This window comes from Salvia splendens, chromosome 10 (genome assembly GCF_004379255.2).
Source record: "Salvia splendens isolate huo1 chromosome 10, SspV2, whole genome shotgun sequence".
NCBI lineage: Eukaryota > Viridiplantae > Streptophyta > Magnoliopsida > Lamiales > Lamiaceae > Salvia > Salvia splendens.
Window position 1 is genome coordinate 15,924,775 of NC_056041.1, and position 121,896 is coordinate 16,046,670.

General features: G+C 38.3%; 13 protein-coding genes and 4 long non-coding RNA genes across 26 annotated transcripts; 11 read left to right on the plus strand and 6 right to left on the minus strand.

Moving 5' to 3' along the window:
- The first annotated feature begins 3,174 nt into the window (after nt 1-3,174).
- On the plus strand, nt 3,175-6,035 carry LOC121750697 (adenylosuccinate synthetase 2, chloroplastic-like). Its single transcript, XM_042145279.1, has 4 exons — nt 3,175-3,594; nt 4,454-5,146; nt 5,260-5,571; nt 5,671-6,035. The coding sequence occupies exons 1-4, from the start codon at nt 3,271-3,273 to the stop codon at nt 5,839-5,841; spliced, it is 1,500 nt and encodes a 499-aa protein (XP_042001213.1). The 5' UTR covers nt 3,175-3,270; the 3' UTR covers nt 5,842-6,035.
- Nucleotides 6,036-6,862: 827 nt separating this feature from the next.
- LOC121750698 (alpha-1,6-mannosyl-glycoprotein 2-beta-N-acetylglucosaminyltransferase-like) lies at nt 6,863-8,954 on the plus strand. Its single transcript, XM_042145280.1, has one exon. It carries the CDS (start codon nt 7,289-7,291, stop codon nt 8,588-8,590), a length of 1,302 nt encoding a protein of 433 aa, XP_042001214.1. The 5' UTR covers nt 6,863-7,288; the 3' UTR covers nt 8,591-8,954.
- An 836-nt stretch (nt 8,955-9,790) lies between these two features.
- LOC121750696 lies at nt 9,791-12,946 on the plus strand. 3 transcript variants are annotated; one of them, XM_042145277.1, is made up of 4 exons: nt 9,791-9,888; nt 10,314-10,363; nt 10,458-12,248; nt 12,654-12,946. In XM_042145277.1, exons 3-4 carry the CDS (start codon nt 10,482-10,484, stop codon nt 12,675-12,677), a joined length of 1,791 nt encoding a protein of 596 aa, XP_042001211.1. In that variant the 5' UTR covers nt 9,791-9,888; nt 10,314-10,363; nt 10,458-10,481; the 3' UTR covers nt 12,678-12,946. The 3 variants fall into 3 exon arrangements, with proteins under 3 accessions (XP_042001211.1, XP_042001212.1, XP_042001210.1); XM_042145278.1 differs by lacking the exon at nt 9,791-9,888 and adding an exon at nt 9,903-10,203 and having other exon boundaries at nt 10,443-12,248; XM_042145276.1 differs by lacking the exon at nt 9,791-9,888 and adding an exon at nt 9,903-10,203.
- Nucleotides 12,947-13,164: 218 nt separating this feature from the next.
- LOC121750699 lies at nt 13,165-14,246 on the plus strand. Its single transcript, XM_042145281.1, has 3 exons — nt 13,165-13,633; nt 13,841-13,885; nt 14,025-14,246. Exons 1-3 carry the CDS (start codon nt 13,236-13,238, stop codon nt 14,080-14,082), a joined length of 501 nt encoding a protein of 166 aa, XP_042001215.1. The 5' UTR covers nt 13,165-13,235; the 3' UTR covers nt 14,083-14,246.
- A 9,915-nt stretch (nt 14,247-24,161) lies between these two features.
- LOC121750215 (guanylate kinase 2-like) lies at nt 24,162-26,814 on the minus strand. Its single transcript, XM_042144708.1, has 11 exons — nt 26,678-26,814; nt 26,402-26,437; nt 26,197-26,298; nt 26,025-26,101; nt 25,806-25,935; nt 25,351-25,713; nt 25,149-25,270; nt 24,938-25,073; nt 24,802-24,850; nt 24,613-24,718; nt 24,162-24,537 (listed from the first exon to the last, which is right to left on the minus strand). The coding sequence occupies exons 2-11, from the start codon at nt 26,402-26,404 to the stop codon at nt 24,420-24,422; spliced, it is 1,206 nt and encodes a 401-aa protein (XP_042000642.1). The 5' UTR covers nt 26,405-26,437; nt 26,678-26,814; the 3' UTR covers nt 24,162-24,419.
- A 15,552-nt stretch (nt 26,815-42,366) lies between these two features.
- On the minus strand, nt 42,367-44,220 carry LOC121751388 (remorin 4.2-like). Its single transcript, XM_042146124.1, has 2 exons — nt 43,667-44,220; nt 42,367-42,800 (listed from the first exon to the last, which is right to left on the minus strand). Exons 1-2 carry the CDS (start codon nt 44,174-44,176, stop codon nt 42,609-42,611), a joined length of 702 nt encoding a protein of 233 aa, XP_042002058.1. The 5' UTR covers nt 44,177-44,220; the 3' UTR covers nt 42,367-42,608.
- A 3,580-nt stretch (nt 44,221-47,800) lies between these two features.
- On the plus strand, nt 47,801-51,700 carry LOC121752111 (calcium-dependent protein kinase 32-like). 2 transcript variants are annotated; one of them, XM_042147008.1, is made up of 9 exons: nt 47,801-48,073; nt 48,165-48,864; nt 49,338-49,461; nt 49,552-49,695; nt 49,868-50,020; nt 50,141-50,256; nt 50,349-50,516; nt 50,711-50,941; nt 51,209-51,700. In XM_042147008.1, exons 2-9 carry the CDS (start codon nt 48,385-48,387, stop codon nt 51,353-51,355), a joined length of 1,563 nt encoding a protein of 520 aa, XP_042002942.1. In that variant the 5' UTR covers nt 47,801-48,073; nt 48,165-48,384; the 3' UTR covers nt 51,356-51,700. The 2 variants fall into 2 exon arrangements, with proteins under 2 accessions (XP_042002942.1, XP_042002943.1); XM_042147009.1 differs by having other exon boundaries at nt 47,801-48,864.
- Nucleotides 51,701-62,267: 10,567 nt separating this feature from the next.
- On the plus strand, nt 62,268-63,733 carry LOC121752146. Its single transcript, XR_006040266.1, has 3 exons — nt 62,268-62,352; nt 62,663-62,718; nt 63,716-63,733. It is a non-coding gene; the product is annotated as an uncharacterized LOC121752146 (long non-coding RNA).
- Nucleotides 63,734-68,163: 4,430 nt separating this feature from the next.
- On the plus strand, nt 68,164-72,343 carry LOC121751627 (probable galactinol--sucrose galactosyltransferase 2). Of its 3 annotated transcripts, none has more exons than XM_042146417.1 (12): nt 68,164-68,337; nt 68,960-69,185; nt 69,279-69,523; nt 69,639-69,729; nt 69,810-69,858; nt 69,957-70,048; nt 70,124-70,234; nt 70,346-70,468; nt 70,565-71,117; nt 71,200-71,402; nt 71,492-71,798; nt 71,887-72,343. In XM_042146417.1, the coding sequence occupies exons 2-12, from the start codon at nt 68,995-68,997 to the stop codon at nt 72,217-72,219; spliced, it is 2,298 nt and encodes a 765-aa protein (XP_042002351.1). In that variant the 5' UTR covers nt 68,164-68,337; nt 68,960-68,994; the 3' UTR covers nt 72,220-72,343. The 3 variants fall into 3 exon arrangements, with proteins under 3 accessions (XP_042002351.1, XP_042002349.1, XP_042002350.1); XM_042146415.1 differs by lacking the exon at nt 68,164-68,337 and adding an exon at nt 68,386-68,756; XM_042146416.1 differs by lacking the exon at nt 68,164-68,337 and adding an exon at nt 68,760-68,847.
- On the minus strand, nt 69,750-70,241 carry LOC121751629. The gene is made up of 2 exons (XR_006040134.1): nt 70,103-70,241; nt 69,750-70,017 (listed from the first exon to the last, which is right to left on the minus strand). It is a non-coding gene; the product is annotated as an uncharacterized LOC121751629 (long non-coding RNA).
- A 447-nt stretch (nt 72,344-72,790) lies between the features above and the next one.
- Nucleotides 72,791-75,403, minus strand: LOC121751628 (1,4-dihydroxy-2-naphthoyl-CoA thioesterase 1-like). 4 transcript variants are annotated; one of them, XM_042146419.1, is made up of 4 exons: nt 75,231-75,403; nt 73,872-74,179; nt 73,605-73,796; nt 72,791-73,111 (listed from the first exon to the last, which is right to left on the minus strand). In XM_042146419.1, the coding sequence occupies exons 2-4, from the start codon at nt 74,028-74,030 to the stop codon at nt 72,959-72,961; spliced, it is 504 nt and encodes a 167-aa protein (XP_042002353.1). In that variant the 5' UTR covers nt 74,031-74,179; nt 75,231-75,403; the 3' UTR covers nt 72,791-72,958. The 4 variants fall into 4 exon arrangements, with proteins under 4 accessions (XP_042002353.1, XP_042002354.1, XP_042002356.1 ...); XM_042146420.1 differs by lacking the exon at nt 75,231-75,403 and adding an exon at nt 74,491-75,082; XM_042146422.1 differs by lacking the exon at nt 75,231-75,403 and adding an exon at nt 74,414-75,082.
- A 7,484-nt stretch (nt 75,404-82,887) lies between these two features.
- Nucleotides 82,888-85,325, plus strand: LOC121753048 (transcription factor IIIA-like). Its single transcript, XM_042148197.1, has 6 exons — nt 82,888-83,160; nt 83,287-83,418; nt 83,920-84,370; nt 84,461-84,699; nt 84,784-84,927; nt 85,037-85,325. Exons 1-6 carry the CDS (start codon nt 83,032-83,034, stop codon nt 85,202-85,204), a joined length of 1,263 nt encoding a protein of 420 aa, XP_042004131.1. The 5' UTR covers nt 82,888-83,031; the 3' UTR covers nt 85,205-85,325.
- A 1,002-nt stretch (nt 85,326-86,327) lies between these two features.
- LOC121750156 (protein SEMI-ROLLED LEAF 2-like) lies at nt 86,328-93,085 on the plus strand. Of its 2 annotated transcripts, none has more exons than XM_042144632.1 (20): nt 86,328-86,607; nt 86,802-87,121; nt 87,344-87,418; nt 87,614-87,729; nt 87,874-87,988; nt 88,101-88,229; nt 88,489-88,536; nt 88,663-88,829; nt 88,926-89,122; nt 89,234-89,523; nt 89,604-89,753; nt 89,868-90,245; nt 90,339-90,488; nt 90,717-90,789; nt 91,018-91,145; nt 91,249-91,446; nt 91,521-91,643; nt 91,715-91,840; nt 91,920-92,120; nt 92,543-93,085. In XM_042144632.1, the coding sequence occupies exons 2-20, from the start codon at nt 86,975-86,977 to the stop codon at nt 92,672-92,674; spliced, it is 2,943 nt and encodes a 980-aa protein (XP_042000566.1). In that variant the 5' UTR covers nt 86,328-86,607; nt 86,802-86,974; the 3' UTR covers nt 92,675-93,085. The 2 variants fall into 2 exon arrangements, with proteins under 2 accessions (XP_042000566.1, XP_042000565.1); XM_042144631.1 differs by having other exon boundaries at nt 86,832-87,121.
- A 205-nt stretch (nt 93,086-93,290) lies between these two features.
- On the plus strand, nt 93,291-95,474 carry LOC121752226. Its single transcript, XR_006040283.1, has 3 exons — nt 93,291-93,445; nt 94,928-95,036; nt 95,113-95,474. It is a non-coding gene; the product is annotated as an uncharacterized LOC121752226 (long non-coding RNA).
- Nucleotides 95,475-96,010: 536 nt separating this feature from the next.
- LOC121752227 lies at nt 96,011-98,873 on the minus strand. The gene is made up of 2 exons (XR_006040284.1): nt 96,830-98,873; nt 96,011-96,700 (listed from the first exon to the last, which is right to left on the minus strand). It is a non-coding gene; the product is annotated as an uncharacterized LOC121752227 (long non-coding RNA).
- A 2,967-nt stretch (nt 98,874-101,840) lies between these two features.
- Nucleotides 101,841-108,582, plus strand: LOC121750386 (villin-3-like). The gene is made up of 23 exons (XM_042144913.1): nt 101,841-102,058; nt 102,816-102,954; nt 103,093-103,192; nt 103,279-103,347; nt 103,432-103,668; nt 103,749-103,926; nt 104,022-104,154; nt 104,383-104,542; nt 104,616-104,766; nt 104,845-104,948; nt 105,029-105,187; nt 105,287-105,355; nt 105,433-105,501; nt 105,605-105,736; nt 106,223-106,351; nt 106,505-106,652; nt 106,767-106,777; nt 106,851-106,991; nt 107,077-107,202; nt 107,339-107,395; nt 107,510-107,759; nt 107,843-108,045; nt 108,134-108,582. The coding sequence occupies exons 2-23, from the start codon at nt 102,899-102,901 to the stop codon at nt 108,245-108,247; spliced, it is 2,796 nt and encodes a 931-aa protein (XP_042000847.1). The 5' UTR covers nt 101,841-102,058; nt 102,816-102,898; the 3' UTR covers nt 108,248-108,582.
- A 1,546-nt stretch (nt 108,583-110,128) lies between these two features.
- On the minus strand, nt 110,129-111,849 carry LOC121750209 (heat stress transcription factor B-3-like). The gene is made up of 2 exons (XM_042144699.1): nt 111,396-111,849; nt 110,129-110,750 (listed from the first exon to the last, which is right to left on the minus strand). Exons 1-2 carry the CDS (start codon nt 111,627-111,629, stop codon nt 110,292-110,294), a joined length of 693 nt encoding a protein of 230 aa, XP_042000633.1. The 5' UTR covers nt 111,630-111,849; the 3' UTR covers nt 110,129-110,291.
- Nucleotides 111,850-121,896: the final 10,047 nt, after the last annotated feature.

Sequence of the window (121,896 nt, forward strand, 5' to 3'; positions counted from 1 at the left end):
TTTTTAGTATAATTAAACACATTAAATCTTGTACGAGTACTACTACTTTTCTATTCATTTATGAATAAATGAGTATTTACAAAGTTAATTTCATAAAATGTTAATTCTTCACTAGACTTTAATTTAATAAAATAAACACACAAATTAGTATATTCTCATTTATAAACCCATCAACATACTACTCCTAATATACATCGATTTACTCGTTCTACACTCGTAACGAATTTTTAATCACAATTATCGTTGAAGCGAGATAATTTTCCTAGTATTATTTACTATTTACATTTTCAGGTGTTTTCATTACACTATTTTTAGGGCTTGATAAATATACCGAAAAAACGGTATATCGATCGTATCGTACCGAAAAATATTGAATTTTTGGTATACCAAAATTTCGGTACGATACAATACCGTATCGTAAATTTTCGATACGATAACGATATGAATTTTCCCATACCGCGGTATACCGTTTTATATCGAATATTTGATATATATCGATATTATCGGTATAACGAAATATATCGAATATAAATACGTATTGAATTATCGATACATATCGTTTATACTGATTATAATAATAATATAATTTATTATTTAAAGATTAAAAGTTTAAAATCATAAATAGATATCCGTTTAATTTATTTATATATTCAAAAATTATTTATTGGAAACACTAAAATCATAAATAGATATCCATTTAATTTCAATATATAAGGTAACGATATGACATTATTTCATATCGATATTTTTCATACAATAATGACACAAAATATATATTGTATCTGACACACCCCTAACTATTTTAACTAAGAGCATCTATAATGGCGGCGAGCGGACCGGCTAGCCGATTCCCGGCGCTGGCCGGTCTGCTCGCCGAACCATTGTAGTAGGCGAGCGCCAAATCGGCGAGAAAAACGGCGAGCGCACGCCGATTCCCGAGCGCTGGCCGATCGGCTGGCCGCCATTGCAGGCTCACGATGGGCCAGCCGATTTTTTATTTTTTTATTTAATTTTCGAAACACTATATATACGCGATTTGCACGTCATTTTCATTCGCACCACTTGTTTTAACGAATTTTATCTCTATCTTAATTTCTGTACAAAAGCAACAACGCGAAATGGAGTACAACAACGAGTCTACTCCAGTGACGAGCGGGTCTCAAACTCCCACGGTACCCGTAGGAAGTGGATGGGCTCCGATGGCCGGGTACTACAACATGTACCCTTGGCAGCAGATGATGCCCGGGATGGCATCCGGGGGTAGTATGTCGGGATGGCAGGGAATGCAGGGCGGATCGGCGATGCCGGGCGGGCAGGGGGTACCCGGGATGCAGATGATGCCGGGGTGGCAGTCGGGGATGCAGATGATGTCGGGGTGCAGGGGACGCCGGGGGGGACAACGTCTATCGCCCCAGTTTTGATTTTTTGACTGCTTCTTCGCACACATCGACCCCATCGGAGACGCAGTTCACTGGGTGTGATACTTTCTCCTAAGAGGAGTTGGGGATAGATCTCGGGGATGCGGACACTCCCGTTCAAACGGGGGGAGTAGGGCGGGGTCGGTTCGCGCCAAAGAAGAAGAAGGGCAAGGGCAAGAGGGTGGTCGGCGAGTCGTCGCAACCGGCTGATGACGAGAGCCCGACACAGAGGAAGTGGACGGATGCGGAGAACGTCGCGCTGTCCAAGGCGTGGGTGAGTGTTTGCGATGATCCCCTCGCCTCGAACAATCAGAGGATCGTCAACTTGTGGGCTAAAATAGCAGCAGCCTACAAGACATTTTTCCCGGAGGGGAGGCCACGCAGCGGGGAGGAGTGCCGGTAGGGGTGGGACCGAATCAGGGCTGCGGTCTCCCGATTTTTCGGGCTTGTACACCAACGCCCTCCGCATGCAGACCAGTGGCCAAACTGACGAGGACTGCAGGAGGATAGCGGAGAAAGCCTTCCCCGTGCCCAGGCTTTATAAGGAGTTCACCTACTGGAACTGCTATGAGGTGCTGATGGATTCCGAGAAGTTTCAGGCAGGTATCGATGCTGGCTGGCCGAAGAAGCAACGACTGAACTATACCGGTGATTACAGCGGCGGCAACAGCGGCAGTTCCCACGACCTCCCCGAGGATGTTGAGGAGTTCACGTCCCCTCCCGCGTTTACTAGCCGCACTCGCCCGGTTGGTCAAAGGCGGGCGCAACGGGCTCGCCAGGGGTCCCAGGAGGTCCAGTCGGCATCCCCCTGTTGGCAGGTCGACAGCCGAGCTCGCCTTCTTCACGCGTCAACAAACACGGGCTCAGATGTACAAGATCTTAGGTGACTGGAAGACGGCAACTGACCCCGAGGAGAAGAGTTTTCTTCACTCAATGCTCGTGAGTATGCGGGCCGATTTGAATGCCGCCGCGGCACAGTTGGGGGGCTCAGAAGCGGGCTCAGATGCCGCAGATTTGGGGGTCCCGGATAGCGGCGACAACGGCGGCGGCGACGGTGACGACGTCGAGGAGTGAGGCGGAGGCGGGGCGGCTCATGTGTGGAGGATGAGTTTTTTTTTAAAAAAATTAATGTACTTTTTTTAAATTAATGTATTTTTTTTTAAATTAATGTACTTTTATAAATTTTAATATTATTATTGAATTTTCCCGTATATGTGTCGTAAATTTAATTCCGTATTTTGTGTGATTGTTAATTATTTGTTTTTTTATAATTTTGTTTATTGTGTCTAGGTTATGACTAGCCTATTGCTTGTCCAGTTGCTTGTCCTGATAATATGACAGGAGGAGTTTTTAGTACTGATGATGTGTCAGGTAAAGTTAGTGGCTAGGCTATAACTGGGTTATAAGAGCGTCCACTATAGTAGGACGCGGCTATAGCCGCGTCTTGGGGGCGGTGGGCAGCGGTGGGCGGGCGGCTATAGTGGGGAAGGTGGGCGGACAACTTTTGGGGCTATTAGGGGGGCGGACATGGGATAGCAGCGTTCGCGGCGAGGACTCGGCTATTGGAGGGATGTGAAAATGTAGAATTTTGTATTTGGAATTTGGGGGCTATTGGAGGTGTCCACTATAGTGACCGAAATAAAATTTTGGGGCTATGGACAACCAAATTGGGGCTATGGACAAAAACTGGGGCGGGGCTATTGGGCGTGTCCGGCTGTCCGCCTCAGATACTCTAACTAGCTATCTCTATCGGAGATGCTCTCAGAGCAATTAGCCGTAATAATTTAACTTTCAGCGTCGCTCTCTGTAACCCTCACAATCCTCACGCTCTCTCTCCGCTGCCATCGCCGCCATGAACCTCTCCGCCTCCACCTCAATTTCCTCCACCACGCGGACCTGGAACAGCTCCGGGAGGCTCTGCGGCTCCCACCCCCAACTCAGTCTCTCGCACCCCACCCACAAGCTCAACCACCAGAAGACGATTATTTGCTCCGCCGCCGCCAAAAGCGGCTCCACCGTGATCGAGCAAGGTCTGGGTGACTCTCGACCGGAAACCAACCGAATCGGAGATCTTAGCCATGTCTCCGGCGTGCTAGGAAGCCAGTGGGGGGACGAGGGCAAAGGAAAGCTCGTCGATATTCTCGCTCAGCATTTCGAGATCGTCGCTCGTTGTCAGGTATGTGCGCGACTTTAATCTCGCTCCAATTTTAGGTTGGATTTTTTAGTTTTTTCTTTCAAATTTAGGGCTTGTAGATATGTGATGTGTGTCTAAAGCTCTCCTTTGGATTGTTACTGCATTGATTAGTACTACCAATAACTAATTGATGATTAAAAACAAAACAAAATTAGAGGAGAATGTGAAATTTTACCGTGTTGAGTTTCCTATTGCTACTCCTTTCACTGTAATGTGCTGTTTTTTTGGGTAATTTGCTAGAATTGCTTGTTAATAATTTAGTCCATTGTGGTTAAGTTGGCTAAAGAATAATTGTTTTTGCTAAATTTAAGATGTTATTGGGCAAAAAGCTATACCTATTCTGACGGTATAGACCAGGATTTGAGTCACTTAGTGTGTTTTTGGGTAACTTGGGTGTGTGAGTGTGAGTGTGTGTTCGAGTCACTTAGGTGTGTGAGTGTGAGTGTGTGTTCGAGTCACTTAGGTGTGTGAGTATGTGTTCGAGACACTTTAGCAGGCTTGCCATCAAACAGGAACATTGTTCTTATGGTTTAGAGTTTCCTTTAATGTGAAGTGTTGGTCTCATGAATAATTGTGCCAATTAGATGGTTTGTGTGAGGAAACAGTTGATGAATATACTGATTAGCGTGTTGTGTAAACTGTAAATGCATTAAAAAGATCTGTTTACGATTGTTAGATGCACAGTAGGAACTACTCAACTGCGTCTAACCATTTAGTGCAGAGACAGAATGTCTGTAGTTTTTATTTGAATATAAAATGTCTGAGTTCCATGAAAAGAAGATCGTGGATTCATTTTCGTTGCTTACTGTTTTCTGAAATCTTCAACGCCATTTATTGTTAGGGTGGAGCTAATGCGGGCCACACAATTTACAATTCAGAGGGCAAAAAGTTTGCACTTCACCTTGTCCCCTCCGGGATCCTGAATGAAGAAACTGTCTGCGTGATTGGTAATGGAGTTGTGGTGCATCTGCCAGGATTGTTTAATGAAGTGGATGGGCTTGAAGCCAACGGAGTCTCTTGCAAAGGAAGAATACTCGTGTCTGACCGTGCTCACCTGTTATTTGATTTTCATCAGGCTGTGGATGGACTTAGGGAAGCTGAACTTGCTAAGTCATTTATAGGAACCACCAGGAGAGGTATTGGCCCTTGCTATTCGAGCAAGGTTATTCGGAATGGTTTAAGAGTAGGTGACTTGAGGCACATGGATACTTTTCCTCAGAAGCTCGATATTTTATTATCTGATGCTGCTGCAAGATTCAAGGACTTTAACCATACCCCTGAAATGCTCAGGGATGAAGTTGAACAGTACAAGAGGTTTGCCGAGAGGTTGGAACCCTTCATTACTGATACTGTGCATTTCATGAATGATGCCATATCACGGAAACAGAAGATCTTGGTAGAAGGTGGTCAGGCAACCATGCTGGATATTGATTTTGGAACTTACCCTTTTGTAACTTCTTCTAGTCCATCTGCTGGAGGAATCTGCACCGGTCTTGGTATTGCTCCTAGAGCCCTCGGTGATCTTATAGGCGTGGTAAGAAAATGCTTTTCTAGTATGAATTTGTCAAAATTGTAGAAATACTTTGTGAAGTGTTCGATACTTGTACTCTGAATTGTTCTTTGACCTCAGTTTTGACATTGATGCAGGTGAAAGCATACACAACGCGTGTTGGTTCAGGTCCTTTCCCAACAGAAATACTGGGTAAAGACGGTGATGTTCTCAGGTTTGCTGGACAGGAGTTTGGCACTACTACTGGTCGCCCTCGTCGTTGTGGCTGGCTGGACATAGTTGCACTAAAGTACTGTTCTCAGATAAATGGATTCTCGTCTCTTAACCTGACCAAACTTGATGTATTGTCTGATCTACCGGAAATCCAGTTGGGTATTCGTTACAAGCTACCCGATGGCTCACCAGTTCATTCATTCCCTGGAGATCTTCGTCTCCTGGAGCAGATCCAAGTAAGCCCTCTCATCTTGTTATCGTTGGAATCAGCCGTATACTTACAAACATATCTTGCATTCTCCTCATATTGCCTTTGTATTACTCTCTCTTTCTAGGTCGAATACGAGGTTATGCCTGGTTGGCAGGTCGACATCTCTTCCATCAGAGAGTACTCCCAGCTACCAAAGGCAGCTCGCGATTACGTAGAGAGGATAGAAGAGCTTGTAGGCGTACCCATTCACTACATAGGCGTTGGACCAGGCCGTGATGCCCTCATATACAAGTAATCACTCGGACCCTTGTGAGGGTAAACTCTCCCTTGGAAATTTCTGCAAAAATTTGATCAGCTGACATGAAATTTGTGTAGATTTCTCAACTATTGAGGTATGCTAAAACTCTTTCTGGTTTGTATGGTTGTCGGATCGTCTCATGGGCCAAATTTTTGAGTAGTACATCATGGTGTGTGTTGTTGTTAGTTAAATCTCATCTTCTTGTTGGAGCAAAATTTAAGATTGAAGTTATGACAAATGGGATCCGTACTCAACTGTGACATTCTAACTTCCTTACCAGAAAAAGAAAAGCAGGAGCAAATAGCAATATAGAAAAATAATGATTTTTCACTTTTCTTGCAAAATCAACCTAACATTTTTAATTTGCAAATTTTCAGCTGTGATGGAGTGGCTAACATTTTTGTCGGTGTGGCTTCAAGTAAAAATGTCCAACACAAAAGTCTAATTACTTATGCATAAATCACTCGATCTCCCTAAATATTAACCAATTTTTTCCTTAAAAATTTTGCTATTGCTTCTAAACTATTGTGAAAACTCTCGGCTTTTTATTCCATTTAAGAACGCCAACTAGTTTTGTGAAGAATATAAATTGTTTCATAAAACCTTGTTTTGATTATGCAAATTAAGGGTGCGGTGTGGTAAATTAGACATAGTATAACCAATTTTTTGTCTAATGGATAAAATTTAGTTTCATGATATGAACTATCACGTGTCCTTGTGCTTAGTTCGATAGTTTAGACAAGATTTAGTCTTTTTTGATGTTTGATGTGTTGTTCGATGTCTTTTATGAATTTTGGCATTCTTATATGACAAAATCAATTTAATAGCAAGTAAATTTGGCCTATCTTCTATACATACTACTAATATTCCTCAGATAAAATCAATTTCAAGTCAACTAATTATGGAGTCTGGACTATTTTAAAGTTGAATAATCTAAACAGTATCAAATCAACACGGCACAAAATTGAGATTTTTCAGGGCTAAAGAAAGTCATTAATTAGCAAAATCATAGTAAGTGAACTAAACCTCCCCAAAATAGGGATAAATAATTACTCCGCAGCATTCAATACACAGAACAGAAGGTAGATTGTAGATTCACATCAATAACCAAAGTCAAGACCGCGTTTGGCCGGTCGAGTTGAAATTTAAACGAATCAACCAATTCCCGATTCCTCTCTCAATTCGTTCCACTCAATGCAAAAGCGTTGCTTCAAAATTCTTTATTATATAGATTCATTCCTCAAGCATTTGAGGAAATCCATTTCCCTCTTTTTGTCTTCACTGTTCTTCTCCCACTTCGTTTCGATTCGCTCTTCTAATCACTCAAGTCAACTCTGCAAGTCCTAGGATCCGACCCGTTTCGCAGGCTCCTCATTCGGGTCCAGATTCTGGTAAAGTTCTAATATTTGTATGATTTTGTAGTGCTTCGCAGTGGTTGGTGGTTATGGCGGTTTCTTACAGAAAATCCCGGATGAAAAATTTGGGTTTTTGCCGGTTGATTTTGATTCTTATTTTTGGAGCTGTTTTCTTGCTGATATTGTTGAGGGCCAATACGTTTAGGGATTTAATAAGTAGATATTCAGTTGAGAGTGACGATGATGAGAGTTTTGAATCGAATTATAACTACAGTGTGAGTTTTAGCAAGAATTTGAAGCTTCATCGGCAGAATGAGCTGTCGATTTCACTAGAAAAGCGTAATCGGATGTTGCCTGGGAATTTAGATTTGTACCCTAAGCTAGCCAAGAATCACATAGTGATTGTGTTGTATGTGCATAATCGGCCTCAATACCTTCGTGTAGCCGTAGACAGCCTCTCGAAGGTCAAGGGGATTAGTGAGACTCTCCTCATTGTTAGCCATGATGGTTACTTTGATGAGATGAACAAGGTTGTGGAGGGCATCAAGTTTTGCCAAGTGAAACAGATCTTTGCCCCGTTTTCGCCCCATCTGTTTCCTGATGGATTCCCCGGTGTTTCCAAGAGTGATTGTAGGGATAAGGATGATGCTGTGGCAAAGAAATGTGTGGGGACTCCAGATCAGTATGGAAACCATAGGTCTCCCAAGATTGTGTCGTTGAAGCATCATTGGTGGTGGATGATGAATACAGTGTGGGATGGTTTGAAGGAGACGAGTCAGCATTCGGGGCATATCCTTTTTATAGAGGAGGATCACTTTATTTTCCCTAACGCATACCAAAACTTGCAGCTGCTTGTGAAGCTGAAGCCTAAGAAGTGCCCGGATTGCTATGCTGCAAATCTGGCGCCGTCTGATGTGAAGTCGAAGGGGGAAGGGTGGGAGAGTTTGATAGCGGAGAGGATGGGAAATGTGGGGTACTCTTTTAACCGGACAGTGTGGCGGATGATTCATAGGAAGGCTAGGGAGTTTTGCTCGTTTGATGATTATAACTGGGATATAACAATGTGGGCTACCGTTTATCCATCGTTTGGGAGCCCTGTTTACTCGCTGAGGGGACCTAGGACGAGCGCTGCCCACTTTGGGAAGTGTGGTCTGCATCAAGGTCAGAGCGAGAACGCGGCCTGTATTGATAATGGTGTCTTCAATTTGAATGTCGAGGAAACAGATACGGTTCCTAATATTAAATCAGATTGGGGGCTGCATGTGTACAAGCACCAATCCGGATATCAAGCCGGATTTAGGGGATGGGGAGGCTGGGGAGATAAAAGGGACCGTCAACTATGTTTGGACTTTGCCAAAATGTATTCGACCTCAAAGGCAGATGTGGTGTGATTGGGCGTCGTTTCTTCTACAACCGGCTACGACATGTGAGCTTTAACACAGTGTTGTATTCTTTAGTGAAAAGATTGGGATTGCTTGACTTCTTGAGCAAATCGTCTGAATGCTCCTATGTTTACAAGAGATGGAACGGGCAGCTGCTACCTGTTGATTGTTTGTTATAGAGCAGAGACGAGCTCTAATATTACACGCAATGTAAGCAATAAAAAGCTATGCTTTTCTCTCTTTTACCCAAATTTGTACGAGCTCCCCATCATTTCACACGCTTAATGTACTGATACACGGTTTATTAGCTTCTCGTTGCAAATCATAGTACTTAGTTACTGATTTCATCATTCTGATAAACTTATTTCGTTCATTTCCTGTTGTTTAGTATGGTTTGATTTGGGTTTTTAGCTTCGGTTGTGTTAGCCAATCATCGCTTCTCACCTCTGCTCGCTGCTTAGTACTATATGCTTCTCGTATTTTGGTAGCAATAGACAGAGATCTTTGATATGTTACTGCCCAATGTTATCACAATGCTGCAATGATAGTTTTCACTATATGCATTGTTACTATCTGGGAGAAAATTGGTGTGCTCTAGGATGAGTTTCATCCAGCGCTTCGACTCAAAGGAAGACAAGAGGTTGCCTTCGGAGGGAAAATCGACAGAGTCTTGACAAGGTGCAGCTTCTAAACTTAGGAGATGGCTATGGATGATGAGCTTTTTAAGGTTGTGTTTGTTGATTTCTGCATTCTTGAAAAGCTGTTTCCTTTTCTATGTAGCCGAATAGGTTTGCAATTTCCTACCAGTTGTGATAGGGATACAAATGTCACTGACACCCCCCCCCCCTTGAGCCGGTTCATGGCCACGCACCATTAGCACACCGTGCCCCACATCAGCTCGTGGTTGATCGATGACCACGAGGTGCGAGGCCCAGCCCAGTAGCTACACAGTAATCAAAGAATGAGCATTTACTTCTGTAAAATAACTTCACAGATCCAAAATCTTTAGTACTCTTATCTGTCAATTCTTGTAAAGTCTTATTATAACATATTTTTGAATAAATTATGTGTTTGACTTTGTCATATAATCCCAAGTGAAATTGATATGATATGATATGATATGGACAAGATTCAATTTTGTTGAGATTCAGGTGAATTTTAGATGGGTGTGACTAATTGAGTGTATTTAAATATGTTCGAGTTTAGTAGTGCTCTACATGCAACTCTTAAATCCATTATTTTCATGAAAATTTCTCAATCGAAATATGTTCCAAATCACAAACGGTTATTATTAACCTAAAAAAAAGGTATGCTCCCATCTTTTGCTTCACATCTAGGATTGAAAAAAATCGAACAAAAATTTCAACAACCTTCAAATTCACGAAAGCAATGATCAGCCTCATCCTCCCCCACCGCCACCACCCCAAAATTCACAAGAAAAATATGCAATCTTTGATCACAGAAAGGCTCAGTCTCGCACAATTAAATAGGCTATAAACCCTCAAAACATTTTGTAATACTATCAATCTTTCCTATTTGAATAATTCGATGGAAAATCTGTCCTTTTCCTCTTTTGAAATAGTGGGAGTGAGAGTGAGATTTTCAAGAACGTGTTTTTGAAGGTTTGATCTCCGTTTCAGCTCGTATAGCAATTCCCATTTCAATCTTGATTATTTGTTTTATTTGTATGTGCAGATTAATTTGATTTACTTTAATGTTTTGAATTTCTCAGATGCTATTTGAATTCTCATTTTCCGAATCCTAATCCCTAACATTTGTATGGTGAGTATTACTTATAATTAATTTTGATTATTTTCTGTGATTTGATGATGTCCACTGCCTCAATTTCTTAAATTTATAGTATCAAAAACTGCAGATTTAAGGAGGTGAAAAAAGAAAAATGGGGGTTACACTGATGGAGTTTGGGAATGATATAAGGAAAGGTGTGATGTTTACAATTAGAGGGTGTTTGCATCATCCATTCCTTGTGTTTATTGTGTGTGGCATGATATACATTTTGAGGGCATTTCCTTTCATGTTTTCCCTGTTGCTTCCGGCGGCTCCGGTCGTGGTTTGCACGGTTGTGTTGCTCGGAACCCTATTGTATTACGGGCAGCAGAGCATTCACGAGATCGAGATAGGAATGAAGTCCAAATATGAGGGTGTTTCGCTTAGGAATCACAAGTTTATAGATGCTAATACTGCTAGTGTTGTTGCTGAGAGCAATGAGCAGCATTTTGTTGAGAATTGTGGTGATAGTGTGGAGTCGAACTTGGTAGGGCGTAGGCTAGATGAGATTAGTGTAGGCGTGGATGAATCGATTGAGGGGATTCTTGTAGGCGTGGATGAATCGAGTAAGGGGAGTGGATCGAGTGAGATTGGGTCGGAGAATGACGAGAGTTGGGAGGAGATGGAGGGAGATGGAGAGGGAGAGGGAGATGGAGAGGGGGAGGTGATGGCTGATCACTATGCCATAATCTCTAAAGTGATTGGTGATCTACTAGAATCGGAGTCGGACCACGAGAAATCCGATGGGGATTCGGGTGTTTCAGAGAGGGATAATAGGATGGATCACCACGAGGATAAGCCAGAAGGACCCCGGGAAAGTTCAGACTCAGGGTCCGAGAGGACCGAGAACACGTCTCCGGATGACACCTCGATTGAGGACATAATGCCGACGATGCTCCACGAGCTCCACCCCCTTTTGGATGAGGATGCTCCGCAGCCTCCTCAGATGTCGCATGCCAACTCCGAGGCATCGCTAAATGAGCATTCTCGGCGCTCAAGCAATGATGGCATCGAGTCGGCTGATGAGACGGACATACAAGAATCGGAGGTTGCAGATGACGATGACGACGACGACGACACAGAGGATCACACCCAGTCTGTGATCACTTGGACAGAGGAGGATCAGAAAAATCTAATGGAAGTCGGGAATTCGGAGATTGAAAGGAATCGACGGTTGGAGAGGATTATAAGGAGGAGAAGGAATCGGAGTATGGTGCCTGAGATCAACTTGTCGGAGTACAAAACCTCTGATTTCCACATCCAAATCGCTCCGATATCCACAGCAAGGCGTAATCCGTTTGATCTCCCTCAGGATTCCGGCCCTGGCTCGGCTCCTTCGGTTCTATCACGGTGCAGAACGAACCCTTTTGAACTACCTGACGACTTGGTCGAAGAGGATCCGAATGAAACAGCGGACAGGTCTCGTATAGAGCTTAGGCCGTCGCTAACTCGACACCCCTTCCTTAGAAGACGCAACAATTTCTCCAGTAGGCCCTCGATCTTTTCCCCGAATAGGCTAGAGGGGCGGCCGGTGAAGATAAAACCCTTCTTCGTTGCAGAGCAGGTGGTTGCAGATGGGTCGAGCTACTCACCGTTTAAACGGCAGTCGAGCGAGCACAGCTCTGGTCCGGAGGAAACGGATTCGGTTGGCTCGGTCGAGTATTTTGAAGACGAGGGAGGAGACGATTCTGAAGAAGACATTGAAGATGATCCGTCGAAGAATCATGATGGGGCCTCCAATGAAGAAGGAAGTGCTGATACGAGCGCCTCTCTGGCAGCGATGGACAAGGCCCCGGACAGGGAGCCTGCGTGCGAGACCGACACGAGCCCCACTGCGAGGGCTCAACTAGAAGTAGAGCCAGATGGTGATGGAATGCAGGTAACTGATTCCTTTCTCTTGCAATGTTTCATTTTCATTTTAAGTTTAAAATAGATGGTCATATTATTACTTCATCAATCAATTCATAACCTTCTTGTGAATTTTACCGAATTGTGGTTTGCCTCAAAATACCCCAACTATAAGTTGTTTTACTTTCACATAGTTGTCAATTTTCTCTGAATTAATGCTGACGTGGTAGGACTCTATTAATATATATATACAGCAAAAATGAACCGGGACTCCTATTTGCGGACAGCGGGAGTAACAATTGGGCAAAAATTTTAGTTCATGTGCAAAATCAAAACCGGATGGAAGTTTTCTATTTAGACCGAACTACCCCTTGTTCAAAATCGACGTAAACGTGCTGCTTCAGTCACTAAATAAATCTTATCTTGCGTATTGCAGGTGGGGGATACCTCGAGCGTATAGCCAGAAACGCATAATTCGTCTCTAGGCAAAGAGTTGGGAATAAACGAACAAAACAGCATTGCTTCTGAAAGAGTCGCAACCAAACAAGTGCTTCGGAAGAGGGTAAAAGTTCGAAAAAATGTGTCGGAGTTTTCAGCTCGAGCTCGAGCTCGAGGGGCTCAGAATGAGAACAAGAATGTTAGTTCCCTTTATTCAGCTAGCATGGTCTAATGGGATTTATTCAATAATGGTCTTTTAACTTGATTTCTTGAGATTTTTGATACATCCATATTTACTTCATCATTGCTTTGATATCAAGTTATTTAAATGCATGTTTAGATTATTTTTAAGTTTTGAATTTTTTAGATATTGAATTATTGGGGACATTTTGATAAGAATTTATATTAAATTAAATTGATTAAATTACATTTTGTTACACATTTGGCTACTATATAAGAATAGATTCAAATGACGTGTCCACAAAAACTTGGGGTTGAAAATAAAGCAAATAAAACTTATGGATAAAGCCATCACCCAAAACAAAATTCCCCCCAAAAATAAAAATTCATAGAAAAAACGATGCTCCTCTATGGCGGAGCAACTTCCACCAGATGCTTGATGAAACGCCCCTTTGATCGCCAAGTTCAACTCCTCCTCAGAAAAGCTCCCATCTTCGGTCTCAATTTCACCGCAGGAAACTCCCTTGCCGCCGCAATAACGGCCGCAGCAGCGGCAGCGCTGGTGTTGTCTGCGGGGGCCATAGAGGTGGCAGTGCCGTCGCAGCCGGAGGAGACGCTATCTAACGTGCCGCAGACGCTCTCGAGCGTGTGCGGCCCCGAGCAAAAGGACTGCAGGAAAAGATATAAAATCCAGAGGCCGAAGTCGAAGGCGGCGGAGGCTTGCACGAGTAAGTGCTCTTCGACTTGCATGCAAGGCGGTTACGGTTCCCCCGGTGAAGGCCCGTTTAATATCCGGAGGTACGAGATGCTACATCTGATTGAAATATATTTTACTATTTCTCGACTTTAACTATTTATTATCATTTTTTACAAAATGAGTGCAGAAAAGTAAACGTAATGTGGAACGGTTGTAGTACTATGTTATCTCTTTAAATAAAAATTACTACTATTAGTATTAGAATTACAAAGATTTTCCATGTGATGCAATTCAATTTATACCTGCAGACCATTAGTTGTTTTCAAAGAAGGATTTCGAAGTCGAAAATATTGGTAAGTTGTTTTCAATTCAATCTCAATTTACTAGTATTACTTCGATTTGCAATTCACTATATGATATAATTATAGAGTATGCAGATTTTTCTCTAGTAATGTAATTTAATCCCCTTTTATATACTCTGGTTTTATGCAGTTTATCAGAATGCTCTGACATTTGTAACTTGATTAGAGATGGAGAAGATGGACCCTGATTCATTCATTTTTTCTTTTCTTTTCTGTTTATTTCGTATAGAATTATTCAAAAGTAGAATGAGAGTCTTGTTTTTAATATGTAAATCCAGATATTCGTGTAACTGAGTTTATTTAATTGCTTTGTACTCCTAATAACGAAATGAGCTGAGTGAAACAACCAAAATCCATGAAAATTTGCAAACTCCCTCCCCCCAAATTCTCTCTTTTCTTTGCTTTATTTCAGATACCATGACAAAAAATTTAATTTGACGTAAAAGTTAGTATTGTTTTAAGAACAAATAAAGTATTAGTAATATTTAAAATCTTTTCCTTTCTCCTCGTCTCCTTCTTGAAGTATTTTTTGATCTATCAAATCTCTTTAATCTTAAACACACCATTTTAAAATCCAATATTAAACTGGCATTTACTAGTTTTCTCTAGATTGATTTTATTTCCCTTTCTATATTTTTATATTTTAAATGGAAAATAAGTAAACTCTTGACTTGTGTTTCTCAGCTATGTGTATATCACTATGTGGAGTATTTTTTCAATGAGTGATGCTAAATGACCATAATGAGTGATCCTAAATAGCCATATTATGGTCTACCATAAAATTAAAATAATAATAATAAAATTTTGATGTATTTAATGCTGATTCAATGTAATCAATTCACCTAAAAAACATCTAATATTTTCAGTCCATTGTACCCTTTATTATTAAATCTGTTTTTGCTTAATATACTCCATAAATTAAATGAAGATATTTAAAAAAGATGCGGTTATATTAGTAAGTGGAAAGTGTGGTTTTGTTAAAGTTGTAATTTTTTTTGTAATTTGTAATTTGTTTATAATTTTATTTACATTACACATATTATAGTTAAATGCAGTGATGACTTAAAAACTATGATAGCATATTATAACTGTATGATATTATTACTATTGAATCGTGAAATAATTTGATAATAATTATTACGATGTAGATGTATGCATGTATCCTAAATTCCTAATATCTATTGATGATTTAAAATTACCTAAGACATCATCGTTTAGATATTGAATTGGTTTTTATTACTCTTTCTGTCTGAATATGTACTTTTTCCTTTTTAATTTGTCCTAACTAGATTAAAATTATACAATGAAATACCTATTATTACTATTATTCAAGAAAACTTGAGTGCTATAACCTTGTAATAGAGGAGTAAATTTATAACTTTATAGTGACATTTTGATTTATATGGCCTTTTCATTTCTTTTATTTCTATTTCTATTTTTACATATTGTTATTTAAATTATTTAATATGTATGATTATTTTTTAAATTAATGTATCAATATATTTTATGAGATTTGATTCATGTTGTTAATAATAATTTGTGTTTAGTTTTACTTATTTAAAATTACTTACATTATATAACTAATTCAATTCTACTACATTTTATTGCTTGTACTAAATTTTTTTTTGAAAAATAAAATATAGATCTAATACAGTGCCACTAATCAATACTTATCTTCTAGCTAAGAAGGAATAATATTTTAGTATTAAAAGTATATAAAATATATATTATTTATAAGTGAAATATAAAATTGACAGTTAAAATTATAGTAAAATTTACACCATCAAATTATTGGATTATATTTAATAACAAGTATAGGTAAAATCAATAATAATTCATAAATCTAAGTTGAGAAATAATATGTTACATACCTTATGTGAGCATCTTATATATATGAGCACTATCATTGTTTGTTGCACATTTATCATTGTTGATTTTATATATATAATTTATTTTGATTTTAACTATTAAAAAAATAATCAAAAGTAAATAAAAATTGAATCTAAATGTAAAACTAAATTAATAAATAAAAATATACTGTACTAATCTTAAAACTAAAATAGAAAAAATACCTCTTCTTGATCTAACAACGACTTCCATCTCTTATCCAAGAAAATCATCTAACACACATTATCGTATTATTATAAATAATAATTTATGTTAAGAGCATCCACAATAGCGCCTAGCGCACCGCCTAGCCGAGCGCCGGCGCTAGGCGGTCTATTGCAGCCAGCCAACGATTTTCGCGAAAAAAACCGCCTAGTGCTCGGCGGTTCCGTGGCGCTAGGCGATCCGCTAGACGCTATTGCAGCGTCCGGATCGCCTAGCGCACCGCCTAGCGCGAATTTTTAATTTTTTTTTATTTCCGAAACACTATATATACGCGACTTGCCCGTCATTTTCATTCGCACCACTTGTATTAGCGAGTACTCTCTCTATCTTAATTTCTGTACAAGATCAACACCTAGAAATGAGTAACGCCGGTGGTAGTGGCGGGAGTGGTGGGGATGCTGAGGAGTACGAGCGTATAATGAACGAAGCGCTAGAGGCCTATACGAACCGTGAGATTGATCAATGGATGCAGAGGGCCTTGCAGCCGGCGGTACCTCGACCTCGACCAGTGGAACGCGCATTTGGTGTGCTCCAGGCTCGATGGGCGGCAGTTAAGGGGCCAACGCATTTGTGGCATGTCGACTGCATTGCTGATATAATGTACGCATGTATAATCATGCACAACATGATTGTCGAAGATGAAGGTGGACAACTGACTGATTGGGCCAACGACGATAATGAAGCTGGTCCAAGCCACGATGTTGCCGCCCCTAACGTACGGAGTGGGGTACCCCACGATGAATACGGCCGCCTCCAAGCACATGCCGACATGCGCCAAACGGAGGCTCATATTCGACTCCAAAAGGATTTAATTGAAGAGTTATGGGCGCGGAGGACTGCACGACGTTAATTTTTTTTTAATTATGTAATTTTTTTAAATTAATGTACTTTTTAAATTTTATTAATATTAGTGAATTTTCTCGTTTTTGTGTCGTAAATTTAATTCCGTATATTGTGTGATTGTTAATTATTTCATTTTGTACATATTTGTTAATAGTGATGTGGATAGGCAGTGGCTAGGCTATGGCTGGGCTATTGCTGGGCTATTTGCTTGTTTTGATGATGTGGCAGGAGGATTGTTAGTGCTGATGATGTGGCAGTGGCTAGGCTATGGCTGGGCTATTGCTGGGCTATTCCTATTGTGGATGGCCTAAAAGAAGTATAATTCCAATAGGTGTTCCAAAGGGGAGTTCATGTTTGAGAGGAGCTCTCAGTTGGACTTCATCCTTAGCTGTTTTATGATAAATTATGTGTTTATTACATTCGTTAGACTTTATTGTAATCGGATATACCAAAAATCTTTTTCTACCAAAAAAATAAAAAAAAATCTTTTTTCATAAAATGGTCCAACTGAAAATAATGTAGTCATATTTTTTTTTATTTATCTATGTTATAGTTAGCAAATACATTGACATATGAAAATAATATTACAGAAAATAAATAAATTAGTAATAAAATTTATTTATTATTCTCATATGTAATACATATTGTGATTTTTATTATAAGTTCAGTTGTAACCAAGTGTTAAACTAAAACCCAAATATATCTAATCCTCCATCGTTCGATTAATAGAAAATCAATTGAATGTCAAACTGAATCTCTATGTAATTCTAGGTTCGACTAAAAATTATAATTATTTAATTTAATCTAAAATCAGTTAGAATCTGTTGTCGTTCAATCAATTACCCAATATAATTTAATACTATCAATTAAGATTCATAATAACAAAATTTGTATAGAGATAATTTTATTTTCAAATAAAAATAAATCCAAGTGAAATCTCCAAATTTCAATTGAAATGATACCAATTGAAACTCTTAATCATTATATTAATTTCAAATTCAATTAAGATTCATAATAAGTAGTGAAAGTGAAAAATTAGTCAAATAAAAAATAAATCAGAATAATTAGTGAAAGAGAAAAGGACGTATGACTCTTGTAATTAATTAAAAGACTTAATAATGTAAAAACCAAAAACATGATATCAACGCGTCTCGCGCCGGGCTCGCGTCTCGTCTCGGAGAGACGAGACCCCCGCGAGACGCATTGCAGCGCCCATCTCGTCTCTATCTCGCGCCCGTCTCGTCGTGTAGCTCGTCTCGGCGAGACACGAGACGAGATGGCTCGTCACGCGCCAGGGACACGTGGCACGTCCCCATGCGTGCGTGACGCCCACTCGCTGGCCCGCGAGTGGGCGTCGTCACTGATGACGCAATAATTCGTTTTTTTTAAATAGATTTTTAATTAATTTTTTTTTCAAACGGTAATATTACCGTTAAATTTTTATTTTCATTTTTAAAATTTTTTAATTTTTTACTCTATAAATAATTCTATTTCATACTCATTTCAAACACAAACACACATCTATTCCTCTCAAATCCTCTCTATCACTCCAATTTCCATCTTCAATCAACTCAAACAAATGGATCCTTTTGAGCAAATGCGTCAATTAATGGAACAATCACTCGAAGAAGATCAACGACGAGAGGCGGAGGAAGCCGCACCACCCCCACGACGCTCCCGGAAGTACATCAATCGGAACCGGGAGGAAGCCGCCGCACGGTTAGTACGCGACTACTTCTGCGATAACCCGATTTGGGGAGATACCTATTTCCGTCGCCGTTTCCGCATGCGGAAACCGCTATTTCTCCACATAGCGAATACTTTGGCGGCCAGGGAGGAGTTCTTCCGAGAAGGGTTCGACGCGGTCGGTCGTCCCAGCCACACGACGCTGCAGAAATGTACTGCAGCCATCCGGCAGCTTGCGACTGGACAAACGGCCGACATATTCGACGAATACCTGCACATCGGAGACAACACTGGGCGCTTGTAGGTTTAAAAAAAATTATAAATTAAATTGAATGAATAGTAATTAAGAGGCGGTATAGAGACAGTTAAGAGACGGAGCGTTGCAGGTTCCGTCTCTTAGTTAAGAGATGGAGGAAAAAAGGACAGTGGGGCCCTCAAATAGTGCTCAAATAGTAGTTAAGAGACGGTTTAAGAGGCGATATAGAGACAGCGTTGTGGATGGCCTAAATGGTTAAGGGTAACAGAGTAAAAACATTTGAGCATTGAAACACAAAATTAAATTATTAATGTTTACTGTATATATATTTACGAAAATATCTTTTTTTTGCCATATGGCGGCATAGTTGACCCTTTTAATTATAATGAAGATATTTAACTAAATTAGTTACCCTGCTACAGTAGCAACCAATGAGCGTGAGTCAACGCCGAACTTTTTTTACTACTATGAAAATTAGTTGGAATTAAATAGCTATTAAATAAAAAATCATTCATATTTAGAATCTTTAAATTCAAATACAGCCACACAATTGTTATTATTATCACAATTATTGTTAGCTTTCACTGTCAACCGACGTCCAATTCTAATGAAACCACCCAGTACTTAAGATCAAAAAGGAAGAAGATTAGAGATGTTAATCGGGCCGGCCTATCGGGTTGCGGGCTAATCGGGTTGTGAATTCTTTCGGGTTGTAAAAGTTCAACTCTGGCCCTAAAAGCTCGAGTTTCGGGCTAGCCCAACGAGTTAATCAGGTTGCTACCGATAAGATTAACATGTGATCAATCTAATAAATAATGATGAAAATTAATTATATTCATAAAATGTAAAATATTTAATTATGATAAATTTGAGATATATGGTCAAATTCAATCATAAACATGATCAAATACTAATATTTGAGATATTTCGTGAAATTTTAATGCATGTTTTAGAAATTTAAATATTTTTAGTGAATTTGAAGTTTTTAATTAATTTATTAATTATTATATTTATAAAAATTCAATATATTATTTGTATATTTAATATAAAATTGAAAGTTATTTTTTAGTTATTAATATTATAAAAGTAATCAATGAAGTGTCGAATTAGGAGTGAAAAATAGAATTTGTATATTTAATATAAAATTAAAAGTAATCAATATATTATTTGTATATTTAATATAAAATTGAAAGTTATTTTTTAGTTATTTTTTAGTTTTCGGCCAGCCCATCGGGTTTTCGGGTCTGGCCCCTAACGGGTCGCGGGCTAATCGGATTTTAATTTTATTGGACTAGAAATTTCTTGCCCTAACACAATAAATTTGGCGGGCTATTTTGATCAGCCTACGGGTTGCGGGCTAGATTGACATCAGTAAAGAAGATGGATTAATTAAAAAATTGAAATTGTGGTTAAGAGGCATTCAGTATAAAGTGTAAACCTAAAAATTAGGAAACAATAGAAGCTGAAATTCGATTCAAAACTTCCTGTGTATTTGTATAGTCAAAGGTACAAGCATCAAAGCAAACCGAACAAATCTACACCTCTCTCCAACATTAAAAAACAATCGAAAACTAATTCACAAACACAAATTGAGATGTGCATTACAGCAACGATCGGTGAGAATCAATTAAGCAACCGAAATATCCACCTTCTATCTTCCGGCGGCGGCGATGTGCGGGGAGAGGAATCGCGAGATCGCGACGCGGAGGCGCGGAGAGACGCTGTGGAAGTACGAGAGGACGTCGCTGAAGAGGTACGAGGCCGTCTCGACGAACAGATTGAGGCTTCGGAGCGGCGGAACGTAGAGAATGAGCGGCGCCACCGAGAACGCCACGGTGAAGAACAGCTGTAGCATCTTTATTTATTTTTTTCTGTCTCGCGAAATGGAGTAATTTGTATAAATTGGGGTTTGGCTTTGGCCGTTTGGAATAAATTAATTTGGGGGAAGGGAAGCTATTGAAATTGGAGATATAATAAGTATAAACGTGGGGCCGTTGAAATTGTGGCGGTTTTTTGGCTGGGCAACGTGGCATAGTAGTAGATGGCTACGCGAAATGTCGACATTGCCCCCACTCCTCTTCAATTTCTAGTTAAAAAACACTCCTATTATATTAAATGGTTATCTCATTAAAATAAATAGTAGAACCAGAATTTGATTTTTTATTCCCACATTTTCCCCCTTTTTTTAAATTACAGGGTAAATTAGTCCTTCCACAAGCATATTGCTGGTTGAGCTTGAGCCTGTTTATGAAATTTTAATCCAACTAGGTACATGTGTCAAATTCAAGTAATAGGCTGGCCAAAACCATATTATAATTATTTTTCACTTTTTGCTTTTTTTTTGTTTGTAAGTCTAAAAGATGGAAACAAACAACTAAGTACTAAAGCCAAATACTATGTCATTCATCCACAAAGAATATCTTTCGCTATATATAATCATTGTCATATTATCGTTCTCCTTAAATTCTATGTCATCATATCACAACACTTATAATTAATACCTTTTCTCGTATCCTATAAAATTTCATAATTTTATTTACAAATTACCAATTACTACTATTTTATAAAATTAAAATACACAACAATATAATTAACAGAATTACTTCATTAAAATATAACAAAAATTAAAAAAAAGTTAAAAATTACGGTCGTTAGATATTGGGATACAATTAACTATATAAAATTGAAATACACAACAATAACAATTTAAATTATGCAACATGGTCACATTTTGGTTAATTCCATAAAGTTTGAAATCAGAATATTGCATTATAAAGTTTAAGTTTTTCTTAATTTTCTCATATATATATATGTATAACAAAAAGAGTATTTTTTTAAAATTTCCCCCCTTCCCTCTTATTTTAGTGAAACAATATCGTTTTGAATATTATAAAAAAATAAAAGTTTGTATATAAATAAGATAATTAAGAAAAATTAAAATTTCGTGATTTAATATTCTTATTTCAATTTTATGTGATGACTAGATATTTAATTAAATTACATCTATTGACCTACTTAACATATATCAATTCTAATTTCGATAATTAAAATATAACTTAATTCATAAAATGTTTATCTTTTTATTATTATTTTGAATATTAGAGTCGTGAACACTTTTTTAGAAAAGAGAATATTAAATTTAGTACATATATGGTATTGTCCATGAGTAACGCACGTATAGCAAATCTAATTTAGTACACATATTGCAATTTGCAATCAATAATATATAACACATTATTTGGTTCGTTCACCAGAAATGAAGAAACAAAATCGTGGTTGGCACCACCACCACATCACTAATTATGACTTCTTTAGACACACGGAAATATAATCATTTCTGTTTAATCTTATTCAATATTTTGATAATGTGGAATTCAGATTTAAGACCAAAAATAAAAATAAAGTTATTTTCAGTACTCTCATTATATATTCAGTGCTGACGAAATCCAAACATGAAAACAAATCACACGTTTATTTTGTCATTAGATTTTTAATAATATGCGGTCTATTTGAAGTTACAGATTCACACTCATTATCCGATCAAAAGTGATTTTCATTCTCATTTTAGTTTGTTTATAAAATTATGAATAAATTCGATCTAAAAACACATGAGAAAAGAAAACGTAGATGCGGGGCTAATTCAAATGAGGCAGCTTGTGCTTAATATGGAAAACTATATTGTTACCTTTATCCCAATAATGCATTTCAAAAAAGTGAAATTGAATTAAAGATTTAACATGATTTGGGGTGAGTGGTGTATGATGTAAAATAAAATAAAATATGGAGTACTAGTTAGAACTTTGAAGTATATTTAAAAAAAAAAAAAATAGTAGTACTCGTTTAAAAATGAGTATAATTTGGGGCGAGTTATGTAGTACTATAACGTAAACTCAAAAATATAATTGGGCTTATTTTAAGACCATATACCTAACTTACTGTGTGTTTATTTTGAATTCCACATATTTTGGAACCGAGACCTCTAGCATTGGGTAGTAACTAACCGCATTACCACTAAGGCCATCCACAATAGGAATAGCCCAGCCATAGCCCAGCCACTGCCATATCAGCAGCACTAAAAATCCTCCTGCCACATCATCAAAACAAGCAAATAGCCCAGCCATAGCCTAGCCACTAATACCACATCACTATTAACAAATATATACAAAATGAAATAATTAACAATCACACAATATGCGAAATTTAATTTACGAGACATATACGGGAAAAGTTTAATAATACTATTAAAATTTAAAAAAGTACAATAATTTAAAACAAGTGGTGCGAATGAAAATGACGAACAAAGCGCGTATATATAGTGTTTTGAAAAAAAAAATTATTTTTTCGCGCTAGGCGGTGCGCTGGGCGATCCGGGCGCTGCAATAGCGCCGAACGGACCGCCCAGCGCACCGCCCAGCGCCACGCGACCGCCCAGCGCTGCGCGGTTTCTCTCTCCAATCGCCCGCTGGGCGGCTGCAATAGATCGCCCAGCGAACCGCCCAGCGCCGGCGCTCGGCTGGGCGGTCGCTGGGCGCCTATTGTGGATGGCCTAACACTAAGCCAACACACATACACACACTTTGTTCTCTCTATTTTATAGTAGTAACACTTAACAATGTTACCTATAATCCAATACTCCATCTGTTACATATATAAATTATGATTTTTTTTTCAACTGACAATATTCAAGAAAGTAGTTATTTTGAAGGGAGGAGGAAGTACTCCATTTCTTTCTCTTTTCAACGCCAAAACGAAGAAAATAATAAATCTAATTTAATTTATGATCAAATACAATTTTTGGAATATAAGAGAAAAACTACAAATTTTGCATGGTATTGCAGAACTTGCAAACTAAATAAGAAGGAAAAAAGAAAAAAAATCACAAAAAGCAAATAAAAAAAACTCATTATGGAAGAATATATGTACCAATTTTGAAACAGTGTCATGTAAGATTATGAGTCTTGTGTGATTGGACCAATTCAGTATGATGCATGCTGAGAGGAAAAAAATGGACAAGAAATCAAATAATGGTTGCAATCCACTTAGATTTTGCCAACAAAGGTGGTCCAATTTTTCCCCTGTATGTTGATGGTTGATGGCAACCATGTGCTTTGTGAGGAGCACAAAATCACAGCTACCAACATGTGGGTTGGCACAGACAACATGGAGCTGTCTACTCACTGATTGCTTTTATTTCAACAATTCATCCCATGAAGAAATGGACTACTCACACTAGGTGCCTCTGCACATGCAACAATTCACCGTCGACGATGAACCATTACGCAAACACAGATCACTATATCAGGTTCGAGTCCACCATAATGCACTCTTCAAATTTATTAATGGTGCAACTACCAAAAAGATCAGAACAAAAAAAGCAAGCATTTCGACTCTTCTTTTTTTTAATCATATCCCAACAATGGGGGAGATCAATATTCGATTTTCTCCTCACGAGAATTCACATGTTACATTACAGCCCTATGAATCATCATGGATTGCCACCAGTGAAAATAGTATGTTAGCTATTGCATACGACTGTCTATAAAGCCGTAAGCAGACTACTCTGTAAGCAAGTAAGCTTATGAAGGAAAATAAGGGAAACAGAATATGTTTAGGCGAGAGAGGTTGATGTCAGCTTGCCATTTTAAAACCATTGGTGCCGGTCATGGATGGTCCAGCCGCATAGAAGATCAGACCCCTCGTCCGACCAGGGGCCCCACCCTTGATCGAGGATAAGTCCAGCACAAACCTGCAAGAAAAAGCTCGAGTAATCAAGATTTCACCATGAAATTATGTTTGTAACTTTATTTGATTAGCCAATTACATGTTGTTTGCCGGTTTCTCTTGCTGTGGAGTAGTGCAGTTTATGAGGATCTTCTTGTCGATTTTTGAGATGGTGTGTTCCAGAGGCACGTGGACCGTCTCCGGAACTGAAAAACGAGCGCGTTAATCTCATTTAACAAGCAACAGATTGCACAAAAAGCATGTAGTTGGATAGAATAAAAAAGCTCACCTGATAAATTGGTAGCTTTGCCACTCCCATCACTTAGGCCTAATAGTTTCTGCAAGAATGTGAGATTCAATCTCAGTATCATGTTCAAAATATGAACAAACATATACAGAGAAAAATAATACTAAGATTCAATCACTTTAAGATTCTCGTAACAGATCTCCAGATCATCGTTGATCAAGCAATGATCAAAGAGCCCGGGCGAGGTTCCCTGATCAATCTCCGCCTTAGCATTTCTCAGTCGCTTTTGGATCTGCTCTTCTGTCTCAGTCCCCCTTTATAAAATAAAAACAAGCTTCGTGTCAATTACACTATACTTGATGCACAGAAAGGAAACGAGGCTTGCCTACCTAGCACGAAGGCGTTTCTCGAGCTGCTCAAATGAAGGAGGGCGGATAAAGACAAATATGGCCTCGAGAGAGCTAGCCCTAACTGATCTAGCCCCTTGAACATCAATGTCAAGAATGCATCTCTACAAAAAATCAAGAATCATAAATTCATATTGAAACTACAAGCTAATCATGACTCATCAATGAAAGGATGATTCGGTACCTTTCCTTGATCGGTAACCATCTCAACCGACTCCACACTGGTTCCATAGAGGTTCCCATGAACCGCTGCAAACTCTAGGAACTTTCCATCCTGTATATCTTTCTCCATCACATCACGCTCCGTGAAATGATAGTGGACGCCATTCTGCTCGTTGTTTCTTGGAGCACGGGTGGTGTGGCTCACTGAGAACCCAAACATCATTGGGAAGTCCTCCATCAGTTTGGCAATGAGGGTGCCCTTACCAACTCCCGAAGGACCACTTATGACAACGGGTATTTGAGCCTCTCCCACCACACCTTTACTCCAAGCAACCACTTCAGTCCCTAATCTAGCTCTGTGCTCTCTCACAAACGCAGTGTTAACCTAAAACGTTGGATCAAAGGCATCAAAACTATTGTACATACATACCCCTACAAATCATCAGCTTCTCACAAATGATGGTAAAAGGGACAAACCTCAAGGAACCAAAAGCAATCATCTGAGGTCGCGTTACCCTTAATGACCAAAATCCGATCTTCATCCAAGACTATAGCCGAGTGTCCCTTTGACAGCGCAGGCTTCGTCCCAAACACAGTTGGGATCACCCTAACAACACAATTCAAGATTCTGAGCTACCTTATTATTCAAATTCAAGAAAACTGAACCAAACACCAGGATTCTCGAGAGATCGTTACCATTCGCTCGCGGATTTATCTAAAATCCGAACTCCAATGGAGGAATCAGATCCGTTTCCCATTGCACCAATGGCAAACTGAATTCAAATCAAGAAAAAAAAGGTCTAAGATTTATCCATAACCAAGGATACTTGAAGCATAGCATTTCATTCAAGATATTGAATCATCATACTGTTCTATTGCAGCCCATGTTGTTGATTGTTTCGCAGCCCTTCGATTTCAAGAGAAGCCCATTTGAAACATCATCATCAGCAATGAAAGCTGGAGCTTCCCCCTGATCACAACACACACACAAAATTAAGCCCATTTTTCACAAAATCAAATTTTTTTTTCCACCCAAAAGTGAACAAGAATGGATCATAAATATGAGCACTCACCATTGATAGAGGCGATCCAAGCAATCAACAACTAATCTGTTACAAGAGAAAACGTAAGGAAACATGAGATCCAAATATACTTGTAATGCTCACAGCTCTCATTGCTCGCCACAATACATAAATTCACTACACACAAACACACACTGATTGATCTACTGAAAAAAGATTAAATATTGATATAAATCAAAGCCTCAAATAACAGAAAGCCGACTTCCCCGCCACATTATTTGAGCAATCACAACAAAATTTCATCACTTTTTATTTTTTTCCCCTTACCTCGTACACGATTTATGCGCGTGCAACGAAAATGGTCGATCAAAGACGAGATTTTGAAGGCAGGGGCGACTTGGGATTGAGAAAGTGTGAAAGTTTGCAAGAAATTTTGGGAGGGAGAGAGGCTCCCATTTTAGAAAATTAAAGGCTACTTGATGGATCCGCGAATTATTGATGTTAGTAAATGCTGGTAGAGAATTATGACACAATGAATTTACGTGGTTCGATTTACTGAGGTAAATCTACGTCCACGGGGAGAAATGAGGGCAGGTTTGTATTGCTTGATCTGCGAAAATACAGCTTACAATACAGACTTGCTATATGCTATTTTATCTCTAGAGAGCTTAACCTTTTTCTATCAGATCTAAGTTCTATTTATACATTGAACTAGGATCGTGGTTTGCAGCCCCACTAACAAGATCGTGGGTGAGCAATAACTGCTCAATAACTGCTTCATACCACTAAATAGATCGTGGGTATAGTGGAGGTCGTGGAGGCCTTTCGTGAGTCCACCAACTCCTAGTTCGGTCGAATGCTGAGACCGAACTGCTGGACTTTACCGATCAGCTCTTGCCGATCTGAGAGGAGAGCTTGACTGGTCGGCTTTTACCAAGCTGTAGGCTGAGTCCGAACTCTTTGGTCGTGCCGAACTCTTTGGTCGTGCCGAACTCTTTGGTGCCGAACAGATACTCTTTCTTGGGCTCTGGGCTGATGGGCCGTCACTGTTATTGGGCTTGCCATTAGGGTTTAGTTCGTACCCCATCACTACCCCCCCCGAAAAGCGAAGTGGATCACTTCGGCGAGGTGAGTCACTTCGGCATTCTGGATAACGGTAAGGGGGAGGCTGACGTCAGGGGACGTGCCTAGCGCATGCCTGCATTAAATGCGACAGTAAAATCCGGCCGTTGATTCCTGAAAAGGTGGGATTCGAAACGGCGCAACGATTTCGAAATCTTTCCCGTATCTGATAAATACGCTCTTTCTTCATCATTGAAGCACTTTTGCTGTTGCGTCTTCTATACTCTCTTTCTTGCAAAAATTCTCTCTCCGCTTTCAAGAATTTTTTCCAGACTATCTTCACCTTCAAAAGTAAGAAAAATGTCTTCTTCTTCTTCTTCGGAGTCGGGTAGCGTTAGGAAAGGGGGTAAGGGGTCTTCTAGCCGGAAAGAATCCGGGGAGAAGACCGTAGAGTATTTTCACAGTATCTTGAGTAAGGATACTGTGATATCCCTTTACGAAAAATACTCTTTTCCTGGGGGGAAGGCGGTGGTACCTGACGGTGATCACAGGGCTGACTCCCCGCCGGAGGGTTACGTCACCGTGTACGAGGCCTGCTTAGAATGCGGGCTTCGTTTCCCCCTCCCTTCTGCCTTTATAGATTTACTAGATTTTTTTCAGCTTCCTTTAGGCCAGGTGACTCCGAACTCTTGGAGGCACTTGTCGGCCTTCGCTGCCGAACTCCGTAGGTTAGGAAGGGATTTGTCTTTGAAGGCGATCCTTAAATTCTTTCAATTTAAGAGGAAGGGGTCTTGGTTTTACTTGATCCCTTTACAGCCTTTTAGGGCCTTTTGTAAAACGAAGTGGCCGAAGTGGCAAAATCGCTTCTTCTACTATGATAGGACCGCGGCTCCTAGTTTTCCCTGGAGAGGGCCGGAGTCCGTTATCCGTCACCCTCGGCCTGAACCGTTGGACGAGCTCGACGGCGAGCTCAACAAGATTCCCCTAGTTAGGAAACAATACACGGAGTCTGAGCTCGTCAAGGGCGACGTCGTGTTCGACATCTCGTCTTCGGACGAAGAGGCCGAGGGTGAGGATTTCTCTTTATCTTTATGCTCTACTGCTTTAACGAAGAAAATCTGACTTTGCTTTCTTGCTTTTTGGCAGTGTTCATGTTGAATAAGGCTATCAGAAAGTCCTCCGAGCTTGTGGAGCCGGAGAGAGAGAAGGCTACCAGCTCGGCGCCTGATGCCGAGAAGAATCCGAAGAGGCAAAAGACCTCTTCGGGTCCAAAGAAGCCGGAGTCGACTTCGGCAAATAGGAAGGGGAAGACCCAGAAGCCCCCGAGAGCGCCAGAGAAAGACATGGTCTTGGCGCCTCCTTCGGAGCATATCTGTGAGCCATTTCTATGGCCCACGGACTTCGCCGAGGTGAATTGTCTTCTTGATTCCTTGGCTTGGCTTCTGTCCTGTATTTTTGGTGCCCTCTGTTAACTTTTTTCCTTATCCATTTTCAGAGGAATGATATGCTCTCCAAGCTCGTCGCCGTCGAACTCTCCAAAGCGTCCAATGACTATGCCGAGATGCAGAGGAAGTTGGCGGCTGCTTGTCATCGGGCCGAACAGGCTGAGGCTAAATTTGAGAAGGCCAGAGCTGCTAGGATTTCGGCCCAGGATGAAGCTCAGTTTGCCAAAAACCAGCTCGTCATCCAGCGAGAGCAGGCGAAGCGGAGCGATGCTGCTGCCGTGGTTGCCCAAGGGGAGGCTCTCCGTGTTTACACGGAGAAACTCTTTTTGAGCAGCCAGTTCTCGGCCTTTGTCGGTAGCCTGGTAAGGCTAATTGCCGATAAGGGCGAGCAGGGGGCCGACGTCGTGCTGCCTCTGTACAGCCGAGAGATAGCAGCTCGGCTTCAGAATCTGCCGCTCCTTGAGGAGCTCGCTTCATCTTCGGTCCTGCTTTCTGCAGACCGAGTCCGGAGTTGTCGAGCTGATCGGGACGAGAACCTGGAGGCTATCTTTGCCTCCGTGGGACCCGTTTCACCCGCTTCGACTTACAACGGAGAGGGTGAGGCCGAGCCGCTGGAGCGGGAGGCCGAAGTCGATCAGGTCGGGCATCCGGAGAAGGAGGCCGATCAGGAGGCGGAGGCGAGGCCGGCAGGAGGCGAGGCCGAGGCTGAGGTAGCCCAGGAGAAGGAAGCTGTACCAGACCGAGGAGCCGGAGACGAAGCAGGCGGAGTATGATTTCGTCTCCCTTCTCTTAGTCTAGTTTCTTCCTTGTAAAATGGCCTTGAAGCCCTAGTGTAAAAAATTTTCCTTGTGAATGAAAAATTCTCTACATTTGTCTTCGTATAGCTTTTCGTACTCGCCTTTATTCCTGTTGTATTTTACTATCTGCTCGGTATAGCTGCCGAACTAATAGCTGCTTTGTACTCAAGGAGATGGAGATACTTCACTGGAAACGGCTGTACTCTTCGGCTTTAGACGAAGCTGAGAGAAGAGCTATAGCCGATCAGACGAAGAATGACGAGCTTCTGGCTCGTTTAGTGAAGCTGGAGGCCGATATCAAGGACTTAGAGTCCGATAAGAAAGATCTGGAGGCCGAGCTGAATACGACCATTGCTGAGAGGACTGCGTACGAGGATTACATCCGTGTGCGCGGGGGATTGACCATATCAGATGTTCAGAGTCGAGTTGACGAACTGTGGGAGGAATATCTTGTACTCCGGAGGAACAATGCGCTGGAGAGCTCGGCTTGCCAACAAGTTGTGAAATCACTACGGCGTTGGGCTTCTCGGTACAACATTGTTCTTTCTCGGCGCCCCTCCATAGAAAGATTCCTTCGGCATATCGTGCCAACAGATGCTCGCACTCCAGATCAAACCTCTGGTTCCCTTGTTCAAAATCCTACTCCAAGTCAACAACGAACTCCGGAACAGCCGGAAACGTCTAGACGAGAACGGGCTCAGGAGCAACCGGAATCGTCAAGACAGGGACGGACTGAAATTCGCCGAGGAGTTGTGACTATGAGCGAGCAAGATCAGCAGATGCTTATTGCAGAGACTCTTCATCGCCGAGGTGTTAGGACTTCTCGGGCTCGGGGAAGAGGCGTTGGGTCGAGGATAGCATCTCGTCGACCTGCTTATTCTTCATCTGCTCGGAACGACCGAACTCGGCTTCCAGAGGATTTTGTGAATAGGTGGCTCAACTTTAGCAACCCCGGACAGTAGAATAGTCCTTTGTAATAGTAGGGTAGCGGAGTTGTATGCTGAACAAGATTTGAAAAATGAAATTTTGTCTCCACCTCTAACACTGTATTTACAGCTTAGCGAAAAAATTTCATCGTACTTGTCCTCGGTCTTATGAAGTATACTTCTTTGATCGGACTTGGTCCTTGGTCTTATGAAATAAACTTCTTTGACCGGACTCGTCATTGGTCTGATGAAATAAACATCTTTGACCGGACTCGTCTTTGGTCTGATGAAATAAACATCTTTGACCGGACTCGTCTTTGGTCTGATGAAATAAACATCTTTGACCGGACTTGGTTTGTGTTCTAATTTGGCGATTTTTGTCGCCAGGATCGAACTTTCCCTTGTCCTAATTCGGCGAGTTTTATCGCGTGGATCGGACTTTCCCAGTTAACCGAAGTGGTCTTATGCAGTAAACCTCTTTGACTAGACATGGTCGTCCTCGGTCTTATGAGGTAAACTTCTTTGACCGAACTCAGTCGTCCTAATTCGGCGAGGTTTATCGCGTGGATCGGACTTTCCCTTATTGCAGTTCGTTTCAGACGAAGTGCTTATTAAGCTGAATTGCGGTCTTGTATCCTCCTTGGAAGCTTGGACGCACAATCGTTGGCTTATTGCAGTTCGTTTCAGACGGACTGCTTGTTAAGCTGAATTGTGGTCTTATATCCTCCTTAGAAGCTTGGACTCACAATAGTCTTTAATAATCGATCTAAAAAGGGGATCAGTCTTTAAAGAACGATATACCTTGGTACCATTTGTAAGAGACGACAAGCACATAGAGACAAAACACATAGAGAAAAAAAGAAAAAGACAAAAGAAAAAAACTTTAAACTTTTATAAAACGACAAGTAAAAGATACAAGTAAAAAAAAAAAAAAAAACAAACAAATAAAAACATGTACCCCTATGACCGAACTAGACACAAGACAGACTGACCGGACTTTGTCTCTTACAAGTGGAACTTCTTGAGGTTGGAGACGTGCCATGTTCGGGGTACTTGTTCTCCTGACATGTGAGTCAATTTATAAGACCCTTTGCCGAGGACTTCTGACACCCGATATGGACCCTCCCATGTGGGCTCGAGTTTGCCCAGCTTTTCTGCTCGGCTTACTTCGTTGTTTCTCAAGACGAGATCTCCCACTTGAAATTGAAGCTTTTTCACCCTTTGGTTATAGTACCGGGCTACTTGCTCCTTATACTTGGCTGCTTTTATGCACGCCAATTCTCTTCTTTCTTCGGCGAGATCTAGTTCTGCTCTCAGTCCGTCGTCATTCATTTCTGAGGAGAAATTTAGAGTTCGGGGACTGGGTACGCCGATCTCCACCGGGATTACGGCTTCAGTGCCGTACACCAGACTATACGGAGTTTCACCGTTGGAGGTTTTGGGTGTAGTTCGGTAGGACCATAGGACTTGAGGGAGATTTTCTACCCATTGTCCTTTGGCTTGTTCTAACCGAGCTTTTAACCCTTTCACCAGAATCCGGTTCGTTACTTCCGCTTGTCCGTTTGCTTGGGGATGGGAGACCGAAGTGAACCGCTGTTGAATGTTTAGCTCTTGGCACCAATTCTTGAACGTCTTGTCGGTGAACTGAGTCCCATTATCCGAGATGAGGATGTGGGGTATACCAAATCGGCACACTATGTTCTTCCAGACGAAGTCCAATGCCTTTGAGCTCGTTATCGTAGCTAATGGTTCAGCCTCCACCCACTTCGTGAAGTAGTCCACGGCAACGATAAGGAATTTCATTTGCCGAGGAGCTTGAGGAAGTGGTCCCACTATGTCTATGCCCCATTGCATGAAAGGCCAAGGGCTTTGCATAGTGTACAGATCGGTCTGCGGCATCCTTGGGACATTTGCATGAATTTGGCACTTCGTACACTTCTTGACGAGCTGCACTGCCTCTTGTACCATGGTTGGCCAATAATATCCCCATCTCAGAACTTTTTTAGCTAAAGCTCTGGCTCCGATGTGGCTACCGCACGATCCTTCATGAACTTCTCTGAGGATGTAGTCCGTCTCTTCTGGTCCTACGCACCGCAATAACGGCTGGAGGTAAGACTTTCTAAAGAGGACTCCTTCATGAAGTTCGTACCGAAGAGCTCGGCACGTGATCTTCCGAGCTTCTCTCTTATCCTCGGGCAATTGTCCTTGATCCAGATACTGCAAGATCGGCGTCGTCCAGTTCGGCGAGCTGGATACTGAATGTACCTCGGCTTCATCAATGCTTCGATGCATTAATTCTTCCGCCTTTGAGCTCGGATCTGAGGCCAACTTACTTAAGATATCTGCTCGGCTATTTTCCGCTCTGGGAATACGGATTATCCGAAAATAGGAGAAACTTCGGCTGATGCTTTGCGCTTTGTCCAAATACTTCTTCATTCTCTCGTCACGGGCTTCACTTGTACCCAACATGTGATTTACTATGACTTGTGAATCACAATGGACTTTGAGAGATTTGACGAGCAGACTTTGCGCTAACTGGAGTCCGGCCAGGAGGGCTTCGTACTCGGCTTCATTATTAGTAGTGGGGAATAGGAACCGAAGTGAGTAGGTTACCTCGTGTCCGTCGGGAGCGACAAGTAGAATACCAGCTCCACTTCCCATCTTGTTTGAAGCTCCATCTACGAATCCGCTCCAACAGTCCGGCGGTTCTACTTCGGATTCCAAGGGCTGTGCTAGTTCGGCATTGGCAGAATTCTTCTGTTCGGCAATAACAGGACTTGCTTGATCGAACTTTGCTTCTGCAAGAAAATCTGCCAAGGCTTGTCCCTTGATGGCTTTCCGAGGTAGATATTCAATTGTGTGCTCTCCCAACTCTATAGCCCACTTGGCGATTCTGCCTGATGCTTCCGGTTTGGTCAACACTTGCCGAAGTGGCAGATCAGTTAAGACGCATACCTTGTGAGCATAGAAGTATGGCCGCAGTCTCCTTGCTGCATTTACTAATGCCAGAGCAATCTTTTCCAGTGGTTGATACCTTGTTTCTGGACCTCTTAATGCTCGGCTTGTAAAGTAGATGGGAAGCTGCTTTAGGCCTTCTTCTCGTACAAGCACCGCGCTGATGGTTTGATCCGATGCCGCTAAGTATAAGAATATTACTTCGGCTTCGGTTGGAGCAGAGAGCATAGGAAGCTCGGCTAGATAACTTTTGAGCTCGTCAAAGGCCTTTTTCTGCTCGGCTCCCCACTCGAACTTTGGTGCCTTTTTCAACACCGTGAAGAACGGCAGTTGCTTTTCGGCTGCTTGAGAAAGGAATCGATTCAGTGCGGCTAGGCATCCGGTTAGCCTTTGCACGTCATGTATGGACTTCGGCATTGCCATGTTTTGAACGACTTGAACTTTTGAGGGGTTTGCCTTGAGTCCGTCCTTTGAAACCCAACAACCCAGAAACTTTCCCGAATCTACCAAAAAGGTACACTTTTGGGGATTAAGTTTGAGGTTGGCTTTCTTGAGCACGTTGAGAGTGGACTTGAGGTTGTGCTCGTACTCCGAAGTGCTTTTGCTTTTGACGACTATATCGTCAACATACACTTCGACCTCCTTTCCAATCAGGTGCCGAAAAAGCTTGTCTACCATCCTTTGATAAGTGGCTCCGGCATTCTTTAAACCGAATGGCATCTTTTTATAAGCGAAAATGCCGAAATCAGTAATGAAGGCCGTTTTTGAAGCGTCAATCTCATCCATTAAAACTTGATGGTATCCTTTGTACAGATCAAGAAAACAAAAAATTTCAAAGCCTATCAAAGCTTCTACTTTTTTATCTATGTTCGGAAGGGGATAGCAATCTTTGGGACAGTGCTTATTTAGATCGGTGAAATCTATGCACATCCGCCATCCTCCTTCCTTTTTCTTGATCATGACAGGATTGGCTACCCACGAAGGGTACTTCACTTCGAATAACACATCCGCCTTCAATAATTGACGGACTTCGTCATGGATGACTTGATTTCGTTCTGCCGCAAAGAGTCTTTGCTTCTGTTTTATCGGCCGGACTGAAGGATCAATATTTAACCGATGAGTGATTACCTCGGGGGGCACTCCGGTCATGTCCAACGGAGACCATGCAAAGACGTCTTTATACTCCTTGAGGAGCTGGATGGTTTTTTCCCGAAGTAGGGGCGTTCCCGCGAAGCCGATCTTAACCGTTCGGGATGGATCGTCTTCGTACAGCTGAACTGTCATCGAGTTCGGCTCCGGTATGACTTCGGTCATCGCCTCTGACTCCGGCTGCTGTGATTGCTATGCTTGGTGGTGCCGATCTGACTGCTCGGCACTTCTAAGCGCAATTTGCAGACATTCCTTTGCTCTCTTTTGGTCACCTCGGATGACCGCTATCCCTCCTTTAGTGGGGATCTTGATGGTGAGGTGATAGGTGGAGCAAACGGCCCGAACTGTGTTGAGCCAGTCTCTTCCCAGGATGACGTTGTACGGGGACCGAGCTTTCACCACGAAAAACTCAATCATCGTACTGGAGCTAGTAGGCGCTTTCCCCACCGTGATCGGAAGGCTGATAATACCTTCAGGGCGGGTGTCCTCCTGGGTGAAGCTCTTCAGGGGAAGCGGAGCCGGACTGAGCCGAGCTGGGTCCACTTCTAGTTTGTCGAAGCACTCTTTAAAAAGAATGCTAACCGACGCTCCTGTATCCACAAACACCCTGTGGATCAGTTTGTTTGCCACTCCGGCTTGGATGACAATGGCGTCTTGGTGAGGAGAGATGGCCGGGACGGGATCAGCAGCCGAGAACGTAATCACTTCGTCCTGCTTCAGCCTTTTATGCGTTGGCTCCTCTCGATTGGAGCCTCTGCGTTCTGACTTTAGGGACGACTTGGTCTTCCCGGCAGGGAGCGCGTCAATAGTCTGGATTACTCCATCATATTGCGGCTCGTCATCGTCTTCGGGATCCGGCTGCCTTTTCGGATCCTGAGGGGCGCAGTTCGCACCACTCTGCTTTTTATTCTTCTTTGGCTGCTTACTTCGGTATTTTTTCAATGTCCCTGCCTTCACAAGAACATCGATACCTGCAGCCAAGTTTCTGCACTCCTCAGTATCGTGACCGTGGTCTTGATGGTAGGAGCAGTAGTTATCCTGTGGTCGGCGCGCGGCTGATTTCGTCATCCGCTTTGGCTTTTCGAATAGGTCAGAGTGCAGTTCGAAAATTTCCGCCCTCGGCTTGTTCAGCGGTACGAACTGAGCGGGCGGCTTCTCGGGATTGAGACGAGGTCCCAATCTGTCTTGCACCGGAGCCCTTTGAATTCTTTCAAATGGAGTCCGGCGAGGATGCCCCTGATCGCTATGATCAGGCTTCCTTCTGTCTCCTCGGGACGATGAGCTGTCTAACGACCGTTTACGACGGTCTGCCTCATCGGCCCGGGAGTACTGGTCCGCAATGTCCCACATTTCCTGAGCTGTCTGCGGACCGCACTCAACGAGCTTCCTGTAGAGAGCTCCGGGCAGGATTCCATTTTGGAATGCCGAGATGACAAGCAGATCGTTGAGATCGTCTACTTGCAGGCATTCCTTGTGGAATCTTGTCATAAAGTCGCTAATTTTTTCGTCGCGACCTTGACGAATGGAAAGCAGCTGAGCCGAAGTGATTCGGGCTTCCGCTTTCTGAAAGAACCTCCTGTGGAAGGCATCCATTAGATCTCGGTAAGATCTGATGCTGCCCTGGGGGAGGCTATCGAACCACCTTCTCGCGTTCCCGATGAGCAGCTCGGGAAACAGCTTGCACATGTGGACCTCGTTGAGACCCTGGTTCGCCATGTTATATTGATAGCGCCCCAAGAAATCGTGAGGGTCCACGAGCCCGTCGTAAGTCATCGACGGAGTTCGGTAGTTCTGTGGTAGGGGAGTTCGGGTGATGTCGTCCGAGAACGGAGTCTTCAGTGCTCCGTACACGGCGAATCCGATATCTCGTCGGTATGGAGGAGATTGAGTTCTCCTGTGATTCCGGTACCGAGGAGGAGCTGGAATATGTCGGGGTTGAGGATTCTTTCTCCTGGGAGATGCGACACTACTGCGGTAGTGACTTTCTTGTGCGGAGGGAGAAGGAGAATCCGTCGTTTTCGTCTCCGGCTGCTTTTGGCTTTTTCGCAGGAAGGTTAAGAATTCCTCCTGCTTTTCAGCCAAAAACTGCTTAACAGCCTCATTCAAATCGGGCTGCTGGGAAGACTCAGTGGGACGATTTTTGGAGCGGCTTGTTCCTTCGCCATGAGAACTGGTGGTGGATTTATCCCTAGGCTGTTTTCCCGACCTATGGGATGGATTGGCTTCCTCCTGGTTCTCACGGGCTGGAATACGGGTATTCTGCGATCTGGTATGCATTTTTTGGGTGGAAAAAATGGATCAAAAATTCGCTTTATCACAAATTTTGTTCTCTGCTTCCCACAGACGGCGCCAGTGATGGATCCGCGAATTATTGATGTTAGTAAATGCTGGTAGAGAATTATGACACAATGAATTTACGTGGTTCGATTTACTGAGGTAAATCTACGTCCACGGGGAGAAATGAGGGCAGGTTTGTATTGCTTGATCTGCGAAAATACAGCTTACAATACAGACTTGCTATATGCTATTTTATCTCTAGAGAGCTTAACCTTTTTCTATCAGATCTAAGTTCTATTTATACATTGAACTAGGATCGTGGTTTGCAGCCCCACTAACAAGATCGTGGGTGAGCAATAACTGCTCAATAACTGCTTCATACCACTAAATAGATCGTGGGTATAGTGGAGGTCGTGGAGGCCTTTCGTGAGTCCACCAACTCCTAGTTCGGTCGAATGCTGAGACCGAACTGCTGGACTTTACCGATCAGCTCTTGCCGATCTGAGAGGAGAGCTTGACTGGTCGGCTTTTACCAAGCTGTAGGCTGAGTCCGAACTCTTTGGTCGTGCCGAACTCTTTGGTCGTGCCGAACTCTTTGGTGCCGAACAGATACTCTTTCTTGGGCTCTGGGCTGATGGGCCGTCACTGTTATTGGGCTTGCCATTAGGGTTTAGTTCGTACCCCATCACTACTAATAATAACAATGAACTATGCAGCTTGAAAGAGGTGGATTTCGAATTGAGTTCACTTAGCAATTTGACGGCGTCATGTCCCTTTCTAGGTCTAGATTCGTTCACTTTCTAGAATTCCTCCCTCCTTTTTTTATTCTTTTTTACTCCACAAGTTGGGAAATTTTAATTGGAAAACATCTGAAATTAGAAAATCGGACTATTCTTGAATTAGTTTTTTATTATTATTTTGTTTTAGAGCGATTTACAACATCATGGTGTTGACATGGTGTTGATGGTTTCATCACTTCATGAATATGAAATTATAAATGTAGAAATTGGTTGATGTCGTGTTCTTCACTATATGCACAATAGTTATTCAAGATTTAGTTAAATGATTAAAAAACATTACATTAACTGTCTTTGTTCGTTTCTTAATAAATCGTCATCACTAATTATTAATATATGAGCATACTAAAAATAATGCTAAAACTAGAATATATAGTTTTCTGTGAATTTGTGGTTTATGAGTATAATTGAATCAGAAAATGTATTTCTGCGGTCCAATATACTCAACTGAGATAATTTTGCTAAAAATAGTTTATGAGTATTTGAATTTTGTATCTTATGGATATAATATTTTTTCCGTAAATTTTTAACATCATACATGATGGAAATAACTTACATTCATTAAGATGAATCGAAGCTCAATTTATAAAGCTTCCGTTTCAATTAATATGCTTATATTCGAACCATTTAGACTAGTATAACACTATACTGAAACTGTAATTATATATTGTAGTAAAATATATTGCACTTCCTCCATCCAAGTCGTAATTATTTTTGGACTTTTTGATAAAAAAAAATAAAACATTCAATCAATCTTACTTTATTACATCACATATTTTACTCTCTATTTATCTTTTATATTTTATTTTATTTCTTACTTCTCAACACAATTTCTTAAACACTGATTCAGTAAAGTTTTGGCACAACTCATTAATTGATTGAGGCAGATGGAGTACTAATTAATTGTTAATAATATAATAATAGCTCCAAGCGGCTTTGTAGTTAGGTAGTATAATCAATTGGACCCCATTAAATTGAAATTGCAGAATCTAAATATAGTGTGGAGTTAAAGTTTTATAGCTAGAAAACAGGATTTACGTTGTGTATATATATCAATTTAACAAAACATAATAAATGGCAGATGCCTTGCATAATTAATGACCACGTATTTTGTATCTAGAGAAGGGGTGTGTGTTCACATTTTTTTGTCTCGTGATTTAATACAGTCCACAACTATGTTTCAAACTTGAAAATTGTAAATTTACTGCATTTTACTTATCATCATGGTCACATTTTCGATACTGAATTTTTTAACAAATTACAGTTAAACAATTATCTCAAAATTAGGGACATAAAACGTTAAAATATACATTTGGAAATCAATCATTGATGAAATTTAGACTATTTTATTTTTGAGTAAAGGCCAAAATTGGTCCTGAACATATAGTCATTTTACGATTTTGGTCCTAAACATTATCTTTTGGATTTTTTGGTCCTGCACATATGGACATTTGATCATTTTGGTCCTGCACATATGGAAATTTGATCATTTTGGTCCCCCGTCAACATTTTCGTTAAAAACTAACGGTCAACATTATCTTTTGGATTTTTTGGTCCTGCACATATGGATATTTGATCATTTTGGTCCTGCACATATGGAATTTTAATCATTTTGGTCCTCCGTCAACATTTTCGTTAAAAACTAACGGTCAACGGCCGATTTTTGACTAAAACAATGGGTTGGGTCGGGTCGTGTTTGGGTCGGGTTTGGGTTACACGTTAAGAAAAAAAATAATTATTTTTTATTAATTAAAAAATTATAAAACTTTAATTTTTAGTTATTTTTGTTGATTAAAAATATTATAACGACTAAAACATGATGTTATTATACGATTTAAACATGATATTACACAATAAAATAAAAAATTACCAAATTAAAATAATCATTTTTTAATCAAAATAATAAAATTAAAGTATATTAATATTAAATCTATATAATAAAATTAAATAATTAAAAAATTATTTTTAATAAAATCTAAGCATAATATTTTCTTCAAATTCATGAAAAAATTAATTAAAAAATACTATACTTTAATTTTATTAATTAAAAAATATTAATTAATTTTTTAAGAATATTATGCTTAGATTTTAACGAAAATATTATGCTTAGATTTTAAGAAAATATTATTTTTTTCTTAACGTATAACCCAAACCCGACCCAAACACGACCCGACCCAACCCATTGTTTTAGTCAAAAATCGGCCGTTGACCGTTAGTTTTTAACGAAAATGTTGACGGAGGACCAAAATGATCAAAATTCCATATGTGCACGACCAAAATGATCAAATGTCCATATGTGCAGGACCAAAAAATCCAAAAGATAATGTTGACCGTTAGTTTTTAACGGAAATATTGACGGAGGACCAAAATGATCAAATGTCCATATGTGCAGGACCAAAAAATCCAAAAGATAATGTTTAGGACCAAAATCGTAAAATGACTATATGTTCAGGACCAATTTTGGCCTTTACTCTTTATTTTTTGTTACTATTTTCAAAATTTTATGTTTCTTGATTGGCGCCAATGAATGCAGTCAAATAAAAGTGGTTGAATGTGAAGTCTATGACTAGACAAAGTATTGATAATACAATTGACTTTGGCCCATGTGACGTGACATATAATATTAGATAAAAATTAAATTAAATAAAATACATCACATAACAAAGTGATTGGTAGCTAGTACTAAGTATGATTTGGAATTTTAAAATTAAATATAATAAATTTTGTGGCTGACTGTCCAATTAAAAATCTTTACTTTTGCGAAAAAGGTGTTTCGCTCTTTAAGAAATCTAGGAATAAATCCGACGTAGTAATATATACTCCATTGACTTTTGAATGACTAATAAATCATGAATTTTTTTAAACAAGTGCTTATATTATATAGATTGTATCCAAAACTAGTCTTATACTCCCTCCGTCCCGGACTACTTGCACTTATTTCCTTTCTGGGCGTCCCAAATTATTTGCACTATTTCCATTTTTAGTAAAAATTATCACCTACAGCCGCAATTGTTGACTTTGCTATACACTCATTCCTTAATCTCCGTGCCGAAAAGGAAATGTGCGAGTAGTCCGGGACGGAGGGAGTATATCAGTAGTACAATTCAATGTCTTAACTTTGCTAGATTAAGTTTTATTAGCTGATGTTTAAATTTTTTATTAAAGAGAATATTGGAGTGTCTCATTTCATCACTTAAATTAGATCCATTAAAGTACAATGCAAAAATTTTATTTATACTCCTATTTAGTTTTTGGAGGAATGTAGGAGTATTTATTTATTTTTTTGAATTCATACCAAATTTAAATCTTGGCCATTAATCCTCACGGATTCCCGGAATTCAATTACGTGACATATGTGATTAGATTATTAGAACAAATCAATTAGGTCCCAAATTCTATACAACGTTGTTTTTGTTTCAACTGTCACCTGAATTGTTGTCATACACAAAAATTCGCTTATTTTGTTTTTTATACACTATTTAAAAGTTAATCGTTGCAATAATGCCGATGTCAAATTATTTGAAATTAATCCTATTTTTGGCCGCATAATTACACTTTTGCTAGCCTGGCTCCTATAAGGCACGTCACATCAATTGTTGTGAACCGAACAAATTTTGGGTGCTAATTTTGCATCATTTTTTTATTTATGGTGACAACGTTTCTAAAATTATGTTCAGATATTCCATATAGAGTGAAAAATTTAGCATTAATTGGCTATTTATATAGTACGGAGTACTATTTTTTATCAGACAATTTTTTTGATAATTATTAAAATAAGGTGGTAAGATTTTGCAAATTTGCAACTACATCGAAAATGAAAGGTGTGGCACGAAACTTCTATGAAGGTGAGATCTATTCATTCATCGAATGAAGACACATTTTAAATCAATATAAACAATACACCTTAATCGTTTTTTGGGCTTCAGCCCAACTAATGTATGATTTTCATGTGATCCAAACTAATATCAATTGGGTCCAATTAATCCTCCTGGGCCCATCATATGATTATGGATTTGTGGTACTACTAAATAATGACAATTTTAAGAAGCGAGATACATGGATTAATTAAATCATTCTACATATGAGATATTCACCCTGTCTAACTCTAAGTAAACACTCTAAGTGACACATTTTCCTTTTAAAGATGTCTCACTCTAAATGACACATTTCTATATATAGAAACACCACTCTCTTATTTTATTCTTTTTACTTTACTCACAAAACAACACTATCTCATGTTGAATTAGAAATGCTATACTCAGAGTGAGACGGAGGGAGAATATTATACTCCTTTCGTCCCCAACTAATAGTCTATTTTTTCATTTTGAACCGTCTAATAAAATTAATCTACTTCTATTTTTGGCAATTTTTTTATCTCTTACAACTTGAACATTATTCCCGGCTAGCAATATATACTTCAATCACTTTTTTATTCTCTCTTTCAAACTTTATGAATGTTGCTTTGAAACTCATGCTGGCCTCAAAGTTCCAATTTTCGGAGATAGAGGGAGTACCATACAAAGATCTTACTAATTTTATTCATGGAGGTTTTCAAACACATCTTTATTACTACTATCTATATATAGTTTGTTACGATGATAACAAAACTGAACGGCTTCAATAATAATACCTACTATTGAACTAGTAGAACTTATACACATATATACATTCTAAGGGCTCGTTTGACTGCCATGGTTTACTATTGTTGTTGTACATGCGATATGCTATGTAAAAGAAACAACGAGTAGAATGAGCTCTTTAATCAGTGTATAGACCATTCGAAGACGCGTGCACTCAAAACCCTCGGGAGGTGGTTTGGTATCGCGCCATGAGTACATACGAGGCGATGCTCAGAAGAAAGAGCGCTTGGAAGGAGCTCGTCCCATGGCTCTCATGAAAGTGGCTATTTCAAGAACCCTAGCAATTTTAGTGCCTCTTTTGCCCTCAGCAGATGCCCTTTTCTCTTCGGCTTTTCTGTGGGCTTTTGCTATGTCATTTCGCATCTTTTCCAATGCTTTTGCTCTCTTTTCCTCTATGTTTCTCTGCAAGTTTAATTATTTCTTAGCTTTCAATTTCGCTAAAGTTTCAAAATATACACAATTTCCACATCAGGTAAAGGAAGAATATGTTCATTTTTAATCAAACTCCAATTTTGCATTTATTTTGTTGAAACTACCCAACCGTAATAAAGTATAAGTTGGAGTAACATCATACTAAAGTATAAGTTGAAATTAGTAATTGTAAGATGGACTATATAAAATTATAAATAATAGATACGTGGCGTTTGAATTAATTTTGGACTAATAAAAATCATCAAAATGATAATAAAAATGGCATGTTCCACAATGAAAGTCTCAATATGGTTGAGCTACTATACCATCTGAAAATCATAGAGAAAATTAAGCTCTAACCCTATACTACAAATCACCAACTTTAATTAAATTGGTGAGTTATATGACGATTGTGCAGCTAAAAAATGGACGAAATTAGCTGTAACAAAAAAAACACCTAAACTAATCTTGATTCTCATATAATATTTTTGTGGATTTTCTTCCTAAAATTCATCTACATGAACATAACTAGGATTATTACTACTATGATTTAAGAGGAAGACATTGACTAGTTTTTAAGTAGGACGCTACCTAAATTAATCTCGAATCTCATATACTACTACTAATCTCGAATTAATCTAGATTAAGATCCCTGAATGTCTTGGTAGTTATGTCGTATTCCTTTTTGGTTATCTCATTATAGTTGAATCATTTTCTTTTTTGGCAAATAATAATAAATTTCACTTCTCTTACTTTATTCTCCTTTACTTAACTCACTTAAACCGATTTTTCTTAAATTCTATGCCGAAAAGAAACGTTTCTTAAGGGGACTGAGGGAGTACTCGTGATAGTATTACCTCAACATGCTTCATCCATGAAGATGACTTGTGGAGTTGCTTATCTTCCCAACCATTGATCACGATTTCCTCTCTCTTAAACCGGTTGTTTATCTTCGCTATCTTCGCATTCTGCCACGCATTAATCTTCGTCTCCGCTTCCTCCTTCTTCACTCGCTGCACCGTCGCCGCCTCACGCGGCGGCGGCGACTGCAGCGGATTGGGATCGAGGACGATGGCTAAGGGATTGGTCTCGAGCGGCTCGGCCGAGTGGCGGTCCTCCCCGATGCGGCCCAACCCGGGCGGGTCAGACCCGGTCTGGTTCTGGTCGGCTCGGAAGCGGGAGCCGGCCAGGACGAGGGCGTTGAACTCGCGGCTGATGGTGGTGAAATTCTCGCCGGAGGCTGACGACGCCATGGATAGAGATGACGACGGCGGCGGCGTCAAGGCGTGGATGTCTCTCATCGGGAATGATTCATCTGAATTATCGTGATTGTGAGTGTTGTTTCTCGTTCTTTGCTCGTTCAACATCGAGAGAGAGAGAGAGAGAGAGAGAGGAGAGGGTAGGGTTTTAAGATTTGAGATTAGTCATGGAGGAATGGTGATCAAGCTGCTATATATATATATGGACGGTAAATAAATTTAATTAGATTTTTATATTTATTTTGATTTGGTTATTTTGTAGTATATGAATACATTATATTAATGTTGATTGAAGAGATATTGATTGCAAAAATGAGGATGCTTGAATTGATTGCTAGTGTAGCGACTTCCACACTTGGTAGATTGAAATTGACCAATATTTATTGCAATTATACAAAATTTTATTGTACTAAACTAATGAACAATCGTAATATTTTGTTACTTAAACTGAGAAATGATATGATAGAGAAATGAAGTTAAAAACGACTTTTCTAAGGTTATGAGTATGGGGATTAATGAGTCAATTTTATGTCTCCACAAGAATTAATTTATTTTTACTTGATCAACATATTATATACATTTGAACATATATGTCCATATTAGGTGCATGAGTTTGATTTGATTATTTTATAAAACAATCGAGTCGTTGTGATTCTAGATGCGTGTAATTAATGAGTATTTAGTAGTACTAGTATGAAATGCCTATTTCACAAAATGTGTTGGTTGTACTTGTGTTTTTTGTTTGCTTGGATATATGGTCTAATTTGTACCAGCTTGGCTATTGATCTGTGGACGATCTATTATCACATCGTATATTTGGAAAAATATATACAATTGAATGAGTTGTTATAAAATAAACTAAATGTCACGTTCAACTTTTGTCAAATGGATGAGTTGTCCCTCTAATGATTTTATCGATGATTATGCTATTGGTGGTGGATTAATCATAATCGGCATTCGTGGCACAACATCCATAAATACAACACCTTCCATTATTGAACCATCATCCAATAATTCATCATTTCCATTTTTTTCTGATGGATTTAATTCTTTTTTATTAATGATAGTCATATAGTAGTATAATCTGCATTAACTTCATAAATTTAATACTTTTGATTGATGATGTTACAATCATATATTGAAAACGTACGCATGAATATATGTGGTGAAAAATATATGCAGTGCACATCGATCAGACGAGTGTAAACATCTGGTTCCCATTCATCTATATCTATGGATACATTATTATGGTGCCCACCAATAACTTTATCATTTTTAATAATATAGTATTACTATATAGTTAAAAAATTATAGTACTAATTTTATGTAATTAATCCTTATTAATTTATCGACAAATAAAAATTAAAACAAGTATATACTCCATATGACCTAATTATGAAAACTGAAAGTGTTAACTCAAATCAATCCTCAACTAAAAAAAATTAAATTTAACCAAACTAACAATTACAAAATCAAACTAATTGAATTTTTTTTATGTTCGGTGGAAACAAATAGCATGATTAAGATCAAATTCAAACTCTCTTAAAAAAACATAAAATGCAAATTTAAATTAGTCACTCCGTACTTGACACATTTGTTTGGACACTCATTTAAGAATTGATGTTTAAAACTTTAATAAAGAGATAATAAAATAAATTAAAAAATAAAGTATTAAAAAGTGATGGAAGTATATCTCAAATAACTTGGGTTAGGGAAAATCGATAAGAATCAGTCGGCCCAATATAGCCGGGCCTTGTATTGGGCTTTGAGATACCCAGCTGATTAACAATACCATGCAAAATTCTTCTAAACTAAACTACAAAATAAATAAATAAATAAAACAGCATAAATCAATTGTAAAATGCCATAACCTTTTCAAAATGTGGATTTCATGTTACTTTGTAGATGAACGACTATCTATAAATTTAGACAAAGTTCTTTTTAATTCCAACAGTTTGTTGGTTGCGCTTAGCGGAGCTTGAATGATTCCTATTATCTTTACCAATCGTCGAAATGATAAAAGCGAAATATGTGGTTATCGGTTAGCCTGATAATCTAAAATAACTTAAACACTTTTGTCTTGGCACTTAAGATCCGATTGGTTATCGATTATAACCGATGACCAATGGTTAGTTGCTATACCAAATTAAACTATAAAAGATAATTCAAGTAAAGCACAACATAATTTAGGTGTTCAAAGTAAAGCATTCAGAAGGTATATCGCCTTATTTCATCTTCGAGCATCACATCAATATTTGCGATGTCATCCACTGCCTTATTGAATTCATTCAATTGTTCACCAATTGCCTTGTCTTCGAAGACCTTGTATGAGTACAATTTTTGCTTCATGTATAAGCGGTTTGCGAGAGATTTTGTCATGTAGAGGCTCTCTAATTTTGCCGACACTCTTGCCTCAGTAGTTTCCCTTGAAACCTCTCGAATGAGCTTATCTCCAAGGGACAGAATAATAGCGCTATGCTCCTTGTCCATCACGTTTTTCATCTTCACATGATCTTTGGCGCTAAGATCAGTACCTTGTTCTCGAAAGCATCAATCAAGCATTGCTATATGAGCATGACCCTCATTTTGATTCTTTATAATCCAAAATCGTTCTTCCTTATAAACTTCTGACTCTATAATCTTATTGCATCCATTCTCTCTTTTGTAAGCTAAATTCTCATAGACGATGCCACTCGTTAAAGGTACAAGATAACTCGAATTAATAACAAGAACTTAGAAGACAGATTTATATGGTTTGACCTTTCGATCTACGTCCATGGAAGGAGGAAAATGATTCACTAAGATTTTACAAGATTTCAACTCTCAATCACTCAAGAGAGATACAAAATGAAATCTCAAACTAATCTCAAGTTTAGCTCTCTATATTATGGTCTATCTCTCAAAGTAACCAATGTAATAGTAGTATAATGTATAATTGAGCCTCCAATTTATGAGTCAAATCGCCGAGTTTGACTCGGTGGCAGGCCGTTCTTGAAAAATTAAATTCCAAAATAAGCTTCTAAGAAGCAGCCATCCATTTCATTTTCATTTTCATTTTCATTTGTCACGTGATAAATAACACCACCCCCTAATATCGGATACATAATTTCTTTATATGTTGTAGTTTATACACGTCACTAATAAATAAGAAAAACGAAAAATATCACAACTTTTTTAGTGTGAATTGAATTATTCGAACATTAAAGTCAAATCAATGGCTGGAAAGTTCATGCAACCAAACTAAAAACAGTTGAGCAACAAGTGGACAATTTAAATGCTGTAAGGATATTATTATTATTATTATTATTATTATTATTATTATTATTATTATTATTATTATTAAATGCCCAATATGCCCTAATTAGAAATCTTCATGAAATTCGAGCATGATTTTCTTTTCAAATATGGATTAAGTACAATTTTGTGGTGTGTCGTGTCCATGTCTATTTTGCTGCATCTTTTTCATTTCAAATAATCATACTATTAAGTAGTAATATACTCTATATTTCGGATAATTAGTCTAACTTCACGCTTCAAATGTAGTAAATCGGATTCCTATTCGGGCAATTCAAAATAGACAAGTCACAAAAATGAATACTCCATTTCATATGCAATAATAAGTTAAAAGATTAGAAAAATAAAAATTCAAATATGACTTCTAAAAAGTAAATTAGTTGACAAAAATAAAATAAAATAAATAAATAGTCGGAATAGAAGGAAAGTGTTAATGAATTTCCTTGACTCAGCAGTTCATATATGTTGAATTTCAGCATTCCTTCAATTTCGATTTCGATTTCGATTTCGATTTCCAAACCCTCTAAATAATTCTCCCAAATCGTAGCCCCCACCGTCCTACATCTCGCAGCAATCCAAATTTATTCGTTTCTGATTCAAAATTCTCTTCACGTATTTATTGGATCAGCTCATTGGATTGAAAAGGATATAATTTCATTTTTGGGTCAATAGAAATCGCCAGCTCTCTCATTCGACTTCGATTTTGTTCAGGTGTGCTTTGAAGCTAAGTTATATTTGTGTATTTTAGATTTGAGAAGGATTGAATTTTGGCGGTTATTGACTTCTGTTTACTGCAATCCAGCAACTGTATCGGCTCAGAGATCGGGATAGGTGAAGGAATCGGAGATTCAAAGATTTAGGTGTGAAAGTCATTAGCTTTATTAGATTGGGGTTTTGTACCTGTGGTTGATATTACCGATCGATAAGCTAGGGTTTACTCGATCTCGTGTTTGTGATTTACATTTTGCTGGAGAAATTGGGGCTTTTTAGTTAAACAGGTCGATTTTGGTTCATTTTCTGTAATGGGTAATTGTTGTGCAACACCGCAAACCTCTGATGAGAAGAAGTCAAACCCTTACTTCGATGGGAAGCCTGTTCCTAATGGTGGGCATAAATCTTATGTGTTGGAGAATCCAACAGGGCATAATATAGAGGAGTTTTATGAGCTCGGGCGGGAGCTCGGACGGGGTGAATTTGGGATCACGTATATGTGTACTGATAAAAGCAATGGAGAGATTCTTGCTTGTAAGTCGATATCAAAGAAGAAGTTGAGGACTAGAGTGGATATTGAGGATGTTAAGAGAGAGGTTGAGATCATGAAGCATCTGCCAAAGCATTCCAATATAGTGACGTTGAAGGACACTTATGAGGATGATAGTGCAGTCCATTTAGTCATGGAGTTGTGTGAAGGTGGTGAGTTGTTTGATAGGATTGTTGCTAGAGGTCATTATACCGAAAGGGCTGCTGCAGCTGTGACTCGCACGATTGTTGAAGTTATTCAGGTGAGGGTTTCTGTGATTGGGGAGTTTTTGTGCTTAGATAATTTATATGGGGTGGTATTTACTTCTTTTACACGATTAAATTTTGTTCCAGTATTAGGGGCTGTGTAGTTTAGTTAGTATCAAGTGTTAACATTTATCTCAAAGGATTGTTGGCAATGTGATAGACTGGATTGATGAATGCTGATTCAGTTGAATAATTATATGACATGTAACCCATTTAGATCTTTGCACATCTAGGTTTTCGAGGAATCAGATTCTATTTGGTGGTATGTTTTCTTTTTGTCAATGAAATGCATAAATAGGAAGATGTATTAGCCTTATTGCTTGTGTGTCAGGTTTTGTTGCTTTTAATTTGCTTATGCTTTTGACTTACTATAGAAACCCACATGGTTCTCCCTATCATTTATTTGATTCCACTGCGTGGCATCTTTCCTCTGCAATGAGTGAATTAATTAAGTTGGACTTCTCTGCAGAACTGTCACAAGCATGGAGTCATACATCGCGATCTCAAGCCTGAAAATTTCTTGTTCAGCAATAAGAAGGAAACAGCACCCCTCAAAGCTATCGATTTTGGGCTGTCCGTCTTCTTCAAGCCTGGTAATGCCTTTGCACTCAGAGTACTCATTGTACAGCTAGATATAAGGTTGATCGTTTTCATCTGTAACTGATTCATTAGTAATTCAACAGGCCAGATATTTGATGAGATAGTCGGAAGTCCCTATTATATGGCTCCGGAGGTGCTGAAAAGGAACTACGGTCCAGAAATTGACGTCTGGAGTGCTGGTGTGATTCTCTACATTTTACTCTGCGGTGTTCCGCCATTTTGGGCTGGTAAGTTCCCATAATATCTGTTAATACAATGCGGAGAATAATTTAAGTAATTGTCTGAATCTACATTTTCTTAAAACGGTCAGAGTATCTGGAAGTTTGAAATTCAGATCATGCCCTTTATTCAGTCTCTTATTTTCATGTATTCCTTACATAAATTGCCTGTGGCTTGCAGAAACTGAGCAAGGAGTTGCCCAAGCGATCATTCGTTCTAATGTTGACTTCAAGAGAGAACCGTGGTCCAAAGTATCCGATAGAGCGAAGGATCTGGTGAAGAAAATGCTCAACCCTGATCCCAAACAACGTCTTACAGCACAAGAAGTTCTCGGTATATAGTACTCTATTTGATTAGTTTTCTGCATAAACTGCTCAATTCTTCCCTTCCAATGCCCTTATATAGTTATATCAAATACGAAGCTCTTGACATATAAAACTCTTCGACTTGCAGATCATCCCTGGTTACAAAATGCAAAGACTGCTCCTAATGTTTCTCTGGGTGAAACTGTCAGAGCTAAGCTCATGCAATTTTCAATGATGAATAAGTTGAAGAAAAGAGCTCTTAGGGTAATTTCCTGCTTTCTGAATCGCAAAAGAGTTTGATCCATTGACGGCGCTCTTGCAGTTTTCTTGTACTAAATTTCTCATTCAAATTTCAGGTGATTGCTGAGCATTTGTCAGTAGAGGAAGTGGCGGGAATAAAAGAGGGGTTCAAATTGATGGATACAGACAACAAGGGGAAGATTGACATCAATGAGTTGAGGGCTGGATTACATAAGCTTGGTCATCAAATCCCCGAATCTGATCTCGTAGCTCTCATGGAAGCGGTAAGTGTCTTTTTGACTTTGAACATTAATATTTAGGATTTGGTATCTTTTCTGAAAGGTTAGAGATCATAGAGTCATTATCCTTCAAGCCGTGTTTTTTCACAAAAAATCTCTTCCATTCCTTGTCAAACTATTTTTTCCCCTTTCCACCATTCGACTATTAGGAAGTAATGAGTCCGTCTCTCTTCTTGCAGGGCGATGTGGATAAGGATGGATATCTCGACTGTGCAGAGTTTGTTGCCATTTCTGTACACCTAAGGAAGTTGGGCAATGATGACCATCTGCGCAAGGCCTTCGACTATTTTGATAAAAATGGAACTGGATACATAGAAATTGAAGAGCTGAGGGACGCCTTTGCTGATGAGCCAGAAGCTACCAGTGAAGAGATCATAAATGCCATCATTCAAGATGTTGACACGGACAAGGTTAGCAATATTTATTCTTCTAGTCCGGTTTCTATATGTTTCCTGTGAGGCGGTTTAAAGTTGAGCATGGGAGAACACGAGACATAGCGGGAGTTTACTCTACACTCTGACTGACGAGTTAGATCGACTTTAGATGGATTGTCAAATATTACACGTTCAAATAAACTCAAATTGTTCCATCCATAAAAATGTGATCTTTATTGTTTTACTCCAGCGAATCTATCATCCAACGTAAAGTGAATGAATGTGTTTTCAATATCTCTGCAGGATGGTCGGATAAGTTACGAGGAGTTCACTGCAATGATGAAATCCGGCACAGATTGGAGAAAAGCGTCGAGACAATATTCACGTGAACGATACAACAGTCTTAGCTTGAAATTGATGGAAGATGGCTCCTTACAGAAGAACCAATGAGACTAGATAGGTGGGAAGAACACTGACTTGCTTCGGCTTAAGCTGAAAAACTAGGATGTTTCGTGATTCAGACCCAAGGACTTCAGGCAAAAACAAAAGATGAAATTCTTTTTTCTTTGATTATATTTATGTTAAATTGGCTGGTTGCAAGATTCCTTTGGTTTAGGATGACAAAAAATAGGTCATTAATCATGTTACTACGGTTTGTGTGGTTTGTTTGTTGGTTGGTTGCTATTGTGGGATATAGATTCGGATATATGTGAAGGATCTTTTAATGTGTATGTTTCTGGTAAGAATTGTAATACCTTTTCAGTTGTATATAGACATATTCTTCATCTTTTAAAATTCTACATGAGCATTAGTATAATTCTAGCTTTTTAGAGCAGTTGTTAACTCAGGTCGAATGAAGCGAACCTGAGTGGAGGGGATTAAGCCCCTATTACATAATTGCTTTATTCATTCTTTCTATTGTTATTTTTGTCGAAATTGTTCGAAACCATTCTAGCAGAAATAATCAAAAGAAATAAAATGCTAAAAAAATTGTCTGAGATAAGAAGAAAACGTCAAATTGAGGTAAAAGAAAAAAAAGTTAAAAAATAGTCTTACATAGACTTAGTTTTAAGCTAGATTAATGTATTGTACAAAATGTACTAATAATAGTATAACTATTTTTATTCGATTATAAAAAATTAGGCTCAATTAAGAAGAGGTGAGGCAGCGATTTGCCCCAGCTTTCTGTAGTATGTCGATTAATCATATTTGAGAGAGCCTTAGTTTTCGAACTGCAGCTTAATCATATTTTGTATTTTCAACTTCAATTACTTTCATAAAATATCCCTAATTTATAGTACTATTTGCCTTCGAAAATCCTCAATCTTGCAATCTCATATTTCTTAGGTGAATTATAATTTACTATCGATATTGATTTTTTTGAAAGGTTAGTCATGTTAATTTTTTATATATTATGCATTTTTTAAAATTTGGAGAGTTGATTTATCATTCCGTTGTCGAATTATATCAAGGTAATTAAGCACAAATTTTAACTTATTGGAAAAATTGAGGGCTTTGAAGAAAAACACAAAAAAATAACGATTAACGATTGATTTTGGAGGACCAATCCCCTAGTTTAATGATTGCCATTTTACCCAAAATTTGCATAATATCATGACTTTTCACAACCACAAAATTTGTACAATTTCTCAACACTGAATAGGCAGAATTCAAGTACAATTGGAACAAGAATATCTTCAGTTTTTTGTACATATGCATTTAAATAATTTGTTCGTGCAATAATTTATGTCAATTTGACAGAAATACGTGGCATGAATGTATAATGATAGTAGTTGATGGAATACTACAAAGCTCCATCAATAAATACGGATGATATTGGTGACTATTATTCTCATTTTGTTTTTTATTGAGATATCTAAACTTATTGTTACAATTATTGTTATTGGTCCCTTGATTACCACACTTCAATCGTGCATCATTGATCTCATTTATTAGACATAACTCATCACATAACATAACATCCACGAAAATTTATTTAAATATATATATTAAAAAAATTCCACGAAAAATGCAATCGTGTATCATTGATCTCATTTATTCGACATAAGTTACTTGATTAACATCCACGAAACTTTGAGTTGTAGTATATATTTTTTTAATTATATATCGCTTACATATACATGATGATTAATTTTTTTTTATTTTCCTCCATATTGAAGAGTGGTTTTTCCATTTCAGTTTTTTCTTCAATTTTTTTTGAATTTGATGATTTTTTGAAAATAAAAATAAATAAATTAGGTGGTGTGAGATGTTTAGGTGCGATATTAGTATGACTTACAAAACTACAAATTGTGGGCCAAATAGTCTAATGATTGTGGAATTAATTAAATTTCACTGAATTTGACAGCGAAGAATTTTATGCATATATACAACTAATCCAAGAAATCTGCAAATTAAGATTGTCTATGTCGGAGCTATGTTTAAGAACTTAGTTACAAGGTTTTATAAAATTTCATTATACTTTGCTTGCTTAAAGTGTATGTTGTTGATGGACTTACATATTATTATTATTTGTATTATCTTGCAATTTCAAAAAAAAAAACTAATGTTCCATGAGGTCAATTAATCAAAAACAGAAATTAATGCAAAATTCCTTTAGTTCATAACTTCGTATCAAAGCCTAAAGCAATCAAGATTAGGACACGAGGCCACAATATATATATATATATATATATATATATATAGAGGTGTGATTAAATACAAACCCCTATCTGGCACTTGGGGGAATGTCAACGCCTAATACAAATTCTGTCACTGGGGAATGTCAACATTGTCAATGTCTAAAGCTTGTATAGTTTGTATTATAGAGGGTTTGTAGATTATCATGACTATATATATATATATATATATATATATATATATATATATATATATATAACAGTACAATTTTTTTTATTTTTTTTTAGTGATGGAGAAAGAGATTAAACAATCTTGTTAATTATTATTGACTGATATAAAACATCGGTAGTATTATTATTTGAGAATCTTTTTAAGACGAAGAAAAAGATTCTTGTCATAGTAGTATTATTTAAACTTCATCATAATCGTTATATTGTGTTATCATTATTAATTTAATATGTGTAGTGATCTTGCATCCATTGAGAACTTTTGTTGATAAATCTGATACGAGTCTTATACTATTATTATTTAGTTTAAATATATTAGGGATTTGCATATCTTTTTCTATATCTTTGTTTTCTTGTTCATTAAGTCAGTAGCATTATAAATAGGAGTTATTGTTATCACTTTATTCATTCAATCAATATATGAAATTATCGTTCTTTTGGCTCAATTGAGTAGCAAACAAGAAACATCTCCTAAGGTTGCCGACGAGGCTAATCTCGCGCTCAACCGCCCCTTTTTTGCCGTCCAAGTCATGACCCAACGTTGGGCGCTCGACAACGACGACATCTCGTTTCTTGATTTTGTGTGGAAATCGACGTTAAGGATTTAGGTCCTTAACAACTGGTGCTTTCATCCCGTGCTCATCCTCCGTCTTCATCATCCATATTCCCCAAATAAATCACCAATATAAAAAAAAATTCAGTCACATCACCTGCCCGATCACCTCCCACTGTCGAGCTTCACCGCCGCCGTTCAATGTCATCATGTTACGCAACTACACTGAAGTGGGGCGTTATGAACAACTATTCGATCAATTGGATGCCGCTATGTCCAGGTTGGAAACACGTTGTTACAAAATCGAACGGCGTAAGATAAACTTGCTTGCGTCTAAAGCAACGTATGCACAACAGGAGTGCTACGATTCCCGCAAAGAGATTCGTGCACCTCCGCGGCCGGAGCCACCGCCTCATCAGCCGCCAGACCCGATGTACTCACAGCGAACCCGCCGCTATCCGCCCACAGTCAGTCGCGGCCTAGAACACCTCCTTATACATCTGGGTCGTCATCGTATTTCAGCCCAGATATGTACAGCCCGCAGCCGTATTCTTGTTCAGACTGGGAACAACCTGGAGTGCTCAGCGACTACTACGACCCGCCGCACGAGCGCTCTAATTCTAGCCGGTATTCCGTCCGACGGAATGCCTACCGGCCACCTGGAGAGCTCAGCGACTACTACGAGCCGCCGCATGCACGCTCTAATTCCAGCTGGTATTTTGCCCGACAGAATGTCTACCGGCCTCCGCGCAACGCCTTCACCTCTGGGGATCAGTTCGCGGAGCAGGAACAACCACTCCGACAGCCACATTGCGCTCGCCAAAGCCAGAACTCGGGTTGGTCTTCGCCAGAATCGCACCATCAACCGTTTCTGCATGCGAAAAACCAGACTTGCTGGGATCTGCCCTCCCAAACGTCCGGTCGCCGTGTTGGAAAGATTCGCACTCCCCCGTTGCCAGAACATCCGCCACAGCTGACTCCCCCAAACCTGTTGTGCCAGCAGCCCCAAAACCGGAACCAGCGCCCCACGTTCCCAAGCTCTCGTACCCCCACACGCCCGCAGCTCGTGCTCGACCAGAAGCCACCGCTATGGTCAGATCGTCAGCTACAGCAGCCAAGTACAACATCGATTATTGAGCTTCCGCCCTACGCCGCACCGAGGCCTTGCCAGCCCTTGCTATCGATGTTTGTAAAAGCTCCATTATGCGCCTCTCCTCGTCAACCGCAAGCGGGTGTCTCAAGCTCAAGGAAAAAGGAGTGGAAAATTGATTTGCACGATGGTGAAGAGAAGTGGGACGAGATGTTGATAGTACTTAGTAATGTGTGGAATCAGAAAGAGATAAGGAAGGAGAATGACTCTATTACCAAAAGAGAAGATGAGGTCAACAACACCTTTCTGAGGCTGCTCGAGAAAGAGATGACACTTGAAGCTCTTGATTCTAGTTTGGAGTCGAAAGAAAAGGATTTACGTATGCATCCTGAAAAGCAGAGCAAAATCGCGAGGATGGACAAGGCTGCTTTTGAGATACAAAAGTACAACCTTGAAGAGGAAAGGGAAGAGAAGAGAAGGTTATTTGAGGATGAGATTAGAGTCAAGACTGTAAAATTGGTTACGAAGAAGACCGCAATCAGCAACACAAAGAAAATATTGAAAAAGAGAGGGCAGTCTCATGCGTTTGATCCAGGAGGAGTTGCCTCGCCGAAGCTTCTGGTTTCAACTCTCCTTTTTGCTTCGTAGTTCCCACCTTTAGGACAAGGTGGATTTTAACCGTGGGGGAGTTGATACGAGTCTTATACTATTATTATTTAGTTTAGATATATTAGGGATTTGCATATCTTTTTCTATATCTTTGTTTTCTTGTTCATTAAGTCAGTAGCATTATAAATAGGAGTTATTGTTATCACTTTATTCATTCAATCAATATATGAAATTGTCATTCTTTTGGCTCAATTGAGTAGCAAACAAGAAACATCTCCTAAGGTTGCCGACGAGGCTGATCTCGCGCTCAACCGCCCCTTTTTTGCCGTCCAAGTCACGACCCAACGTTGGGCGCTCGACAACGACGACATCTCGTTTCTTGATTTTGTGTGGAAATCAACGTTAAGGATTTAGTTCCTTAACAAAATCATCATAAGTTTGTCTGTTTAAACTTTAAAGAATCCTCCACAAATTAGGAAGAAATAGATGATTTATCACTAACAAATCGTTTGTGGTAAATGCATGATCATATTATTACTGCTGAACATTATTTTCTTCCTTGTCCCTGTTTTGTGAAGTGTATATCACTGATATGACTATGAAGATATATGGAGTACATATTTCATCTTCTATATTTTCGACAAATAGATGATTTTTGTCAGACAATAATACAAAATGAAACATGATCTGTAATTGAGGAATTGATGTGCAATGTTCATAAATTATTTATTTATATAGATAATTTAATTTCCATGATTTTAGTGATTAAATATTAATTAATTTATCTAAATCACAAAATAGTACGTATAATATAATTATAAAAAAAAAAGACAAATAGGATTATTATTACACGGCGAATTCATATCAAACGGGGAACATTCATTCACTGCCAAAAACGAAGAATAAAAAAAAGAAGAATATTTAAATTTTGTTGTAAGAAAATGGAATCAAGCTTAATTTTAAACTAAACGGAACCAAATCGAAATAATTATACAGAAGAAAATGAATTCACCAAAGAAAACGAACTACTAATACTCAAGAAAATTCCAACCGGAAAAAACGTATCAAACCGAACAAACTATAATTAAGCACACCTTAATAATTCATTTAAATTCGATTTTGTTCACTCCTATATATCATTGATATCTCATGGAGTATAAAATTGGAAAATAAAATCATACTACTATTGATTAGTACAACTTATTATGCTTTACGGAGTTGTACCTTCGGCATTATAGAAAATAACACGTGTACACTCATTAATTTTGGTACAACATTTTATATATACACAAATTGCTGGCAACGTGGAGGAATTTCGTGCAAAAAAACGTTATTCTTCAATAATTTTTTCATTTTCTGAAAGTATATCTACATATCATTGTTATGAGAGATGATAAATTATATAATTGCGCCTAATTAACTTTATTCGATTTTAATTTAACATATAAAATAAAAATTAATTTGCTTCAATTATTCTGACTTTTATTTTACTATATTGTCAATTTCCCCACTACGGTAATATTATCATAACTAGCGGAAGTGGAAAATCATTGCTATAATTAGTTGAAGTCTAGAAGAAGTGATGAAAATACCCAATATACATGTGTAATGTGTTGATACATTTGTTGATTAAATCATATGAGTACACATTTAATTCATGCGTCCACTTCGGCATGAGATAACTATGTAAAAATTTACAATGATTGAAAATGAATTTAATACAATGCAGAATTTTAATCCTATTGCAAATGCCGAACTTTATGTGTTTAGTGCACTTAGTCCTTTAATACAAATCATGTGATAAGTATATATATATATTAGACATAACATTTAAACATATAAATATTTGTTTGACTAGCGATCTACGTCCACTATAGCGACGATTAGGAGCCACATATATATTGCTTAATACTACTAATTATGTAATAATTGAATAGACAATATCATAACCATGCCTACAAAAAAATTTACACTTTTGAGATTGACCCAAATATTTGATGGAGAAACATTTTTACTAACTGAACTGCATTTTTGTTGATCAACAAAATTGTGGATGGTCAAAATTTGGAGAAAAAAAAAGTTTTGGAAAACATAACTTGGTACACAATTCGACCATTTTAATGTGAAATTGGATATACAAGTTGAGTTAAATTTGAATGTGGACAGACTAGGAAATCATATACTTGAGGAAATAAATCAATTTTCAAAATGTAGTGTACTACTAGTATAACTCTTCCAGTACATGATTTGAATTTTGAAGTGTTATATAACGAGTTTACAAGAGAAATGATATGATTGTCATCTTTCGTTAACATCGCTCTTTGAAATGATATGATTATCCCTGAAAGTTTGTCACACTTTTTTTGCACTTGTTTTATAAAAATAATAATAAATAGTTAAAGTAAAGAGAATGTAAAACATGAGAAAGAATAATTTAATTAAGATTTTTTTATAATTTTAAGGAACAAACTAAAATATAAATAATTTATATTTTTAAGAGAGTACAATGATTTGAAACTCTATTGTAAAATAAATGATACTGAAACTAACTTATTAAAATAAAACATATCGGTCGTATTCATAGTCTCGAACACCTCAACTCGATAATAAAGTCATACCAAGACAGCAATAATACAATTGATACAAGTAATATTATATTGGAAATCTATCTAAATCGAACAAGTGTACAACCATGTTTTGGTGACTACGTTTGATCCCATCATATAAGAAAATTATACGCAATCATTGCTTTATTAAAGGTAGATTTCAGCTTAATAGTGACGTTCCAAAACATTCATATTGTCAAATTAATTGAGTAACCCAACCTAATTAATTTGATATTATTGGGAATTATTGGATGAACTTGCTCGATACTTCAGTCTAACTTCTACAGTATTGGGAATTGTATGGTACGAGGAAGTATGTCAAATGTTTTGATCACTAATAAAATAGTGTAATAAAAAATATGAAGACCTTTCTTTATACTCTTATTTTAATTTTGTATTTTTGTTAGATCTAAGTACTCATTTGTTAATTACAAGATTTATTACTTTATTCATCTCAAACTACTTGCACCATTTTCTTTTGGCACGAAAGTATAAATTATGAAAGAGAATAAAATATGAATGATAAAGAAAAAGTAAAATAGACAAGAGAATAAATTTTTTACCAAAAATATGAATAATACAAGTAGCTAGGAATGATAAAAAAAAATGAAATATGCAAGGGTACAACTGTATAAGTAACTTGGAATAGAGTGAGTTCGTCTTTTTATATACAACAGTATTGGTGTTGGCGCCATGTTGGAAGATACAAGAGGTGTTGTAAACTGTGATCTTTGCGCCGCATTGGGATACAAGAAGTTTGTAGGGATGCTCGTTGCGTCGTCAATTGGACTCTCAACGGGTAAGGGCGGGCAGTGACAACATGCACTTGAGGATTGCCTGCAACCACTGGAGGAATGCACACTCATTTTGTGGATGGAATATTAGCCTCCTTTTCCAATCCAACAATTTTTTATTTGGGATTCCATATTCACTGCATCAAATAATATGGAGTGAAGGCTTGAAGTTGTCAATCTATTACCAAATTACACTGTAAAAAAAACAAAATCTGTTCACCGCAAAAAAAAAAAACTCTGTATTTTAGAAAATAATATTATTGAACACCTGTAAAATCAGTGGGAAAAAATTCTAGATTTTCCTGTAAATCGAGAGATCAGCGGTGCATTGTCGACGGGATTGGACCCATTTGCTAGAATTAAAAATCAAATAAAACAAAAATACCTGTAAAAAAAGAGAGATTTGATGTGGGGCCATGTGACATGGCAATATCTCAGACATGATCTGACATGGACAATTTCTACACGGAACGATTTGACGGCTCTACCGGCAGCATCTGACGTGGTAGCATGTACACGTCGGCACTCCATGCATTAAAATTACTTATTTAATTCAAAATTATTGCCTACTTTGAAAATTCGTTTACTAGTACTTTTTTGTGTTTTGTTTTATTTACCACGCAAAGTTCAGGACTATGTATTTGCGTGATGACCGTGTTAATCTTGATTTGTATATACTACAATTTGATTAATAGAAATAAGGAAGATTTAAGTATATACACCGTATCATTAATATGATACCCCATCATATGATTCATATCATATGTCATCATTATTTCATGTCACAAATTATTCGTATGGTACAAGCTAATTAACCATTTGCCACTTTTATATATATATATATAGGGGAGCGTTATTCTCCTTTTCACATCTTATATCCTTTTTCCTTCTTAATATTACGCGTTAGATCTAAGGCATCAACGGATCAGATTGATTCTATAAAACTGGTTCCGTGTTCATTATAGAAGGTGGTTGTATGCATTACAGGGTTATTATTGACATTTGACGGAAAAGTAACTGCCACATTTTGGTATCTGCGAATAATGCACCACATGGTCACGAGTAATGCATATAATTGCCTATATAATGCACAATATGTGAACTGCAATGCATACGAACAAGATGTGCTGTGTTATGATGTTTGACACACGTTTCTTGTTTCCCCTAAGGGTTTAATAAGCTTAGGGGCTAGGGTATAGTACGTAGACACGTATGTAATCTTAACATGGTAACGAGTAATGGATATAATTGACTATATAATGCACAATTTGTGAACTGCAATGCATACGAACAAGATGTGCTGTGTTATGATGTTTGACACACGTTTCTTGTTTCCCCTAAGGGTTTAATAAGCTTAGGGGCTAGGGTATAGTACGTACGCATTAATAACAAATTATAAAACGATACGAATAATTCACCAAATTGTCACGAGTAATGGATGTTATTAACTATATAATGCACAATATGTGAACTGCAATGCATACGAATAAGATGTACCATGTTATGATGTTTGACACACGTTTCTTGTTTCCCCTAAGGGTTTAATAAGCTTAGGGGCTAGGGTATAGTACGTAGACATTACTAACAAATTGTTGTTATTGGAATATACGTATGTGCATTATTTGGTTTAGTTAGTCATTATGTAGCTGTTAATTGTCATTATCTCAGTATATTATGCATTATTAGAGGTATTGTGTATATGGGTTAATCAACGGATTGAAGATTACATACGTCCATTTAGTAATGTCTACATACTATACCCTAGCCCCTAAGCTTATTAAACCCTTAGGGGAAACAAGAAACGTGTGTCAAACATCATAACATGGTACATCTTATTCGTATGCATTGCAGTTCACATATTGTGCATTATATAGTTAATAACATCCATTACTCGTGACAATTTGGTGAATTATTCGTATCGTTTTATAATTTGTTATTAATGCGTACGTACTATACCCTAGCCCCTAAGCTTATTAAACCCTTAGGGGAAACAAGAAACGTGTGTCAAACATCATAACACATCACATCTTGTTCGTATGCATTGCAGTTCACAAATTGTGCATTATATAGTCAATTATATCCATTACTCGTTACCATGTGAAGATTACATACGTGTCTACGTACTATACCCTAGCCCTTAAGCTTATTAAACCCTTAGGGGAAACAAGAAACGTGTGTCAAACATCATAACACAGCACATCTTGTTCGTATGCATTGCAGTTCACATATTGTGCATTATATAGGCAATTATATGCATTACTCGTGACCATGTGGTGCATTATTCGTAGCGGTTTCCAGCCATTATTAGATTACTATTGTACCCTCATAATGCACAAAATAGGACAAATAATGCAACACGGGATTAATTACCCAATGTTGATCTTGACCGTCCATTTCTCTAATCTAATGGCTGATATTAAGAAGGAAAAAGGAGGAAATATAGGAAAAGGAAATGAATACATTCCTATATATATATATATATATATATATATATATATATATATATAGGGGAGCATTATTCTCCTTTTCATACCTAAGCTCATTTTCTCTTCTTAATATTAACCATTGGATCCTATGAATCAATGGACCACATTGATGCTGAAATTCTCAGTCCGCGTTGCATTATAGAACCTAACCTTATGCATTATGGGGGCAATATAGTAAATGGGAGAAATTCGAAGTGGCATATTTTTGACAATTGCGAATTTTCAGGGATTTGAACGTATCCATCTCTTCAACCTCTCTCATTCATTACTCTCTCAACCTATTCCACTCTCCCCACTCCCTCCACTCTCTAAAACCCTAGCCATTCATCGAGGGTGAAGAATTGACAGCAGCGATCCAAGATTCCGGCGATTAAAGTCCACCGGTGGTAAAATATTACCCAAATCTACACTCCTTGACTCGTTTTGGGGCATTTAATTTAGGGTATTGTCCATTATTTAATATTTTGGGTCAATTTTTTTCTGCAAAAAATGAAATTGTAAACTTTTGATCTAGGGTTCTGTCCATTATTTAATTTTTTTAGTTTATTGCTGAGTTGTATTTGGTATATGTTCTATATTTCCAATTGAAACCATACGGATTTTGTAGATGTTTCTGGAAATTATCGATTTTGTGTTCAGTGTGATGTCGATTCTGTCCAGTAATGACGATTTGGTTGATTATTGAGTTATATCTATGTTTTTTGTCGATTTGGATGAAGGAATTTAACAAATTTCGTTGGTGTGTATTACAGAGCATCAATGACGAAGAGAGACAGACCCTTCAAGAGTCAACGAACACATACTGAAGGTTACATAATTGTTTCCCTAGTTCTGATGCATTATTCGTTGGCTGTACTATATTATTGGGAAGTATTCTTGCATTATTTTGTATATGTAATGCATTATATAGAAATTTATTGACATAACCAGCAGTATATGATGCAATTTATGGGTATTGCGTGTACTGTTTACGTAAATCATTGAAGCTTACTTTTATATATTATATGGTTTGATTAGTGCATTATGTCTATACAGAAACCGTCATTATGTGCAGAAAAGTATGCAATATGTATGGTGTTGTGTGTTTTAGTGACTACAATAAGTAAATAGTACATATGTGCATTTTTTAGTTTGTACTGTGCATTATTGAACATGATTTATGCATTATGTTTACTAAATTATGCATTAATAAGCGCATTGGGTGTGTACTAATATCTACTCAGTCAGGATGAAATATGTTTATTAATTTGTGTGGGTACTGCATTGAGAATCTGTAGTAGTACATTTGTTGGAGTATATTGTGCATTATATGAGTTGTATTCATTATGTGCAGTAAATTATGCAATATGTAGGGTGTTGTGTGTTTTAGTGACTAAACTCAGGAATGAGTACATATGTGCATTTTTTAGTATAGACTGTGCATTATGGAACATAATTTATGCATTATGTTTACTAAATTATGCATTAGTAAGGGTATTGGGTATGTTGTAATAGCTGCCCAGTTAGTATGAATTTTTTATTATATTGTGCGGGTATTGCATAGTGAATCAGTAATAGTGCATTTTTTTTAGTATTGTGTGCATTATATGAGTGGCATTATTTATATTGTTTAATACATTTTTTGTGTAACACATGTGCATTTTTGTGTTTAGACAATGCATTATGAGTAATTTTTAATGCATTATGAGGTTGTGTTATGCATTATTTCATATGATATATGCATTAATCTGTAAAAAACTAGCACCATTATGTATTCTGATTTATTGATACTGTTTTGATGTATTACTTTGTTTGTTCCATATCAGAGAAGCGGCTAAGATCAGACATTGACGATGCAGTTGACGATGCTATTCCAGTTGACGAGAATTATGGTTTGGAGTGAGTCTTGGTTCGGCTATAATGAGATCTTGGTTAATGGGTAAACTGATATTCGGATAGATGTTTCAATTTAAAACTGTACTTTTTCGCAACATAATAAGTGCGTTTGGATATTAGCTAATGCTTTTGAGACTGCGTAAATTTTTTGTATTCAGCATTAAAGATTGTGCATTGTGTTTTACAATCTGTGCATTACTCCTTTATCGACTATCATTATTTGCAATATAGTGTTTGTTACGATAATAATTGTGTATATGCAAAGTCTGAGCTTTATGTGTAATTATATCGTCATTATTTACAGTTAATTATGCATTATAAGAAGTATGCATGGTAAATTTAAAGTGGATATAAACGTTGCAACAGAATTCAGGGGTGCATGGTTTATTTCAACTGGATATAAATTCAACATTAGATAAATTAGTGCATTATTTGATTAAAACGTTGCATTATTTACCAAGAAATTATCATTAATTAAAATTTTGTATTGAATAAGACATATCAACGGGCTGCATTATTTATTCCAATAAGTGAATTTTTTAATTTAACCGTTTCACCAGAATTCAGGGGTCCATGGAATATTAAAATCGGATATCAATTCTGCAATAGACATTTTTGTGCATTATTTTACTAAAACGTTGCATTATGACCTAGAAAAAAAAATTGGAACAAACAAAATAATTCATCAGAACACACCTGAAACAAAGTTGACTTCTTTAAAAAAAACCAAACATTGCATTATGATAGATATAAAGTTCCAATAACAAAAACAAAAACATGACCTAGTGCAACACACAAGAAGTTGCTATATGTACGTACTATACCCTATCCCCTAGTCTTATTAAACCCTGGGGGGAAACAAGAACCATGTGTCAAACATCGTATTACGGTACATTTTATTCGTATGCATTGCAGTTCACATAATTTGCATTATAAAGTCAATAATATGCATTACTCGCTTCAATTTGGTGCATTATTCGAATTGTTTTACAATTTGTAATTAATGTGTACGTACTATAACCTAGCCCCTAATCTTATTAAACCCTTGGGGGAAACAAGAACCGTGTGCCAAACAACGAAATACGGTAAATCTTATTTGTATGCATTGCAGTTCAGATTTTGATCATTATATAGTCAAATATATCCATTATATAGTCAAATATATCCATTAGTCAAATCTTATTCATACTTTTTCGCAACTTAATAAACAAAGGAAGAGCTGTGTCATACATAAACAAAGGAAGGGGCCGTGTCATACATAGGCAATTGCTGACTCCAGATCCCCACGATTTTTGTAGATAACACCCATGGTGCAATATGCTTCAGCATACATAGGTCGCTCTATTGCAGCTTTCTCGTAGCAATCAAGGGTTGTGTCATATTGCATCATTTCGGAATAGACGACACCGAGGTTATAATAAGCAGGCTGCAGGCAATGAACTGATACATCAAAATTTAAATACCAGAACAAAAAATCAATTAGCGAAAACTAATCATGTTCTGACACTTAATGCACCTAACACCAACTTTTATAATATGTACATTACGTAATACGTTAATTATGTATAACTCAAACACGTGCTATTTTTAAACGTTGTTTTTATTGTGTACGTACTATACCCTAGCCCCTAGGCTTATTAAACCCTTAGGGGAGATAAGAACGTGTGCCAAACATCGAAACAAGGCACATCTTATTCGTATACATTGCAGTTCACTTATTGTGCATTATATAGTCAATAATATGCATTAATAGTTACCATTCGGTGCATTATACGTACCGAACTATACGTTGTTATTAATGTGTAAGTACTATAACCTAGCTCTTACACTTATTAAACCCTTGGGGGAAACAAAAAATGTGTGCCAAACATCGAAACACGACACATCTTAATGTGTACGTACTATACCCTAGCCCCTAGACTTATTAAACCCTTAGGGGAAACAACAAACGTGTGCCAATGTCATCGAAACACGTCACATCTTATTCGTATACATCGCAGTTCACATGTTGTTCATTATACACTAAATAATATGCATTAGTCGTTAACATTAGGTGCATTATTCATATCGATTTTATACGTTGTTATTAACGTGTACGTACTATACTATACCCTAGCCCCTACACTTATTAAACCCTTAGGGGAAACAAGAAACGTGTGCCAAACATCGAAACACGGCATATCTTAATGTGTACGTACTATACCCTAGCCCCTACATTTATTAAACCCTTAGGGGAAATAAGAAACGTGTGCCAATATCATCGAAACACGGCACATCTTATTCGTATACATTGCATTTCACATATTGTGCATTATATAGTCAATAACATGCATTAGTCATTTCCATTTGGTGCATTATTCGTATTGGTTTTAACACGACAACACAATACACGAATTACTTGCTTTACAACGAGCGAATACTCGGACTGATGTGAATTGGTATTAACACAACCAACTGATACATAAACAAAGGAAGACAACACTGAATTACCTTATTCCATTATTGAGAGAACAACGATCGCTACAACGCCGACAACACAAGATTGTAATACTGAGGAGGTGTCAACGGAGAACGCCGGCAACGTGTGACTGAGCGACGAAGGAAAAATTGCAGACAGGGAGTAGGGAGAGAATCACGTCTAGGGTTAAACCTGGATGTAGATGAACGTCACGGCGGCGACGAGGAAGATGTACCAGTAGTCGCAAGAGCACCTCATCATCCTTGATTAATTGAATCCTCTCTCTCTTTGTTGGTTGTCGGAGCGTGTGGAGCGTAGGGAGAGGAAGAACGTGAATTCAATTGCAGAGATGGAGTAGAGAGAGAATCACGTCTGGAGCGTGAGAACAGAAGCAATAACCGTGAAGATCTTCAACGGAGTAAATTTAGGGAGTTGCCATGACCAACGATTGTATTCATTACCAAATTTGCCCTTTTTGGTTTTTAATATAATTAAATTTAATGATTAAAACCACTAATTTAGGCCATAGGATTTAGGAAATCAACGGCTGAGATCAAGAAGGAAAAAGGAGAAAATATGCAAAAAGGAAATGAATACATCCATATATATATATATATATATATATATATATATATATATATATAGGGTCTTGTTAGGTTGAGATTTTTTAGCTTAATTGAGAATTGAGATGCATTTTCAGCCACTCATTTTGAAATGTCAACTACAAGTAGATTATATCAACTAAGGGTATTATCGTCATTTCATTTCAATAGCCAGAATATCAAATGTCAACAACTAAAAAAACATTTATTTTTTAAAATTTTTTTAAAAAAAATTTTTAAATTTTTTTTAATTTTTTTAATTTTCACGCGATGTCAACTACGATGTGTAGCCTGCACATCAAATGTCAATAGCCCTGCACATCAAATGTCAATAGCCTGCACATCAAATGTCAACAGGTTATAGTTGACATTATATGTGTATAGGTGATATGAATCGTATATGTATGTGCAGTTGACATGAATTGTATATGTAGTTGACATTATATGTGTGTAGTTGACATGAATTGTATATGTAGTTGACAAAAAAATAAAAATAATAAAAAATCAAAAAAAAAAATTAATTTTTTTTAAAAAAATATTTATTAAATAAAATGTATGATGAAATTACCATTCTGCCCTTTCACAATTAATTAATGTAAAAATATTTTCCATGTGGTAAATTCTGGACCACTCATTTAATAAAAATGAGTGGCTAATAATGCATCTCAATTCTCAATTAGGCTAAAAATCTCAATTGATCACAACCCTATATATATATATATTGTACTCCCTCCGTCCCGGACTACTTGCACTTATTTCCTTTCTGGGCGTCCCAAGTTATTTGCACTCTTTTCATTTTTAGTAAAAATTATCACCTACAGTCGCAATTGTTGACTTTGCTATACACTCATTCCTTAATCTCCGTGCCGAAAAGGAAATGTGCGAGTAGTCCGGGACGGAGGGAGTACCAGTTACAAAATTGACTAAATTCGCCTCCCATCTATTTTGTGAAGGTGGCTTTACAAAACAATTTATACAAGTATCTTTTTTTCTTTTTTTTTTATTTTCACTTCGAAAATTTTGATTAGCCAATGGTCCCTACCCCTAGATTACAAAATAATTTGTAATACGAAATTTTCTAATTTATACTACAATCAAAATTTGGATGACAATTGATTTTGTGACGGTGGGTTTTATGAATGAATAATTGAGTAGAGAGGTTTACGTGGATTTGGCGATTAGTGTAAAATAGGAAGATGCATTTTGCTTCTACAAGTAACTAGAGCTCACGTGTCAGTTTGTGGTTGGCCTTCTCCGACGAAGTGCTCGCCCTTTAACCCCTCGCCCCATATATAAAGCGCCAGGTGGTTTCGTCTTCAAACTCGCGCACAATTTTGGGGCAATTCAGCTCAACCTTCCCCCTCACGTCAACTTGCCTTTCCTCACTTCTCTTCACTTCCTTTTCTCTCTTCGTCTCTTTCTCTCTCTACATATTTACACGTACGCGCTTGCATTTGCGGATAAATCGAGCTTCTGAAAGCTACTGTTTGAGGTATAAAATTCTGCTTTTTTCAAAGTTTATGCGTGTTTTAATGCCTTTAAATAATTACATCATTCGAGAATCGAGTTGAATCGAAGTAGATCGATGTTTTCAAGTGTGCATGCATAGTTTTGATTTTGGAGGTGTATTTGAATTCGAAATATTTGAAATCTAGTTTACTGGTTTTGGGGAATTGATTTTGAGCTGTGATTTTTTCATATATATATATATATATATATATATTTGGTTTCTGGTGATTTGTGTGGATTTTTTGGGAATGTATAAGAAAATGATTGTGCGTCCGGCGTTTGTTTTGCCTGCGTGTCGATATTTTCCTCCGTTTGTGCGTTTGCGGGAGAGTATGGTTGTACGTCGTCGAGCGTGTGTTGTACCTTCTACCCCATCGATGATTTCGTCGAAGCTCCGTGGAGGTGATTTCCTCGAATTGGATGATTTCCTCCGTTAGAGGCGTTGTTTGTTTTCATTCTCTTTCCCTGTTTGATCGGAAACTGGAGATTTTCGGTGAATATTCTTCCGATCGCTGATTGCGCTTATCTCAATCTGCAGAGGCGTTTTTGTATGCATTTTTGCTTGTACATCGGAACTAGGCTTTACTAACTCTCCGATTATGCAGTTGATTCTCGACCATTTCTAGAGAGTGGAAGAAAAATGACGGTGACGCCGAAGATCTCTCTCAATGAAGGGAACCTTGTGGTTCATGGGAAAACCATACTCACAGGCGTGGCTGACAACATTGTGCTGACTCCGGGATCAGGTGCCGGCCTTGTCGCCGGTGCATTCATCGGCGCAACGGCTTCACACAGCAAGAGCCTTCACGTCTTCCCAGTTGGCGTTCTAGAGTAAGCTCTCTGTCCGTCTTGATTATAAATCTATTTTTCGATTATGTTCTTTGACAAATAGAGTTAATTTATTTTATTTTTTTTGTGGAAAAGGGGTGTGCGGTTTATGTGCCTATTCCGATTCAAGCTGTGGTGGATGACCCAACGAATGGGAACCTGCGGGCAGGATATTCCGTTGGAGACGCAGTTCATGCTCGTTGAGAGTAAAGACGCATGTGAAGGGGAGCACGAAGACAGGCCGACTATATACACTGTCTTCCTGCCTCTTCTCGAAGGGCAGTTTCGTGCTGTTCTTCAGGGTAATGAGAAGAATGAGCTCGAGATTTGCCTCGAGAGTGGTGAGTTTGATTTTCATCAATATTATATGGTGAAGAATTACTTTATTTTAACAACACCAAATTCAAACATGATTGGATTTAATTGGAGATTTTGTTTGATATAATTCTGTTGCAGGAGATAATGCTGTTGAAACCAATCAAGGAAATTACCTTGTTTACATGCATGCTGGGACCAACCCTTTTGAAGTGATCAATCAGGCTGTGAAGTAAGTACTCCTTTTTCCCCTTCGTTTCAACCTCTTTCCAATTCACACTAATATAATACGGCGAAATTTTTCTGAAACAGAGCTGTGGAGAAACACTTGCAAACATTTCAGCACAGAGAGAAGAAGAAGGTGAGAATATGTTGCTTGATTGTTTTTTGTAACTGCTGGAGTGTAGAGGGATTTTGAAATATTACAGAGTATGCTTATGTCAAATTCCGACTGTGCAGTTGCCCTCGTTCATCGACTGGTTTGGCTGGTGCACCTGGGACGCTTTCTACACTGATGTCACTGCAGAAGGTGTCGAAGAAGGGCTCAAAAGGTAAGTTCTAGTTGGCTCTGATGTAACTAGTAGAATGCAAACTTAGTCGCTTACCTCATGTATTTAATCTGTCAGCTTGACGGAGGGACATACGCCTCCTCGTTTTCTCATCATAGATGATGGCTGGCAACAAATCGGGAGTGAGGTGAAGGACGCTGCAAATGCTGTTGTACAAGAAGGAGCTCAGTAAGACAATTAACTGTTATACTAAATGGACTTTGTTATACTTGAAAATCATTTGTTTTTACCTTCAACTTTCTATCTCTAGAACTTACCTGTTCGATATTTGATCTACAGGTTTGCAAACAGGCTAACAGGAATAAAAGAGAATGAAAAATTCAAGAAAAACGTCGAAAGTGATGAGCAAGAATCAGGTCTGAAGCAGGTGGTGAAAACATCAAAGCAGCAGCACAATGTCAAGTAAGATGCTACCAAGTTGTGTGTTTTCTGATGGTTTAACAGATCAAATCTACCAAAAATATAACCGACTTACTGTTTATTGATTTATAATTTCAGGTATGTCTATGTTTGGCACGCGCTAGCAGGTTACTGGGGCGGAGTGCAACCATCCGGTCCTGGTATGGAACACTATGAGACATCTTTGGCATACCCGGTGCAGTCACCTGGGGTTCTAGGCAACCAGCCGGACATTGTTATGGACAGCCTTGCTGTTCATGGCTTGGGACTGGTACACCCTAAGAAGGTCTTCAACTTCTACAATGAGCTTCACTCCTATCTGGCTTCGTGTGGTGTGGATGGAGTCAAAGTCGACGTGCAGAATATCATTGAGACTCTAGGTGCAGGCCATGGTGGTAGAGTATCTCTCACTCGTAGCTATCACCAGGCCCTTGAAGCCTCCATCTCTCGGAACTTTCCAGACAACGGGTGTATCGCTTGCATGTGCCACAATACTGATGGACTCTATAGCGCCAAGCAGACTGCTATAGTTAGAGCCTCAGACGATTTCTACCCTCGCGATCCTGCTTCACACACCATTCACATTTCTTCAGTAGCTTACAACACTGTATTCTTGGGTGAATTCATGCAGCCTGACTGGGATATGTTCCATGTGAGTACTGCTCGACTTTAGCTCTTTGAATTTATCAAATGTTCTTGTTGTAGAAGCTGACTCAAAATACTTGTTTTTACAGAGCCTGCATCCAGCTGCTGAGTATCATGCTGCAGCTCGATCCGTGGGAGGGTGTGCTATATATGTTAGTGACAAGCCTGGTAACCACAACTTCGACCTTCTGAAGAAGCTGGTTCTCCCCGATGGATCAATTCTCAGAGCACAGTTGCCCGGACGACCCACACTAGATTGCCTCTTTGTCGACCCAGCCAGAGATGGGACGAGGTTTGTTGAATCCTCTCCTTCTAATGCCTTATATCTACTGCAACATCAACGACCAAACTAACGTCAACTTACCACCATGAATCTTGCAGCTTGCTTAAAATCTGGAACACGAACAAGTGCTCTGGAGTGGTTGGCGTATTCAATTGCCAAGGTGCAGGGTGGTGCAAGGTAACTAAGAAGACGCGTATTCATAATGCCTCCCCCGGCACTCTCACTGGCTCTGTTCGAGCCACTGATGTCAACTCAATTGCTCAAATTGCTCGACCGGACTGGAAGGGAGAGACTGTTGCCTATGCTTATAGATCAGGAGAGGTAGTTCGGTTGCCAGAAGGGGCTTCATTGCCTGTCACTCTCAAGGTTCTCGAATACGAACTCTTCCACTTCTGTCCTGTGAAGGTAAGTTTTCCATCACACTCCATTTTTAACCTGGCACGGCACTTATTACTTACACTAACTGACAACCTACCTCAACCTCCGAAAACAGAATGTGACGGACAGCATTGCCTTCGCTCCCATTGGCTTGCTAGACATGTTCAATTCCGGTGCTGCTGTCGAGCAGTTTGAAGTCTACAATACCTCCATAACCAACGATGACACCGAGACTTCAATTGAAAACAGATCGCCTGTCGCTAAAATAGCACTTAGGGCTAGAGGATGTGGGCGCTTCGGTGTCTACTGCTCTCAACGGCCACTGAGCTGCACCGTGGACAACGTTGAAACTGAGTTTAACTATGAAGCAGCAAGCGGATTGGCAACCCTGATGATCCCAGTTCCCAAAGAGGAAATGTATAGATGGTGCATTGAAATCCAAGTTTAAGCAGTGAATACTTACTATCTAGATACAAATCCTAGTCCGAGACGGCTTCATGTCATTCGGAGAGCGTAGCTTTTGCCCTGGCTTTTGCCTTTTTTTCTCGAATAAAATTATCTATGTTTTTCTAGTCATCATCTAAATATATCTCTCATGTTTATCTCATTGAGTTTATATAGATATACGCTAAAAGATAGTGAATAATTGAAGAAGAAAGGGCTTAATTCAAGACAGTAGTTGTATGTGAAGAAACTCACCTCAATGAATGTGATCCAAAACTTCCACTCTGAATCAGGAGCCAGGAATCATGATATCAAACAGCCAATGAATCATTGCATCAAACAATGAATGAAGTTCACCACAAGTCTCGGCAAGAGCCATCGAAAACCCTGTGGAACCAAATTCTGTAGTCTGAAGTAACTTTGCAAGCCCTAAGGTTCTTCAGTACTCTAATAGTCGCAGCAAATTCGTCTTCAACGGACCATATGCAATGGCCAATCTCTCATTGTACTCATAGAGAGCGTAGCGTCCATGCAAATACACATGAATTTTCTTACGCATAGTTTCATCCAGACAATCAAGAAAATTGGAACATATATTATTGAGATAGAGTTACATAAGTAACATAACCATCAGTTCTATCTTATGTAGAACACAAATGAAGATACAAGACTCAGCCAAAAATAAAAGCACAAATAGCTCATGCCTGAAATTTGGCTATGGAGCCAAGAAATACTAAAACATGTCACAATTTAGCATATTTTTTTAGTTGTTTAGCAGCATCCCTTGCAGATTCTGGCACGGACATGTTGCAAAGAAGGGTGACTCTTGAGGATGCAATAAGCGTTTGAATCTCAGAGTTGGAAGGATCGCGTTTTGAGAGGCGAACTTCCCAGACCTGCTTAAAATGCAGTGAGATCTTTGTTAGAAGCAGATGATTTGAGGAAAACCTATATATTGTCATTTCAGATTGAATCACTAGACACGAATTATATGCATGTACTATAATAACTGAGTAGATCCCATTGTCAACACCAATCTCTTTGCTGCCTACCATCAGACGTATTTGAGCACCACTAGTTGCAGCTTTCGGATTGTATTTATGCATTTGTAAACTATAACCCTAAAATGAGAAGTTCGATTGTGACCTGTGCAAGGTCTTTTCATCAGCAATTTCAGTAAAGGTGCTACCAGATGAAGATTTATAGGATAGCGAATCGTTAAAAAAGAGAATACAACGAATTGTTGCTAGATGCACTCAATTGAAATCACAATTCAAGCGTTGGGCATCTGTGAACGAGCTATATTGTGCATCCCGTTGCCATTAAACATATAATCTAAATCGAAATAGTTTGGACTTAGAGAAAAATGAAGCAATTGTAAAGGATAACCTGAATGGATTTGCCAACATTTACTGGTGTAGCCTCAGCAACTACTAAATCACCTTCCTGCGCGCTTTTTAGATGATTGATACTTAGGTGTATACCAGCTACCCTTGTAAAACCCGAAGCAATATGAGCTCCTATGCTTGCCAAAGCCTCGGCTATCAAAGCTGAGATCCCTCCATGCAAAACTTTGAATGGCTGCGCATTTAAAAACGTAAGTTTTTTTGTAAAGCCAGAGATGGGATCAAGATAAATGAGTAAAAGGAGTAACACCTGACAGCACTGCGGAGTAATCAGGAGGCAGCCTGAAACTTTCTTAGCCGAGAGTTCATCAAATTTAAAGCCAATCATGTGAAGTGGAGCATCCAGACTCTCAGTCTCTGATGGTGGTATAGACAGAGAATTCTTTCCAGTATTCGGTGGTTGATTCATAGTTTTCTCTTTTAGCTGACCAGGAGTTCGATAGAGATGTTATCCAGGTCCTTTGAGGTGTGCACTAACTGGTCACTAACTTCACCAGTAATGAATTGACAGAGGTCGCTTTGGATTCTCAGGATCAGATCAAGAGACGGGGTGGCGAACTTCATCACCAAAGGAAAAAAATAAGATGAGAGCCATATTGATTAGATAAGAATGGATTTTATGTATACAGTGTGTTTAACAAAGAAAAAAAAGAAGTATAACAGCCTCCTTTTTTCAACATATAACATACTATCAAACTTAAGAAGTTTCTCAAATAAGCATGGAAACAGGAAAAGTAAAAATTAAAAGAGCAGAAAACCAAAACCTTAAGTGGCTGGATCAAATTAATTTACCATATGTCAAATTTAAGTTTACCCAGGAAACAATAACAACAAGCTAATTCTACAAAACCACACATCAAAGCTCACACCTCCGAATAAGCACAGAGGTAGGAAGACCAGAGGGATCATAATCTATTTTTGCATGCAAAACAGCCCAAAAGAACTACTCTCCATTTTCTAGAATGCAAAGGAAGAACTTAGATAAATGAATCAACAAGAAATTAGTGGTCCTTGGAAATATGAGATGATTGAAGCATGTGAGTTCACGTTTTCTTTAAATGTCCAGCTACCTAACACCAGCACACTGAAAAATCTACAATTATACCGAAAGAAACAAGACATAACCACCCAATGACCTTTTTTTTGGAAAAAAATCATTAATATGACAATTGAGCAAGAAAAAAAGGCCAGGGAAACAACACCAAACTAAACAATACAGGATTAGGCAAACAAATCAATGACGATCCAACACTCGAATATTTATTGTTATTTATGTATTTTTCGAAAGGACGGCCAAAAGTCTCACTTCTTCCAAGGTGAAGCATAATATATGAAGAATTTAAGCTAATCATAGAGAGAGAGAACACGGATAACACTAGTGAACAGATGATAACTGAAAAAGTATCCAAAATAAACGCATCAGTTTGAGCATAATTTGCATAAATGACAGCAGAATCGATATAAAGGCGTTCAAAATCGAAAGAAAAAAGGAATAAAAAGAGCGTGACATGCTCAGATGCGATAAACCAGGAGACGAATAGAGAAAATAACAGATCAGAAAACTATCATTTCGGATATTCAGGAAGTTTCGAGCAAGCGGAAAACTCACCGGCAATCTGCAGCTGAAAAACGTACAGATCTTCACTTCAGTTCGTGAGTGGTGATTGAATGGTGTAAACTCTTTGAATGCCATTGCCTTTATGATACAGCTGAATTTTGGGGGCTCTAATAAAATAGAGGGGGCTAAAATTCCATCCATCCATCCATCCATCCATCCATCCAAAAATCTGGTAAACGATTACACTTCCGATGATTAAATATTAGACTCAACTACATAAATGGTAATTCTTTCATTTTTCATACTTAATCTTTATTTTATATCATTTTTATACCTATAAATTATATTTATGGTACCTGATACAATTTTCATCCTAAAAATGTCCTCTAAACAAATACATTTTCTTATTTGTGTCATAAAAAATATTTTGGGCATACACAAAACTGGTACCAAAATAATATTATTATACTTAATTATCATTATAGTTATAATTATATTTAATTATTATAATAATATTATTGTTATAAGTACTACAAACTAGTAGTAGTAATTAATCACTATGCTATAATTATTTAAATTATGAATCATATAATATTATATAATAATAATTATTTATTATTATTATTTTATATTAAATTAATAACTAATCAATATAGTCTTAATAAAAAAATAAAATTGTGAATTGTATTCATAATGATATAAAGAGTTGAATATTTAGTTAGGTTTTTAAACCCTAAAATGAATATAAAATAATTTAATAAAAAATATTTAATTGATTTAATTACTTTAATTAGTTAATTTAATTAGATATTTTGTTCTTAATTTATAATATAAATGCAATTAGATGTATGTATAGAACACAGGGAAATAAGAAAAAGAAGACAAAAGAAAAAAGAAGAAATATAAACTAAGGAGAAAAAAGAAAGAAGAAAAAACCAATGTAGGAAAAAAGAAATAAGAAATGAAGACAAAAAAAACACATATTTGGTATTACTATTCAATTGAAATTTCCAAAATATTCTCAATAATAAAAAAATTACATGCTTGGTACCTAGGGTTATTTTTATCATAAGGTACCAAAAACGATATAAAATAAAGAGCATGTATATTTATGTGCGAACGTGGAAGATCAGTTATCATGAATGTATTTCATTCTATTTTATGATGTGATAGTTGCCTAATTTTAAAGTATTAAATTAAGATTGAGATTTAATTATCGTGTACATTAATGGGCGTGGACGTGGTCGGTCCTCAGCCGGAAATGAACTGTTCCAATTGAAATGTATTGTTAATTTTATGGGAGAAATAGTGTTTGTCGTTTTATGGATTAATACTTGTCAAGTAATAGTTCAAAGTGTAAATTAGTCGTGTAAATAGATTCAAAGTGTAAAAAAAATAAAAATAAAAAAAGTGTAAATTAGGCGTGTGTGTTTATGAATTGAATTTTTTTATAAAAAAATTGGTAACGCACTCATTTATTAAAAGTATTTTTCAGAATTCCATTAATCTTTGAGTTTAAGCTGTGCTTAGGTTCTCCCATAAGATAAGTGTATATTTGGTTTATGGTTTGTATGTAGGAGTACTACAATTTAATGATTTATTATTAGGTTAGTCCAACTTTAATAATCGTTTCGTTTTATAAGGCTATACAATCTTTTATTTTTAGTCCTGTCACATAAAAGTATATTTTCTAATTTTTTAAAAAAATCTCTTTAATAAGATGTAACTTATTCTTCTTTATAAATACTTTAATACTTTTTTTATCTCTCTCGCTTTATTATTGAGACATTAAAATTTATATTCAACTAAAAATGTATATTTCTGTGGAATAGAAAGAAGAGAAGAAAGAAATTAGTATATACTCCCTCCGTCTAGGGCTGACAATTTTCGACACGACACGATAATCTGACACGAATCCGCACGAAATTATTGGGTTGGGTCAAGTCTTATTGGATCCGTGTCCTTATCGGGTTGACCCATTAAGAACCCGATAATTTCGGGTTGGGTTCGGGTCGGATGTGGGTCGGATACGGGTAACCCATTAAGAAATAATATTATTATTTTTATTATTATTTAAAAATATATATATTACTTTAATTTTTTAATTTCTTATAAATTAGGTTTAACTAGTATAAAACGAATTTTAATTGTGTAAATTAGGTTAAAAATTAAGGTTTAATCGTGTAATATTAGGTTTTAATAGTGTAATATCAGGTTCGGGTTGTTATCGTGTCGTGTCAACCCATATTATATCGTGTCGATAACGGGTTCGTGTCGGGTGCGGGTCGTGTTTGGATTTGAAGGTAGCAGGTCGGGTTCGTGTTCGGATTTACAGTTTCCTTAACAAGTCGGGTTCAGGTTAGGCCTTATTGGGTTGGGTCATCATCAAGTTGACCCGATAACAACCCAATCCGCACGATTTGCCAGCCCTACCTCCGTCCACCATTAGGAGTCTCAATTCTTAACGGCACGGGTTTTAAGAATTGTTAAGAAAAGTAAGTGGAAAAAAGTTAGTGAAATATGACTCTCACTTGTATATATTAATTTTAAATGAAATATGAGTGGAATGAGTTAGTGGAAGGTGAGACTATATTAACATTTATGGTAAAAGTGAATCGGGACTCCTATTCGCGGACGAACTAAAATGAAAAAACGGGACTCCTATTTGCGGACGGAAGGAGTAGCTAATACTAATAATGGAGTGTGACTAGCCATCAAATGATTTTTCAAAAATATACTGTACTGCTACTATTTATTAAAAATAATATACAGAATTAACCATCTTACAATTTAATTATGAAATATTATTATATTATTATTCTTTTCTACTTAATTAAAAGGTAATATGCTTATTTATGTATTTCATTTTTCGATTTGAAAATAAAATTAGATAGTATTAAGAATATGAAATTCGAATTTTACTGCTTCTTCCTCATAAACAACGGAAGCTCTGCTAAGCCATAGCTTTCTGTATTGAAATAAAAGGTTCGAAATGGACAAATACATACTCCATCCATCCCATAAGAGCATCCACAGTGGGGAGGATGTCCCGGCGGACATCCCGACGGACTTCTCAAAAACACCTCTTGTCACGTCATAAGGACATCTCACTGCACTCTCATGTCATAAGGACATCCCACTGCAAAATATTGGACATCCCTAAAGACATCCCTTCGAACATCCACAAGAATAAAAATTCACAAATTCACCAAATTAAACAATTTACCGAATTAAACAATTTACGGAATTAAAAATCGGGACGTCCGCCGGGAACCCAAAATGGCGGACGTCACGACGGACGTCGTCGGAAATCCGCGGAACTCCGGTGTCCGCGAGCGACGTCCGCGTCTGCCGGTCGCTCGCCTAATGGCGGACGTCCCGCACGCCGGTCCGAAGTCCGTCGGGACGCCCGCCGCTGCGGATGCTCTAAGAATATGCACTCTTTCCTTTTTAGTCCATCCCACAAGAATATGCACTTTCTAATTTTGTAAATTTTTTTCTCTTTGATGAGGTGGGACCTACTAACAATACTTTAATTATTTTTTCTCTCTACGTCTCTCTTACTTTACCAATTTTACATTAAAATTCGTGTCAAACCCAAAGTGCATAATCTTTGGTGACGGATGAAGTATTAAGCATAAGGCAACAGATTTGATGATAGTAAATCCGCTCTTCACGGACTATCACCCAATGTCTTTCATGGGCATGTAGCCCAAATGGGGAGTATTATGTTATTTAAGGATACTTCTGTGTAGTATGAGTAGTTTTAGTTACTGTTCTATATTATGTTTTGAACGTTTAGTTATAAAACTCATGTTATTATCTGTATAAATAAAGTATTATGTTTTGTGCATTACTTGTGTAGTTGTGTTATTTGGTTTTGCTTTGATCGCAATAAGTATTTGGAATGACCAGTTAGAAATAGGCATGTATAATCACCTTGCATTAATTATCATGCTACAATCCATAATTGATTTGTTGTGTTATTATATTTGCATATATGATTACTGATGGATATAATCACGAAAAATGTGGTGACTGTCTTTTTAGTCATATGTCAATATGGTTAATAATAAGATTGTTCGGGTATACACTCGTGATAACATATTTAAGCTATCATTTGGTTTGTACACATTTATTTGGTGTCATGTGTTGTCCAAGTGGGAGATTGTTGGAAATTTGAGCTTCCACATGACTATTTAATGTGTGTGACTATCTTTCGACTGCCTAATTAAAGTGATCAATTAAAGACTAATATTTAATTTATTTTGTAAATAAGTGTAGATATCATAAGAGATTTTGATTTGTCGAGGGACCAAATAAAAAATAAAGGGTCTTAAATATTTTATACTCTCTCCGTTCCACTCTGAGTGGAGCATTTATAATTCGGCATGAGATTGTATGTAATGTTGTTTTGTAAGCAAAGTTGAGCGAATAAGTAAAAGGGAGAGAGGAAAAAAAAGTAGACTATATGTAATTCGGCATGAGATTGTATGCAATGTTATTTTATGGTCTCTAGACGTCAGAAGAATGATTCGATATCTCTTTATTCTCCCTACAAACTATTGTGAAGAATGTCTTTGATCTTCTGGACGTTCCATAGCAGTTGTAACATAATTCCACCATTTAATTCAATATGGATCAAGGTACGTTTCCGCTTTACAGTTTATGCTTTTCCTTCGTTGTTCTTGGTTAATCATAGCTTTATGTAATTGTTGATTTAGTTATTCCAAGATTTGCAACATAGGTACTTTTGAACTGTAAAATTACTCTATTGGATTTTCTTTTATTCAGCAAGTTGCTACCATTTCTATCTCATAAAAAAACTCTATTTGTTTCTAGTCCAACAAATGAACTACATCGGTTGATAACTAACTGATATAGGTAAATATAACTAGTTGATCACTCTTATAATTAATTTATGAGCGAATTGGCGGATTGAGGATTTTAAGGTTAGGGTCCCAAATTACCAAATTAATATACTCATTATTTGTAGTGAGGTGATATTTTTAATGGATGTTACTGAACATAGCTACATATTGGCGGTAGAGGATGCAAAACATAGAAAAATGGGTAATGAGTGAGATAGATAGACATAAAATGAGAAAGTAACTAGAGATACATGTTGCAATTTTTGTCTTTTTAGTAGAAGCAATATCGATGTTGAAAAAATTGATAGTGTCGAGAAATCAACAATAGCAGTACTTCGATAAATAACACTATCATAAACTTTAATTGTACAATATATAAATATATCGTCCAAGTATCAAAGATCGATTAGTTATACAAGTATCAATCATAATTTGATATTTTTGCTATAAGTAGTTAAGTATAATGAGTGGGGACACTTATTTTTATTATGTTGAAAGGTCTATCAGTCTAATACTAAATTCTAAAATATAAATTATTGGATAGGGGTATTTATTGGATAGGGGTATTCGGTTTGGAAGGTTGTATCTCGACATTAAATTTATAGTAGGTTTGTTTCATAAGATTCAATCGTATAAATCAATCTTAGATAGAAATCTATGAGATAATTAGTCATAGCTAACTCCATATGACTAAAATAATTTCACTTAATTATAGATTATATATTGATATTATTTTATTGTGATGAACATCACCTAAAAGAATGACTTAATAAAAGAAGTATTCCACCTCGAATGGGACAGATAAAATATTTATTCGGAAGATAACAAGTGTATTAGGCCACCCGCAATGGGGCGCCCGATGGCGTCTATCGTCCTCGGGCGCGGACGATGCCCACATTGTGGGTGGCCGCCATCGTCCGCGCCCTACGTCCGCGACCGATGCATAGGGCGCGCCCTACGTCGGGGACGATGGCCTATCGTCCGCACCATCGTCCGCGCCATTGTGGGATCGACGGACGATGACCCGGACGATGGCACGCGTTTTCGATGGCTATTTAAACCTCGTTTCTCATTCACTTGTTCGTACGAACGTCGCACCTCTCTCATTTCGCTCATCTGTCACATTTCTACCTCTCTCAAATACCAAAATGAACCACGACGATGACGCCGCTAGTTCTAGCTCCTCGGAGTCGGGTAGTTCGACCTCGGCCACCTCGGAAGCCTTAGATGCAGCCGTTGAAGAGGCCATGGCGGAATACTTAGCCCAACTGCAGCGCGATGCGGCGGCAGCGGAGCAGATCCACTGGCCTATTCGACGTCGAAGGTCTGTCCGACGCGACCACGCGACAGCTCACGAACGTCTGATTGCAGACTATTTTGCCGATAAACCACGGTGGGGACAAACTGTTTTCCGCCGTTGGTTTAGAATGCCGCGTTACCTTTTTCTCAGCATTGTCCGGACGTTGTCATCACTTGATGAATACTTCACGTATCGGGAAGACGTCGTCGGCAGACCCGGCCTTACACCGTTGCAAAAGTGCACGGCTGCACTCCGTCAGTTGGCCTACGGCACCACGACGGACATTTTCGACGAGTACCTCCACGTCGGGGAGACAACAGGTCGGGAGTGTCTGAAGAGATTTTGTAGGGGAGTTGTGGAGGCCTACAGCGACACATATTTGCGCAAGCCGACTGCCGCTGATTGCCAAGGCCTGATGAAGATGCACGAGACGACGCACTGCTTTCCTGGGATGCTAGGGAGCATCGACTGTATGTACTGACAGTGGAAGAATTGTCCGACGGCGTGGAGAGGCCAATTCACAAGTGGATACAAGGGCAGCCACCCGACGATGATCCTCGAAGCCGTCGCTGACCATCGACTCTGGATCTGACATGCTTACTTCGGCATAGCCGGGTCGAACAACGACATTAACGTCCTCAACTCATCCACCCTCTTCACCGAGCAATGCAATGGCAACAGCCCGACCATCGAGTTCACTGCCAACAGCCGCCAATACAACATGGGGTACTACTTGGCCGATGGCATATATCCATGGTGGCCTGTTTTTGTGAAGACGATCAGCTGCCCAATTGGTGAGAAGAGGACTTTATTTGCGCAAAAAACAGGAGTCGGCGCGGAAAGATGTCGAGCGGGCATTTTGTGTGCTCCAAGCACGGTGGGCAATTGTGAAGGGGCCGGCTCGTCTCTGGTTCAAGGAAGTCATCGCCGATGTCATGTATGCGTGCATAATCATGCACAACATGATAGTCGAGCATGAGGGTGGGAGCATCACCGACTGGAACGATGATGACGGTGCATCTAGCTCGTCCAGCACGGCGACCGAGCCCCCCGCTGGAGGATTACCGCCGGGCTTCAATGAGGTTCTAGCTAGACATGCCTCAATGCGCAACCAACAAGACCATGTTCAGCTCATGAACGACATGATTGAAGAAATGTGGGTCCGTAACCGGCGTCACTGAGTTTGCTTATTTTTTAAATTCGTATTGTAATTTATTAATTTCTATAAATGAAATGAAGTTTTTTCTCAATTTTTGTTGTTATTTAAATATTCAAATAAAATGAAAATTCATAGGGCGCACCAAAGGCGCGCCTTAGGGCGTCACATTGCAGGTGCGGTGTAAGAGATAAAACTGATGACGTGGCGCGGCATAGGGCGCGGGTGCGGCTTAGTACGCCCCATTGGCCTTATAATTGCAAATCATCAACATAAGCGTGAAATGAAGAGAATAAAAACAATTATATACAGTACAAATGTACAATAATAAACTTTACAAATACGTAGAAAGTACGATTGTTTAAAAGACAATACTCCTCTCTCCGTATATAAAGCAAAACCCTAAATCCCCTCGCATTACTATTGCCGTTCACTCTGACCGCCGCCGTTCACAATTAGGGTTTCTGCGCCTCCCTCCAATTTCAACAACTATCTTCCACATACGCATATTGACAGTATACAGAAATGGTGGAGGAAGGAGTTAAATCACGGGATCCGATTTTCAGAGACATCCGTCGATACTATTGTGAGTACTGCGGGATTTGTCGATCCAAAAAAACCCTTATCGCCGCTCACATCCAAGCTCAACACGCGGTACGTGTAGTTAATTGTTTTTAATTTTTTCAAGCTTTGAATTTTGTGGGTAATTGAAACTGGAACTTCTGCAATTATTTTATTGAGCTCTGGTTTGTAAGTTTGTTGTGTTTTTGGGTATTGCAGGAGGAATTAAAGGAGAAGGAGCTGAATGAAGAAAATGATAACGGTGAAAAATTAAACAAGTGTGAAGAATGCGGTTTGAGTTTCTCAAAACCTGCTCATCTTAAGCAACATATGCAAAGCCATTCGCTCGAGGTGAATTTTGCGTTGATTTTCTAAATATCTCCACTTGTTATTAAAATATTGGTATCTAATCTTATTTAGAATCGAGAATGGATCATTATATAAGAAATACTATGTTACAGTGATTGTAATTAATAGCTATATCGATTTGCGTCCTTATTATTAGACTATTATGTTGTTTGAATGGAATCATTGGGTGTTTTTCTCTGATTCATTTGTTTTTTTCTTGGAATATAAACGTATAGTATTTTGCAGATTGAAATTAGGCAGAAAAATGCCATGTTACATTACTGGGTGTGAAGCATTGGATCCCAAAAAAAAGAACTCCAAAATGCGAGAGGCAACAAATCTTGACTGGATCAGTACCAGGTGGGTGACTGCCTGGGAAGCTCCATCAAGTGTGTGCCTCAGTCACGCTTGCTCTTCCTTGAGGTTTGAGGGTTCTCTTGTTCATGTGATGGGATAAAGCACACAGTTGCCCAATTTTTTTTACTGATACGTGTGCTTTTACAGAGGCCATTCATATGTTCGGTGGATGACTGCGACTCTAGTTACAGAAGGAAGGACCACTTGAACAGGCACATGCTTCAACATCAGGGGAAATTGTTTGATTGTCCGGTTGAGAGCTGTAAACGGACGTTTACTCTACAGGGTAATATGACACGTCATGTGAAAGATTACCATTATGAATCTGCTCATACAGACATTGAGCAACCTAAGGGATCCGACTCCGCAAAGTCTAATGAATATGAGGAGTCTCAAGAGAAATTGCTTGAATGTCCTGTTAAGGACTGTAAACGGACTTTTAAATCAGATGGTCACATGGCATGGCATGTGAAACAGTTCCATGGCGAATCTGCTTGTGCTGATGTCAATCATCCTATGGAGCATGTGTGTGCTGAGCCTCATTGTGGGAAAGTGTTTAGATATGCCTCCAAATTGTGTAAACACGAGGACTCTCATGGTAAGTTGCATTTAAGCTGTTTATTTGGTTTTGTCTTTTTTGCTGTCTTTATCATTATTAATCACTGACAAATTTTTTGGCATAATGCAGTCATGTTGGATTCTTCGGAGGCTTACTGTGCTGAACCGGGCTGTATGAAATATTTCTCAAATGAGAGGTGCCTCAAGGAGCACATACAGTCGTGCCATCAATACGTTATGTGTGATGAATGTGGCACGAAACAGCTGAAGAAAAACATCAAGCGTCACATGCGCATGCATAAATCAGAATTAAGTTCTACAGAAAGGATCAATTGTAGCGTCGAGGGATGCTCACTAACATTTTCTACTGTAAGTTTGGAACTTTGATGTCACAACTATCCATTATCCAACTTGTCGGAGTGTTACTTGTGTGACATGTTTATTTTTTTACAGACATCAAATCTCAACAAGCATATGAAGGCCGTACACTTGGAACTTAAACCATTTGCTTGTGGCATGCCTGGTTGTAACAAGAGATTTGCATTCAAACATGTGAGAGACAATCATGAAAAATCTGGGTGCCATGTCTATACTCCGGTGAGTGTCTTTTAAATCTGCGATCAATTACTTAGCCTTGCTGTGTGTGAATGGCAGCATATCTGCAGCATCATATGAATCATGTTTGACATTCGCGTTACATGTTTAGGGAGGTGATTTTGAGACATCTGATGAGCAATTCCGGTCGAAGCCAAGAGGTGGCCGGAAGAGGAATTATCCTGTTATCGAGACACTGATGCGGAAGAGGATCGTTCCACCCAGTGAATCAGACCTTGATAGGAACGAGGGAGGCGATTCCCCATCATGTCAATTCTGAAATTAACAAATCTATGATTAGAGGTATATTTTGTATGTAAGATGTACAGTGTATGTGCCACGATAAATATGGAGTAGTATTTTGGAATATTTCGAATATATAGGAATTATTTCTGGTGTGAGCTTGTGTATGCATCCTTTTCATTTGAACTTACCTCATATAATTAAGCCCTGTATTAAAAAACTTAAAACACAAAAATGCAAAATATTTAGAACCAAAGAAACGGAAAGAGGAAAACAGTAACGAAAAACCCACTAATCATAGCTCTTTGAGATTCTCATTTCTTTGCTTCTTCATTTCCTGGTGGCTTTGGTTCCTCCACTTTGGCTGCTGCTGGTATTCCTCCGTCGATGCAGCTTCGGCATTTGCTCTCCACCCATCCCTCCACATCATGTTCCCCGCTGCAGAGACGAGCGATGATTCTAGCGACAACTGCAATGATGATTCACTGCCAAATTCACCACCAGAGTCTCGATTGAATGACGAGCAGTCAGCAGAGTGGCCAGCTTCTGCTGCCACCCGCCATCACTGGCACCGGCTCCACCAATGGTGGAGCAGTTGAGCCGTTGTAGTTTTGTTTGTGAGGAAAACTAGAATCGGACAACAGAGACTGATGATGAAACTAGACAAATGGCTGTTTTTGTTGTGAGGGAGGGAGGGAGGGAGGGAGAGAAACACAAATGCAATCATTTTTAACATTTCTGCAGCAGAAAAGGAACTTTGAACAACAATGGCGTTGTGCCCACAATCACTTTTCCCTGGTTGTTCCCCTTCACATTGCAATAGTTATTTGCGATGTGACTTCCTCTCTTGAAAATATAAATCGATAAACATATGAGATCCTGCATTTCACATGTTAGTAGATACGTAGGACAAAGCAAAACCTCTTATTTTATTTTATTTTTTGATCAGCCCTTTTTCAAATTATATTTCTACAAAATACAAACGTTAGGCAAAGGCTAAGATTCAAATAATAATAGATAGTAGTAGTAAATGTTAAGAAAAGTGTAAATATTTTATTAAATACTAGCTAGTACTAGAGTATAAATTTGAATTTCAAACATAAGTACCGGCCAAGCACAAACACACATCAATGCAAATAATAATAATGCAAGTAGTGCGAGTAACGGAATTACAAATTCGCATACAATCATTATTTTCCATTTTAAATAAATACTATTGAAGCTGTTCGGCAGCGACGAAGTGAGATATTACAAAATATTGAATATTTTCCATGTCATGAATCCACGTTCTCAATACCCAAAATTTCCAATTATTTTAGTATATACAGAGAGAGAGAGAGACATAATTTACTGGAAAATGCTTGAAATTCGCTACATTGTTGGCAATCTTTGATGGATCACCAGCCTTCTGGACTGCTCTTTACAGAAATTCTTCCCAAGGTAAAGTTACGAAAACTTCCTTTTATTCATATCAACAACCGATACGAATAAAGGGATGTTCAAAAATATTCCCTACTTTTTCATATAATTATTTTTATTTAGTATTCGATCAGCAATTGCTGAATTATTCCCATTTTCTCGTGCAATTGATTCCTCTGCATTTTGAAATGGGCTGATTGGGATTTTTCTGTTAGTGTTTGAGTTAGGTGTAAATTTGAATGCAGGAATTGCCTGATCGATTTTGATACCTCCAGCTTTCCTTTCCCTTCTATATTTTTTCTGAGGTAGAGAAGGGAAGGAGAGCGTAACTTTGAGGGACAAAGGGGAAAGGGATTAGACTCCTTTTTTGTGTGTTGGTGAAAACAAAATGACTGTTGTTTCCGGGGTTATCTCAAGGCAAGTGTTGCCAGCTTGTGACAACCTTTGCTTCTTCTGCCCTGCATTGCGTACGAGGTCCAGGCAGCCGGTCAAGAGGTACAAGCACTTGATATCGGATATTTTCCCCCGCTCTCAGGTGAGTTTTGTGAATCATATGATGTGCATAAATCAATTTTGGGATTGTATAGATATGATTGATCAAGTGATTTCATGATCATGGTTGGATTCGAATTTGTTTTCAAAAGGATTCATGAAGAAGGATTCTATCTGTAACTAGTGATATGATATGTGTGGATTTGAGCATCGCTTCTTCTAAAATGATGTAACTCTGTAACCTTTTCTTCGGTTTGCTTTATAGGATGAAGAAGTGAATGAGAGGAAGATTGGGAAATTATGTGACTACGCTGCGAAAAATCCTTTACGCATTCCCAAGGTATTGATTTGGTTATGTAAGTTGCTGTCACTATAGTATACTGATATGGGAGTCTTATCTTGTATTTTTTGAAAGTTATAGTATGTGGAGTTTGCTAATGGAATACTTTCTTGTCTTGTGCTGAAGCTAACTTACATATAGATATAGTTTGCGTCGATGCTCTAATCATGGTTTCGTTTTATCTGGAAATGATAGATAGCGGACTCCCTCGAACAGAAATTCTACAAGGAATTAAGGAATGAAAACTACCGATTTGTGAAGATTGTTATGCTGATCTACCGGAAGTTATTGTTATCTTGCAAGGACCAAATGTATGCCCACTGCATTTTATTGCTTTGCCTTTGTAGTTTTCTTGTTGGCAATATTTAGTTTTTTATGTCTACCTTGGGTATTTTCTAGACTTCGTCCATTTTGGGGAACCTCTATCAATAAAAAAACACCCATTTTTGTGGCAGGCCTTTGTTTGCAAATAGTCTATTGAGTGTCATGTTCGCCTTGCTGGATCAGACAAGCCAAGATGGAGTCTTAATTATTGGATGTGAATCTCTCTTTGATTTTGTAAACAACCAGGTTGGTACTGTTGTTTGGTTCTTCGTTTTTGCATAAGCCTCTGCATAACTTCTTGAATTTTGTTTCATTTATTGAATAAGGCTGACTCTACTTACTCTTGTGTGCTTTCCAGAAAGATGGAACATATATGTTTAATCTCGAAGGACTAATTCCAAAGCTCTGCCAAGTAGCTCAAGAAGTGGGAGATGATGAGGGGACTGAACATTTACGAGCATCTGGGCTGCAAGCTCTATCTGCAATGGTTTGTGTTTGGAATTCATTACTTGTCGGATGTATTTGAGTTGAATTTGACGTGATACGGTCCTATAATTTCTAGTTTGTTTATACTAATATTCTTTTTAACTTCGCTGCATCCATTGATTGTTTCTTGAAAGCTTTTTGATGGCCAGTTTAAATTTCTTATATGTATTTCTCAGGGATTTTATCAGGTCTTTATTGTTTCTCCTATATTTTCAATTGGATTTATCTGGCTCATCTACTTTTGCATTTGTCTTCTACAGGTTTGGTTCATGGGCGAAAACTCACATATTTCAGTTGAATTTGATAATGTAAGCTTACCCGTATCCCCTCATTTGATGCTGATATTATGAATATTTCATATTACATCTGCCACCGTAGCATTCTACTCTTGGCTGAAGTATCACTTTTAAGTTTTTAACTGTCCAATTCTTCAGATTGTTTCGGTAGTCTTGGAGAATTACAAAGGTCAAAGTAAGGAGAGCAGTGGTTCTGAGCAAGAAGTCAATAAAGCTGAGGGACATGTCTCTCCTTCTGAAGCTTCTACAAAGGTTCCTTCTTGGAGAATCATTATAAATGAAAAAGGACAACTTAACGTGGCTGCGTAATCTCTTGGATCATTTTATTTATTTCTTTCTTTTTATTTGCTTATTATTATTAGCAGCTGAGCATGGTGTAAACTGTATCTTGATTTACACAGAGAGGTTGCCAAAAGCCCGCAGTTTTGGTCCAGGGTGTGCCTTCAAAATATGGCCAATCTCGGGAAAGAAGCAACCACCATGCGTCGTGTTCTAGAGTCTTTGTTTCGGTATTTTGATAGCGGAAATCTGTGGCCCGTCCAAGGTGGGATCGCTTTTCCTGTTCTCAAAGAAATGCAGCTTCTGATGGATGATTCTGGTCAGGTTTATAGGGAACTTTTCTCCCTGCAGATATCTGTTTTCATTTTGTCTGCTTGATTAAACTGATTACAATGCTCAGACTTATTATCCTATTCCCTTGCTCGTACAGGGAGCACACATCTTTTGCTATCGATATTAGTCAAGCATCTTGACCATAAAAACGTCCTCAAGCAGCCTGATATGCAGCTCGACGTAGTTGAGGTTGTCACCGCTCTTGCTCGACTGACGAAGATGCAGTCATCTGTACCTATAGTCAGTGCTGTAAGTGACATCATGAGGCATTTACGGAAGAGTATACATTATTCACTCGATGATGCAAGTCTCGGTGATAAAGTTATAAAGTGGAACCGGAGATTTCATCAAGTCGTTGATGAATGTCTCACCGAATTGACATCAAAGGTTTGCCTATCCTACCTTTGTCGTGGATTTAGAATAGAAAAAAAAATGAAGAATCATACTTATGGTTGCACTTGTTATAGGTCGGAGATGCTGGTCAAATCCTCGATGTAATGGCTTCTATGCTAGAGAACATCTCGAGCATTACTGTAATAGCGAGAACGACTATTTCTGCTGTCTATCGAACCGCTCAGATTATAGCTTCTTTACCAAATGTATTGTACAAAAACAAGGCAAGGCCCTATAGAATCTCTCTCTCTCTCTCTCTCTCTCTCTCTCTCTCTCTCCCTCCTTCGTCCTTCTCTCCCCCTCCAAAAGCTTTTAATTGATCATTTTTCTATCATTAGGCTTTCCCAGAAACTTTGTTTCATCAGCTACTTCCAGCTATGCTCCATCCCGATCACCAGACGCGAGTTGGAGCTCATCAGGTCTTCGCTGTTGTACTTGTGCCGTCGTCTGTCTGTCCTCAGCCATCTTCTGATTCCTCTAAGGTCGACCTCTCGAGGTCGCTATCGAGAACTGTCTCCGTGTTTTCTTCGTCAGCTGCATTGTTCCAGAAGTTGCGAAACCAAACGACTCCTTCCAGGGAGAATTACACAGAATTGAATGGAAGCGAGCAAGGTGGAGTAATGAATAGAATTAAATCGACTTATAGTCGGGTATATAGCTTGGGAAGCTCACCGGCACAAGATGGTGATAATGGAAACAACTCGACAAAAGAAGCGGTAGGTCTTTCATTTTGGACTGTCATCAATTAATTCTTTAATTCAGATTCTATACAATTATTGCCTACACGTTTATCTCGTTTTCTGTTTCAGGATGCGGTTCGTCTTAGACTGAGCAGCCACCAAATATCACTCCTGCTTTCATCAATTTGGGCACAATCTATATCTCCTGAAAACATGCCTGAAAACTATGAAGCTATTGCTCACACATACAGCTTGATTTTGTTGTTTTCTCGAGCTAAGGTAAATACTTTTATCTTATTTCTTGATGGACACATTACTATTGTATTTTGGTGTTTTGACTGAGGTAGAATATTATCTTTACAAGGGTAAAGTATGTATTTGTGCCAAATAATCACAATGAATACATATTTTTATCACAATAAAATTGAGTTTCCTGTTCCATAAGATTAACAACTCCTTCTGCACGATTGCTGTGTTAATGACTAATATCTTTATGTTTCGTCGCAGACCTCCTATCGTGATGCTCTAATTCATAGTTTCCAACTTGCTTTTACATTGAGGGCCGTTTCTCTTCAAGGAGGTACTCCTAGTCTCCTACTAATCAATGTTCAGATTCAAATTTTCAGACATGAATTTGTACAAATATTGCTTGCGATGTTTATTTTTCATAATGACTTTTATCCGAATTCTTTTGATTAGCGTTTTTTATCCTTACGCGTTACTATCGGTTGAGTCTCTATTTGCAACCGACTATCATCCGAATACTTTTAGCAAAGGCCAGTTCAAAATAAATTTATTCAATTTTCAGGCACTCTGCCAGCATCACGTCGGAGATCACTCTATGTGCTGTCGTCTTCCATGATTATCTTCTCAGCAAAGGTCTATAATATTCTTCCCCTTATCCCAGTTGTCAAGGCTGCAATCTCCGATAAAGTGGTACGGCAGTCATCTCCAAATCTCATTAACGGAGTTTTCTTATGTGGTGTCTATACTGTAAAAGTCAGCATTCAAAATAGATCTTTTTTGCATTTTGTATCAGGTTGATCCATTTTTGTGTTTAGTTGAAGATTCAAAGCTGCAGATAAGTGATGCCGGATTAGAAAAACAAAATGTCTATGGATCAAAAGAAGACAACACCGCTGCTATAAGGTGCCTTTCAGACATCAAGCTCAGTGGCGAGCTAACTAAACAATCCCTGGTTTCTGTTATTGTTAGAAATCTAGAGAACGTACTCGAGGTAACGTTGTTGTCTGCTTGTGAAAGGGCTTTGTCGTTCTTGATGTTTTCGTCTCTGATGCTGTTTTCCTGCAGTACGAGGAGGCAGCCATAACGGAGCAGTTGGTCCAGAATTTCGTGCCGGATGAAATGTGTTCGCTTGGCAGCGGCCAAATGTACAATGACAATGCGGAACATGGACGCGAGAGCTACGTTAAGGTAAAACTACTTCTGTCAGAATTCTTCCCTTTTTCTTTGTCTCTGGCAGCTAACCGCCCTCCTACGCGCAGGGCATCTCGGGTTTTGGAATGGACGACGATGGTCATCATGATCCCAACGAAAGCAACGCTCCACACAATTCGAAGCTGACCATTGAGTTACCCAATCTTCTCAGTGTCGATCAACTTCTGCAATCCGTAAGTTTGCTGGCTGCTAAGCCGTGCGTCTCATTTAGAAACCATGGATGCATTTTGAGTCGTGCCTTTTGCTTTGCAGATTTTGGAGACGGCGCACCATGTGGGAAGAATGTCCGTGAGCACGGGTTCTGAGACATCATACAGAGACGTGGCTAAACATTGCGAGTCTCTTCAGCAGGGAAAGCAACAGAAGATGACTTTGTTGACCATAACTTCGAAAAATGCTGCAGCTGGAGCTGCTGCTACCGGAGGAGACAAATCACAAGCCGGTGTCTCTAAGGTACGTCTCGTCCACTACTGCGTCATACCCTAACGAAAACATGTCCATATTACCCCAATTAGGGGCGTTAGTGAGTCAAGTTGAGTGAGTAGGGGTTGATTGCTCGAACTCATGAGCTGAGCCTGTCAAAGTAAGTCAAGCTTGAGCTCAACCTTAAAGCTATTCGGGTTACGAGCTCACTAGCCTTTCGAGTCATTATAAGTTAAATTCTATCTTTCGGAAGGTTAGCTTTAAACTTAACTGACTCCAATTGAGCTCGAGCTCCAGCTCCTAAAATTCGAGTTTGTTCAAGGTGACTCAAGTTTGAGCTTGACACTACTCGGTTCGACTACGCTCCTAACCACAACATACATCATATAAACACATTAGCCTTTCACCGGTCTGTCTTCCCTTCTGATATCGTCTTTACTGGACATTTGCAGGGTGAAAATGGTAACAAGATATTGGGCGGACCTCCGGTGCTCTGCGCGACTGAGTATCAGAACAATCCCGTCTCGTTCCAGCTACCATCTTCGAGCCCTTACGACAACTTCTTGAAAGCCGCCGGATGTTGATAAGCCAGAAACAAACTTACGGTTCTATGACCAAAACGGGCTTAGTGAAACACGCGATGCAGCAACGTATCTTGATCAAATTGCTTTCAATGAGACGACTACGGCCGGCTTGACCGGAGATCGGCATAATGGTGGCACAAGGAGTGTGAAGATCGATGGCCTCTTTCTCACAAAAGTGTGGATGTTTAGCAAGATCATGTGATGTGTGAGGCTTTACTAGTTTTTTTGTCCTATTTAGACCCTTCTCATGTACAAAATCAAAGCTCATTTTTTCCTTTAGAATCTTTCACTACTATTTTTTCATTTATTGTGACGAGAAAGTGTATATCTATTCATTTTTTTTGTATACATTGTGATGATAACTATTGCAAGTGCGAAGAAGAAAAAAGTGCTGCAATATTTTTGGTGTAATTTACCTTTCATTGCATGCATGTTTGAATAAGATATCTCAAGCTTATTTTTTTGTTGCATGAGAATAATCTATTTTCACAAAATATGTGAAATGGTATGTAAATTTGAAACTTGTCAAAGTAAATTTAGTATTTGGATCATAAGACCATCAATAATTAGTATATATTTGATTATAAAATAATGTGTACTCCTATAATAGGTCAATTCTAATCTGAGATTTGTAACGTGAAACGGTGTCGTTGGGTTTCCCTAATTCCTCTAGGGATATATACATGGAATGATTTAATTCTAAAATCGATTCCTCTATTTCCAATCCCACCTCAAAGATTTTCGTCTCCGCAAATCTGCCGAGTTCCTCGAGTAAGATCTATCTCGCCTGTGCGCGCGGTCGTTCATTTCTTTTTTTCTTTCTGTGAATAATCTTGATCTAGAAATTAGGTTTTTAATGAACTTTTTTTTTGTTACTGAAATTTCGGAGTTTGTATCTTGCTTCATTGTGATTATTTTATACCGTTGTGGCAAGATTTATGAACTTGGAGCTGGTTTATGATAATTTTGATTGAGATTAGGGTTTTGTGTTGGATTGGGGTATCGCTATTATTTTCTCGTATGGTATGGCAATACTAGGGACGGATTATTGGCTTTTAGGGAAATAGCTGCTAATAATATGACCATTTTGTGTGAAGAAAAAGAATGTGTCTGATGTGTTTCAATTTTAATTTCCCAATAGATTTGCTAATTTTGAAGAATTGGGAATATTTGTATGCTCTGATTCAACTTATGAAGATGGAAAACCATTGAAATGTTCCTACTTTCCAACTGTTTATACAGCATGAAGAGTTTCTAGAGTTCATGCCTCATGGATGGGTAGCTATGTCGTCGTTTAGACGCATGTTTTCCCTACATGTCTACTGTGAATATTAGATAGTTACATGTTTCTATATAATTTCTTCAACTTCGTACTAGATATATTGGACTTTGAACCTTTACCTGACTAGGTTTAGGCAATGTTCCCTTCATGCATATACTACCTCTTTTACTTCTATTGTTAAAAAATGGATTATTTGGATGTAAATACTTGAACTAAGTATTTTCTGCCTCCCCCCATTTTTTTGAATATAAATACATGTACTTTTCATTTGTCAGATTTTCCAAAAAAATAAATTAGGTGAAAAATTGAAGCGGGCTAGGCAAATTAAAACTAACCTGTCAATTGAAATGATAACGTTTTGATTGTCTTAGAAAAAGTAAAATTACATATCAACTTCCACCTCACTCCTCTCTCTCTCTCTGTTCTTTCTCTTTGGTTCCATGTGTGCTGGTATGGGTAAGGTTTAAATTAGTATCTTTATTGTTTTGACAGTATGTATCTTGTAAGCTTGGTTGAGTTTCAATTCAAAACACAATAATTTGAAGAAGTATTTGTTCACTGGCTTATGGTCAATTGTAAGTCTGTTTTACCGAGAAGGTCTATGGCCCTATAAAAATTCAGGCCATCTAGAAAACATAAAATGGCTTCCAACTCAAATCTTCTATCTGCGTTCTTGTCTGAGGCTTTATGTGGGTTGCTTGCTTCAGAAATGAGCGTCTAATCTCTTGTTACATATTTGTTTTATTATGTAAGCCATTTAGGTTTTTAGATTTGTAGTCGTTACATATTTGTTTTATTATGTAAGCCATTTAGGTTTTTAGATTTGTAGCATCAATTCGATATATTTGAGTTCATCTAGAATGCAGGCAGTTGAAATTCTCCCTTCAATTCATTTACGTCAATCTTCATATTGCTTCAACTATATATTCATTGTATGAATTATACATCTTCTTACATAACTTAACTTGCAGCTTTGTGAGTTGAAAATGTCAGGCAAAGCTATCTTTTCTGCTTTTGCGGGATCCCTTGGTATTGCATATGTGTGTGACTATTTGGTTTCTGACAAGAAGATTTTTGGAGGTATGTACTTCAGTTTTAATTCAGTTCTTCGTAACTGTCTCTGGTGGTTCATTAACGAACTGCGTTTCGACCTTAGGTAGTACTCCTTCAACAGTTTTGAACAAAGAATGGGAGCTGGCGACTGAAAAAAAGTTTCAAGCGTGGCCGCGAACTGCTGGTCCCCCAGTGGTGATGAACCCCATCAGCAGCCAGAACTTCATTGTCAAAGCCACCCTCAACGAGTAAATGCAGTCCTTTCTTTGTGCACCCATGATTTAGACCTCTTGTGCTTAAACATGGCATAATACAATTTGCAGAGTGAATCTCGTGTTGGAATTCTACTGATTGGTTGAGTGTAGATCTCTCCACTTTATACTGCTGAGTTTTGTCAAATAAGTTTTGTATGCTAGACACATTTTTTGGAATTTGTCTCATCATTGAAAGAGATGATTATGATTATTTGATCGTTGATCATGCTTTTGAGGCAGGTGGTTTTAAATACTCTTAGCACTGTGGTTTAACTACGACTATTCTTTGCAAACTTGCACAAGCAAATCTATATCGATGTAATCTTATTTGCAAAGTTTGATTTGTCCATTATATTTTAGTTATACTAGTTTTAAAACAATGGCAATGAAATCTCTATTGAAATTATTTGTCAATCATTTGCCAAAAATGAGAATTTTATAATGAATTTTCTATATACTCTATTTGTATCATAAAAATAAACACTTTTAGAATGACGTAGATTTTAATGTACATTAGGTAAAATAAGAGAACGCTAGAAAGAAAAAGTTATTGAAATATTGCTAGTAGAGGATGAATGTGAGAAAAAAACTCTTGAAATATTGCTAGTGGAGAATGAATCTTACCTCGTTAAAGTGAAAGAAAAGTGGACTATTTATGAGACATACTAGTATAGGAAGAATGTCTATATTTTTATGGGACCGAGAGAATTATTATTCTAACTTCAAATGCAACTGCCCATACAGACATGCATCCAACATTTTTCATAAAAATGATATATGAAAATACACAACAATGGTAAATTCTGGAATACACTATGCTGCATTTGTATCTTCCTAATAACCCCCTCCCCATCTAGCTATAAAACATCACATCCAATTCAATTAAAGTTCTTGATGCCAATCCCTAAAATCCATCAATCTGTGAAAGGGGATTGTTCTTGCACACTGTTCTTGATATCAAAGAGAGAAAGCCCTCTTCTCTGGTTGAGAATGAGCTCTAATCTTGCTCGATCTCTTGAAGCATCTCGACAACATTCTTCATCGTAGGCCGTTTCGCAGGCATGCTATCTGGGCAGGGCAGAGCTGCTTTCAAGTCTGCAAGCATTTCTTTCCTACAAGCAAATGATCTAGTGCTCAGCCTTCCATCAAGAATCAGCATTGTGAAGGTCACATTCCACAACCCCAGGATACAAGAAGACCCAACCTGTGGTTCTCTCCTCGAATCCACTCCTATAAAGGACAGGCTGGTTAGGCTTCAAAGCTCGTTTTGCAAGTCTATATCGATAGCTACTCTGAGCTTATGCGGTCAAGAACTAAGAATAGAGGCTTCGAGACAGCCCCTCACATCTTCAAGAACTGCTCCACCGGAATCCTCGTCCTCCCCATGCACTAGGACTGTGCTCATTGATCCTGGATGGATCATTAAGTTACTCAAACCTGTCAAAACATAGACTCAAATCACTTCAACGTGCCATCAGGACTTGCAGCAATCAAATTTGTGGGAGACAGAGAAACAACAATAGCACAAATTATTAGCACGGTTGAAAAGAAATGGTACGGCCTCACTTTCACAGTTAGAGATGCTAAGAACAGATGCCACGGGATGATGACAATGGAAGCTTTCTCAGGCAAGAAAAGTGTGAATGTTCAGTTTGATTTTGGAATCCATTTTATCATACTAGGATAGTAAGATGATGTTTTTGGTCATATATGTGGCCACTTTATTATTGATAATGTGAAAGTTGTCCAATCGCTTAGCTTAGCAAGGGTGACAAGACTCAAGAGTGACAAACTACCCAAAACAGCAGTGATTTTATATTTCTGAGTTCCATAAGGTGTACAAAAATTGATGAGATTATTAAAGACTTGAATTTTATGCAAGTAAGTTCTTTGTTTTATTCGTTTATTATTTCGGGTTATGATACAGTCCAATATTGAACTTCAATGTGCTATCCTTTATCCAACACGAAACTATTCACTTTATCGACATACAGCCCTATCATGAAGTAGCTAACACTTAAAATTAAATCAAGATATACACATAGGCACTAATAAAGCCAAAGAAAAATTCTTTCATTGAAAAATTTGTGTATAGCAATGATTTCTGGGATTTTTCAGGGTGCTTGAATGCAATTTAGGTTGAACATTGGTTAGCATACATATCAATCAACCCCTTCGATTAAAATAATAAGCCATCCAGTTATAAATCAATGAAATAAAATCAATCAACTTTTCTCTATCGAATGGTCTCCTCTACCAATCACTGCAATCATCATTGGGAGGAAGATGAGGAGGATCGGTCTGTTATAAATGGTGTTTCTTTTACGTTAAAGTAGGGGTCAGAGAATTTTCCTAAACATGATGATGACTCTTTTTGAAATTATGAAGATAAGAACCCCACTAAATATTGATTAGCTGAAAAGATTATTGGCCCCTCTACTTGGTGTTCAAATTATTTGTAAAACTAGAAAAAATCACCTAAAACAAGTATAGAGATTTATAGTGTTAAAAATCTTGTGAGTTAGTACACTTCTTATTTCAAGCAATGATTGATTGATTATCTTCATATTCTTTAGATAAACTAAACATATTATAGAGAAGAACAGTATCTGCAGAATTCTCTCTTTCAAGATAAATTAAATACGAAACGTGGCATTAAAGGATCAAATCAATCATTTTCTTCGTGATAAGAGGATAATGCGTGAAAATTTGTAAGTAAAACAAAACAGCATCTCTAATATAATTATTCATCACAAATTTCACAAACACTCAATTCCCCAAAATTCAGATAATTCATTCGCATAAAACAACATAGTAGACGAAAAAGAGAGTGAATAGCAGTTCAGCTAGAAGAGCCAACTCAGAAACCAAATCGAGAGAGAAGATTAGATCGTTACCATCTCAGCCGCCGGTAGCCGCGGCGACGGCGACGGCAGAATTCCGCATCCACCAATCGCCACCGCCGCCAACTAAATGCGGTGTCCAGAATTGCCAATGGCAGCCGTACTCCAATTCCGGAGATTTCAAGGCAAACACGGCCTTAGTCGTCGGCTTCCTCTTCTGCACCCTAATCTGCGGTCTGGCGATCAACTTCGCCATCAAACACATGTGCAAGCGGTATCGCCGAATCCAGTCGCCGGAGACCGTCAGCGCGGATACGGAAAAGGTGATCGAGGTTCCGTCTTTGATTTACTCGGAGGGGATGCAGCTCGCGGCGGCGGAGGAGTGCGCGATTTGCTTGTCGGAGTTCGAAATTGGGGAGAGAATTAGGGTTCTGGAGAAGTGCAGCCATGGCTTCCATATGCAGTGCATAGAGCGGTGGCTGAATTCGTGCTCTTCATGCCCGATTTGCCGAGCGAATTCGCGGTAAAATTGAGTTCGTTGCCGCCATGATTGAATACTCTGTTGAGTTTTTTATTTGTTAATTATTGAAGCACTTTTATGTGTGCGTGTGATATTTTTAAATACTAGTGCTAGTAAAATTCTAATATATATGCAAGAAAATTAAATCTGTACATATTTTTATTATAACTAAAGTTTGAGTCAAGTATTCCCTCTGTCACATTAACAGTGAAGTCCGTTATTTTGCGAAGATAATAATAAATAGTTACATTATTATCTTACTTACTTTACTTTATCTTTACTCTAACTATTTATATTATTTTTGCAAAACAACATCCGATTTGGAGTGCCTCATTTGTAGTGGAACAGAGAGAGTATTAAATATGGATTAAAATAGTCATATACAAGAAAATGTCAAAAACAAATGTTATATTATGAAAAATACACATCGCAAGTTAACCAAAAATTTTTGAGTTTGATCTTCACCGAGTATGTGTTGAAGAATTTATTAAACTGAGTTCGAATTGTTTGGCTGACTTATTTGTTAAATTAGTTTGATCATATTTGTACGTTTTGTATTTTATTAATTATAAACACTAAATAAGCACCATTTTAAACTAAATAATTAACAGTGTGGGTGGCTAAATTAATTTTATAGGTTTAAATATCTACATTATTATTATTAAGATTAAATCCACGCATCAATCTATAGCATTACTATAACTCCTATAGTACCAGAATCACACCAAATCTCATGAGAATCAAGACATTATCTTAATTGATCGTTATATTAATTGGTATAATTAAACCTACACTCTTAGTTGTTCCATATTTTAATTCATTATTCATATTTGGTCTTAGTCGAATACTCCTATATAAGATATATTAATTATGACTATAGAATTGTGATCAAGATTTAAGAACCAATATCCACCTTTTGGTTTAACTGTTTTACTTATGACGTGCCAATATTTTCTCATTAATTCTCTATTAAAGTAAGTGTAAGAGTGGCGTTTATTCAATTTTTTTAATAATATGTTTTTCTTTAATACTGATATATTTATGGTGATGATATTGTGTTACGATAGAATGACACACATATTGCTCTATAATGATATTCCATATGCCACATTTGATCGGAATTCACAACAATATCGTCACAAAATGAAATGGTTCTAATGGGTTGTGTCGCGAAAATCACCCTCTCTAATCTTTAACGCGTTTTAATTTTATTGTACTCCGTTACCATATTACACGATATAATATATTTTTATTCTGATTACCATATAATGATTTCATGTTTTATATTACAATGATATTGTGTTACCTTGAAAATTACGCTCCCAAAATATATTGACATATTAATATTACTGTGATAATATTTTGATATTCATATGATGATGTAATCAGTGGCGGATCCAGGATCCGGAAATGGAGGGGGCGGAATATATAGTATTAGCTTGGTTTAGTGCGGACATGGCTATTTTTTTTATTGTTCGGGGCGACGCCGGAGGCAAACGGAGGGGGCGGACATGGTAAATTTACATCCCGATAAGGGAAAAATAGTCGCACGGAGGGGGCGACCGCCCCCTCCTGCCCCCCCTAGATCCGCCACTGGATGTAATATTATGTATTGTTAATAACACACAACACACATATTGCTATATAATAATTGTGTAGGGATCAGATCACTTAGGATTCACTAATTATCGGGACCTTTTTTGATTTTGTATCACCGCTGAGATGGCCAATCTCAGCAAGAACAAGCCAGTTACAAGCCCAAGTATTACACTAACACAAACTTGAGACAAATACAAGATTTACAGAAAACCCTAATCTATTGCCCCGACTGCAATAACATCGGATTATTCCTCTGAAATCACTTGCACAACTAATACACAAGTTAGTAACACAAGGAAATGGATCCTCTCGGATCTAAGCAACTAAACCGACAACAAATGAAATATTGGAACACAAGGATCAGAGAGTGGCTCAGGTCGCACACACGACTTCACTGGGCCAAGGACCTCCTCTATCTTATCCAACAAGTCACAAGAGAGCACCGTGAAACAATCAGACCCCGAGCTAGGGTTTCCCGATTACTACAACACGATAAACCGCCCCATGCGTTCAAAGACTCACAACCACAGTCTCAAGCCTCAAGAACACTCAAAACTCACAGATCTATGAAATCAACCAAAGATCTCTCCAGAAAGAACCAGAAAGGAACCAGAAAGAACCAAAGATCTATCCAGAAAGAACCAGAAAGAACCAAAGATCTATGAAATCAACCTTTCGAATCTCATACAAATCTCCAGATCAACACAGGGGTTGAGAGATGACACTCGATCCTCAATAAAACAGAGAAAGGAGCCACCAGAGAAGAAGATCGGACGACATTTCAAAGAGAGAGAGAAGAAAGTTTAGAGAGAAGTTGGAGCAAAGTCGAGAAGAGAGAGAGAGTACATGAACAAACTTAGGAGTCAAGGAGTCACCAGGGAGTGTATAAACTCCAAACAAACACACCTCAAATCCAACGGTCCAGCGTCATGATCCGCGTGGGAGGGCACACGTGGCAGCCATCAGGACAGCCATTTAAGTATTGGGCCAAATCCTGATTGGATCAACACACAATTGCAAACGGGCCATCAAAATAAACCAGCCCAGCTGATTTAATTTAACAAAGCCCAAAAGTGCAGTCCATCATTTCACAAATTGGATATGCATCATCCGATTATATATAATTAAAAATCACAATAATATCATCGCAATGTGTAAACAAATAGTATGCCTAAAATCGTGAGAAGATATATCGTGGAAATCACACCTCCCAAATCTCAAACGTGTATCAATTTGTAATAGTCAGCGATTTTCCTTAAAATGATATCGAACAATATGTACAATGGTATCATAAATATTAAATCTAAACTGTTTATTTTGGAATATAAAAAAATATAGATTTTATTTTTGATATAAATGTCACTCTTATTAGTTTAGTGCCGGTACGACCCGATATGTATAATTGGACAATTACATTATACGTAGTGATTACACTACAGAAAAAAGAAAAAAAAAGTAGGAAAATAATTATCAAAGCATGAAGAATAATTTAAAATAAAATAAATATAACACTTAAAAAGAAAAAAAATTATAAGAAAGAATTGAAAAACCGAAAAAGGAGGCCCATAAAAAGAAGAAAAGGCAACATGGCTGGTGCTGCCACCTTCACCGGATCTTTGCTCAGTAATGCTCATCCACATTCCTTCTCTCACTCTATATTTATCATTTCCTTCTATTTTCTCGTCTCTCTTTCCTACTCCATTGTTGTGAAAAACGGCATTGTATTATACTCCTAAACTAATTCTCAATCATCGTCGAATTTTACGAATCGCGTGATCAAAAACAGAGTTGCAACCGAAGAAACGCTGATTTTATCGGTGTAGATTACATGCAGTAATGATTCATCTATCTTTTCTCTATGCAAATCATTTTTTGCCAGCTCCTTTGCCTTTTCTCTTTTTCGCATTGCCTTTTACATTCTGAAAGTAGAAATAATTGGAGTTTCCGAAAGGTTTGCGATTGAATTTTCCTATTTATGGCTTTTTAGGGATTCCGTTATGTTTTCGTCCAGTTTTTATTTGTAACGACTGTGATTGCATTTTTTGTTTCTGTATGCTGCTGATCGGTGGTATGATCGTTTGATTGTGAGATGGAATTGCTTTGAATTTTTGTAATGAGAGGTAACTTGATCTTCTGGAATAGATGTAATCAATATGATCATTTAGTGAAACAGTGCTGAAGAGTATGGTGATTTTTGTTGATTAGTAGTACATCTTTGATTTCGATTTGTCACTCTAGAGTAGAATGTTAGAATGTATGCATATTCGATCTTTTAGTTTAGAGTGTGGCTTAATGTTTTGATAATCCATCATTGTGAATTGTTTAGCCCTATAAACTGGTTTACTAGGTTTGTGGAAATTATAGCAAGTGTTTGATCCTAAATGTGGACTCTAGTGATCGTTGTATCTGGCTCTACTTAGTACTACATTTTCTTAGTTGGCTAGGCTGTTGTTGGTTTTCCTCTTCATTGCCTTTGTTGGTATGATCAATCACAAGAAACTCGTCTACGTTATAGGATATTTTGGGATGTAACTTTTGCGTGGTAGGGGTACTAGTAAATGCTGAAACTTTTATTGTTGCTTTGCTTCAGCTGTTGCTCCACTGACGCCAGTTCAATCACTAGTTACTTGAAAAATCCAGTTCCCGTTTCTGGGCCAAGAACGGTATAACCTAATGTCTAACACAGCAAAATCTTTGGAACCTGCTTTTCAGGGAGTTGGTCAGAAAGCGTATCCTCAATTAGACAGACAATGCTTGTTATTTATAATCGTATTTTGTACTACATATTTAATGGTTTGTGCATGTTTGTTTTATCGTATATTCGTTGTGAACTATACATATCTTGTTAAAACTTAATGATGTGATAGCGGGCTTGAGATATGGAGAATTGAGAACTTCCAACCAGTTCCCTTGCCAAAACCTGATTATGGTAAATTCCACACTGGAGATTCATATATTGTTCTACAGGTTGGTTCGATTGGAGTAATGTTTGTATTTCATATAGGGAGAAAGAAATATGCATTCTAGACTTACTGCAATGCATTTCTGTGCAGACGATTGCTGGAAGAGGAGGCGGCTATCATTATGATGTACACTTCTGGCTCGGAAAGGAAACTAGCCAAGTATAGTTCTGTTCATTTGTATCGCTGTTAGAAGCACTCTCGTTGCGCTTTATTTTATTACAATGATGTTCTACATATTCTTAGGACGAAGCAGGGACTGCAGCCATCAAAACGGTCGAACTTGATGCAGTTCTTGGCAGCCGCGCTGTTCAGTATAGAGAATTGCAAGGGCACGAGTCCGACAAATTCTTGTCATACTTTAAACCTTGTATCATACCACTAGAAGGTGGTTTTGTATCCGGATTCAAGACGGTCGAAGAAGAAGAGTTTGAAACTCGATTATACACCTGTAAAGGAAAACGAGTTGTAAGGATGAAGCAGGTAGGAAGCATACATTTACTGAGTTTTCAATATTCGAAGTGTTTGGTTGTGAATATTAACTTGTCCTCTGGGTTATGCAGGTTCCGTTCTCCCGGTCATCATTGAATCACGATGATATTTTTATTCTCGACACTAAAAACAAGATATATCAATTTAATGGTGAAAACTCAAACATTCAAGAAAGAGGAAAAGCATTAGAAGTAGTTCAGTTTCTGAAAGACAAGTACCATGAAGGAACTTGTGATGTTGCAATCGTTGGTAATAATCGATCTTCTATCCTTCAATTCTCGCGTCTTTATCTATGTGTATGTGATGAGGAATCTCCGTTAATTGTTTGTACTCCTTGTTTACAGATGATGGAAAATTAAAAGCTGAATCAGATTCCGGTGAATTTTGGGTTCTCTTTGGAGGCTTTGCTCCGATTAGTAAAAAAGTTATTTCCGACGATGACATTGTTGCGGAGAAGATTTCTCCAAAACTTTACAGGTGGTTGTCTAGTAATTCTGTCGCAGTTCTATATTAGAAAATGTTTCCTAAGTCGTATGTCTACCATTAAATGGCATAAAAATGTGTAACAAGTGATAGAATCCATGTTTATTCTTTTGCTCTTTTCTTAGAACCTTCTCATCTTCCTCAATGTATTTGTCAAGGTACAAAGTGATTTTCCCAATTATTTATCTGAAGAACTGATCTTGTTGAATTGCATCCTGGCAGCATAAAAGGTGGCAATGCTAATGCCGTAGAAGGAGAGCTTTCCAAGTCACTTCTTGAAAATGACAGATGTTATCTGTTGGATTGTGGCAATGAGATATTTCTCTGGGTCGGCCGGGTAACTCAAGTTGATGAGAGAAAAGCTGCCACTCAAGCTGCAGAGGTGGAAATCTAACCTCCCATTTTATACTATAATATGCATTATTTGATTTCTTAACGCGTAGTGACAATTTCAGGAGTTTGTTACTAGCCAAAATAGACCAAAATCAACACAAATAATCCGGCTTATTCAAGGTCATGAGAATCATGCTTTTAAGTCCAAATTTGACTCCTGGCCAACAGCATCTACTACTCCTGTTGTTGAGGAGGGAAGGGGGAAAGTAGCAGGTAAGCTTTACTGCTTAGTCACGTAGATATTTGCTGGCATGTTTGCTGAGGTGTGTATTTTCTGCAAAAAAATTTCAGCTTTACTAAAACAGCAAGGTGGAGGCGTGAAGGCAGCTACTAAAAATGCTCCAGTTATCGAGGACATCGTTCCTCCATTGCTTGAAGGAGGTGGAAAACTAGAGGTTTGATTTCCTTTCATGTGTGAGTGGTATAATGTATTTTCTTAGCTGAAGGTGTTTGAACTTTTGTGTGATATTACCAGGTTTGGCGAATCAATGGCAACGAGAAAACTGCAGTTCCTGCAGAAGATATTGGAAAATTTTACAGTGGGGATTGCTATGTCGTGCTCTACACATACAATCAGCATGAAAGAAGGGAAGATTTCTATTTGTGTAGTTGGATTGGAAAAGACAGCGTTCAGGTACATTGATGCTTACACATTTATGTAAACAATCTACATTCATTGGAAAGTAATCTTTTATTAATCTTATTTATGAAACTCAACTTTTCTAATCCCCAGGAAGAAGTAGAGACAGCTACAACATTATGTAATACAATGTATAATACACTTAAAGGGAAGCCGGTGCAGGTAGCATTTTGTCTCGTTTCACTAAAATTAGATACTTGCATAATTACAAAGTTACAACTTGATGAATCTTTTGGCAGGGCTGGATATATCAAGGGAAAGAGCCACCTCAGTTTATAGCCATTTTCCAGCCTATGGTGACCCTTAAGGTGCTTTTCACTACTTGTCGTTGGAGAGAAATGTGTGTGATCTTTATGAACAAATAAAATGAGACTGTCAAAAATTTCTTTGACAACATTAAATATTTTTTAGGGTGGAATGAGCTCCGGTTATAAGGACCATATAAATGGCGGAAATGATGAGACTTACACTGGAGAGGGCGTTGCATTATTCATCGTATCTGGAACTTCTCAGCATAATAATAAAGCTCTTCAAGTTGATGCGGTATGCTTAATGTGACGATTATTTTCAGAGTAATTTTTTCCTGGTTTCCCAATAACCCGAATTTCGCAATGTTAAAAAGAATCCATAAATGCTGTTATATTTCTCACTCAATGATGCACCAACCACTAAGTATGATTTCCCCAGGAAAATAAATATATATCTAATCCCTCTTATATCTTGGTTCGGGATATATTATTAAGAGTTGATTACCAATCTTTGAATCAAGAGAGAGAGACCTATGAAGTTGCAATAAACCATGTTTACACCTCCCATATCTTAATTACTAGCTGGAAACTATCACCATATGGCTGGGAAGGAATTGCAAGACAAATTTGAAGATCCCATTTGAATATTAAATTGGATACCATTTCTATTTGATATGACATATATGAGCCCAAAGGCCAAAATGATACAACATTGGCTTCGTCATGTGATTGGATCATCTTTATCTAATTTGTTTATATCACAACTCTGTTGTCTTTGTAGGTGGCCACATCATTGAGCTCAAATCACTGTTTTGTGCTTCAATCTGGAACAACAGTATTCTGTTGGATAGGAAATAAAAGCAGTGTTGAACAGCAGAAATTAGGTGCTAAGGTTGCAGAATTTCTCAAGGTATGCATACACTAAAAGTACAGTATATAATTGTGAAAAATCATACATAAGATCAAGCAGAATTTCTTTTTATTTGAATATTAAATTTGTATCATGGTTAGTACATCTCGTGTTGCATCTGACAATCTTAATACACTTTCTGCGTGAACCCAGCCTGGATCACCAATCAAGCACACTAAAGAAGGAACCGAGAGCTCGATCTTCTGGGGTGCTATCGGAGGAAAAAATCCTTACACCAATAAGAAGACCACACCCGAGGCTCCCAGAGATCCTCACTTGTTTTCTTACTCCTTTAATAAAGGTAGCAACATTTCTGATGCAAACTTTCACTCCTCTCTAGATATCTTGGAAGTAACAATGTTTTGCTTGTTCTAACTTGTTTTCTTTTGATGACATGCTGGCGTATTGAATCCAGGAAAATTTGAGGTACGAGATTAAATGAATATTTGGTCGTAAAGTAGCAATTCTAGCACTAAACAAAGTGTGTCTTACATGACAGGTTGAAGAAATATACAGTTTCTCTCAAGATGATTTATTAACGGAGGATATGTTGATACTCGATACACATGCTGAAGTGATTGTTTGGGTTGGCCAATTAGTGGATACAAAAGAGAAAAAATCTGCGTTTGAGGTTGGACAGGTAATACTAGTGATCATCATCTTAAATGTTTTTTATTGCTGAAGTTGTTCTTTCAAAGACTATTGACTGATGATACTTATCACAGAAATACGCAGAGATGGCTGGTTCGCTCGACGGGTTGGCCCCAAATGTTCCACTTTACAAAGTCACTGAAGGAAATGAGCCATGCTTCTTCACCGCATATTTTTCATGGGATCCTGCAAAAGCAAGTGTATGTTACACACATAATTGTGATTCCTAGTACTACAGGAGATCACAAAGTGCTTAAAATTCCAAAGTTTTCTCAAACACGTTTTTGTGTTTGTTCATTGACACGAACACTTAGTTTTCTTCTTTCACTTAAACAGCTATATGGGAACTCATTCCAAAAGAAGGTTTTGCAACTATTTGGTGACGGCAATGAGGTGAATTTGCATTTTTTGTAGTATTGTTTGATGATTAATTTTGCTCAATCTGTTAAATAGTATCAGCATTTTTCTTGAACTATATTTACTTGATCTAAGCTGTGTGCAATTCAGGATAAGTCCAATGCTTCGAATAACGAGGGACCAACTCAAAGGGCTTCAGCTTTGGCAGCTTTGAACTCTGCATTCAGTTCGACTTCAACTCCGAAGCCTGTCATAGCCCCTAGGGCTGGAGCAGGCCAAGGCTCGCAGAGAGCTGCTGCGGTGGCTGCTTTATCTTCTGTTTTGACTGCTGAGAAACGATCACCTGATTCATCTCCAGGTCGAAGACTAAAAAGTCCGCATGCAGAATCTAGCCCTACTGGTATCCTTGCTCTTTCTAACTGAAAGTTTATTTGTATGCAAGTGCGCTTTAAATTAACCCTGTGGCAAAATATTATTCTACAGCTCGAACTCCAGGGAGGAGGGAAGATGCGTCTGCCTTTGCAGAAGAAGCCAAAGAAAATTTTGAAGGGAAAGATTCAGAGCCAGCTGAAGAGACTAATGAGGAGGAAAACGAACAAGACGCTTATGAAGCTGTTCAGGGCACATATGATTACGAGCAGCTCAAATCCAAGTCCGTCCCAGGGATTGATTACAAACGACGAGAGGTTACTTACATGATCTTTGATCACGTTCATCTCTTACAAAAATCATCACAATGATACTAATCCTCTTTAAACGTGCATTGGTTATTAGGCCTATCTATCTGAAGAAGACTTCCTGACAGTGTTTGAGATGAGCAAAGAAGCTTTCTACCAGAACCCGAAATGGAAGCAAGACCTTCTCAAAAAGAAAGCTGAGCTATTCTAGAAAACGCTCATAGTAGCTCAGGTCTTCGTGTTTCATCTCATATTTCGACTACATGTTATCTCTTACTCGGACCACCAACGTACTTATTTTAAGATTTTGCTCACCATTGATGCAAATCGTCAGAATTGGCTTCGGTTCCTTTCTTTTGCTTCCAACTTTTCTCTGCATTCTTGGATTTTGGCAGCTTCTAGTTGATGGCTACTCAGCTTAATTTTCTTTTTTTTTCTGCATCCTTTTTTATCACCTTTATCTTTAACTATTTACTTATAATGTTTGATTGAAAGGGTGTATAACTGGTATTACACTTTTTATGCGACTAGAAAAGAGATGGAATAGCTTCATGAGTTGTATGACCTTTGCTAGTATTATTGATATGTTGTGATTCATGGAAGGTTGAATATTCAAGGAAGATTTCGATACGCTGCAGTGTAAATGATTTATATCGAACCCTATATCCCACTCGAGCTTAATACCAGCCGGCTCGAGCCCCGTGCACCATCTAACTAATTTAATTTGAACTCGACCTCGTGGATGCAAGGCTTGAAAAATATTCAAAATGTATTCTTCATCACTCGTGTTGTTCAAGCTCAATCGAAGCTTCGTGAACATGCTCAATTAACAAACTTGAGAACATGTTTGTGAACAGATGAATCCGAACGTGTTCACAAACCCAACAAACCGAGCATCATCAACTCGAGCTCGGCTCAATAAAATTATCCGTTCGAGCTCGACTTGTCTACGGTTAAATTAAGCTACAAACTAGCACCAAATTATTTTAAACTAGACGCTCTCTTATGTTAACCTAGAAATGCATTAATCGTCTCATTGAATTAGCCTAGTCATAGTCTCATAGAGGTCAAACATTGAAATCTACTAAAGATCTCTTTATTTTAAAGATTATTTGCATATAAATATATGATTTTTAATATTTTTTAACTGTTCTCTTAATATACAAATTTTATGTTTTTCAAAAAAATTTCCACCAACGAATAATTGTGATTAAATTAATGATTATATAAATTACACATGATATATTACCGTCTGTGTGTTGAAACGTGATAAAGCACATAACATGTTATTTGCATGTAACTATTGTGGTTTTCTGATTTTTTTCAATGAATAATTTTGATCAAATTAAACATTTGTTTTCATGAATTGCTCTAGTTTGAATTGGTTTAGGTGTTTTTACACAATAACTGGTCAATAAGTGAAATTCTGTAAAAAAAAAGCAAAGCAAATCTCAGATCTTGAATCCTTAGATTGGATGGTTGTAATAATAATATTCGAGCTACATTATTACACTAAAAGCTTTACATTATTCAATACAAAAAAGCGCTGGATAGTGACGGAAATTAGTGACGGCGGCTGCTAGCTCAATAATTAGTGACGGAAAAAACGCCAGTCACGAAATAGTGACAGATTATTCCGTCACTAAGCGAAGCAACAATCTATATTTTCTGTCATTTGGTGGGATTAATCCCACCAAATGATATTAATCCCACCAAATGATAGAAAATATAGATGGCTGCTTCGCTTAGTGACGGAATAATCTGTCACTATTTCGTGACTGGCGCTTTTTCCGTCACTAATTATTGAGCTAGCAGCCGCAGTCACTAATTTCCATCACTATCCAGCGCTTTTTTTGTAGTGATTAGCCGAGCTACATTATTAGACTGTTCAATCTACATTATTAAATAACACATGACATTAATCTAACGGTTATATCACAAGATCCAATGACTGAGATTTGCTTTGATTTTTGACAAAATTTCACTTAATTTGATCACATCCCTATTGATTTGTGGCATTAATCTATTTTCGCCTTTCTTGTTCACTATAAATTGAAGTATAATATTTTGATTTCTCCATTGACTCGCAGTATGATCCCAATAGTTTCAAATTTCAAAATCTATAATTAATACTACAACGTAGAACATTTTAAAATCATAATCTTCAACAACTAACGAAAAAAAGGAAACAAAGTCATTGATCATGATCTCAGGGCAATAAACAGTTTGAGAAAAATGATCAAATGATTGAGAAATTATATTATTTTGCAAGATTGAGAGACAAGCACCCTTTTCATCTCCTCTCTCTCCCTCCCAACTTCCATTCTCACTCCAAACAGTTTCAAACCGCGGCCGCCATCTTCCGTCGGCCGTTTCTCTCTCTTTAGACGACTCTCTCCACAAACAGCAACCATATCAACTAGTTTCTGACATTTCCGCTTCACCATCGCGAGCTCCGAGCTGAGAGCGTCGTTTTCCCGCTTGAGCCGCATGTTCTCGTCGACAAGGCTCGTGATTTCGGACGACGATGTTGACAGCGACCGTTGCTCATCGTTGTCGGAATGATCACTTGTTGCTGCTTGTGCATTCGGTTGGTGCTTACCCGTACTGGATGGCGCCTTCCGACGCCGTATCTCACAGAGCTGGTCCCTCTCGCCCTTTCGGAACCTCTCGTTGCTGAACTCCCATCGGTTCGTCGCGACTTTGTGGAATCCCTATTTTGTCAAATACTAGTATGAGATTTAACATCGTTGCAAACTCATTCTCCTACTCCTTTGCAGCATTTTTAGGAGTGACTCAAAAACAAATTCGTATCAATTTGGCCTGATGTATAGTTCTATCGTTCTAGGGCAGTCTTGTAAGTATTTCACGGTCTAATGAAATAATATGCCAAAAACACTAGTATTAAGCAATAATAACGCTACATAATATATTAGTGCGACGGATTTGACCAGTTAGATTCTCCAATATGTCATAAAATTCAATATTTGAAAACAATTTTTTTTAATCTTAGAAGATATATGCGTCTTGATTAATTATTTATTACAAATTGGAGCTTTTGCCTATGCCAAAACACAAAACATGAAAATATAATCTTATACTAAAATAAAGTAAGCGTGGATTTAATTTGAACGCCCATATGCATTCTCTTTGACAGAAAATAGTAGAAATTATATATTCCATACACACTTTATAGGGTTTATATTTTTTTGCAAGTACTATAGATTTTATTTTCCGAGCAACACAATATCCCTCATTTTTACTCAAATTCATAACAATATTAAATAAAATAGGCGAAGAATAAAATTTTCAATAATTTCTTATAGAGAAAAAGGATGAAGAAAGAGAGGCAAACATACATAAGTATTGAGTTGTCGAACAAAGCTGGAAAAATTGCTGTGCTTAAAGAGCGTAGGCAGGAGGTCTCTGGCGAACTCCGCCGGCTGCCACACCACGAAGGCCGTGCCATCGTCGTTCCACGATATGACCGCATCGCTCGCCCGATCCTCCACCATCATGTACGTCTTCAGTAAGAACGGCGGCGGCGACGCCTTCCTCACGTACTCCACCAACACCCTCTCGCTCTCACACATCTATATATATATATAATATATATCTATCTACCTAAGGATTTTTGGAAAGAGAGAATTGAATTGAAATATAATATAAATCAGATGGAGACGACGCCGGAGAAGAGAAGAAGCGCCGTTAGAAACTCCCAACCCCAGCAATAGAAACCCGTCACTATTCCACAATTCATCACAATTTCCTATCTCTATCTCTCTCTCAGTCTCTCGTGAAGAATATAGGAGGGATTTGTTTTTCTTCAACTATTTATATACTTTTTTATTATTTAAATACCAAAATTGTGTTTCGTGGTAGTTTCATTTTATAGTGCGTTTGATTTCCAGCCATAGAGTGGGTCAAAAGGGGACCATATTAATTAATGCTAATGTTCTACACATTTTAATGCACACGTAATTCATATTCATATAGTAGTATAGTTATAGTATGTATGCAATCGCAGAAACTACGACTATCGAAAGTTGGAAAGAGAAAGTAATTTGGACACTTATTGTTGACAATAAATTATCCAATAATTTTTAGTACATGGTTGTTAAGTTGAGCCATACTATTGTATTGTTTCGCCCCGCTTAATTCGTTTTAAATGGTTTCTTTATATTTTATTTTTTCAAATTGTTTATTAGTAGGCACTATACATTACATGTTTATTTATTTTTTGAAATTAATAAGTACTATAAAACTCGTGTAGGATTCCATATAAATAGTACTATTGGCAGGATATAAAAAAAACAAAGTTTTTGAATTTCAAGAGTTATCTTTTAATTTAGTCGTTACATAGAACTCAAATTATATAGTAAGCAATGTTTGGACGATGAGACAATCATTAAATACTCAAAATTATATATTAGGCAATGTTTGGACGATGAGACAATCATTAAATAATAAACGCGTCTGAAACTGGATTAATTAGTCTATATATATATATATATATATATAGAGGGATGTATTTATTTCTTTTTTGTATTTTTTGTTCTTTGTTCTTTTTAATCTCAGCCCTACGATTTTGTCATCCGACGGTTAGATTGGTGCCGCGTGTCATTTGATAATGCATATTTTCAGTTGAATAATGCACACCGACTAATAATGCACCATTATAGTGTAATAATGCAGATCATCTGGACCGTTGATGAATGAGATCTAACGGTCCATATTAAGAAGAATAAAGGATCTAAGGGATGAATAGGAGAATAACGCTCCCCTATATATATAGCATAAATGTAATGTCTAAAGTCAAAAGTTTCAAGGTTTGAATCCTCCGTGGCGCGGTGTTAGCAGAATTCTAACTTATGATCTTAATTTAAATTCAGTTCAGTTCAGTTGTAGACCATGGGTTCTAACTTGTACCAGCCCGCGGTGTGGGACCGAAAAGCAAATAAAATTGCGGACTTGACTTATAGTGCATGCATTTACATGGAAATTATATAGAATGAAGCCATCCGAAGTGGACTAAAATGAGGATGATTACATGATTTTGGAGTTTTCTTTGAATTTGTTAATCACAAATTGATACTCCTATTTAATTATTCTGTAGATTTGAATATTATTTCCACAATATTCTTCAATACTTAATTTGTTTAGAACTTGCAACAACGTGATGTATCCTCCAACATTGTTTTCTCACCTTATTGCTGGCCTTTTGAATTTCCACTACACAAAATATCTTTTTGCTTGGATTTTTCTTTACGGAAAGCGATTTTTATAGACTTTTTCTTCTCTATTTCTTTCTTTTAGTAATTCCTTTATTGGTCTTGGAAAATATGTCCCGTTGAAAAGCATGCGCTAGTGCAACTATATTCATAATGAATAATTTTATTATTTATAATGTAGATAAGTATATTTTATTCAATAAAATTAAGAACGTAGTTAACGATGTGATTTTTTCATCATATTATATTCCGATATACTCCCTCCCTTCACAATCTTCTTAGCATATGTAGACTGACACAGACTTTAATAATTTGGTGGATTTTTTCATTTCAGTTGGTAAAAGTATGTTGTGAAATGCTTAATATTATAGTTGTGGAATTGTTCAACTAATTAATGTTGATATTTTATATTCGTAATATGGTGCTATTTTTGTTCTAAAATTATGATTATCAAGAAAATATAATTAGATTAAGTCAATGCCAAAGTCGCCTCTTTTGTGGAATTCTTTACCACATTGAAATTTACTTACACTTGTAAAGAGAGAAAAAGAAACACCGATTTCCCAATCTATATTTCCCGAATATTATCAATTGCATCACTTTCTTAGCAATTGAGTGTGAATTTGGTCGAATTGAAATCCAATACATACAAGTAACTTTTTTATCAAATGCGAAAAAGATTATATAATCGTATGTTAATGAGGCTTAACAAAATAACTTAATCTGACTACATATCACGGCTAAAATCACAGCTCATGACGATGAGTTTGAATAGAATTATAGAAGGCATGAAAATGAAAATAGTAAAACAGATTTGTTGAGAAATGCTAACCAGGCTTTATTAACGAAAATTATTACTACTGTTTTATTCCCATTTTTACTTATAAGTTTACAAGTTTATAACCCGTCTGTGGTATCATTGGTGGATCCAAAAAAATAAAGTCCGTGGATGGATAATATAATATTTAAAAATCATTATATTTTAAATAATCATATTCTGCAATTTTTCAGAATATCCGATATATACAACATCGATATAAAAATCTTAGAACCAAATATTTTAATAATAGTTTTAAAAATTAATAAATAAAATACAAATACAATGAAACGAATATTATAATAGTTATGCTAAATAAATCCACAATGAACCAACCTATTTAATTAATAAATAAGTAATATTTAAATGTTATACTAGAAATTAATGATTAATTGTTAAATATCAAGAGAGATTACTACAACATTCATGCGCATCCCCAGTGGAAGGCTCCTACTCCAAACAAGACTAAGGAAGCTTACTTTGAGTAATTCCGAGTATACATTATATAAAAATATGTTTTTTCTAAAAACAATATCAAAACATTTTTTTTTCTCTACAAATCATATTTTTTGTCTGATTATTAGGAGCATGATGTGCAAACACTTTGGGAGAAGAGAGCTAGAATTGTATTCTCTTATTGCATCACCTACAAAAAAAAAAAGATGAATAATAAGAAGTGAACAAGGTCGGGTTGTGTGCTAGAAGAGATTTGGAATGAATTGCTTGACTATTGGAAGAAATAAGAAGTTATAGCAAAGTCAAATATCGCAAGGAATGCCAGATATTCCGAGCCAGATGGACCCAACACTACCAAGTCCATCTAGCTTGAAATATCTGGTCATCCTTGCGATATTGGACTTGCCATACCTTTAGATTTCTTCCCTTAATCAAGTAATCCATCCGAAATCTCTTTCTAGCACGTAACTCGACATCCCCCACTTCCTATCATTCATTTTCTTTAAGTTAGTAATAAAGTTTAAGAATCTAATTCTGACCCTTTTCTTCCAAAGTGTGCGCACATTATGCTACTTGGAATCAAGCCAAAAATATGATTCTATAAAAAATGAAATATTAGAATATTATTTTAAGAAAAACAAACTTCTATACAATGAAAATAATACGTACTTGGAATTCCACAAAATAAGTCTCCTTAGTCTCGCCTAGCTAAAACTCATTACAATGGAAATGTGGTTGAATACCGTGGTAATCTCTCTTGACATTGAACAATGGGTCATTAATATCCTATAATATTTGAATATTAGTTAATTTATGATAAAATCAAGACTAATCAATAACTAATATAAAAAAATAAAGTATATTTATCCCGTTGAAATTGCTTCCTCCCCTCGGATACCATATGCATATCTTGTTCAACTGATTCCAGCAAAGAGGATTCAGTAGTACAAGTACGACCACCACTACAACGATGCACAATCTTAAACATGTACAAACATTAGTTCAATCAATGTTAAAGATTCATCACAAATATAATTTGACAAATTTAGTCAAAAATGCACTTTCTCATCTACCTAACACGATTATTATTATTATTACTATTATTTTTTTCTGATACTATTACAGTCTCCAACTTATTATTGTTAAATTTGTTCTCACTGTCACAAGACTCATGATGTGGCTGTCCAAAATTTATTCACACTATATTTCCCAACCTCAGCAATAATATGACCATATTCACTCATGATGGTTTGGCGAATTTTTGATGGTAACAAATGCGGGTGAAAAATATAGATCACGACACAAGGAATTACGTGGTTCGATTTACTGAGGTAAATCTACGTCCACGGGAAGAAAGGAGGGCAAGATTGTATTGCTTGATCTGGTTTACAGCTTACAAATACAGACTTGCTATATGATATTTGATGTCTAGAGCCCCTCCTCTATCTGATCTAAGTTCTATTTATACATTGAACTAAGATCGTGGCTTGCATCACCACTAACTAGGTCGTGGCTTGCATCACCACTAACTAGGTAGTGGATGTCGTGGAGGTCATGAGATCCTGCATGGGTCCACTATCTCTTTGTTTGGTCCGCTATCCTGCATGAGACCCTGCATGAGTTGACACCACTAAATAGATCGTGTAGTGGAGGTCGTGGAGGTTCTGCATGAGTCCACTATCTCCCAGTTCGGTCGAATACTGAGACCGAACTTCTGAACTATTGCCGAGCAGCTTTTGCCGATCTGAGAGTAGAGCTTGATTGGTCGGCTTTTACCGGGCTGTAGGCTGGGGCCGAACTCTTTGGTAATGCGGCTGGGGCCGAACTCTTTGGTAATGCCGAACTGATACTCTTCCTTGGACTTTGGGCTGATGGGCCGTCACTGCTATTGGGCTTGTTTAGTACGTACCCCATCACTACCCCCCCCCGAAAAGCGAAGTGAATCACTTCGGCGAAGCGAGTCACTTCGGCATTCTGGATAAAGGTACGGGGGAGGCTGACGTCAGGGGACGTGCCTTGCGCGTGACTGCATTAAATGCGACAGTAAAATCCGGCCGTTGAATCCTGAAAAGGTGGGATTCGAAACGGTGCGATGATTTTGAAATCTTCTCCGAATCTGATAAATACGTCCTTTCTTCATCATTTGAACACTTTTGCTATTGCTTCTTCTGCCTTCTCTCTCTTTTGCGCAAAAATTTCCTTCCACTTTCAAGAATTTCTTCAGAATTTCTTCAGACTTTCAAAGAGTAAGAACCATGTCTTCTTCTTCTTCTTCTGAGTCAGGTAGCGGTAGGAAAGGGGGTAAGGGGTCTTCTAGCCGGAAAGAATCCGGGGAGAAGACCGTAGAGTATTTTCACAGCATCTTGAGTAAGGATACTGTGATATCCTTACACGAAAAATATTTTTTTCCTGGGGGGAAGGTTGCGATTCCCGACGACCTTCATAGGGCTGACTCGCCGCCGGAGGATTACGCCACCGTTTATGAAGCCGGCTTGGAATGCGGGCTTCGTTTCCCTCTTCCCCCTGCCTTTGTAGAGCTGCTAGATTTTTTTCAACTCCCTTTAGGTCAGGTGACTCCGAATTCTTGGAGGCACTTATCGGCCTTTGCTGCCGAACTGCGTAGGCTAGATAAGGATCTGTCTCTGAGGGCAATCCTTAATTTTTTCCAGTTTAAGAGAAAAGGATCTTGGTTTTACTTGATCCCTTTACAGCCTTTTAGGGCCTTCTGCAAAACCAAGTGGCCAAAGTGGCAACATCGCTTCTTTTTTTATAATAGGACAGCGGCTCCGGGCTTTCCCTGGAGAGGGCCGAAGTCCGTGATTCCTCATCCTCGGTTAGAACCGTTGGACGAGCTCGAGGGCGAGCTCAATAAGATTCCTATGATTAGGAAGCAGTATCTGGAGTCTGAGCTCGTCAAGGGCGACTTCGTGTTCGACTCCTCGTCTTCGGATGAAGAGACCGAGGGTGAGGAATTCTTTTTTGTGCCTTACTGCTTTTGTGGCGAAAACTAACTTTGCTTTCTTGCTTTTTGGCAGTGAACATGCTAAATAAGATTAGCCGCAAATCCTCCGAGCTTAAGGAGCCGGAGAAACAGAAGGCTACCAGCTCGGCGCCTGATGCCGAGAAGAATCCGAAGAGGCAAAAGACCTCTTCTTCGGATCCAAAAAATCCGGAGTCCACTTCGGCAAAGGGGAAGGGGAAGACCCAGAAGCCCCCAAGAGCGCCAGAGAAAGACGTGGTCTTGGCGCCTCCTTCGGAACATATCTGTGAGCCATTTTTATGGCCCACGGACTTCGCCGAGGTGAATTCTCTTCTTGATTTTCTGGCCTTGCTTTTTTCCTGTATTTTTTGTGGCCCCTCGGTTGACTTTTTCCTTTTTCCATTTTCAGAGGAACGATATGCTCTCCAAGCTCGTCGCCGTTGAACTCTCCAAAGCGTCCAACGATTATGCTGAGATGCAGAGGAAGTTGGCGGCTGCTCGTCACCAGGCCGAACAGGCTAAGGCAGACTTTGAGAAGGCCAGAGCTGCTAGGATCTCGGCCCAGGATGAAGCCCAGTTTGCCAAAAACCAGCTCGTCATCCAGCGAGAGCAGACGAAACGGAGGGATGCTGCCGTCGTGGTTGCCCAAGGGGAGGTTCTCCGTGCTTTCGCGGAGAAACTCTTTCTGAGCAATCAATTTTCGGCCTTTGTCGGTGATCTGCTGAAACTGATGACCGATAATGCCGAGCAGGGGCCCGAAGTCGTCCTGCCGCTGTACGGCCGAGAGATAGCAGCTCGTCTCCAGAGTCTGCCGCTCCTTGAGGAGCTTGCTTCGTCCTCGGTCCTGCTTTCTGCTGACCGAGTTCGTAGTTGCCGAGCTGACCGGGACGAGAATATGGAGGCTATCTTTGCCTCCTTAGGGCCAGTTTCACCCGCTCCAATTTTCCACGGAGAGGGTGAGACCGAGCAGCTTGATCAGCAGACCGGAGACAGGCAGGCCGAGCAAGAGGTGCTGCTGATCGGTGATGGGGGCACCGAGCAGGCTGGGGGGAGCAAGGAGGCCGAGGCTGAAGCTGAGGCAGACAAGGAGAAGGAAGCTGAACCTCACCGAGGAGCCGGAGACGAAGCTGGCGGAGTATGATTTCGTCTCCCTTCTCTTAGTTTAGTTTCTTCCTTGTTGTAAAATGGCCTTGAAGCCCTCGTGTAAAAAATTTTTTTTTCTTATGAATGAAAAAATTCTTCTTTCTGCACTTGTGTCTTCGTATAGCTTTTCGTACTCTCTTTTACTCCTGTTGTGGTTTACTACCTGCTCAGTAAACTGAAATGTCGAACTGACATAGGCTGCTTTGTATTCTTAACTCTTAAGGAGCTGGAGGTACTTCACTGGAAGCGGCTGTACTCTTCCGCTTTAGACGAAGCTGAGAAAAAAGCCATAGCTGACCAGATGAAGAATGACGAACTCTTGGCTTGTTTAGTGAAGCTGGAGGCCGACAATAAGGACTTAGAGTCCGAAAAGAAAGATCTGGAGGCCGAGCTGATCACTGCCGTCGCTGAGAGGACTGCGTATGAGGATTTCATCAGCAGGCGCGGGGGAATGACCATCTCTGAAGTTCAGGAACGAGTTGACGAACTGTGGGAGGAATATCACGTACTCCGGAGGAACAATGCGCTGGAGAGCTCGGCTTGCCAACAAGTTGTGAAATCATTGCGGCGCTGGGCTTCTCGGTACGACATCGTTCTTTCCCGGCGTCCTTCAATCGAGAGATTCCTTAGGCATTTCCCGCCAACAGATGCTCATACTCCAGCTCAAACCTCTGATCCACTTGCTCAAAATCCTACTCCAAATCAGCAACGAACTCAGGAGCAACCGGAAACGTCAAGACGAGAACGGACTCAGGAGCAACCGGAAACGTCAAGACAAGGACGGACTGAAGTTCGTAGAGGAGCTGTGATTATGAGTGAGCAAGATCAACAAATGCTTCGTGAAGAGACTCTTCGCCGCCGAGGTGCCAGTACTTCCCGGACTCAAGGAAGAGGCGGTAGGTCGATCAGAGCATCTCGTCGACCTGCTTATTCTTCAGCTGCCCGGAACGCCCGAACTCGGCTTCACGAGGATTTTGTGAATAGATGGCTCAACTTTAGCAACCAGGGACAGTAGAATAGTCCTTTGTAATAGCGTAACGCCTTCTCGTAGGGCAGCGGAGTTGTATGCCGAACAAGTTTTAATAAATGAAATCTTCATTTCGCTTCTATCACTGCGTATTTACAGCTCAGCGAAAAAATTTCATCGTGCTCGTCCTCGGTCTTATGAAGTAAACTTCTTTGACCGGACTCGTCCTCGGTCTTATGAAGTAAGCTCCTTTGACCGGACTCGTCTTTGGTCTTATGAAGTAAACTTCTTTGACCGGACTTGGTCCTCGGTCTTATGAAATAAACTTCTTTGACCGGACTCGTCTTTGGTCTTATGAAGTAAACTTCTTTGACCGGACTCGTCTTTGGTCTTATGAAGTAAATTTCTTTGACCGGACTAAGCTTGTGTCCTAATTTGGCGAGTTTTATCGCTCGGATCGGACTTTCCCTTGTCCTAATTTGGGGATCGGACTTTCCCTTGTCCTAATTCGGCGAGTTTTATCGCGTGGATCGGACTTTCCCTTGTCCTAGTTCGGCGAGTTTTATCGCGTGGATCGGACTTTCCCTTTGTTGCAGTTCGTTTCAGACGAACTGCTTGTTTCTTAAGCTGAATTGTGGTCTTGTATCCTCCTTAGAAGCTTGGACTCACAATCGTTGGCTTATATATGTTCTAAAAAGGGGATCAGCCTTCGAAGAACAAGATACCTCAGTAACATTTGTAAGAGACGACACACACACAGACAGACAAAACGCATATAGACAAACAAAACGCACATAGACGAACAAAACGCACATAGACAAACATGAAAAACAAGTAAAAAACAAAGAAAGCACATACCCCTAGGACCGAACTAGACACAAGACTGACTGACCGGACTGTCTCTTACAAATGGAACTTCTTGAGGTTGGAAATGTACCATGTTCGGGGTACTTGTTCTCCTGACATGTGAGTCAATTTGTAAGACCCTTTGCCGAGGACTTCTGACACCCGATATGGACCTTCCCATGTGGGTTCGAGTTTGCCCAGCTTTTCTGCTCGGCTTACTTCATTGTTTCTCAAGACGAGATCTCCCACTTGAAATTGCAGCTTTTTCACCCTTTGGTTATAATACCGGGCTACTTGCTCCTTGTACTTGGCTGCTTTTATGCAGGCCAATTCTCTTCTTTCTTCGGCCAGATCTAGTTCGGCTCTTAGTCCGTCATCATTCATTTCTGAGGAGAAATTTAGAGTTCGGGGACTGGGTACGCCGATCTCAACCGGAATCACGGCTTCAGTGCCGTACACCAGACTGTACGGAGTTTCACCGTTGGAGGTTTTGGGTGTAGTTCGGTAGGACCATAGGACTTGAGGGAGATTTTCTACCCATTGTCCTTTGGCTTGTTCTAACCGAGCTTTTAACCCTTTCACCAAGATACGGTTTGTTACCTCCGTTTGTCCGTTTGCTTGTGGGTGGGAGACCGAAGTGAACCGCTGTTGAATATTCAGCTCTTGGCACCAATTCTTGAATGTCTTGTCGGTGAACTGAGTCCCATTATCCGAAATGAGGATGTGGGGTATGCCAAATCGGCACACTATGTTCTTCCAGACGAAATCCAATGCCTTCGAGCTCGTTATCGTAGCTAATGGTTCAGCCTCCACCCACTTCGTGAAGTAATCCACGGCAACGATAAGGAATTTCATTTGCCGAGGAGCTTGTGGTAGTGGTCCTACTATGTCTATGCCCCATTGCATAAAAGGCCAAGGGCTTTGCATAGCACATAGATCGGTCTGCGGCATCCTTGGGATATTTGCATGAATTTGGCACTTCGTACATGTCTTGACGAGCTGCACTGCTTCTTGTACCAAAGTTGGCCAATAATATCCCCATCTCAGAACTTTTTTAGCTAAAGCTCTAGCTCCGATGTGGCTACCGCAAGATCCTTCATGAACTTCTCTAAGGATGTAGTCCGTCTCTTCTGGTCCTACACATCGCAATAACGGTTGAAGGTAGGACTTTCTGTATAGGACTCCTTCATGAAGTTCATACCGAAGTGCTCGGCATGTGATTTTCCGAGCTTCTCTCTTATCCTCGGGCAGTTGTCCTTGATCTAGATACTGTAAGATCGGCGTCATCCAGTTCGGCGAGCTGGTTACTGAATGTACCTCAGCTTCATCAATGCTTCGGTGTAGTAATTCCTCCACCTTTGAGCTCGGATATGAGGCCAACTTACTTAAAGTATCTGCTCGGCTGTTTTCCGCTCTGGGA

What these genes read in the sequence shown, in the direction of transcription:
- LOC121750696 (XM_042145277.1), top strand. Translation starts at nt 10,482, where the DNA reads ATGGGGGTTACACTGATGGAGTTTGGGAATGATATAAGGAAAGGTGTG. An exon ending in CAGATGGTGATGGAATGCAG is followed by an intron (nt 12,249 to 12,653) that starts GTAACTGATTCC and finishes TGCGTATTGCAG; the next exon opens with GTGGGGGATACCTCGAGCGT.
- LOC121753048 (XM_042148197.1), top strand. Translation starts at nt 83,032, where the DNA reads ATGGTGGAGGAAGGAGTTAAATCACGGGATCCGATTTTCAGAGACATC. An exon ending in TGCAAAGCCATTCGCTCGAG is followed by an intron (nt 83,419 to 83,919) that starts GTGAATTTTGCG and finishes GTGCTTTTACAG; the next exon opens with AGGCCATTCATATGTTCGGT. An exon ending in GCTCACTAACATTTTCTACT is followed by an intron (nt 84,700 to 84,783) that starts GTAAGTTTGGAA and finishes ATTTTTTTACAG; the next exon opens with ACATCAAATCTCAACAAGCA.
- LOC121751627 (XM_042146415.1), top strand. Translation starts at nt 68,603, where the DNA reads ATGTATAAGAAAATGATTGTGCGTCCGGCGTTTGTTTTGCCTGCGTGT. An exon ending in GTCGAAGAAGGGCTCAAAAG is followed by an intron (nt 70,049 to 70,123) that starts GTAAGTTCTAGT and finishes TTAATCTGTCAG; the next exon opens with CTTGACGGAGGGACATACGC. An exon ending in AAGCAGCAGCACAATGTCAA is followed by an intron (nt 70,469 to 70,564) that starts GTAAGATGCTAC and finishes TTATAATTTCAG; the next exon opens with GTATGTCTATGTTTGGCACG.
- LOC121752111 (XM_042147009.1), top strand. Translation starts at nt 48,385, where the DNA reads ATGGGTAATTGTTGTGCAACACCGCAAACCTCTGATGAGAAGAAGTCA. An exon ending in TCGTAGCTCTCATGGAAGCG is followed by an intron (nt 50,517 to 50,710) that starts GTAAGTGTCTTT and finishes CTCTTCTTGCAG; the next exon opens with GGCGATGTGGATAAGGATGG. An exon ending in AAGATGTTGACACGGACAAG is followed by an intron (nt 50,942 to 51,208) that starts GTTAGCAATATT and finishes ATATCTCTGCAG; the next exon opens with GATGGTCGGATAAGTTACGA.
- LOC121751628 (XM_042146419.1), bottom strand. Translation starts at nt 74,030, where the DNA reads ATGAATCAACCACCGAATACTGGAAAGAATTCTCTGTCTATACCACCA. An exon ending in TTACTCCGCAGTGCTGTCAG is followed by an intron (nt 73,797 to 73,871) that starts GTGTTACTCCTT and finishes TTAAATGCGCAG; the next exon opens with CCATTCAAAGTTTTGCATGG. An exon ending in ATGTTGGCAAATCCATTCAG is followed by an intron (nt 73,112 to 73,604) that starts GTTATCCTTTAC and finishes CATTTTAAGCAG; the next exon opens with GTCTGGGAAGTTCGCCTCTC.
- LOC121750697 (XM_042145279.1), top strand. Translation starts at nt 3,271, where the DNA reads ATGAACCTCTCCGCCTCCACCTCAATTTCCTCCACCACGCGGACCTGG. An exon ending in AGATCGTCGCTCGTTGTCAG is followed by an intron (nt 3,595 to 4,453) that starts GTATGTGCGCGA and finishes ATTTATTGTTAG; the next exon opens with GGTGGAGCTAATGCGGGCCA. An exon ending in GTCTCCTGGAGCAGATCCAA is followed by an intron (nt 5,572 to 5,670) that starts GTAAGCCCTCTC and finishes CTCTCTTTCTAG; the next exon opens with GTCGAATACGAGGTTATGCC.
- LOC121750215 (XM_042144708.1), bottom strand. An exon ending in GAGAAACGCCTTCGTGCTAG is followed by an intron (nt 25,074 to 25,148) that starts GTAGGCAAGCCT and finishes TATTTTATAAAG; the next exon opens with GGGGACTGAGACAGAAGAGC. An exon ending in TCTGTTACGAGAATCTTAAA is followed by an intron (nt 24,851 to 24,937) that starts GTGATTGAATCT and finishes ACATTCTTGCAG; the next exon opens with AAACTATTAGGCCTAAGTGA.
- LOC121751388 (XM_042146124.1), bottom strand. Translation starts at nt 44,176, where the DNA reads ATGTTGAACGAGCAAAGAACGAGAAACAACACTCACAATCACGATAAT. An exon ending in CATGGATGAAGCATGTTGAG is followed by an intron (nt 42,801 to 43,666) that starts GTAATACTATCA and finishes TTAAACTTGCAG; the next exon opens with AGAAACATAGAGGAAAAGAG.
- LOC121750386 (XM_042144913.1), top strand. Translation starts at nt 102,899, where the DNA reads ATGTCTAACACAGCAAAATCTTTGGAACCTGCTTTTCAGGGAGTTGGT. An exon ending in TCGGAAAGGAAACTAGCCAA is followed by an intron (nt 103,348 to 103,431) that starts GTATAGTTCTGT and finishes ACATATTCTTAG; the next exon opens with GACGAAGCAGGGACTGCAGC. An exon ending in GGGATCCTGCAAAAGCAAGT is followed by an intron (nt 107,203 to 107,338) that starts GTATGTTACACA and finishes TCACTTAAACAG; the next exon opens with CTATATGGGAACTCATTCCA.
- LOC121750699 (XM_042145281.1), top strand. Translation starts at nt 13,236, where the DNA reads ATGCTCCTCTATGGCGGAGCAACTTCCACCAGATGCTTGATGAAACGC. An exon ending in GGCCCGTTTAATATCCGGAG is followed by an intron (nt 13,634 to 13,840) that starts GTACGAGATGCT and finishes TTATACCTGCAG; the next exon opens with ACCATTAGTTGTTTTCAAAG. An exon ending in TTTCGAAGTCGAAAATATTG is followed by an intron (nt 13,886 to 14,024) that starts GTAAGTTGTTTT and finishes GGTTTTATGCAG; the next exon opens with TTTATCAGAATGCTCTGACA.
- LOC121750156 (XM_042144632.1), top strand. Translation starts at nt 86,975, where the DNA reads ATGACTGTTGTTTCCGGGGTTATCTCAAGGCAAGTGTTGCCAGCTTGT. An exon ending in GCTTCTGATGGATGATTCTG is followed by an intron (nt 89,123 to 89,233) that starts GTCAGGTTTATA and finishes TTGCTCGTACAG; the next exon opens with GGAGCACACATCTTTTGCTA. An exon ending in ATCTAGAGAACGTACTCGAG is followed by an intron (nt 91,447 to 91,520) that starts GTAACGTTGTTG and finishes GTTTTCCTGCAG; the next exon opens with TACGAGGAGGCAGCCATAAC.
- LOC121750209 (XM_042144699.1), bottom strand. Translation starts at nt 111,629, where the DNA reads ATGTGTGAGAGCGAGAGGGTGTTGGTGGAGTACGTGAGGAAGGCGTCG. An exon ending in TTCGACAACTCAATACTTAT is followed by an intron (nt 110,751 to 111,395) that starts GTATGTTTGCCT and finishes TTGACAAAATAG; the next exon opens with GGATTCCACAAAGTCGCGAC.
- LOC121750698 (XM_042145280.1), top strand. Translation starts at nt 7,289, where the DNA reads ATGGCGGTTTCTTACAGAAAATCCCGGATGAAAAATTTGGGTTTTTGC.